At 35.2% G+C, this 144,179-nt stretch overlaps 1 protein-coding gene across 2 annotated transcripts; it reads right to left on the bottom strand.

Annotated features, from left to right (window-relative positions):
* Positions 1–46,151: 46,151 nt before the first annotated feature.
* LOC129739926 (homeobox protein abdominal-B-like) lies at positions 46,152–113,308 on the bottom strand. Of its 2 annotated transcripts, none has more exons than XM_055731479.1 (7): positions 113,252–113,308; positions 91,402–91,453; positions 70,512–70,853; positions 69,849–70,177; positions 62,794–62,950; positions 54,663–54,877; positions 46,152–47,473 (listed from the first exon to the last, which is right to left on the bottom strand). In XM_055731479.1, exons 1-7 carry the CDS (start codon positions 113,258–113,260, stop codon positions 47,285–47,287), a joined length of 1,293 nt encoding a protein of 430 aa, XP_055587454.1. In that variant the 5' UTR covers positions 113,261–113,308; the 3' UTR covers positions 46,152–47,284. The 2 variants fall into 2 exon arrangements, with proteins under 2 accessions (XP_055587454.1, XP_055587461.1); XM_055731486.1 differs by having other exon boundaries at positions 69,849–70,162.
* Between the last annotated feature and the right edge of the window lie 30,871 nt (positions 113,309–144,179).

Raw genomic sequence — 144,179 nt, 5'->3', positions numbered from 1 at the left:
TCTTTAGTTCTGTGGGAACTTCTCGAAAGAGGTGTGAAATGCGGCTTGTACGGGTTCATCGCTCAAGCTAGGCAGCTTGGAAGACAAATTCAAGTTCATGGTGGTTTTATGTTCCCGGTTCAACATAAACAGGTTTGAGATGGTTCAAGTGGTATTTTAAGGATTGAGGAGTGAAACTGGTTTTTGGCTTCGGTACCCTCTTTCAAATCTGATCTCAGGATGATCTCACCCGATGGACCCGTGCTTGTAGAACATGTGACCTCGGCGATTGTGAGGTCCCAGGGTCGCGTGATTATTAAATTTGAACGTTTAGAGAGATTGCTTCAGAGAAGAATCTTGATGACTTACCTTTCCGGTTTGGGATCATCGGGCTTACTCAGGCTGTCGGCCATGATCTTTTGGTGCAGGCTACCCGTGGCGATAGCTGCCATTGGCATATTTTCGCAAGGTACTTTTTGACATTTTGCTTTTCAAAGGCCTTCGCCGTTTGTCGACTGCATTCCTCACTCGAGAAACAAATTTCTTCAACATGGCAAATTTTCTGCAATCTATTTTTTGCTTCTCTTCTGTCTTGCTCGGCTTGCGTTTTTCACGCCTACTTCGGGTTTCGAGAAAAGTGTAAACAACAATCTTGGGGAGGAGCAGCAGCTGTTGGCCTACTTGGATCATTCAAAACACGCAACACCAAAAATGGCAAGCACACACATCATAAACTTGCAAATTGCATTCACAATGCATACAAGGGGAAAAGCGAAAAGAGAGACCCCCAATGCACTGCAGCAGTGCACTCTCGATGTACACATGCACTCTTACACATGGATCACTCGACTTGCTCACAAAGTGGTACAAATTCGTTTTCCCCGTTGGTGTTTCGCTGTTGACGCGCCGCGTCCTCACGCACTTCGGCGACCGCTCGCTGGGAGGTTTTGGACAGTTGCCGGAAATCACGGATCGAATTGCTACGAATTTGCACAACAATCGCGGCTCTCGAACCACTGCACGCGAAAAACGCGTTCCGCGACAAATCACCCGACAACCCGGCACTTTCACGTTTCACGCCGCGAATGTCAAGTACGCTGCTGGGTCTACATTGTAGCAGCAGGCTGCCGCGAACGGCCCCGAAACGACGAAAGCCGCCGAGGGGCAAGCAGGCGACGACGACGTCACACTCACTTGAACAAACACAGGCGCAGACGGCCAGCGCTCGTCAGGCCTACTACAGTGCAGCTCCGTTGTTGTTCTGTCGTTGTCGTTTTCCCACTTCTTCTTCCACTACACTACAGTTTTTAGTTTACACCCGACTGAACGAATTCTTGTTTTTTTTTTGTTTTTGTTTCCGTGTTGTTCCAGCTTTGTGGCACAGTTTGTGAGCCGGCCTCCTATGATCCCGAAAGGAGAAAAAGGTCGACCGAGACCGGAGCACAAAACGGATTCGAGGAAACCCCGAGGAACAGTAACACCACAACAGAACGCACCCGAGAAACGTTTCTCCACCAACACTCAGCTTCGTAAGATCTGGCAGGTCGCAGCTCAGTCGATCGTCAATCACCGGGCCCAAACGATCCTCATCCGACAATGCTTCTTCCGAACACGGACAACGTGCGTACTCCAGCGCCCATCAGCTCTGTGACAAGTGTGTGACAGCAGCTGTACCACGACGACGATGGCGACCTTTCCGGGACCACGAGACCGACACCAGCCAGCCAGGCAGTGAGCGCGATTCTCGGAAAACTTTTCCGTCACCGCAACCGACTTTCGAAAGTAGTAGATTGGAAAAAAGATGCTATCAGAATGAAAAGACTTCTGATAGAAAACTGCCCAAAATTTGTTACCACAAACCAGGCACACACACACATCCACACATAGACAGTCAAACCCAACAAACACACGGGGTTTCTCATTTCGACCCACAAATCGCCATATCGCCGTCTTCAGCGCACTCCGGCAAAGCTCGAAAAAAGCTATAAAAGTTTCCTCCGTGTTCCCAAGCAGCCGGGGTTGGTACATAACATAAAAATCCGTATGTATTTCTTCCATCATTCGTTCGCGCGCGTTCTCACTCTCTCTCTTCCTCCCGAGTTCGAATCTCTCGAAAAGTTACCCCAACTCCCATCCCAACCCAACACGGTTCGAGACCGATCCGGAAATTGAACAACGCAAAGTTCGCCACTCGCCTGTTTGCTTACTGTGGTGCCGGGGTTGTCGATGTATCCTGAATCAACGACGGCCATCATCAAATTTCCTACAACCCCGTCGTCGTCGTCATCGTTTTTCGTTGAGTTTGACGTTTTCTGCTAACGAAGCCAAGTTAGCCTCATCACAGTAGTCGAGGGTAAAAAATGAAGTTCCCAAAAAAGGGATTTTTCCCTACACGCTTACATTTTCAAACGTAGCAGCTGGAAAAGCCCTTGCTTACACTTTTTGCCAACATTGCATTGCAAACAACAGCGACAAAAAAAAATAGCGAACGAGGCGCCCCATTCCATCTTCATATGCTCAATTCCACGAGCTTGTACGGGTGATGATGTGATGTATGGGGAAGGAGTTTTGATGGTTTCCTCCCAACAGTGGGGGGATGATAGCAGCTGTAATGAACCCACAAGAAGGACCTGCTGCTCAGTTGCCTAAAAATGGTGGAGTGCGTCCAGTATTGGTATCACTGAAGAAAATGAAACTATCCATATAAAAACAAAATTTTTGAAGTTCGAATTTGATTTTGAGAAACTAAACTAACTGTTTTTTCGAACTTATTGATGAATAAATAACGATCATGATAGATTCTCCAACTTCCTATCAGTATTTAACCAACCATTTGACAGCATTAAGAAAATACATTGAAGGAGGCACCTAGTACCTGAGGAGTGTATCCGAAAAAATGCAACACTTTGTTTTGTAAACAACTTTTGAATGCATAAAGGAAAAATTATGAAATTATCAGTGAACTTCCCTGGCAATGCAATGTTTACATGTGAAAATTTTTGTGATTTTCTGTCAAGTGATTTTTGAGATAGCGTCCAATGAAGAAATTTTTCGACTGTAGTTTTTTGGCAACATATGCGCCATCTATAATGCATTCTTTGAACCACCTTTTTTTCAAATCAAAGCTATTTTTGATAACATTTTCTGTTCCCTGAATATTGGCCTCAAAAATAACTCCTAATTTTTAATTTGGTCGAAGTTGTAACAAATTTAGCCGATTGTCCTCCTTCGGCAAAAAACAACATATTCGACTTTTTTTCACTCCACCACCGTTTTTAGGTAATGGCACGATTTCAGATCCGACTTAAACAGAGGATAAACTTTGGGGTACCTATTGAAGTGCTTTTGAGAGAAAACATTCGCATTTGGAAGCAAACTTCTTTATATTTATAGCCATTCATGGTACCAATCGTTATGAAAGACTAAGTAATTTGCAGTTTCTATAGATCGTTAGCCTTCTTGTTAATCTCCGGAAAATACAGCCGAGACTTGTCATTGAAAAATTTATGGTGTGAATCATGCCAGATGACCGCTAAAGAGTTCGTTTTGCTGCCCATTACGAAATTTTTCAAAATATCTTCCCTCAAGCAGTCCGAATATTTTGCTTACGATTTGACCACCGTTTTTTATTTTTGTTTTACCAATAGCCAGTTTTTCTTCCTTGTAGAATTGAAATCAGGCATGTTGATAAATCAGCTAGACGAACCAATTAGAAAAATTTGACTTTTTTTTATCACTTCCTTTATTCAAATTATCGGATTGCGTTTGAAAAAACTTCTCACATTCCCCTCACTTCATAGAATCTGTCATCTTCACTTTTATTCAAATTTTAGCTCACTTTTGGATCCTCTTGGACTTCTTAAATGATTTACCATGTGAATTTTGTCCAAATAGTTGATTTCCAGCTATTTTTGGTTCTCCCGCTGGAACTTTTCTGGATTTTTTTTCGATTCAATAAACTTTAGTATTGGACGCTAACTCAAAAACCACTAGACAGATTTTCACCAAAAGAAATAGTATTATTTGATTTGTAAGATCTCGAGAGTTTATCAGTCTTAAGGCACCCTATTTTGTATGGAATTGTATGTTGATGAGAGAAATGCTTTTATGATTTTTTGAGACACTTCTCTCCTTCCAGTGGGGAGACAGGTAATGATGCAAAATTAAAGTTTTCAAGAGTTCATTGAGGGTCTTCGAAGAATTTTTTTTTGTTTGGATGCACCTCAATAAAGTGGACTCGAGTTGGTGTCTTCGGTAACATTGTTTAGTCTCGCAAGGAGTATATTTTGGTGTAAAATTTATTGCCAAGGGGTCAACCAATAGCGAGATAAAAATGATAGCATTTTCGTTATTCATCGAAGAAACTGGCGGCTTCGAAGCCTAGCCGTCGAAATCCAAACTGTCGACCAGAATCTTTACCCACGGCCCTATGTAAGTAAGTAAGTAAGTAAGTAAGTAAGTATGTAAGTAAGTAAGTAAGTAAGTAAGTAAGTAAGTAAGTAAGTAAGTAAGTAAGTAAGAAAGTAAGTAAGTAAGTAAGTAAGTAAGTAAGTAAGTAAGTAAGTAAGTAAGTAAGTAAGTAAGTAAGTAAGTAAGTAAGTAAGTAAGTAAGTAAGTAAGTAAGTAAGTAAGTAAGTAAGTAAGTAAGTAAGTAAGTAAGTAAGTAAGTAAGTAAGTAAGTAAGTAAGTAAGTAAGTAAGTAAGTAAGTAAGTAAGTAAGTAAGTAAGTAAGTAAGTAAGTAAGTAAGTAAGTAAGTAAGTAAGTAAGTATGTAAGTAAGTAAGTAAGTAAGTAAGTAAGTAAGTAAGTAAGTATGTAAGTAAGTAAGTAAGTAAGTAAGTAAGTAAGTAAGTAAGTAGGTAAGTAAGTAAGTAAGTAAGTAAGTAAGTAAGTAAGTAAGTATGTAAGTAAGTAAGTAAGTAAGTAAGTAAGTAAGTAAGTAAGTAAGTAAGTAAGTAAGTAAGTAAGTAAGTAAGTAAGTAAGTAAGTAAGTAAGTAAGTAAGTAAGTAAGTAAGTAAGTAAGTAAGTAAGTAAGTAAGTAAGTAAGTAAGTAAGTAAGTAAGTAAGTAAGTAAGTAAGTAAGTAAGTAAGTAAGTAAGTAAGTAAGTAAGTAAGTAAGTAAGTAAGTAAGTAAGTAAGTAAGTAAGTAAGTAAGTAAGTAAGTAAGTAAGTAAGTAAGTAAGTAAGTAAGTAAGTAAGTAAGTAAGTAAGTAAGTAAGTAAGTAAGTAAGTAAGTAAGTAAGTAAGTAAGTAAGTAAGTAAGTAAGTAAGTAAGTAAGTAAGTAAGTAAGTAAGTAAGTAAGTATGTAAGTAAGTAAGTAAGTAAGTAAGTAAGTAAGTAAGTAAGTAAGTATGTAAGTAAGTAAGTAAGTAAGTAAGTAAGTAAGTAAGTAAGTAAGTAGGTAAGTAAGTAAGTAAGTAAGTAAGTAAGTAAGTAAGTAAGTAAGTAAGTAAGTAAGTAAGTAAGTAAGTAAGTAAGTAAGTAAGTAAGTAAGTAAGTAAGTAAGTAAGTAAGTAAGTAAGTAAGTAAGTAAGTAAGTAAGTATGAATAAATAAATTCAGATTTTTAATTTCAGATGCAAAATAATGATTGGAAAATAAATTTTGAGAACAGGAAAGAAAATTGAAAAAAATATAATTCTCTCGTGTAATGATATTTGAAACTCAAGTTACAACTTTCATTTCAATGGGTTGATTTTCAACTATGTTAAAAGTTTAAAATAAAATAAGCAACTAACAAATCAAAATTCAAATCCCTACACTCATACTTCGATGTACGGCGTAGAAACAGTGACCGGCACAAATAACAATCCGCTTTTCTGTTGAATCTTAAAACGCCGATATATTCACTCATTTTAGAATTTCAATGAGTTCATTGTAAAGCTGGTATTTTCAAGATCATTTTGATATTAATTTTTTTTTTTCATTTTTTTTTCTTAGCTTAGAAGAAATAAGTTTACTTACTTGCATACTTTTGAGGTGTGACAGAAAAAAAAATCCACTACATCAGTGGTCGGCAACCTTTCAATCAAAAGAGAAAAAAACTTCAAGTTTTCAAAATTTTTGAGTTTGAAAGAGCCACATCAAAGATTCATTGCTTTTGTTTTCAATTAAAAAAAACAATTATCATTAGTATTACAAAAATAGCTAAAACCGTTAGAGTTTTTTCTAACTCTTGGATATTTCTTTTAAATCTGTTTCTGATTACCATTAAGTTAATGGATGCTCTTTCGAATTTTCATGGTTTGATTTTACATCAATTTTAATGCGCTTGCGAATATCGAGTTAGGAAAAAATAAAATCCATATCAAGCTGCAAGGAATACTTTGCATGATGTTATAGTGAAAGATTTTAACATATTAACATAATCAGAATATTTATAATTTCTTTGGCAAAGAAAAGTTCATGATATAAAATAGTTAAGGAAAATACGTTTTCTTAAAATTTTCAAGCTTTTTTATGACATTCCTCAGATTTCACCATATTCTTTCTCAAAATTCAGAAGTATGAGGTTAAATTGAACTGAAATTTATGATTTATTTGATATAGAATGAATAAAGTAATGAAGGAATGAAAATTCATTCAGGTTTCTTTTTCTTTTCGTTCTGTAATGTAATAAAGTCTAAGTTAAAAGCTAAAAAAAAAATCATAAAAACAAATGATCATTAAGTTAAAATAACCTTTAATGACCTTGATGATTTACTGACAACGATTTGCTTTCTTTTTTGTAAGGTTGTGTTGCTGTTCGCAGAGCATTTTGGTTGTTTTAGAATGTGTTTGTCCTCCTATATAAGTTATATCATGGATTCTTCCAGGTTCTCGTTCAATATGACCATTAAGCAAATCACATTAGCGTTGATCCGCACAAAATTTTTTTACTCCCACCAAACACCAGATTAAGAGGAACGGCAAGCTCCTCGGGATCCCGGGAGTCCCCCGAGGATAAAAGTTTTACTTATCTTTAATAATTCTGCTTCAATTTCTGAGAAAGGAAAATACCCTCATGGACTAATATCTCGAATAATTTTATTCTAACTTAAATTGAGGGGGCCCTCTAAACTAAGCTTTGCAGAATTGTTCGCAGTTATTAGCAAATCAGAGTAAATTTCATACAAATCTTCATAAAATCTGGGCATTTGATTTTGAATTTGTCAACACTTATTCTGGACAAATTTAAGCAGCAGTGTTGTTAGCTTACTTGGTTGAATTATTCTACTGAATCAAAGCAATCGAAAGATTCCCTCTTTCGAAGGATCTATAGATTGCTTTGATTAAGAATCTTACAATTTTTTTAACGAAACACTTCATCAGCGTTCAAATTGTTTTTCAAACTCTAAAACAATGGAATGTGGAAAACGAGTCGAGTTAAGTTTTTTTGTTTTTTTTTTTCAATAATATTTATAAATCTAGCAAAATAGAAGCTTATTATTTTGATATTCTGCTACCCGGCCCAGACCAGAGAATGCTCAGTGAGCACTGCTCCCACTACAATAAACAAAAAAACACATTTTCATATTGAATATTTAGAAGATATGATTTGGGTTTTTTCAGCTAGTAAACAAATTTGTTTTGGTTATAAAATATTTTCTTTACATTTGAAAGTATTTTACGGATTCAATGGTGGCTGAAATAACTTTGTCGGTATTTGAATTAATAACAGTAATCATCAGTTTTCAAAAGAAGATTTGCAGTAAAGAAAAGGTAGAGCATAAAAAAATATCTCCCATTTTTTTTAAGAACGATTTAAACTTACAAAGTATATTTCATATCTTTGCATTATTTGTGAGGAATTGTATGAATATTTAATTTAGGGATAGATTCATGACTACTTAAATTCATTAAAAACTTCCTGAATTTTATGCGAATAATATCCGGCAAAATACCGGAAAATTTTGATATTGAAAAGATTATTAAGTTCTCGAGTTTTGCTGAGAATAGAATTATTAAAACTGGAATGCTTGCATTAAAAACAAAAGTATTGATAATGTTTAGTTAATGTTAGCTTTATAATCATAACTGAAATTTGCGTTGGTTTACACATTCTGCTTCATTTTTCCGATAGTAAAATAAAGAAAAAATCAAAAAAAAAAATCTCAATTTTGAATTTCTGTTTTCAAACGTAAATTTTGTCACATATTGAAGAGCTATTTTATAAAAGTTTTTTTTTATATTTTTTTTTTATATTTGATTGCATTCATTACATTTTGAAATTTTTAACACAACACATAAACACAATTTTTGTGTTTTTTGAAGTTAGGGAATTGAAATTTACATTCGAATTATGAATTATAAAATTTTTGTTTTGGTTCCGACCTCAATTTTGTATTTGAATTTCATTCCTAATTTTTTTGTTAAATCTTGATTAGAAATTATGACATTGATTTGAGACACTGAATTGTGATTCTGAATATTATCTGAATTTTAGCTATGAATTTAGCTCTTAATCTTTTATATCTATATCTCTATGAAATTTGAATAAAATTCTCTTGCTTAAATTTTCAGTTCTAGTTTTTAACTAACATCTTCTCAATTGTCGTGAGGAAACTATTTTTTCTGCTTTCGATTAAGTTCAAACAATGCAATCAATGATGAAATGAGAAATATTTAAATATCTCTTCTAGAATTTTTCTATTTGAATAAGCAAATTTAAGTAACAGATAAATTGTGCATTTACACTATCTGTCACAGTGTTTCTTGTTAACGCTATTCTTTTGAAGGCTTTCACCTTTTCCGGACAAATTGTTTCAGCAGCTTTTATGACACACTCCTTGATAAAATCATTTCTGCCAAAAGTTTTGACGTGGCTTGCAATAAAGCTTTAATACAATATAGCAGCAATATAGCATGAGAGAAATTTTGAGATTACTTCAACAAAGATTTAAAATCAACTTTGTTTTTCACATTTTTCTTTAACATTAATATCAGTGGTGGATTCTTAATATGATTCATGAATTGGCCAAACGGGCCGGATGCCGTCCCGCGAGCTCCCATTTTGACATGCCTGGCATACATAGTGCTTCTTCTGGATCACCCTTCACACATAAGACCTATTATATTTTTTTCTCTAATAAATATAACATGTAAATTTTCAAAAACCGTGGAAAAGAACCGTGCTAGTAGCAGAATCAGTGTAATAAAAACCGTACCTACGAAACAAACTCGTGAAAAAAATAATTAGTGTAGATTTTAGTTTAAAATTCTGCGAAGAATCTTGCATAGGTTTTGAATCAAAACAAAGCTTTCGAGACCCAACGCCTTGAGAAATTCCAGAAATTAACCCGAATCGACTCAATCTACTCTTACACACCCATTTGTTTATTTTGATGCTGTCACATAAATAAGAAAACAGAGATGAATGAAATTTTAAGTTTTAAGTCTCTCTAATCAAACAATCAATCAATAAATAAGAAAAATGATTTTAGATTAAGTTTCGAACGACTTCAGTTCAACCGGACTTGATTTACAAAATTTCAATTCAATTGGACTTATTCAAGGGTGGTTCACAAATCTCAAAGTAACGTTTTCGAACCCTTAAAATCGCTATGTAAAAAAATTTAAAAAAACGAGAAAATCGAAATTTTATTCTTGAATCTGAAAGACTTATAAACGCAGAAAATATTGAGATCTGGTGTTATGTTAAGAAGAATGTGCTATATTTATTCCACTTTTTTTACCATTTGTTTAAGTTATTTTTCCCGAGTAGTAAAATTATTTAAGTAGTATTTTACACTTCACGTTAAGAAAGCTATTGAAACTCCATTGGAAGGATTGATATTAATCAACTTTTCAATATCGATCTCAAATTATTTGTCAAGAAGTTTTTTAACAAGCCGAGCGAAGCCTCATCGAGTAAGGAACAAATTCAACATATTTTACAAGTTCGTCCCTCCGATTTCACCAATAGGTATCAACAGCAATTCAATGATTTCATTACAGATTTTTTTATATAGATTATAACGCTTGAAAGAATATTTTTAAACAACTGATAAAACAATTTTAAACATATCTCTCACATCATCAAATAAAATATCTTCATGAAAATGTCGAGTTGAAAATGTGAGGAGACGATCGGATTTATCGAAAGACTAAAATAACAGAAGGAAACCCAGGAATCCGAGCAATGTGCCAGTTGGCGTAGGGAATCTAAATCTAGACCGGAATATGTAAGCCATGGCCAGCAGCCGGAGGAATGGAAAACGATGAAGGGAGACAGCGATAGCACTACCCCCTATTAAAATCGACTGCTGCTAGAGGGAGAGGGAAAAAAGTACCAAGACCTAAACGCGTCGTACACTAAACCGAGGCAGAAGCCGAGGCAAGCAAACTCCGATAACAACACCCTCCGATTGGGCATTCGAACGTAAATTATAACTTTTTATTAGATTTCTGAGGAAAACATAAACGTGCTTCGGTCTGCTTGGTCGGATCCGCTCGATTCGAGTCTATTCTGACGCGGAGAGTCTCACTTTAGCCTTTTCCCCTATACCACTGCACAGAAATCGGACTGAGTCGAGATCGATTTTCGTGCAAGGAATTCTGACGTTTGTGTCTTCGACCTTGTGTGACTTGTCGTTTGTCGGTGGTTGATTTTGTTACAAGATTGAGGTTTTTTTACATTCCCATTTTTTTTTGTTTATCTAAGTGTTTGTGTGTGCGTGTCTACGTAAGATAGTATGGGTGAAGGAAAATGTCAGCTCTCGATTTGATTCTCCCTCGATCCGAGCGACTAGAGTTAGTGTTGAATTTTTATTACAATTTTTATTTTATATACACCGTCGTCGTCGACAGAAGGCAGCTTAATGACGATGACAGTGACAGAAAACGATTGGTAGGAATTTCGGATGTTTCAGAAGTATCGACCGAGTTCAAATTTGCCAGTTACTACAGATTTCTGCTTATCTTGTACAAAACTTGACGAATAAAAACTTTTCATAGACAAGAAACAATCGAAAAATAGATTCATACCCCCAAAAAACATTTAAAAAATACAACGTTTTTCAATGCTCAATAAAGGGTGTATTACTAAAGAAAAAAAATCAAATTCAAAAGTTTAAAAATACTCCCGATGGAAAATTTTGGGTCTGATTTCAGATACCTGATTTTTGATGATTTTTCAATTTGCAAGCCCCAATTAAAATTTTATTTTGATTCAAAGATTCTGAGTTTCAATTCGAGATATACTCTAGATATATTTATTTAATGTTAAAACGACTTAACTCTAAAAGCGAAATTGAATCTTAAAATTGCGGATTGATAGTTTTTCATTTTGCAAAACGACAAATAACTTAAATGACAAAAATGACAAAAATGACAAAAATGACAAAAATGACAAAAATGACAAAAATGACAAAATGACAAAAATGACAAAAATGACAAAAATGACAAAAATGACAAAAATGACAAAAATGACAAAAATGACAAAAATGACAAAAATGACAAAAATGACAAAAATGACAAAAATGACAAAAATGACAAAAATGACAAAAATGACAAAAATGACAAAAATGACAAAAATGACAAAAATGACAAAAATGACAAAAATGACAAAAATGACAAAAATGACAAAAATGACAAAAATGACAAAAATGACAAAAATGACAAAAATGACAAAAATGACAAAAATGACAAAAATGACAAAAATGACAAAAATGACAAAAATGACAAAAATGACAAAAATGACAAAAATGACAAAAATGATAAAAATGACAAAAATGACAAAAATGACAAAAATGACAAAAATGACAAAAATGACAAAAATGACAAAAATGACAAAAATGACAAAAATGACAAAAATGACAAAAATGACAAAAATGACAAAAATGACAAAAATGACAAAAATGACAAAAATGACAAAAATGACAAAAATGACAAAAATGACAAAAATGACAAAAATGACAAAAATGACAAAAATGACAAAAATGACAAAAATGACAAAAATGACAAAAATGACAAAAATGACAAAAATGACAAAAATGACAAAAATGACAAAAATGACAAAAATGACAAAAATGACAAAAATGACAAAAATGACAAAAATGACAAAAATGACAAAAATGACAAAAATGACAAAAATGACAAAAATGACAAAAATGACAAAAATGACAAAAATGACAAAAATGACAAAAATGACAAAAATGACAAAAATGACAAAAATGACAAAAATGACAAAAATGACAAAAATGACAAAAATGACAAAAATGACAAAAATGACAAAAATGACAAAAATGACAAAAATGACAAAAATGACAAAAATGACAAAAATGACAAAAATGACAAAAATGACAAAAATGACAAAAATGACAAAAATGACAAAAATGACAAAAATGACAAAAATGACCAAAATGACAAAAATGACCAAAATGACCAAAATGACAAAAATGACAAAAATGACAAAAATGACAAAAATGACAAAAATGACAAAAATGACAAAAATGACAAAAATGACAAAAATGATAAAAATGACAAAAATGACAAAAATGACAAAAATGACAAAAATGACAAAAATGACAAAAATGACAAAAATGACAAAAATGACAAAAATGACAAAAATGACAAAAATGACAAAAATGACAAAAATGACAAAAATGACAAAAATGACAAAAATGACAAAAATGACAAAAATGACAAAAATGACAAAAATGACAAAAATGACAAAAATGACAAAAATGACAAAAATGACAAAAATGACAAAAATGACAAAAATGACAAAAATGACAAAAATGACAAAAATGACAAAAATGACAAAAATGACAAAAATGACAAAAATGATAAAAATGACAAAAATGACAAAAATGACAAAAATGACAAAAATGACAAAAATGACAAAAATGACAAAAATGACAAAAATGACAAAAATGACAAAAATGACAAAAATGACAAAAATGACAAAAATGACAAAAATGACAAAAATGACAAAAATGACAAAAATGACAAAAATGACAAAAATGACAAAAATGACAAAAATGACAAAAATGACAAAAATGACAAAAATGACAAAAATGACAAAAATGACAAAAATGACAAAAATGACAAAAATGACAAAAATGACAAAAATGACAAAAATGACAAAAATGACAAAAATGACAAAAATGACAAAAATGACAAAAATGACAAAAATGACAAAAATGACAAAAATGACAAAAATGACAAAAATGACAAAAATGACAAAAATGACAAAAATGACAAAAATGACAAAAATGACAAAAATGACAAAAATGACAAAAATGACAAAAATGACAAAAATGACAAAAATGACAAAAATGACAAAAATGACAAAAATGACAAAAATGACAAAAATGACAAAAATGACAAAAATGACAAAAATGACAAAAATGACAAAAATGACAAAAATGACAAAAATGACAAAAATGACAAAAATGACAAAAATGACAAAAATGACAAAAATGACAAAAATGACAAAAATGACAAAAATGACAAAAATGACCAAAATGACAAAAATGACCAAAATGACAAAAATGACCAAAATGACAAAAATGACAAAAATGACAAAAATGACAAAAATGACAAAAATGACAAAAATGACAAAAATGACAAAAATGACAAAAATGACAAAAATGACAAAAATGACAAAAATGACAAAAATGACAAAAATGACAAAAATGACAAAAATGACAAAAATGACAAAAATGACAAAAATGACAAAAATGACAAAAATGACAAAAATGACAAAAATGACAAAAATGACAAAAATGACAAAAATGACAAAAATGACAAAAATGACAAAAATGACAAAAATGACAAAAATGACAAAAATGACAAAAATGACAAAAATGACAAAAATGACAAAAATGACAAAAATGACAAAAATGACAAAAATGACAAAAATGACAAAAATGACAAAAATGACAAAAATGACAAAAATGACAAAAATGACAAAAATGACAAAAATGACAAAAATGACAAAAATGACAAAAATGACAAAAATGACAAAAATGACAAAAATGACAAAAATGACAAAAATGACAAAAATGACAAAAATGACAAAAATGACAAAAATGACAAAAATGACAAAAATGACAAAAATGACAAAAATGACAAAAATGACAAAAATGACAAAAATGACAAAAATGACAAAAATGACAAAAATGACAAAAATGACAAAAATGACAAAAATGACCAAAATGACAAAAATGACCAAAATGACCAAAATGACAAAAATGACAAAAATGACAAAAATGACAAAAATGACAAAAATGACAAAAATGACAAAAATGACAAAAATGACAAAAATGACAAAAATGACAAAAATGATAAAAATGACAAAAATGACAAAAATGACAAAAATGACAAAAATGACAAAAATGACAAAAATGACAAAAATGACAAAAATGACAAAAATGACAAAAATGACAAAAATGACAAAAATGACAAAAATGACAAAAATGACAAAAATGACAAAAATGACAAAAATGACAAAAATGACAAAAATGACAAAAATGACAAAAATGACAAAAATGACAAAAATGACAAAAATGATAAAAATGACAAAAATGACAAAAATGACAAAAATGACAAAAATGACAAAAATGACAAAAATGACAAAAATGACAAAAATGACAAAAATGACAAAAATGACAAAAATGACAAAAATGACAAAAATGACAAAAATGACAAAAATGACAAAAATGACAAAAATGACAAAAATGACAAAAATGACAAAAATGACAAAAATGACAAAAATGACAAAAATGACAAAAATGACAAAAATGACAAAAATGACAAAAATGACAAAAATGACAAAAATGACAAAAATGACAAAAATGACAAAAATGACAAAAATGACAAAAATGACAAAAATGACAAAAATGACAAAAATGACAAAAATGACAAAAATGACAAAAATGACAAAAATGACAAAAATGACAAAAATGACAAAAATGACAAAAATGACAAAAATGACAAAAATGACAAAAATGACAAAAATGACAAAAATGACAAAAATGACAAAAATGACAAAAATGACAAAAATGACAAAAATGACAAAAATGACAAAAATGACAAAAATGACAAAAATGACAAAAATGACAAAAATGACAAAAATGACAAAAATGACAAAAATGACAAAAATGACAAAAATGACAAAAATGACAAAAATGACAAAAATGACAAAAATGACAAAAATGACAAAAATGACAAAAATGACAAAAATGACAAAAATGACAAAAATGACGAAAATGACAAAAATGACAAAAATGACAAAAATGACAAAAATGACAAAAATGACAAAAATGACAAAAATGACAAAAATGACAAAAATGACAAAAATGACAAAAATGACAAAAATGACAAAAATGACAAAAATGACAAAAATGACAAAAATGACAAAAATGACAAAAATGACAAAAATGACAAAAATGACAAAAATGACAAAAATGACAAAAATGACAAAAATGACAAAAATGACAAAAATGACAAAAATGACAAAAATGACAAAAATGACAAAAATGACAAAAATGACAAAAATGACAAAAATGACAAAAATGACAAAAATGACAAAAATGACAAAAATGACAAAAATGACAAAAATGACAAAAATGACAAAAATGACAAAAATGACAAAAATGACAAAAATGACAAAAATGACAAAAATGACAAAAATGACAAAAATGACAAAAATGACAAAAATGACAAAAATGACAAAAATGACAAAAATGACAAAAATGACAAAAATGACAAAAATGACAAAAATGACAAAAATGACAAAAATGACAAAAATGACAAAAATGACAAAAATGACAAAAATGACAAAAATGACAAAAATGACAAAAATGACAAAAATGACGAAAATGACAAAAATGACAAAAATGACAAAAATGACAAAAATGACAAAAATGACAAAAATGACAAAAATGACAAAAATGACAAAAATGACAAAAATGACAAAAATGACAAAAATGACAAAAATGACAAAAATGACAAAATGACAAAAGTGACAAAAATGACAAAAATGACAAAAATGACAAAAATGACAAAAATGACAAAAATGACAAAAATGACAAAAATGACAAAAATGACAAAAATGACAAAAATGACAAAAATGACAAAAATGACAAAAATGACAAAAATGACAAAAATGACAAAAATGACAAAAATGACAAAAATGACAAAAATGACAAAAATGACAAAAATGACAAAAATGACAAAAATGACAAAAATGACAAAAATGACAAAAATGACAAAAATGACAAAAATGACAAAAATGACAAAAATGACAAAAATGGCAAAAATGACAAAAATGACAAAAATGACAAAAAATATCAAAAAATATCAAAAAAATACACAAATGTTACACAAAAATGATGCAAATATGACACAAAAATAAAAGAAGGCCAAAAAATAACAAAAAAAAAATGACAAAATAAAACACAAAAACCACTCTTAAATATCACGAAAATGTCTCTTAAAAGACACAAAAATTACACAGAAAAGACTCATAAAAACAAGAATGAAACAAATCGATACACGAATAACACGAAAATGACACAAAAGTTAAACAAAACTGGAACAAAAATGAAAAAAAAAATCAAACAATAACTACACATAACTGCATTATTAATGACACAAAATTGAATCAACAATGACACAAAAATAAACCAGAAATTACTGAAAATGACAGCAAAATTACACAAAATTATCAAAAAAATCGACACAAAAAGACTCAAAAAAGAATGAAATGTCACATAAAAGACACAAATAGAACACGACTCAAAAATGACCCTACAATGACACAAAATTGACACAAAAAATGACCCAAAAAAAAACATTTTAAATGAAAAAGAATGACACTAAAACAACTAAATTGACACAAATCGATATTAAAAATATACAAAAATTGAACAAAATGACACCAAAAAAAACAGACACAAAATCCCAAGTAACCAAAAGTCGCAAAGATACTTAATTTTGTGCATCAAAAGTTCACATTTGGCTGGATAAAAGGTACTCGAGAGAAATGAAAAAAAGAGCTTGATTTGGACTTCTGAACGAACATAAAAAGTCTAAACAAGTAGCATGGAACATTTTTGTGCGTTCCAAGTACCTTAAAAAATCCAGGATTCAATTTGGCGTATCGTGCTTCGTTACGAACTTTTAACGAATTTTTTGGTTCCATGCAGAACTTCTTACGAACTTTTTGGTTTCATGCAGAACTTGTTACGAACTTTTTGGTTCCATGAGGAACTTCTAAGGAACTTCAATGCAAACGTAAGCGTTAAGATTTTGCACAAGAAAGAATAACAGAAAATCAGAGCTACGAATATACGAACAACGGAATAAACCCACAAATAAATCAACTGTTTTGATCCAAATGGAAAGATGTCATAAATCTTAAAGATTGTCTTAAAAATTCATTTCACGTTTTAAATTTGAACAATATTTATATCTAATAAACCGAAACAAAAAAACACATCTCTTCGTTGACAATCCGATTTTTCGTTTAATGTTCCTTCGCTAAGTTATTATTACATCCTTATTACTACTCTGTCAAAGGAATTATTTATAGGTTTTAAATTATATAGGAATAAAACTTTAAACTCCAGATGAGTTTAGAAAGATGCTGAAAGCTTAAAATGATGAAAATGGTAAATTTTCAAAAATTAATGAAAACCCATAACATTTTATTGAGATAAACCGTTTTTATTAATGAATTCAATTTAATGTTTCAAACCTCAAATCAAACGTCGTTTTAGGATTTTAGTTATTTTTCTCCTCTAACTTGAGCATCGTGATAATCATTTCATTGATAGACTCATCTTGCAAATTACTTTAACAATAAGGTCGAATCAAGCAGGATAGTGACCAAGCACAGGGTTATCAGTTGATAGTATAGGTTTTCCGTCTAGGACAACGGACCGTTCCGATTAGTTGAACCGTTTTATAAATTCATTTTCAAAACTGTCCAAACCTTCGAAAGCATCCTGAAAATCATAAAACATAATAGACACTCAGAAGGAACAAAAATATTTACCAAAACTTACGATTTTCTGGTTGTTGCCTCCTTTTTCAGTTTGCTTTTAATCCTCACTAAATTTTCCATTTTCTTCTGATAAGTCCTTTTGTAACTCTTCTTGGTTTGATAGTTTAAGAAGTTTTCTTTCTAAACTTTCGAAACAAGTAGAAGAAAGAATGTAGTGCAAAAAAGATTTCACAAAAATATCATCAAACTTTATACTAACGTTAGCTCAATTCCAAATCTTGCTGAATCTAATTCCGTGATTGTTTGTTTATCTTTTGGTAAAAAGCCTACTTTGAGAAGGGATAGTCCTTAAATTGTTTAAATTGATGTTCTGAACATCGATACCATAAGAATCGCCCATGGTACAAAGGTAACATGCTCAGCTTTCACCAGGAGAGTTCAGGTTCAAATCCCCAAGAAAGAAGCAAGTTTTAGAGTAAGTATGATATTCATTTAGAGAAAAGGATTTAAAACAAACAGATTTCATTGGTAATTGTAAGATTAATAACAAAAAAAATGTGAACGCTTTATTTTGTCCTTTTTCTGTTTTTTTTTTCAAAGCTCATGTAAAGGCTGAATAGCCTTCTACTCAGCTTTGGATATGGAACTTGAAAGTGTGGATATGAACTTAAATTTCTAGCTGAATAGAATGCTATACAGCCCTTGAGCAGGGCTGAGTAAGCTTTTAAGAGAATGTTTTACGGAACTTTTAGTTACTTGGGAATGACTCACAAATAACACAAAAAAAGATACAAAAATGACACAAAAATTAGACAACAATGACACAAAACTTCAAAAAGAACAGGTTGACAAAAATGAAAAAAAAAACATAAAAATTGGCTCAAAAATGACACTACAATGACATAAAGCATAAATCAAATTTTACACAAAAATTTCACAAAAATGAGACAAAAATGACACTAAAATAGCAAAAAATTAAACAAAACTAACACCAAAATGACAGAATAATAACACAAAAATGTCTCAAAAATGACACAAAAATGAAACAAATATCTATGTCAATAAATGACACAAAATTGTCACAAAATTGAAGAAAAAATGGCACAAAATTACACAGAATAGAAACAAAAATGAATCCAAAATGGCATAAAAATTACAAAAATAACCAAAAAAAATTACACAAATTTATACAAAAATAATTAAAAATGACTCAAAAGTTACACACAAATAACACAAAATTGACAAAAAAAATTCACACAAGTTATATAAAAATAACACAAAATTGAAAAAATTGACAAAAATATAACACAGAAAAGAGAATAAATTTGTCACAAAATGGACACAAAAATGACACAGAAATGACACAAATAGAAAACAAAAAAGACACATGGAGATATCAAAATAACATTAAAATGACAAAAATGCAAAAAATATGACATAAATTAACAAAAATGTCAAAAATGAAATTTAGGAAAAAATGGACAAAAAAAAGTACAAAACTGGCAAAAGGATAACACAACGATGACACACAAGCACTGAAAATATGACACAAAAATAAACCAAAAATAACAAGAAAATGTCACAAATATGACTTAAAACTGGCACAAAATTGACACAAAGTTGAAGCTAATTTTACATAATAATAACACAAAATTGTCAGAAAGTTTACTTTAAACTGACACAAAAATAAAAAGCTATGACACAAAATGACGTAAAAGGCACTTAAAAATGACACTTAAATGACTCTGTACACAAAAATTAAACATATATGAAAAAAAATATCACAAAAAGTAAAAAAAATCGACACACAGTTATATAAAAATGACATAAAAATTACAAAAAATTGTAACAAAATGGGCACAAAAATGACACAAAAATTACACATAAATAACACAAAAATAAAATATAAATGACATGAAAATGAAATTTTTTTTAACAACATCGACACAAAAGAGTCACAAAATGACACTTAAATAACACATAAATGACAAAAAAATTGATAAAAATTACTAAAATATCAAAAATAAAAAATAAAATTAAATGTTAGTTTTTTCTTGTTGTTTTGTAGAATTAGAAGCTCTTTAATATTTTTTTTTATAAGATCGCTTGGTCTTTTTTTATCTAGTATGTTTTATTGAACCGATGTTACATTTACAAAACCGGATGTTATTCAATATATGTAATTTTTTAGGTTGTAAAAACTTTGTTATTCCAAATTGCAACAGCAAGGAAAACCTACCCGAAATCATTTTTTTTTTCAATCTTGAGCATAAAGGAGTTTTCTACTATTAATGATGAATCACTCGTAAGAAAATAAACTACATCATCCATTAGTTGAAAAAAATACATTTTTCGCAAACATTTTAGATCCGCGCCGAATTTCGAAGAAATATTTCTGCACCAAAAATAAAACGCAACAATAACAAGCCTTTGAATTAGAAGAGCAAAAAGAAGTTTGCGTGTGTGGACGAAAGGAGCAAATAGATTAGAGAGCATCGAAATTGGCGAAATTGAAGAAAGTCCGTTAAATTATCATCGATTAGGATAATGTATAAATAATGTAGAGATAATAATCCAAATTGTCCACACATTACTGAACAAATATATTAAAAAATATGAAATCGTTGCCGGTGAAATCGAATACAAAGTGACATAAAATATATGGCACCAAATCTAAAAAAAAAGAAATTGTTCCAAATCAGGTTTCCTAGAGAAGGAAACTACAATGATGTTTTTCGAGAAGAAGTTTCTAAATTCTGTTTTGTTTTAATTTTCATTGCAAACAAATTTTGAGATATAAATTTTTTAATCATATGATGATGTGATGATTCGTAAACGCAATATAGAGAAAATCGTTTTGAAAACAAGCATTTTACTGGAATATTCTTCTATTCATTAGAGATTGAGCTGAAACGTCCGAAAGGGACCAGTTCCAATTAAATGGTTTCAAAAACGGTAAAATTGAATATAGCTTGAACTCGAATTTATCACATTTTGTTCAGACAGAACCCTCAAAGTAGTGTTAAATATATACAAAAATCTATTCCTAACAGAACAGCTAAAGAGTTTGAACCTGAAATGAAAATAGAATTTGGTTGGGAAAACCGCGAAAAACTCTGGATACTTATGCAAGAAGTATTTCAATAAGTAAATTGATGATTTTCTTACCTAATTCAATCATTGTTACTGGTCGAAAATTTGCAGTTTCCAGAAAAAATTAAATTTTGAAAATAATTTGTATTTACCAACATGTAAAAATTCAGCTATCATCACCCTTTTGTAAGTTCCGCAACTGAAATCTAGTTAGCACTGCATGTCAAATAGTTTTGCTGCAAATCGCCAATTTTTCAGCCGATTTTTAAAAATAGACCAGATTTTTTTCTGGGCATTCTATGCCATTAAATCCAAATCAGCATTCAAACACAACGTCGATTAAATTACCACCCCCATTTGATAATTGGCGGAGTTATTCGACGTTCAAATCGGATACATCCAGATGGAGCACGCTATTCTTCTTTTAAAAATTCACTTATTGATTTTATGACATTATCTTAAAAAATAAAATAAGTTGATGATGAGCTTTCTTCTAATTTTTATCACTTTTTTTTATATGTTCAAACAATTAAACGTTTCAAAAAAAATTTAAAAAAGATTTCAAATTTTTCAAAACAAAATTCCGAAAATTAAATTTAACCCTGTGAGAACACCGAAAAACAGATAATGATAAAATTCGAGGTGAGTAAGAAAACATTGAAACTGAATCCCATAAAAAAATCATAGAACAATGCCCAATTTCCGTCACCAATTTCTTGTAAATTTAAAATTCAATTTCAACACTCAGAACAATAGCGGAAATGTTCTCTGTTCTCTCTCAATTGAGATCGAGTTCAATTGGAACGAATCTATTAGATCGTTTTTCAATGTTTATTTAAGGAAGGGCCAACCTCAGAATAAAATTTCCACAAAACTTACCGCTCGAAAAGAAAGCTTGGTGGGGCGTTAGAATTATGGTGCCAAAAAAGGGAAAGCACCATTGTAGCAGGGTGATTAATCGCTTAATTTCAAGAACCAAAGAAAGTTCCGACCAACGAACGCATTTCACTTTTCAGCCAATAACGTTAACAAGTCGAAATTCCCAATTGTCCATAGGAAAACGGAATGTATTTCAATAGTTTAGATTTTTTTTCATTCGAAAAGGGCTTTCTCCTCCCCCTCGATTCGAGATTTGAACACAAATGTTTCGCTTGATGAGTCAGCACGGCATGTGTCGAACCTATTACGATGGAGGGCCCCTCTTTCTTTCTCCCGTATCCCTTTTCGGGCTGTCAAAATCCCCGAGATTCAGACTTAATTGGAAACAGAGAAAACATTTTCATTCCCGAATGTTGAAGACTACAGCGACAGCCGGTTGTCTAAAAATCGATACTTGATACACGAACGAATGTATATAGAGTCCCTCGTCTTTTTCCTCTTGTACCTTCCTCTTTTTTCCCTTATGTAAAACCTTAGCTGGAATGGAACGAATCTGCGTGCAAGTCCCTCGTTGCGATTGTTACATAAGAATAACGGTCGGAGACGGTGAAAAGTTTTCCCGAGAATGACGCACCCTTCACCCTTTCCATAAAAAAGACACGATGTAACGAAGGGCTTTATGTAACTGAAGGGTGTTCAGGAAAAAAAAAACTCACCCTCTCTCTTCTGGCAACAAACGCTTCTCGCTGAGCCAAACAAAGTTGGCGTTGATAATTATTTCTGGAGCAAACCGAACGCAGAATCATAACAAGCTACCATACAGCGAAGCAACTGGGAAATGTGTTTCAGAGGAAAGTACATAGCAGCAGTTGGGAGAAAGATGGAAGGAAAGGACCGTAACATAGCAAACCATGCCACTTTCTCCGCAGGGATGCTACATTACTTTCACCCCATGCTTTTCCTTTAAATGTTCCTTTTTTTTTTGTTCATTTGATACAGTTGGTTAGGGACGCTCCGTTTAGGTTCTGGCAACATGGGCGAACAAAATAAATATGTACAAACACCGGCCTTCTGCGACACACCGCGTGTCACTATCGGTGCGCCGCCGTCGGTTTGTCAGATGAAGACGTCAACTTGGCTTGACATTTTATACGATGTTGCTTGACACTCGATTGGAATTGTTTTCACCCCCAAGGATGCACGGAATCACGAAGTATTTGCTTACCGCAGCATACTTATTTGAAGGTTCAAGGCATCAGTGAGCTTCGATAACTGTACTTAAGTAGAAAAGTAGTAGCATATTTTTTTGTACCATAAACTGGAGTTACTTTGATCACCGGGTAGCTTTGATCAATATGAGATTTTTTCACATAATCATCAATAACAAGCGAAAAAATTTTAAAATATCTTAAAACTATTTTCTACGTTTGAAAGATTCCCAAGCTATCTATGGCAAGATGGAATACCTAGGATGCAGTCTCAACCGAACCGTTTACCAGGAAAAGGGTTCCCGTCTGAAAAACATAAAACATAACTCGGTTCCTTAGGCTTCACACCAAATGAGCCTTCGAATAAAAAATAAATGTTTATATTAAAAAAAAAAAAGATTCCCCAGCAACCAAAAGTCCCATATAAAGCTGACTCATCTCCATCATTGATCTGAAGTATGTTCTATTCAGCTCAAAATTCAAGTTCTTTTTGATACCTTCAAGTTCCAAAATAAGCCTATAAGACCTTCTATTCAGCTTCCAGCTGCGTTTTAATTCAGGTTCCAAAAAATCGTAAAAAGAACTACAAAATTCTCTCTCTAAATTTCTTCATCTTCTCTTGATTATTTACTATGTTCATCAGCACATGGTGCCACCATGATGCCACGCGTTGGTTTCCAAACTCGAGTTGTCTCGACAAATGGCGGTTTTCCGGGATTTGTTCAATTTGCTGCTGCTTTCATTCATTGTCTACATACAGATGTATCTAATCAGAATGGTCACTCAAGTAATCAAATTACTTATTTTAGAAAAAAAAACTTGCCCGGCTTGAGGATCGAATCTCGACCTATGTGTTGACAATCTAACACGTTACCACTAGAAACTTCAAGAAGTCGCATACTTTCTTAAAAATGGAATTCTTAAGTTCAGATTTAGCTGAAAAACGGATCTGCGGGACTTCTACTTACTCATGTTACTTAAAAGTTACTCAGAAAATTCCAGCGCCTTTTGGAAGGAAAAAAATCGATAACAGATCTACGCACGTTTAATGCAACATTTCCCTGAAAGGAATCATGCGACTGCTAAGCTCTTTCTTATGAACCTTTCAGAGCACTTTCTGAATGATCAAGTGAATTTGAAGCGATTTATCAAATATTTTTGACAGCTTCTGTCAAAACAGTTCAGTCTATTTTAGATTGGAAGAAAATTCAATTGATACAAATTTTTTTCTTGAAACCCGTCAACCGCCAGGGATACCATCAAATTCGGGCCTGAAGAAGCACAGCCAGGACTAGGCCAAATTGCTGAGGCAAATCACCAACTATCTCTCTGATGAAATCGGAGATCTTCCGAAACTGCAAATCAAAGAAATACCTTGTAAATTTCGTTTCCATGTGTTGGAATATGAATGTTTTGAATCACGCGTTTGTAAACATTTAAGTTTCATTCATCCAAACATTTATTTTTATGATTTCAGTTTTTAGAATTTTTCGTAGTATTATTTAACCCCTAAATGTATGCAGCATCCTTAATTTCAGAAAAAATGTGAAAATTTGTTTTTACAGACCCAAAAACTACTGCAATTGGTGTTGTCATGCGTAATTTCCGTACGTGTTCATAAGATTTTTCATTAAAAACAAAGTTTGTTGCAAGTTACCCCATTTTCTAAGAAGGGTGAAAATCGCATGTTTTTTGAAAATTAAAAATAACTGAAGAAACCAATAATTTTTTTATCTACGCCAATTTGATGTCCCAGCATCCTTAAAACTTTTGATGCATAAAGGATACGATTAACTGTGAACATAAGTTTTTTAGAAGCTATTGAAGTTGAAAATTGTTGCATGTTGCCCCAGTTGACGGTATGAAATCTGTAAAAAAATAACATTTAAATCAATTACATAAACCTAGATAGACCGGCAACCTAGCAATCTATCATCTGGTTTTCAGAGAAATCTGACAAACGGATTTTTTTTTCGGTGCGTAGCAGGTTTTAGATGTTCTTTTAGAGGCTGAATAGCATTCTCTTCAGACTCTAAAATGAACTTCCAAGTAGCTTCAAGAAATTAAATTTCGGGCTGACGTTAAGAAAACTTTTGTGACTTAAGTCCTTCTCAACTAACAAATAAATCACTTCTGCAACTTTCAAGTTCATCAATGAGTACATAATATTCACTCAAAGCAATTGGGCAGATAATTCTCTTTGTCAGCCAATATGTAACTTTCAAAGCCTTCATTAGAGTAAATATGTGACTTTTGGTTGCATTTTCTATACATTAAGTTTAAAATGGGAATTGTTGGATTTTGATCAAAAATTTTTAATGTTAATCTATATATATAAAAATGAATTTCTGTCTGTCTGTCTGTCTGTCTGTCTGTCTGTCTGTCTGTCTGTCTGTTCCCTATAGACTCAGAAACTACTGAACCGATTTACGTGAAACTTGGCAGGTGGGGGTGTTGGAGGCCGGGGAAGGTTCCTATTATGGTTTGGGACCCCTCCCCCTAACATGAAGGGGGGGAGGGGCCTCCCAAATAAAAGACAATTTTTGCATAACTCGAGAACCAATCAAGCAAATGGTATAAAATTTGGCTTGGGGTGGTATTTGGGAACGAGGAATATTTTAATGAATATAAGATACCCCTCCCTCCACTCAGTGGGGTGGTAGGAAGGGGGGATGGGGGAACCAAATTTGGCATAGGAAGGTATTTTGATACGACAAATATTTCAATGATTATCTGAGACCTCTCCCTCTTTGCAGTTAAAAGAGGGAGGGGCTTCTTTCATATTTTTTTACATAACTATAAAACTAATAAAGCAAATGGAACATATTTTGGCATGGGAGGGTATTTGGATACGAAAAATATTTCTATGATTATTTGAGACCCCTCCCTCTTTCCAGTAGGGAGATATAAAGGGGGGAGGGGCCCTCTTTTTAATTTTTTTCATAACTCAAAAACTAATCAAGCAAATGGAATCAAATTTGGCATGAGTGGATATTTGGGAACGTGACATGTTCTAATGATTGTTTGAGACCCCTTCCTTCTTCCAGCGGGGAGAAAGGAAAGAGGGAGGGAAGTTTCATACAATTTTTATTGCATAACTCTAGAAGTACAACAGAAAATGGAACCAAATTTGGCATGGAACGATATTTGGGCACGAGAAATGCTTCTATCAATATTTGGTATCCCTCAATCCTTCAAAAAGGTGGATGAAAAGGGAGAGAAGAGGTCTCCCTTACAATTTTCAGTATAACTAGAGAGCTGATCGAGCAAATTTAACCATATTTTGCATGTGAGGGTATTTGAGTACGAGAAATGTTTCTATTATATATTGAAGCCCATCCTTTTTTCAGTGGTAACATATAAAGGGGGAACGGGGGTTTCCATACAGTTTTTTTGCATAACTCGAGAATTAATAGAGCAAATAATTAATAGAGCAAATAAAATTTGGTAAGTATTTGAGTACAAAAAATGCTTTTATGAATATTAAGTTTTCACCGCTCCATTTAATGGGGAGAACGGAAGGGGGATGGTACTTCATTTCAAGTTTATGCATAACTCAAGAATTTACAACGCAAATAAAACCAAATTTGGCATAAGATGGTTGTTTCATTACGAGATTTTTTTTATGTCAAACAATTCCTTTCTTGCAGTGGGATGATAGAATTGGGAATAAAGGAAGTTTTTTTTTTTGTTTCGATTATAGTCGTTTTACCATCTTTATGGCATTCGCGACTTTATCAACATTACAGTTGGCGGATCGTTATTGAAAAACTTATCCGGTACAACTGTGTTCGATATTTACTCTTGGGCTCGAACTCGCGGACATCGGCTCAGGAGACAACAGACTTGCCAACTGAGCTATATCACAAGCCCGGGAATAAAGGAAGGAAAATCCGAGAAATGGACAAAACTTAACATGGAAAATCATTTTGGTATGATTCTTTGATTATCTAACACACCATCCTCCTTTCAGTGAGTAGGTACATAGGAGGAGGGAGGTTAGCCCAATACAATTTTGTTAGCATAAGTTCTCAATTTTTGCTGACGAAGCCAAAAAATGGAAACAAATATGGCATGGAAAGGTACTTGGTTACGAAATATGTTTCTACGATTGTTATAGACCCTTACGCTTTACAGTGTAGAGAGGGGAGGAAAGGAGGGTTAAAAGCTTAAAAACTTATCAACCAATGGAATTATATTTGATATAAGAGGATTTTTGGGAACGAAAAAAATGGGTATGATTATTAAAGAACACGACCTCCATTCAACAGAGGGTGAAGGGAAGGACAGGGGAGGGGGCTCTCTTATTAGTTATTTAGCATAAATCCAGAACATATCAAACAAAAACAACCATATTTTATAAGTAAGATTGTTTGCGTACGATTAATTTGAGACACTCCCGACAGATTAAAATAATCAGATCTTTAACACAAATTTATAAAGCAAGAATATTAGTTAAAGTTAACTTTGTGTTGCAATTAGAAACTCCAGCTGCAGCTCTCATTTTATAGCGGTTGCTTATGAATTATGTTATAACTTTATTTAAAATAATGCCAACAAAACAATAATTTAAATAATTTCTAAAAATATCATTTGTTTTTGAAAGGTGTAGCGAAGCACACCGGGTCAGCTAGTAAAAATAATAAAATTCATAATTTTTCAAAGTCTCGCAACCTCTCTTGTTGTCTTTTAATATCTCAGATGTGTGTTGAGATAAAAATTTCAAACTAACCGGCATCCTCGTCGCTTTGCGTGAGCATATATTCCTATTTGTTGTTGACAGAAATACGCATAATATGCTTCTTTTAATTATCAAGCTAAAAAATGTAAGAAAAATTTACTTACATAATTCAAAAAACATCCGCGAATTTCAGCGATGAGGAACCTAAAGTGCATAACAAAAATATGCTCATACGCTTATGATCTTAGTTTTGTCATGATCTTTCACGTGGAAAAGGAATTTTTGATGAAACATCAAAAAGTCACACAAACGCAACTAATTTGCAAATCATAGCTTGTGGGGAATCGTGGGCCACACATCTTGAATCGCCTATATTTTTATGTTTTTATACACGTTCAGAACTTAAAATACGTTTTACCTATCTGTAAAGTTTTCTTATACCAAATGAAGAGTTATGAAAAATATTTTGAAAAAAAAAAAGAAATTTTGTCAGAACGTTCGCGAGCCAGGTTTTGGAATCTATGCGATCATACGGATTTGGTGGCCTTCGATTCCCCACCATTTTTCAAAATCCAAAAAAATATTGCTTTTTTTCAAACAGTCAGAATTTGGAGAAAATCACTTATTAAAAATTAAAAAAAACTTTATGATACCTTGAAAATGTAGAAAATTATACAATTTTTTTTCATTTTATCTTTTACAATAAAGGAGTTATGGAACCATGGAAAAAAGTGGCCCATGATTCCCCACTCTCCCATACTAATAACCAATAATAGAAAGTTTGTGTGTACATCAACCTTCGGGTGGCACCCAAATGGATCACGTCGAATTTCGTGAAACGTCCGTATGTATGCATTTTGTAGATTAACCCACGAATCTTACATGTAGAAAATTTAAGCTCAATCCAGGGTTGCCACATGGATATAAAAAAAATCTTATCAGCTTACTGAAAAATCTGTATTGTTCTGTATTGAAAATTTAACTTATATTTGTGTGTGTGTGTGTGTGTGTGTGTGTGTGTGTGTGTGTGTGTGTGTGTGTGTGTGTGTGTGTGTGTGTGTGTGTGTGTGTGTGTGTGTGTGTGTGTGTGTGTGTGTGTGTGTGTGTGTGTGTGTGTGTGTGTGTGTGTGTGTGTGTGTGTGTGTGTGTGTGTGTGTGTGTGTGTGTGTGTGTGTGTGTGTGTGTGTGTGTGTGTGTGTGTGTGTGTGTGTATTTGTGTGTGTTTGTGTGTGTGTATGTGTCTGTGTTTTAGGAGAAAAAAGTAAAGCACGTCATGCATCTTGTACATTAAAAAAAAATTAATCGGAAAGTGACTCAAGTTTAAAAAAAAATAATGGTCTGTAAAGCATGCCATTTGCAATCCCATTTAGAAAAAAGTTATTTTATTCTTTGAAAATTTTACATTTTGAAGGTTTTTTCTTAGTTTGCGAAACATTCATGAAAATTGATTATCGACAATTCGATGATCCAACTGTTTCTTCAATTTCTTCAATACCAACCATGACATATGAATAAATCAAAAATAATATTTTAAAAATTTGGTTCAAGGATTGCAAGATAGAACATGTCTAATAACAAGTTATACCGATGAAGTTTCCTCAATAATCTTATTTAAAATCAGAACCTGAACCACCCTAAACTCTGAAGGAAAAACTTTTTTTTTATCTAAATGAGATAAAGATTACATATTTCATGCATTTTTACATGTATTGAACCTGTTTCATGAACTTTATGAACTTGTGGAACTCACTTAAAATTTCTGACGCTTTCATCTTTGAATCATCTTAGTAAGACAAACTGAAATCTAATTTTATTTATAATCTTGTATGATAAATGAAAATCTAATGTTCAGATTTGATAAATTGACGACGGAAATTTTATTTATTTTGAAAAATATGTTCCAGATTTAAAATTGAGTTTTTGATCTTATTCTCAAGCTGTTTCCATCTTAAAAAATTCCTATCAATGACAAACTTAGAGAACATTCTGCCCTAGATGAAACGAAAAGAGAGTTCATATGAATTGGCTTATCGAAATTCATGCGGAGTTTTGCTAATTTTTAAAAGGGTGGTTATCATTTCTTGATAAGAATTATTGTATTTTGTGACGTATTATAATGTGGCCACTTTTTAATTTTAGTCCCAACCCATTTTCAAATTATTTAAATAGTTGGGTGGCGTTTTTTAACGATTTTAATTAATTGGCCTGTAAGCAATGCATAAGCAGGTGATTTTTTTATTTACAATCAAACCTGGTTAAGCGAGAGTCCAAGGGGCTGAACTTTTTTTTTCTAGCTTAAAGAGATTTCTCACTTATCCAGGTTCTCTTAGAGAGATGGTCAGGAAGATATATGTAAATGCATTAATTTGATGCAGAAAAGCGTGTGCATTTGATCAAAATCCACTGATTTTTTTAGAAATATGCAACAATTCGAAGTTTTCTCTAGTTAGTTTCATTATGGATCAATGGATATTTCTCGAAACTTACTCTAAACTATTTCTTTATCTCTTTTTGGTAACACAATGTCATCTTGGTTCTAAAACTTCAGCACAAAAATTCTTTAATTTGCTTAGTATAGTCAGGAAAGGGATCCTCGCTTATAGAAGTTTTACATTCTCACTTGATGAGGTTTTTTGCTGTAAATAGCTTGGGACTTGTAAATTCCTCTCTTTTTTAACCAGTTCATGCTTATCCAGATTCAACTATGTATATTTTTGATTTTTTTTTTATAAATCTGTGTAAAATCAAGAAAGTCGATACATCAGATCTCGACGTTTTACGCATTTCTTAGAAACACCATCACACTATTGATCATAGTGTCATAACTTTGAGTGCGCATTAAGATTTACTTAACTGAGATCTTTAAAATGTGTAATTTTTACTCACTTGCCAGTTTATTTATACAAAAAAGATTCAATTGAATATTTGTATATGAATTAATTTACACACAGTATTGTGATTATCTCGAATATTTTATGAGGAGACCATTCATGACTTAGTTTTCCTTGAAGACTTCCTCGTGGTAAATCTGTATCTGTACCTCTCGTTTGACTTAGAAAAAAATATTTCAAAACCAACTTTCGCGATTAAATACTTTAAGTGTTATCTTGAAATTTCGCTCGAAGCAAAAGTGAAGCTCTATGATTTTTTTAAATTATTTAGTTTGTTTGTTTTTGTTAATGACATGATTGCTGTGATAAGTTGGTTCACGTATTCAAGAGGAACTTGAACTTTGAGAATAACTTGGTCATGTTGTATGAAACGATCGCCTGCAGATGATGATGCGTATAAAACGATCGCCTGAAAAAAAAATCACCAAGGCATGAAAACACCGTCGGTAACCGCGAAAAGTCTGATCGAATGGGTGCTTTCATTTTGAATCTGAAATCTACGCGTTAAGGATTACTGAGCACCCTATAATATTTGTATTCAAAAAGCTTGATATTTCCTTAATATTCAGTAACTAACAGCAAACTCTCAACTGAAAATAACAACATCTCACAATTTTCGGAACGCTCAAAACTGATGAATATTCAACGACGAGTTTTCCCTTACTCGAAGCACAGCAATCCGTTTTTTTCTTTCGCCAAAATGTTTCCCGGAGCCATGTTTTCGTGGGGATTAATTTTGAGAAAAGTAGACCGGCAGCGTGGAGGGAGAAATTTTCCGTAATAATAATAGAACACAGCCGCCGCCTGCTGCTGCCGATGCCTTTGCTGCCATTTTCGTTCGGTTGCCATGTTTTCCTGCATCTGTCCCTACGTTATGGGAGGAAAATGCGAACCCTGTTCTCTTTCAGAACAGGCCAACTTGGATTCCGATCACCCGAGGGATTTGAACTTTTTTTCCATCCAACCCAACCGAGAGGGGGAAAATAAAACGAGATTTTCGCCTTCCCGACGGCACTCGACGGGCGGGAAATTCTATTTATATTCAAATGTAGTTTTTCTGGATTATTTCGTAAGGCTGCTGATGCCGGTTGGGTGAAAATGGAAATCTCCAGCCGAGCCCAAACTCCGAAGGGGGATTTTTCAAAAAAGCCATACGATGTAATCTTTTACGTCTTACGGATTTAGCCCCGGCTTCAGGGGTCCCTCGACACCCCATTCGAGAGTGAGTTGGAATCTGAACGTACTCATGCATATTTATAAGCACCATTAAAGCGATAACTTGTTACAATCTCGGATGCGCAGGAACAATCGATGCTGTTAAGATAAAACTTCTAGCATAAATTAAGGGAGAGTATTTCTTCGTTATGCCTCACGCCACGTAGAACGAACTTTTCGAACTTCACCACCAGATGTCGGACGCTGTGAGAAGAAGAAATCAATCGGCACAGAGTCATCTACCGTTCGGAACCGGAACCGAGCGAAACAATCGTAAAACGACCGGGCGAAATCCAGAGCTAAGGTAGGTACACCCGGACCCGGACTCGAAAAAGACGGATATTTCGGGGGTTTCTGTTTGAGGATCAATAAAAATTTTTACGACCCTTACGCCCGTAGCCATCGTCATCGTCATCGTGCGGCGAGCAATGTTCCCGGTTATGGCTTTGAGAGCTGCTGGTTAGGTTAGGTTTTCCTACGACGAACCTCCAATCAGTCAGTCAGTCAGTCAACAGCAGAACAGAACGGGAACCGCCGCCGGAATCATTTACCCTGGGTTCAGATTTTTAACGAGTCACCAACAAACAAGTCGAAGAACGGGTATCATCATTGCGCTGTCTGACCTTGATAAGGTATAGCTACTTACGGGTAAAAATTCCTGCACCTGAGCATAATTCCGATTGATTGTTTGAAGACATGTCAATCATGGAATCGAATCCTATTGCGTGCTTCACAAATTGAGTTGGTAATTGGATGAAATTGAGCTTCACTCAGGATTGCTTCGGGGGGATGGGAGTGAAAAGATGTCTCTATTTTAGTTTTAAAAAAACACCATACTTAGTTGGACGACTGCATATAATTTGGATTTCTAGATGCATATAAGACTGCCCCAAATTGGTATGAGAAATTTCAAGCTTGTGAAATGTTATACTCTACAGTACTAAAATGATCCTTGCTCTAGTACAAGATCTCATGCCAAATTTTGACCACATTGGATCACGAGAAAGGGTCGCTCAACGAGCTTAAAGTTTGTATGGGATTTTGAGACATTTTTTTCGGAAGGAACATGAAAATCCATCCGAAGACCACATTTCGTTTCGACTTATGATAAAAAGTTATTAAACTTAAAAAAATTTGGTAACTTTTTTCAGGGTGATATTCTCATTAATAGTGATGAATATCACCCTTAAAAAAGAAAACTATTTTTTGAAGCATAATGACTTTTGTTTCTTAACTTGAATCGAAATGCAGTCTTGGGATGAAATATTTGTCATAATTAAGGCTTTAAGAAAAACCGTTTTCAAAGAAATCGGCTAAAGGGACCAAAGTTATTCATGATAAACTGGATTTTCGTGTTCCTTCCGAACAAAATGTCTCAAAATCCCATACAAATTTTAGGCTCGTTGAGCGACCCCTTCCCGTGATCCGAACTGGCCCAAATTTGGCATGAGACCTTGTAATAGGCCAAGGATCAATTTAAGCCTGCAGCGCATAACTTTTTCAAATATCGAGTGATTTGGGGCACTCTAATGCATATTGCTGCATTTTCAGAACGACACAACACCAAATCTAGTCCACTTTCAGTGTATGAGTCTTCTCCAGTTCAATTTACAGAACATCAAAATTTAATACTTTCTAATAATATTTTTAGAGCATGAATGACTAAACCAACATCCGCGAGTCACATGAAACCTATGACTGAGAAAATCTGGTTTCCAATTAACTAATTTGAACATCATTTGACTCATTATCTGTACTTCAGAATCATCTATAGGTATTTCGAATTTTTTTGTCATTTGATAACTTTTACTAATTTTTTTAATACCGAAACACTGGTTTTTAAATGGAAGAAAACAAGCATCTATTACTTCCAAAACATCATAGATATGATAAAAAACAAGCATCTTTTTCGTATAAAATCATATACAGCGTTCTTTCAAGTCACTAATATATGATTTGAACGTAAATTTGATTCAATTGGATTGGTATCCATAGTCAAGGTAGCCAACATTTTTTTTTCAAATGTCAGGGACACGAGAAATGAAAATCAGGATACATGGTTTATCCGAAATTTCGGTCGAAGTGAGGACCTTTTTTAGTCATCAATCCACATTTTGATCTCTACCAATAGACTCGATTTGGGTTCATTTTTGAATTTCTCAAACCCTGGGATCTGAAAAGCTTTGTCTTGGTCCAAAACTCATCCATGATTTTTAGCAAAATTTGTAAGTAACGTTTACATGAGTAAATTTGGACTTTTACGTTTGTATGGGAAAATTGAAAAATTGTACTGAAAAATTAACATCATTTTTGTATCTTTAGTGGAACCGAGAAAGCTGTTGTGTCAAATTCTAAATTTCGTAGGGTAAATTTTCCGATGAACAACTTTGTCGAAGGTCATAACTTCGTATCTTATTAGGCAAAAAAGTTAGTAGCTGTTTAACAGGGGTATGTCTTTTGGCATCGATAAACAATCAATTCGATTGACATCACTGCTGGAGCCTCGCGAAGTATTGCATGAAAAGCTGTCATGCAATACCTCGCTAGGCACAAAAACCATAGGCAGGCTCGATTCCATAGAAGAAACAAAAATTATGTATATTTTCATTCAAATATTTTGTAAATGTAAAAAATATTTAATTTTTCCATACAAACATAGAAGTTACTCAAAAATGCTGCAAAAAATCATGGATGAGTTTTGAACCAACATAAAGCATTTTAGACCCCAGGGTTTGAGAAATTCAGAAATGACCCCAAATCGACTCAGTTTACTCTACCACTGTCTTTAATGCAGTTCCGTACTACCGATTTTCCATCATTTTCACAATTATCAGGGAAAATCAAGCTTACTCCAAAAATCAGGGAAACTCCCTGACATTGCATTGATACTGACATGTTTCATTGACCAAAGCAAAGTGGATTTGCCAAAATTCATAAAGGTAGATTTGGAGTCCCGAGTCTAGCTAGACTCTATTTAGGTTCAAATCCAGACTGGCGCACAACTGATTTGATTGCTGGCTAGATTCTGCAAAAATCAGTTGTGCTAGTTTGTCCGTTGGTTGAGTTTCTCTCTCATATATTGTCTGTATGGTTGAAGCGCAAAGATAACTTATATCAAGATGCCACTGTATTTCTCATACATGAAATTTTACCTTTTTAGGCTTAAACTACTTCAACGAGGGAAATAAGAAGAAAGTAGCCACTTCCAATTTTTTACATAACTCAAAAACTAATCAAGCAAATGGAACCATATGATATGGGATAGTATTGAGGTAGGAGAAATGGTTAAATGAATATAAGGCACCCATCCCCCTTTCCAAGGGGATGATTTTATCAGGCAAGGGAGCTCGCTTACAATTTTTTACTTAATTGAAGAACGATGAATGATATTATGATTATTTGAAACCCCTCCCTTCTTCTAAATAGGAGAGGAGCAGGAGGCTTCCATGCAACTTTTTGTATAACTGACGAACAAATCGAGCAAATGAGACCAAATTGTGTATGGGATGGTATTAAGGTATGATAAATGTTTCCCTGAATCATTGGTTTCCCTTTACCCTTTCAGTGGGGTGATACCGTTTTACTGCATCTATTCAACCAAATTATTTCAACATCAAATTTCCCGCTGCTCGCATTGCATTGAATTAACTAATCTCCGCCCCATTAGCTTGTAGTGTGCACTTGAGTGCCCCAAATGACCCGACATTTGAAAAAGTTATGCGCTGCAGGCTTAAATTGATCCTAGGCCAAGTACAAGGCCTCATACAAAGTTTGGGCCAGATCGGATCAAGAGAAAGAGTCGCTCAACGAGCTTAAATTAAGTTTGAGATTTTGGGACATTTTGTTCGAGAGGACCATGAAAATCCAGTTTTTCGTGAATAACTTTGGTCCCCTTTGGCCGATTTTTTTTTAAAAACGGGTTTTCTTTATGTCTAAGCTATGAAAAATAGTTTATCTGAATACTGCATTACTTTAAGAAAAACCGTTTTCAAAAGAAATCGGCCGAGAAAGACCAAAGTTATTCCTAAAAAACTGGATTTTCATGGTCCTCCCGAACAAAATGTCTCAAAATCCCATACACACTTTAGGCTCGTTGAGCGACTCTTTCTCGTGATCCGATCTGGTCCAAAGTTGGCATGAGACCTTGTACTATGCCTAGGATCAATTAAAGCTTGCAGCACATAACATTTCACAAGCTTGAAATTTTTCATACAAATTTGGGGCAGTCTAGTGTGCACTTTAAAAAGTTATTGAAAAGTTATTAAAACAACAGATATCTGGTTTTGTCAAGAACTATAGTATTATACACATTTATTTATCTTATTTTTATTTGAGTGCATCCGCAGTTAACCTGGTAAAGTCCTAACTCAATGGAAGACAGCAAACTGTTTTTTATGCGAACATGCCTTCAAGTTTTACAAAAAAAATATTCCGTTGTCCCTCAGGGATCTATTTTAGGTCCTCTGTTGTTCTCACTCTTTTTTGATGATCTCCCATCAGTTCTCGTAAATTGTCAAAATCATCTGTTTGTCAATGATGTTCAAGCAGTTGTTCAAGTGTATCCATTCAAAGAAATTCGATATAATCGTTTACAAGTACACAGCAAAAAAAAATGTAAGGCTGGCCGATGTAATTTAGGCGACGGACGTGTTATTAATGATTTTGGTTGTGATAGTACATCCAAACGACGTACACAGAGCGAACATGTCGTTCAGTGTAATTTCACTATCTGTTATGTATTATTCCAGCAAAGTAGTCGCTGTTGATTTTTTTTTTACATTCAAAATATTTCTCGTATTGAAAAACTGTAAAAGGAATGCGAAGTTAAAAAGGATTTGTTTTATCGGTAAGTACTATTAAAATTGATATTTTAGCTAAGCAAAATCTTTGTTATATTTATATCCATTTCTTCTCATTTTTAGGGAATTTTAATCGAAGACATGACTGGAGTGAAAAAGGTTCGATGTTTTGAAAACAACCGGATGTAAAGGTCAGTTTTATTGTAATCAATTCTTTATCCGATCAACGATGTCGATTTGTCTAAATAACCATTATAGGAATAAACAGTGGAAAGTACGACATCAGTGATGCAGCTACTGCCCGCGGGTGATGATAAAATCTGGAGGCAGATCCGGAAAGGAAGCGTTTTGTTCTAATTGTGGAATATTGAGCGCAGCTTCGTGTTTCTTTTTACCAGGGCATCTGAAGAAAATGAGTCCAATAAAAAAGCTTCCTCGCCTTGCGATGAAATTGTTATGCAAAATAGTGACATAGTTGTACGGCAGGAAGTTGAAATTGCAAAAAAGAAAACCGTGTTTTCAAATTCGATGATTAAAAAGTCCCCTAGATATCAGAAATAAAACCAACGACTTGTTTCAAAGTTTTGTAGGAAAAAATGTATCTAATATATAATTTTAAAATATTTGAACAAATCAGACAGTTGAAGGTTACAATAAAAATATGAAAATGAATCCGAAATTATCATTTGAGTCCATTTTTTATTATGATAACAAAAAAAATCGCAAGGCATCCCTTGAATTTTGTAATGAATTGATTATCTTATCGAGCTTTTTCTAATCTATATTCAAATTTGAAATTTAATGAAAGCATAACAAATGATTCTTTGCAATTAATCGAGTTAAAACAACGAATATTTTTGAGAAATTAGAAAGTTCTTGAGCAAAGATTGATAATATTAACGCTTTTCAAATTATTTCCTTTTTGTTTTCGTTTGTCTACTGCGATTTATGCGATACATACGTTTAGTGTAATGTTTTACATAACAAAACTCCACATCAAAACAATGTAATATTAGATAGCATTGGCGACTCAGGTTATGTGCACGTTTTTTGATGTAATATCGCAACACTTTTTTTGCTGTGTAGCTAACAAAATGAACTCAGATTCTTCCAAACTTTTTGAATGGTCTGTCAATAACCTTTTAGGTACAGTTGCGTTCAAAAAAGAATGAAATCGCGTGAAGCCGCGCACCCACTTCCAACTTTGACAAGCTGCCATTTCTCTCTCGGTTGATATTTTTGTATGAAAATTTCACATAATCTAGTACAACTATCCAACTAACGCTCTACAAAATTTGAAGTCTTTACAATGACAGAAAACGAAGTTACAGCTATTCCCGTAAAAAGGGGAAATTTGGAGTTCCGTCACTAAATTTCCTGTAACTTTGATGATTTTCATTGAAAAATCTTGAAATTTGGTACAAAGATGCAAAAATGTTTGATCTAATACCAGGCCAAGTTTCGTCAAAATCGATGAACGTGATCAAAAATGGGGTCGGGTACAAAATGAGGTTCATTATCGCCAAGCAGACGATTTCATTCTTTTTTGGACGGATGTTTGTATAGAAAACATCGTAATCCATTTGTTCTTGGTTTTTTCTTTCTCAAAAGCAAAATTTATCACAAATAATGTTGTAAATTGATAAAAACTTCATTCGTGCTTTAATTCGGAAGAGAAAATGATCCAACAGAGTGCAAAATAAGAAGAACAGAGTTTTAGAAATGACCTGCTAATTATACCGAAAAACAAATTTGATACACAATTAAAACAAGTATTCTATTCGCTCTTTTGTTTAAATACCAGGTCTGTTGGAAAAATATCTATTTCTAAACAAAGCAGGAATGAAGTTCCTATCATTTTACAACATTCTTTGTGAAAAATTTTGCTTTTGAGAAAGAAAAACCAAGAACAAATGGATTACGATGTTTTCCATACAAACATCCGTCCAAAAAAGAATGAAATCGTCTGCTTGGCGATAATGAACCTCATTTTGTACCCGACACCATTTTTGATCACGTTCATCGATTTTGACGAAACTTGGCATGGTATTAGATCAAACATTTTTGCATCTTTGTACCAAATTTCAAGATTTTTCAATGAAAATCATCAAAGATACAGGAAATTTAGTGACGGAACTCCAAATTTCCCTTTTTTACGGGAATAGCTGTAACTTCGTTTTCTGTCATTGTAAAGACTTCAAATTTTGTGGAGAGTTAGTTGGATAGTTGAACTAGATTGTGTGAAATTTTCATACAAAAATATCAACCGTGAGAGAAATGGCAGCTTGTCAAAGTTGGAAGTGGGTGCGCGGCTTCACGCGATTTCATTCTTAGTTGAACGCAACTGTACCTATCAATGCATACTATTTTCTTTCCACGAAACATAAATGAACATGAGCCGCCTTCTGTGTAACTAAATAGTGATGAAATTCAATTTTCTAATAAGGTAAACAATCATGGTGTAATTTTTGACAGAAATCTTAGTTGGAATCAAACAGCTGTGATCGAAAATTTATTTTAAACTTAAGAGGCTGAACATAAGTAGGGGAACTTGCTCTATCATGCCCCATCAAAGCGAATCGTCAATTTGCCATGTATTCCATGAACACTTCGAGTAAAAAACGAATGAACTCGTTGAAGAAAATTGTTTTCTACAAAGGCCAATATTTTTTCCATTATCTACTTAAATTCACTTAACTGCTTCAAAAGCTTAATTTTTTAAAACCTTATCAAAAGCCACCAAGCTAAACTATGTTGCGAATTCGCGCCGGTGTGTTTTCAATACGCGCCATAGAGCCGAACACACCCGAAAACAGCCGCTGACCGAAAACACACTAATACTAACTGACTTTTTGACTGGAAAGAAATATCAAAATGGACTAAATGAATTTAAAAAAAAATTAAAATTTTTGGGCTGAATTTATCCTAAGAAGCGGTTTCTACACTTTTTAGCCATTTCCAATGAAAATTTGCCGTTTTGAAAAATTATGCTATTTTATGGAAAAGTATATTTTAGCAAGTTTAGTATAATTTTATAACACCAAATCGTAGTTTAGATTCTCCTCTATCGTTGTATCATAAAATATTGTCTTATTCATTTTTTTTTTCGCTAGATGACACTGACTGGCAAACGCGAACTACTATCAATAGAAAATTTCCAACCAAGAAACGCATGACAAGCATCATTATTTCGGCTCTCGGCTTCGCTCTCTGCCCAAATCATCACCCACCGTACCTTCACGGAGAGCAAACAAACACGTTTTGCTGGCAGGCGGCGGCAACGCTATTCAAACCGTATGGAGCACATCTCTCAGATTTCCCTTGTTTTTCCCCTCGTTTTGACAGATTTAAGCTTTTTTCCTCAGATTTAAGCTTTTGTCTCCTATGCTCTCAAGGCAAAAAAAAGCTTAAACCTGAGGAAAAAAAGCTTAAAAACGAGATTCACGACCACTTATTCAAAAGATGTTGGTCACACGATACATAGACAAAACGTGTAATCGTGTTAAAAATCGGTGTAATCGTTGAAGAAATGTGTTTTCTACAAATTCCCATGATTTTTTATTACTCAATTTTCTATAGTTACTTCAAAAACTTGATTTTTTAAAACCATATTCAAAGCCACAGAACAAAACTGCGTTGCAAATACGCGCCGCTGTGTATTCAATACGCGCCTACCAGCCGAACACACCCGAAAGCAGCCGAAGACCAAAAACATACCAATACTTACAGACACTTTGTCTGAAAAGAAAATCAAAATGGACTAATCAAAATTTAAAAAAAAATAAAAGTAGATTTTTTGGGCTGAATTAACGCTCAAAATATGGTTTTACACTTTTTGTTCATTTTCGATGAAAATAGGCCTTTTTGAAAAATTAATGCTATTTTCAGCCTACTACGATTGGCGCGTTATAACGAGCGTATGGGCCGTGATAGAACATACCCATAAAAAGCATACCTTAGCGAGTTCAGTATGATTTTTTAGCATAAAATCATAGTTTAGATTCTCCTCTATCGATGTGTCAGAAAATATTGTCTTATTCGTTTTTCTCTGCTTGGTGACACCTTATTGAAAGTGTTTTAAAATTTAGATCGAAATGAAGAAAAACCTAAATTATGAAATTATCACGACACAGGGGCATTTTAAGGAAAAATTCATACTTGCCATGGCGTATCACAACATTTAAAACAAATTGGTAATATTTTTCAGGCTTCAAATGTTTCAGATTCTTCAAAACAAGGATGGCGCGTATTAGCCACATGGGGCGTTATATGAACTTTTCCCCTATTTACTAGCAATCGAATGAAAAGTACGTTTTTCAGACCACTTTTTTGAACTTTTTGTGACCCTTTCATTAAAAAAATTTAAAAAAATATTTCTTGGCTTCATGAAGTAGACATTAACTTCAGCTTTCGCATGCATAAAGCAAATATTTTTTGTGGACGTGTAATGTATAAATTACACCAGTTTTCCTGAGGCATGTTTTTTCGGATTTTTTTTCTTTCATGCTGAATAACAAGAAAACTAGTAGATTTAGCAATATATAATGTTCTAAACATATTTTACTGACATTACAAGGTTTCAATTGATATATGTTTTGTTAAGATAGGTTGAACACGCCAAAAGTTATAACGATTTGAGCTTAGAGTGTCAAATTGACACTCCTAGTGCTGATAAGGGTAACGAAATCTAATGCGGATGAGGGTTAAATAAAAGTATATCTTGAACGAATCCTACTGATTTGAAAATACCTAATCACTAATCATTTATCACTAATCGTACTTGCACAGGCAGAACTTATGTCTGATCCTGGAGAATAATGAAAGATAGTTCATGTCTTTGCTCATGTTTTCCATTACGTTAACATTAAAAATATTAAAATAATAGAAAACATAAACCGGCCGGGCCCACCGTGGAGCAGAGAACACAGAGACGCCAGGAACAAAGAGAGAGTTGAAGCGTTGACCACCAGTACCATACGCTCCCAGGGGAATTTTCGTTGGAAACATGAGCTAAGATATTTGCTTCATGATACACTTTTGAATTGCCATCCTTGAACGGTATAGAATGAATCATATCAATGAAAGCTTAAATGTTTTCAAGATCTTTGAGCGTTGTATTTTTTTCACAGCACTGTTTCTAGAAATATTGCTATTTTTGCATCACAACATGCGAAAATATAACACGTGTTGTAAAAATACTTGAAAGCCGCAGATCTTGAAAATGTGGTTGCATGGTAAAGTTTTCGAAATGTGTTAAAAGTGTCGAAATTTCTACCACTTTTTTCCTACACGAGTGAAATTTCTATGATGGAAAAAAAATGTTGGAGGATTCTTAACGAAAATCCTTTTATCCACTATCTACTCATGATTTCACTAAACGGTAATTTACTATCATACTATCTCTTTTCGGTGATGGGATAAACACGACCGCAATCGTGAGTAGACATTATAAAAAACGATGAACGACAAACAGAAACCACGACTAGGATTCTTTTTATTTTCTACGTTTTAAATTGCACATTTTCAAATAATAAGATATTTCGAAAAAAAGTATGGCGAAATTCACAATATTTTTCGCGGACGGAGAAAAATAACACGTGCGGTGCGTAGAAGGCATCGCCTTCTTCCGGATCTCATGTAGAGAATATTTTTGAAGAAAAAGTTGAATGATTGGATTTTCTCGAAGGAAAAGTCCAATTTTTAGGCAATAAGGGTTCCTCAACAGTATCCTCAATAATCCGAATACTAAGCGTATCCGACTTGAAAGCGTCCGATTAACAAGCGAGGGCTGTATTTAAATTAAGTCGATTCACCTGGAATCCTTATTTGTTGAGCAACCTAGGACAATATTGACAGAAAAAGATGCGTTAGGAATTTCGAAGTTTATTCAACCTTTTTTTTTAATAAAAGGGTGTTTGCTAAAATGAATCAAAATACTATTATAATATTCGATCTTTCAAAACAATTTGTTCACCTTTGCAAAGCTTAAGCGTTCAAAATTCAGTGATACCAACTGTAATTTTTTCTTAGTATTATTTTTTTCGTTTAACACATACAAATTTCAACGGTCGCCATATAAGGTCACCTTTCTCAGAGTACAAGCACTCTTGGGGCTATTAACAGTTTTTTTTCTAAAACAAAACCATATTACAGCGCATGGTTTTGAATGTTTTACCGTTGTGATTGCAATAGTCTCATTGCATGGTTTGCTAAATAAAAAAAATAGATAAAATGGACGGAAACTGTAACTTTCAATTTTTTTCACATAACTCGTTGGTGTTTGAATGAAAGAGTGACTCACAAGATAAGCATCGGAATAAAATCAAAACAAATGTTCAAGTTATATTATTTTTTCCACAGTTTCAAAAATTTTTAATTTCCAAAGATTTTTAGCCATCTACCGTCGGCATTGCGAACCTGCAAAATTTGACAAAAAAAACACTGTAGGAAAAATTCACCTGTTTAGCCCGATTGTATCGTCAAAATTGCCTAATTGCCCTTGACAGTCGGGTGGCACTTTCCAACTGCGTACTGCAGGAAAAATTATCCAACCAACGAAATCGAATGGCCAGTCAGCCTATAGTAAGTGGTTAAATCTTCTGTGACATGTTTGCCTAATTTACACTTGATGGCGTATGGCCTTGTTTGAATAAATTTTCGACGGTCGCCATAGAGCCTCAAATTTGAAGAAAGGAAGAACTAAAACCAAACCAAGCAGAATAGGAGGTATTAATGTTTAATCTCATACCAAAAGGAGTACATTGACAGACAGAAATCAATTGTTTTGACTATCATTCTGTTTCCTGAAGAAAATTTTTAGACAAAAAGTTCATTCAACTCAGTTTGGTTTGGTAACACTTCAACAATTTCACTTAACAAGTGTAGCATCTCATGCGGAAAGATTTCTTTAAACATTTTTTTTTATTCCGGAACATACGAATAAACATCAACCAAAAAGAGAATACAAGAGAGCAACGTAATGCGAGATCAACGACTTTAGCGAAACAGATTGAGTGAGTACATGAATTATGCAAATGTGATTGCACCGCAACAATCACGCAAGCAAAACGTTGTGAATATGTAAAAAGTTAACTTTAGGGGATTGTAACCGATTGAATAAAATACACGTGCCACGTGACAGTTCTGATAATGTATTAATACGTTTATTTAAAGTCATTATTTTAAAACTAATTAATTTTAAATTACAATAGTTAAAATGTGTATCTTTTTGTTGACCTCCATTTCACATGTAGGTTTTTTTTTCTTCTGTGGATGTCGTTTATATTTCATTTCTTTCCCATCCGCGCTTCTCATCACCTTTGTTTAATTTTACTTGTTTTTGTTGTTGTTGTAGTTTTTACTTTTACTGTCCTGTCTAAATTACATCGGTTATTTTATTTATAGTTTGTTTTTCTCCTCCTACAGATTTCTTTCAACTCCCTGGCGATTAGGAGGTGTACGAAAGAGAAAATCAGATTGATCTATTTTTTTTTTTTTGAGAAGGATATTTTGTTTGTTTTTTCCTTTTATTATTTTTATTGATGCTCTGGGCAAGTTTACTATTTACAATTTGTTTTGTTGTTTGCTTTTTATTATTTTCTCTGTTTGTCTTGTCTTATCAATGATACCAACCATTTTTTTTAGTTATGTATGGAAAAATATTTTCATTTGTTTCGATTTTTTTAATTACAGATGGTTGAAATTCGCTGCGAGAGGTTTTTTTTACTAAGAATTTTTACCTTTCTTTTGTTTTAAGAGAAATATATTGTTCTCCTCCCCGGTTTGCGGGGTTAAGTTTTAGTACGGGTTTTTTTTCTATGGTTTTTTCTCAGATTTTTTTCAATGTCAGTATTTTTGAAGAAGTGTAAACAGGATTGATTGACTATCGTTTGGAGGGTTTCAACATCTACCTTGGAAATCATTACTAAATTACCGAGGGGTTGCTGGATGATGATTCTATGTAGTTGTTAAAGGGATATTGAGCATGATTTTAAAATTTACAGAAAATAGTTTCACTTTCTGTTCACAGAAAATTTGCGTTTTTATATCTAAGAAGTAGTGATGTACTGGTTAAGATTTATTCTTCTTTTACTTCCGCTCTTAGGATTTGGATTTTTCACATTTAGCAGAAAGTTTACGATTTTAGTTTTCTTTCATTTGGATTACTCTACTTTAGCACTAAATTTTGTCTTAAGAGCTACTTTTTTTGTTTTCTTCCAATTTCATCGCTCCCAATCTAAGCTAAGAATCGAAAAGAAAACCGATTTTTCTCTTTTACGATTGTTTTCCTCTTCATCTAGCTTTCTATTGCAGTATTTACACAATTAAAATACACATAAATAATGGTTTTCTTTATCTTGCGCCTTTCATTTCCTCTAAGAAGAAGAGCAAAAAGTTGACAATTTTTGTTCTTTTTTTTTTTTAATTTTGCTGTTGCAATCGTCCCGGTTGTGGTTTTATTATTATAATTTCTAAACGAAACAAAACGATACTTTCTAGCCATAGTTTAATGGTTTATTAGGAGCTCAAAAACGAAACGAAACGAAACGTTCTACTAGAATAATAACTGCTGGTTGCAACTAGAACGAGCTAAAAGGCAGTTCCTTGTATCTGCAATTGGTATTTTTCTTCTTTTTTGTTTTGATTTTTTGATTCGATTTGGTTGGTTTTCATCAGTGAGCAAACGAACTAAATTGGAACACATTTTTCCTACTAAACTCAACGTAACAGGGTGTTTTCACTTCAGCGTGAGTAATTAATTTTCTCGCTTGTTTATGTTTTGCACCTAGTAAAACTGTCAATTGAAACAACAATAAAATAAATATTTTTGAGACAAAAAAATCACTGGTTTTTTATAACTTCAAATTTGATTCTTTCTTTTGCTTCTTCATCGCTCTCCTGGCTCCTGCGCTAGTCCTCGAAAACTCATATTATAAAACTAATACAAGAGTCTTCATTTTGTTTTCAGCTTCCTACAATCCGGTTATTTTTTTGCCTTCGATCACCCCCCGTTAGCCTTACTTCCAAATCTCCCTTCAACAAAAGTTTCATTTACCTTCGAATAAGAAAAAAAAAATGCCGAACCGGATGATGTTTCAGGGTATTTTTTTTTGTTTTTGTTACTTTGCTTTTTGAACGACGACGCCTTCTCTAGTTATTTCCAACCCAGAAAACCCCAGCAAGCCATGAAGCGAACACAACATTGGCTTCGTGATTTGCCCCCCGTCAGCCGACCGACGTCTTTGCTCTGGTGTTGATGTTGTTGTTGTTGTTTTTGCTTTTGTTGATAAATATTGAAACAGAAACTTTTCGCTTGGCACCCCTCGAGGGAACGAAACGAAAAGCGTGGCATGCCATGGGGTAAAATTCCGACTTTCGAGCCACACACACACAAACACAAACACAAACAATTGATACCCACAATCAGAAAAACACGAACACACACCCACTGGAAAAGTTTTTTGTTGAGGAAAAAATCTTGCAAGCCAGTTTTCAACAAACAAAAGTAAACTAAAGTCGAATATTCACGAAAAGTTTTATCTGGGAGCTCAAACTTCAATCCTATTTTCCAGAAGTTGTTCACTAATTTTCAAAGTTGATGGTTTTGTTTTTTCCTTTTTTTTATATCGAAAATCTTGTATTCTGTTGGTCAAAAACCGAACAGCGAATGCAAATTTGAAAACTGAACATTAACAGCTTTAAAATAAAAAATTGAAATTCATTTTCACCATTGGAAAATGTTCATAGAAAGTCTTGGAAGTGTCTTCAATTTCCATTTTTTTTTTACAATTTTAACAAATTAAAAAAAAAATTTAAATTTTGAAAATGTGACGATTTTGACAAATTGAAAAGATTCAGGATGCTGAAGTCCAAAATCAAGGGTCCCATACTTTATGCAACCAGTTTGCGCAAAATAGAGACGAGAGTGCTCGGAATCACAAACTTGTAAAGACTTAACAAACAGAGATTTATAATTATTCATCCCCAAGTCGGCTCACATTTAAAGAGATCCACAAAACATCCAACATCAAAGCAATCGGGGTACCCATCTGCAACCCATCCATACAAATCGCACTCACAATCTGGCAGACAGTCATTCGTACGATCAGATCGGAGAAGCCAATCAAAGCAAACTTTTTTCGCCAAACAGGGTTTTGTTGATTTTGTTTGTTGAGAATTTTTTTTACAATTTTTTTTTTGTGTTTCTTATTCGCGTCTTTTCGATTTGATTACGTATTGTTCTCCAGTTGCCGTTGCTGGTTGCCGAGGACATCCTCCCACGAATTCCTCGCGTCCCTTTTCAATGGTGATAATTGATCAGATGCGGGTGAGGAATGTGGTTGCACATGGGAGCCGTCGGGACGTCGCACATTTCCATCTTGAGCGACTGCTGTTGCTGCTGTTGATGTCCGTGCTGCTGCTGTTGTTGTTGTTGGTGCTGACCGGCAGCCCCTACTACTACTGTTCCATCATCCGGGTGCGATTGCGAGAGGTGCTGTTGTTGTTGCTGCTGCTGCTGCGAGTGGTGATGATGCTGTTGTTGCTGGGACAACACTGGAACCGGAACCGGAACCGGCACCGGTACAGCCTGCTGCTCCATGGGTCACTGATGCATCTTGGACCCGTGCAGTGGCATTCCGAGACCCAGATTCAGGTGGTGCGGGTTGTGATGGGACTGCTGGCCGCCGCCATGGTTGTGACTGTTGCTGGAGCTGCTGTTGCTGGATTGCGCCGCCTGTCGCTGCGAGTTCTTCTTATTCTTCATCCGCCGGTTCTGGAACCATATTTTGACCTTGATTGGGGGAGAGGAAGAGATAAGAGAGAGAAACTTTTGTCAGAAAACTCATTTTCGGTAGAAAAAGTAAGTAGTTTGAATATGTTAGTATGTGTAAGATAACTTTTTTGTTAGACGAATCTTGTAATCTCCGAATTTTGCCGGTATTTTTAACGTTGTAGTGAAAACTGCTGTATTTAGTTATCGATGAAATCAGTTGTGTGGCAGTTTAGAGATGATGAGCTACTGAGAGTAAGTCTCCCAATCGTAGTGAAAAATGTAATGAAAGGTTAACCACAGTTTATCAGTGGATACCGGACCGAGGCTGGAGAGGCTTCGATGGCCAACAGCTGAGCTGAAATTAAGGTGAACCCATCGCCTGATTCCGATTGACGGTAATTGGAAAGAAAGGAAACATGGCGCAGTTGACTTCTACATGACGCATTTCCTAACTGATCCTGATGAAGTATCATCATCGCGATGCATCGGTCAGAAAGAAATCTGTGGTGACACGGAAGAGACATCAGAAAACGTGGTATTCCACTGTTCGAGGTTCTAGAGGGCCAGTGCCAACATACCCGAGGAATCGAAGGCTGCAGCAGACCTCAATTGGTATAGGTTGACTCCAGCGTTGGAGAATATCTGAGCACTGAGTGCTTGATACATTTGTTGCCGTTTGTGGTTCAGTCTCAATAAAACCACTTTGTGTGAATCTTTTTTTACGGATTGCATTCCAAGGCACGGCGAGCTACTGCGACCCCTAGTGTGCTACTCTGAATCCATGGTTGCAATAGGTCGACTCTAGATACTGTGTATCCCTGGGGCCTCTGATGGGAGGCCATACTTGCGCAAAGCGCCTGTTATTACGATAAAAGACTAAGGACTTCTCCTCTAAAGATTTGAGGCCCGGCTTTCACTCGTAACTCGAGGCTCGCTTGTTTACCACACCTATCGTTTGCTCCGCCTCTACTTGAGTCTTCTATTAGAGACCAGATACCTTTCTTCTAATAACTTGAGGTCATCTCTCATCTGCCTGTCCATGTGCCGAATCGAGAGCAGCCTATTCCAGACACGCACCCTTCATGGCACACGTCCGGGACTTTACGGATGGTTCCCGGCGAAAACGTCATCGTACACCGACTCGAGTGACTCACCCGCAGACAACTACACGAAGTTGCTCTACCCGAGGATATTCCGCGGCGTGAATATTCTTCCTCCTACGAGTTCGACTGCAGCTTCCGTCGAAAGTGGTACGTTCTACTCGGATATTCCTCGGCGGTGAAGGTACGCTACGTACCTACCAGTTCGGCATACCCAGAAGGTAAAGTCTTATCTTTGTACGCTTTACCGCTAGGTTCGGACGCACTCTAGTCAGATGCTCCACGACGAAGGAGTCACCCTACATCCTCCACACGATGTTGTCGACTGTCGTGGCGGGTTCACAGGCGACAAGCCTGTTCATGCGCACCCCTTCGAACCTTGGATAGTTGAACACTACGTGCTCTGGTGTCTCAACTATGATATCAGGTTTGGCAGAGTGGCGAAGCCACATGTCCAAACTGATGGTGGTAATGCATGGAGCATCCGTGTTATGCAGAAATACACTTCTCCATGTTTACGATCTATCCAAAATCCGACGATAGGGATAAAGCTATAGGTCCACTGCTGCTGGCAGTCGGACATCGAGGCCTCTTTGGCATGTTTCCGCACGTAGGGCATGTGTCTTTGCTCGTAGCAGAAGATATCTTCCTCTAGCAAATCCAAAATGGACATGACACCCGCCACAACATCTGCTGCTACCGAGGACACGGTTCGGTATCCGCTGATCACCCTCAGGTTCACCTGCCGCTGTGCTCTGTAGAGTTTCTGCAGATTACACAGCCTGCTCAAGGCTGCTATTCCATATACTTTCCTACTGTTTTGTTTTAACAGTTTTAATCAGAGAATTCGACAGTTTAGAATACGATTCATAGGCATCAATTAAGAGAGGCATTAATTTTGGGTTACAAAATGCGATTTTCAATAAGTACCCAGGATCCACGTGGAACATTGCTATTGTTCTTTTTATTTATTATAAACTAGCTGACCCGGTAAACTTCATTTTACCTTTTACATAATAAATTGTAAGAAAATATTTAACTTCATCTACACATCTTGAATGCCGTCGTGCTCGTGAATCAGTTTGCATGAAAATCGTCTTAAAGTTGTTCAAGTTGTGTCCCATTTCAAGATAATTCTGTATGGAAGCCGACGTTTCATAAAAAGTGAGATTAACGAAACTATTATACAAACCATCTCTGGCCCGAAAAACCGTCGGATACCAAATTTCACTTCATTCCGACCGTTAGTTTATACGTGATGGTGTTACAAAGAAAACGCCTCCATTTTTATATATAAGAGATCAACGGATCAAATATTGATCCAAATGAAACATTAAAATTCAAGACAATGTACTTACAAGCGATTATCTACGTAAAACTTAAAACTCTAAGAATTTTTCTTCGAACTACATCACGCGAAACGTCAAAGTCGAAGTACTCTGAGAACCGGTTAAATGTTTTTATAACACCCATTAGAGCTGTGTGGCCCCATAATTGTTCAGCTGGAGAGGGACAAATATCTGAAGATCACGATTCCTCAAAAAAGGAAAAGAAGACCCAGACATCTTGGCTTTGTCGACAATGTAGTTAGTGTGAATCATGAAATTCAATTCCAAGATGATAAATGGCTGATAACGGGAGCCGCTTGCGGGAAAACGAAATTATTGCGCTTTTACTACGATTCAAGGGAAGGCGATTGACATCACACCGAGAGGCGAAGAGATTGAACTGGCTCTGTAGGAAGTTTACATCCTCGGAACTGTTGATGTGGCGATACAGTTTCAGGTCGTCCGCATACGCTAGTTTTTGACCATCGAGAAACAACAGCACGTCGTTGAAGTATATCAGGAATATTATTGGTCCTAGATGACTTCCTTGAGGCACTCCAGATTTGGCAGAGAATTGACTGGAAAATAATTCACCTATTCGGAAAATGAGTTTTCGTTCAACAAGGTAGCTGCGAAACCATTCCAGTAAAGACCTGCAGATGCCAATACGATCGAGCTTGGCGATGGCTTTGTCATGGTTCACCTTATCGAAAGCAGCTGACATCGATTTGAGATCCCATGGCAAAACTGTCTTGCACAGTAGACGTAGAGCGCTTTGGCATAAATACACGTTGTTCATTTGAAAAATCAGGCTTGCAATACGAAAAAATGGGTTCCGATACAACCAGCTCGAACAATTTGGCAATCGCACATAAGACAGACATACCACGATAGTGGTTCACATTTCATCTGTCCCCTTTTTTTGTGCACCGGAAACATGTAGGCCACTTTCTATATGGATTGAAACGTAGACTCATCGAGTGAAACTTGGAAGATTATTTGTAGAGCTATCAGCATATGTGATATGTATCGCTTAAAGAAGGTAGCTGGTATGCCATCTGGTCCTGCGGGAAGGCTGCGTTTCAGCTTAGCGGTCGCTTTCAAAATAATATCATCGTCTACAACAATTTGATTAAGCCCTGTATTCAAATGAGGGACGTTACAAGCCGCACTGGTAACTTGGTCCGAGGATATTGAGTTTGAGTCCAAAATACTACGGAATTTGTCAGCGAAGAGATAACAAATTTCAGTTTCCGAGGTTGCTAAATTATCATCCAGAAACATGGAGGGCGGTTGGCCGGATTCTTTCTGCTGGTCCTTGATATACTACCAAAATGATTTGGGTTTTGTTTGATAGGTTGAAGGTATTCATTGGTTTAAACTCAAGCGTTTTTAGAACAACCAGTAAGGCATGTAAAGGTTACCGTTTTTCGACATAGAAATCATTCTCTGTTTGCTGTTGATCTGAACAGACATTGCAGCACTTTGATCTGAGTTTGAACCCCACCAGTGGTAATCCAAACTTGATATCGATTTGCAGTAGTTTAGTGGCAACCGTGGAGCAGCATAGAACAGTTGCAGAAGCAGCCATGACTGCCAGGAGTGGCAGACGTTACCAATGGTGGAAGGTCTCTTAGTCGATAAATCATATTTTACATATCATCGCATGTGACATGGTCGGATTATATTGCATGGTCAGATTATGTTGTATGGTTGGATTATGTTCCATGGTCGGATTATTTCACAGAATTGTATTATTTTGCATGGTCCGATTATGTCACATAAATGGAATATGTTAGTCAGATGCCAGATGGTCCGATCATGTTACATAGTCGGATTATCTTGCATGGTCAGATATGTTGCATGGTCAGATATGTTGCATGTCACATGATTGGATTATGTTGCATGGTCTGATTCTGTTATGTTTGAATTATGTTGCATGATCCGATTATGTCACATAGTCGGAATATGGAAAAGGTCCAATTAAGTCACATGGTTCGATTATGTTGCATGGTCCGATTATGTCACATGGTTGAATTATGTCAGATGGTTGAATTATGTCGCTTGGTTCAATTCTGTCACATGGTCCTATTAAGATCCATGGTCGGATAATGTTGCATGGCCGATTATGTTGCATGGTTAGATTATGTAACATAGGATTATCTGGCAAGTTGCCTGGTCCAATTATGTCACATGGTTGGATTATGTTACATGATCCGATTATGTCACATAGTCGGATTATGTTACATAGTCGAATGAAGTTGCATGGTCATATTATGTCACATTGTCAGATCATGTTACTTGGTCGTATTATGTTGCATAGTTAAATAATGTAGTATGGTCCGATTATGTCACACGGTCGGATTATATTGCATGCTCAGATTCTATTGCATGGTCCGGTTATGTCACTTGGTAAGATTATGTTGCATGGTGAGATTATTTCTCACAATGTCGGATTATGTTTCATAATCAGATTTTACATATTCAGATTATGTTGCATGGTCGGATTGTGTTTTATGTTCAGATTATGTTTCAAAGTCGGATTTTGTCTCATGATCGAATTATGTCACTTAATTGAATTATGTCAAGTGGTTGGAGAGACTCGAAGAATTATGTTACATGGTTGGAGAGATGTATAACCAGAAAATCATCAAACAGTGCCATATGCTGAAACTGACTCAATAGATTTCTAATTCTATCCAAGCATTGCATTGACAAGAGAAAATTGTAATTCTACGATTACTTTGCAGTCGTTAAACTAGATGCAAACATCATTTTTTGTTAAGAGAAAAGTCAATAAAAAAAAACCAAAGACGGAAAATGGCAATCAGGAGATTCAATGATAACTCAGAGATACGCGTGTAGGTCGCGTGTAGGTGAAAATATCAAATTTCAAGTGGAAAACGCCCCGGTTCACATAAATGCATTTGGGTATTGACCATTGGACCATACTTAGACCTTATTAAGGTGTATCTTCAATAGTCGAACTACTAAGCCCGTGACCTGCCAAAAGCTTCACAACCCGAAGGTCATAGCTAAAAGCGCAACGAATCACACTGCACCTCAAAAGTACCCGATTTAAGGCAACAACTACAACTTTTCGTTAAACAAATGCATCATCAGCTCCGTAGTCGTGTCTCCAGTTGGGATCTAGAGCAGATCGGAAGGCTATTGGGTGTTGGTCGACGCCCGTCAATGAAGGAACTGGTGAAACTTGTGAAGTGTAAGTCCACCATCTTCAAGGAGTGTCCTAAACCTCCTATCGAAAGTTATGACACTCTTTACCACGGTTAGCAAGTCCATAGTTAGCCTTCTTTCCTCAGTGTACGGTCTACAAAGAGATTAGGGCATAGCTGAGGTCCCTCCTTAGACGGAAGCCATTTGTCCGCAGAGAATCTAAGGCAACGTACATAAGGTGAAGAGCGAATTTGTACATTTCTAGAGCTCCACGGGCTCCAAGACCGAAAAAGCGCCTATAGTACAGAGGATGCGGACGACTCAATGCAGAATCCGGACGAAGAAGTGCGCTCTAAAGAGGAAGCACCCTGATGTTAGTCGGCGAGATAAAAATGTGTCCAACTGGGTGCCTCCATGTGCCTCGACAACTTAGCAATCATCCGGATCAAAAATCAGAATGGGTTAACGATGGAGGACAGGGGTGGTCTATCTTTCGGGTAACAAACTCCCAGCAACCGGGGATGTACCTCCATTGGCGCATATATCGGTAGTATATTGGTGGTATATTGGTAGTTGATACAAATTTCGATTTAGTCGAAGTGCTCACAGAGAAAAGTTCCCCGATCATCGTCAGGGACATTAACGCAATAGTTAAATAATGGGTAACAAGATAACGAGCTACAGACGAAAATTACCTGATAATAGGTACATGGTAATTTTCACGGCGGAATAGTGCGTCTACAATAGGCTTGTTCAATACCAGATAGAAATTGGTTCCGTTTACTCCAATTCTGCAATGTTTAAGTAGAAGCTGATCGGTGTTGAATGAAGTGAATCGAAATCGATAGAAACCAGTCAAAATCAAGTGTATCATGTAACAAATAGAGAGTTGTGACTTGCTGTGACGACCAGCAAAAAATATCATCACCCCACCAGATTTTATGGTAACGTGATTTATCCTGATTAATATTTTATAAGCTGTCAGAACTAAACATAAGGGTCACGACTCTTCTTACAACTTTACAGGCATCAGGGATTAGAAGTACGCCGAAAAAAGTGCTACTATGTTCTGGACTCGAAAAAGATATCGGGACTAAGCAACGTGATTCTCCTTTTTGTAGTTCTGCTTCCATTGAAATCACTCTATGAGTAAAAATTTTGAACCATCCTGAGTCAGTACTATGAGATTTGCGCTTTTCACTTTTTATGGGATAGCGAAGCTGATTGCACTATGAAAGGTATGGTCATGTGAACAAGCCAAAGCTGCATAATTTTTTCATACTGGAGTAGCGCGTTTACAATGTGTGTCATACTATACTAAGTTGTATATTTGGATAAATAAGTCTAGTTGAGAATATGTCAGTAAATATTTGCAGCGTTGTCATGTCTGTTTACAAGCATACTTAGCTTTACAAATAAGAAACTATTATTAGTTAAATTTGGATTGTATCCTTATCGTTGACTTAAATAATAAATTTTGAGTTTTACAAGCGGCCTCTACTGTCAACAGGTAACAGTTCGCAGCACGACAACCCCTTAAAGATTCAGGTTCATTAAAATAAAATTAGGAAAATAAAAAAAAAAAATATCACTATCGCTTACCTGTCGCTCGGTGAGGTTGAGATTCCGCGCCAGCTCCCACCGCTTCTGCTTGGACACGTACGCATTGAATAGGAACTCCTTCTCCAACTCCAGGGTCTGGAACTTCGAGTACGGTTTCCGCTTTTTCCGCACCGTCACGTTGCCGGTCCACTCGAGCGGATTCGACGGGGTACAGGAACCGACACCGCTGACTCCCACCGAGAGGCTGGAACCAACTGTTGAAGGGAAAGAAACAAGAAGGGTACTCATTACTACCGGTGATAAAGTTCAAAACAAATCAATCTACGGTTACTGCTAACGGCTCTCTAACCCATTAGGTAGGTTACATTGTCGGGGCTTAATTATCGACCGGGCTGGCTGCAAATCGGTTCCGGTTCATTTGTTCGGGCGGAACGGAACGAACCGAGCGAGCAAAACAAAACCAACCGAAAATGTAAACAAATGCCGCGCGAAATGATGGGCCTTTGGCGTCAAAACATAACCGATATCCTCCACCCCCGCGCACCACCTATTGGGTTTTACAGGAGGTTTCGGAGATGAGTGAGTGTAAAAAAAACCAATAAACCTTCACCTAACAGAGTCCTAATAAAGCGCGCGACAAAATCGCTGCCTGGAGGCCCCACCGCAAGTCATCATCATCATCTTTGGTGGAATCATCCGACGATGATGACGGTCGTTTTTCGGTTCGAAAAAAGCCATTTCCGTGTTTAATGGGCGCCATTTTACGATTCGGTTGGACTGACTTAGGAAGACAGAGAGCGAGAAAAAAAGGAAAAAACATCATCCAACAAGTGCGGTTTTGTGCGCCCTTTTTGTTCAAGTGTTCTATGTCGCCATCTGTGGATGAGCACCTTAAGCTTGCTATCTTTAGAGTTGTCTTTTTTTTATTTCTCCATTTCAATATGTCCGCGTAAAGTGGTGATGATGAGTGCAGGGGAACAGATTTTTGTGGCTTTATCTTCGAGATGGAAGCTCCGATGACGTCAGGAATTTTCCCAAGGGCGACAGTAAATTAAATTGATGTTCCAACCGTTTGATCTATGGGCTGCAGTCACTGTCTAAGTAGGTATGAGTTCAAGGTCGACGACTGGTTGCAATAAGTTATCAATATAAACTGCAGTTTTAAGGAAACGATCCATTCGAATGATACAAAATTTAGAAAAACATCAAAATGTACAAATTTAAAAATTGAAACGATTTAAAAATAATTAAACATTGTCAAATTTGTCAAAATTTTCAGAATTGTAAAACTGGCCAAATTGTCTAAATTAAACAAATTATCAAATTTGCTGAGATTTTGAAAACTGGTAAAATTTATCATTTTTCTTCCAAATAGTTGCATAATTTTAAAAGATGTTTTGTTATAATCTCAAAGTAATTCTCATCCATTAAAATGGTGGAACCATCAACAGTGATGAGTCAATTTAACAAACAATTTGTATATGTTTTGAAACCGATATTAGTGAATCGTTAATTGATACAAGGTTTTTATTGAGGCCAATTTACGGTAGCAAACCGGCTTTGGCTTCCCTCAAAACAAGATCCATAAATCGCTTATTCTCATAAGGTTGGCAGTAACGTTGATTAAGCTGTTAAGAATTTCGCCAATCCTCCAACAAAGACCAACTAACACCCTGAAAGCCGACTCTTAAACGGAATTACACCTGTTGCGAGACCCCCCGATACATTTGAAGGTGGTGATGATGTATAAATTGATGGTTTTTGCTACTATTTAAATGGCCTATTATCATCATCATCATCATCATCATTATCGTTGTAGTAGTTATTGTTATTAGTAAAATTGCCCGTCAGCTAGGCCGGAGCAAATAAAAATAAAAACGAAAACAATCATAAAAATGATAGCCCCCCATCAATTTACCGACATCAACAATGTATGTAAATATCACAGCCAATTTGCTGTTACCATCCTTCTTCGTCTTCCTCCTTCGTGGAAAGAAATACGTGAACTCCACATCCCCCCCCCTCTTTGGAAGCAAACATTTTTTTTTCCTAACCCGAGTCTTACTTAAGCGTGTTGCAAAACGTTTGGTGTGGCAGTAAAGCTTAACTTTAATTATCCCTCGGCCATAAATGAACGAAATTGTAGTGGAATGAGTGAGAGTAAAAGACGAATAAAAACACCACACCAATATTAGTGAATGGGTAACATCATCTAAAACAATCACCAAACAGCAGCACTTCGATTGTTTGTATTGAAATTAACGCAATTTATTTCGTTTTCATGTTTGGGTGTTAATTCAAAGGAAAGAGTTATCGATTCTTGTAGTAATTGCTGGTGAATTCAACGATTGGGAAGTTTGGCAACACTGCAGAGCCCTCATTTCTCTGTATGTGAGAAAATGATTACGATCACGTGCTTCCTTCATTTACAAGTTCTCTTTTCTCTTCACTGTCACTTAATGGGAGTGTTATAAAACAAAACAAAAACGAATAAAACTCTTCCAAACCCCGTCAAAGTTTTTATAAAGGTTATGTTAGGAAAAAATAACAAAAACCAAATACTTCAACAGACTCTACCAAACAAAAAAAAATCGTGATGTCTTTATTCAAATTTCAATTTTGGAAAAATATTTTCAACATTTTATTATCATTTTATCAAAAATGACAATTTTGACAATTTGACAATTTTGACAATTTTGACAATTTGACAACTTCGACAATTTTGACAATTTTGACAATTTTGACAATTTTGACAATTTTGACAATTTTGACAATTTTGACAATTTTGACAATTTTGACAATTTTGACAATTTTGACAATTGGACAATTTTGACAATTTTGTCGATTTTGACAATTTTGACAATTTTGACAATTTTGACAATTTTGACAATTTTGACAATTTTGACCATTTTGACAATTTTGACAATTTTGACAATTTTGACAATTTTGACAATTTTGACAATTTTGACAATTTTGACAATTTTGACAATTTTGACAATTTTGACAATTTTGACAATTTTGACAATTTTGACAATTTTGACAATTTTGACAATTTTGACAATTTTGACAATTTTGACAATTTTGACAATTTTGACAATTTTGACAATTTTGACAATTTTGACAATTTTGACAATTTTGACAATTTTGACAATTTTGACAATTTTGACAATTTTGACAATTTTGACAATTTTGACAATTTTGACAATTTTGACAATTTTGACAATTTTGACAATTTTGACAATTTTGACAATTTTGACAATTTTGATAATTTTGACAATATTGACAATTTGGACAATTTTGACAATTTTGACAATTTTGACAATTTTGACAATTTTGACAATTTTGACAATTTTGGCAATTTTGACAATTTTGACAATTTTGACAATTTTGACAATTTTGACAATTTTGACAATTTTGACAATTTTGACAATTTTGACAATTTTGACAATTTTGACAATTTTGACAATTTTGACAATTTTCACAATTTTGACAATTTTGACAATTTTGACAACGTTGACAATTTTGACAATTTTGACAATTTTGATAATTTTGACAATTTTGACAATTTTGACAATTTTGACAATTTTGACAATTTTGACAATTTTGACAATTTTGACAATTTTGACAATTTTGACAATTTTGACAATTTTGACAATTTTGACAATTTTGACAATTTTGACAATTTTGACAATTTTGACAATTTTGACAATTTTGACAATTTTGACAATTTTGACAATTTTGACAATTTTGACAATTTTGACAATTTTGACAATTTTGACAATTTTGACAATTTTGACAATTTTGACAATTTTGACAATTTTGACAATTTTGACAATTTTGACAATTTTGACAATTTTGATAATTTTGACAATTTTGACAATTTTGACAATTTTGACAATTTTGACAATTTTGACAATATTGACAATTTTGACAATTTTGACAATTTTGACAATTTTGACAATTTTGACAATTTTGACAATTTTGACAATTTTGACAATTTTGACAATTTTGACAATTTTGACAATTTTGACAATTTTGACAATTTTGACAATTTTGACAATTTTGACAATTTTGACAATTTTGACAATTTTGACAATTTTGACAATTTTGACAATTTTGACAATTTTGACAATTTTGACAATTTTGACAATTTTGACAATTTTGACAATTTTGACAATTTTGACAATTTTGACAATTTTGACAATTTTGACAATTTTGACCATTTTGACAATTTTGACAATTTTGACAATTTTGGCAATTTTGACAATTTTGCAATTTGACAATTTTGACAATTTTGGCAATTTTAACAATGAATTTTCAAGGTTTCGTTCAAGAGAAAAAAATCTTGTTAAAACTTAAATTAGCAAATAATAAGCTAATTTTTTTCAACCTCAAATTATTTGGAAATGAAAGTTAGAGATTAAGTTTGCAGTTTATCTCAGATTTATTTGCATTGCTTGTAATCTCGATTGAAATTTATGATTTTAGTGTGGAACTTCGTTTCTGAATTATTTGCAATATTTATAATTTTAAACAACAAACCAATAAAATGAATTTACAGCTTTATTTTTGCTGTACGTTGTACAAATTCATCAGTCATATTTTATTGCATAATTAGAATTTTTTGAATATTTTAAAATAAATAAAATAAGAATTTAAAAGAACAAAATCTTCAAAATGAATCAAAATTCAATCTTTACTTGTGGTTTTCTCTGATTTGTTTTTCCAAACTGACTTAGATTGAATATAAAAATTAAATTTTGAATCTAGATTTCAAACTATGTAACTGCGATATCCTGCAATTTCAACCCATTAGAAAATAATCGCATTGATATTTTTATCTAGGTTCTTAAACTAAACTTCAAGCTGAACTTGAATTTTCAATTTCAATTCCGAAACTGAATCCTGCCTTGGTCTTGGCCTCTGTTCAAAATCTGAATTCTGAATCTGAAAACGATTGATTAATTTATGAACTAAAAAGCGAAATTGGAATCAGAACCCTCAACGAGATTTCTTTTATTTGACTTATAAATTTTCGGCTTCTAATATTCTTCTTTCTTTCTTTCTTCCGTTATTTATTTGAAATTCTATTTGTAAATCTAAATGAGTCAATCGCTAAGGTGAAATTGTTTCAGATTTTTCCATTCTGGCTCACCACTATGAAACTTTCTTAAATTCCTATTCTGCAAAAGAATTAAAAGTTGTAATATTGTAATAGTTGTAACTTTCTTTTTTTTTTCTTTTCACATTCGTTAATGATAAGTTTTGAATATGGAAAATCTAGTTGAAGTTTGAAAAGCAAAACCAAGATTTGAATCAGGGTTTCTTATTATGATGATTTAAACCGGATTTCAATAACAAAATACTAAATTAAGAATGCGAATCTGATCACAGACATCGATTTTTCAGCTCTTTAAGCAAGTTTGAAACCAAAAAATCCGGAATAATTCTAACCTTAGCTTCCAGACATTTTTTCGACAATATCGGGGTCGAACACTTTCGAGTTATTTTCCCCAATATCCGCCAATATCCAAATTATTCCAATTAATCACGAAGGAAAGAACTCGTTAAACTTTGTTTTTTTAAGCACGTTAAGTAATTTGAAATCAAATTTCATTTTCCAAAAAATCATTGATGTTAATTTTGATGAATTTTGCCCAAAAACTTTTGAGGCAAAAAAATTATTCTAATGATTAAAATCAAATTTTCGTTTAACTTTGCAAACAGAGTGAAGGAAATCGGGCAGCATCTGGGAAATCTGGCAAGCATAGACTCATCTTATTGAAATTCGATATTCGAGACTCAATTTCAGTAAACAAGAGAGAAACGATTTGAAAAACGGTACTAAAAGTTTGGATCTGGAAAAAGATTTCGAGGTTTTGGCTTTAGTCGTTCATTGAAATTTGATTGAGAATTTGAAATTCTGAGTTAAGAGAAGAAAATTTCTCTAGACATTTTTTGACCCTCATTGGAGGGGGGGGTCAAAACGTCCTCCCCCCACCCCGTTCCTACGCCATTATTTCAGTTTTGTTTAATTTTTTCATTATTTTTTCCATATTTTGTTGGAACCCAATTTCTTTATACTACTAAGGTTTTTTTTACGCGGTATGAATTCAGTCGTTAACGTGAAGGAATTGAAATATTTTCGCTCAAAAAACGTGTTGATTCGCGAAAGCCGTGTAGAAGAATCATATCCATGGCAAAAAACCGCGTAAAAAGAAGCCATATTAGTAAATTAGCCAAATTAGCAAAATCAAACTGCGTAAAAAAAGACCTTAGTGTTATTTTAATTTGTTAATATTAATTTTCTGACTCTGTCATTTTTTTCTTACTTTCGTCTCAAGTTTTTCTCTAATTTGAAGGCGTTTAATTTTTTAATTTTTTTCTTCCAATTTGTTTTAATTTTATGTTATTTTTTTAAATAGCTTCGATTTATTCTTTTCATTTTTATTTCTCTTATAAAGATTCTTAAATGCCTCATTGTTAATAAACTATTGTCGTATTACGATTTTATCTAAATTTCTTCATAATCGTCCCATTTTTGTCCTATTTTTGATACAATGTTTTTTGTTTTTTTCCAAAATTTCTTAATTTGGTAGTGTTGCCAGTTTCTTTTAATATTGTTCCGAATTTGTCGTATTTTTTATTCGATGTTGTTCAATTTTTTCATTGTTTTTATCAGTTTTCTTAAGTATTCATGAATTTTGACTCAATTTTTTAATGCATTTTAGTTCATATAATTTGAAAGTAGTTTAAAAATTTTAAAATTAAATTATAATCTTTTCAATTTATTCACTTCGACAAAAGGGAAAACGTTAAAGTAGACAGAAGACATGACTTGGAGTTTCAAATGAAACTGAGAACGGTTTGAGAGTAGCATGGCGACCGTTAGAAAAGTTCTTCAAACCGTCTTGAATTTCGGGGGACATTTCAAATCATTGTTGTATTGAGAGTTGTTGATGAGTTGAACAAATGAGTATTTCAAAATTATGGGAGTAAATACGTGAAACTAATTATCACATTTGAAACCGATTTTGCAGAATGTAACAAACATGAGCTCAATACCATTCTGATTAGGAAGTTTAGTTTTGATTTTCTAATGATTTCAATTTAAACAAAAATTCCAATCGAAAACTATGTATTTAGACTACCCTTTCGTTCAGAAACCAAGAGAAAAAATGTTCTTTATTCTGCCACCGAAGATGATGATGATGTTCAATCATTATTTATTGACTCGAACATGGGTTGTTGGCGGGATTCCATCTTTCTCTCATGTAACCCATGTTTACTCGTTGTAAGTTTACACATAGATTCCAAGCTGCAGCAGAACATCCCCGCTTTGATTCAACTCTATTTGGATGTTTACATCAACGCAACGGTCGTGTAAACTTTGCGTCTCAACTCCGATGGAATTTTCTCTGGATTGGCTTTTCCGCTGGTAGGTTTTGAGGGCGTCATATTTTGTGTTCGATCATCTGGACACACAGCATTTTTTTGTATCTGTCTTTTTCCCAGAGATTTCCTGTTTATTCGTTCTACATTTTCTGAGATCTGTTACCGGGGATCGGTTCATCCCTTTTTGATTAAAAAAAATTGAGATAAATCTAACCTAAAATTGAATTTCAATGTACCAAAGGTAAACTTTTCAGAAATCAACATTTTTGGGAACTGACGAGATGTCTCTAAAACACGAAAAATCAGTTCTCGAAAAAAAAAAAGAAAATAACCGAGCAAACGTCACAAAGGCACCCAAACAACCCGGACCAGCTGATGATGTTGATGGTGGTCGATTTTTCCCATTAAGTCATAAAAGTGAGTAGAATAGTAGCAGCAAACGCGACGTAACGTACAAGACGGGCGGCCATCCCGCCGTTTTTTGTGTGGCTTATAAACACAGAACCCAGACCATACAAACGGGGTCGGTGTATTTTATTTTTATTGGTGCTCATTTTGTTTCCACCAAAAAGAAAAAGAAAGGAGGAAAAAATCGCGCCTCAACTTCCGCTTTTTCACTGGAAATTTCAACACCCACCAGTCTGCCTGACTGGGTGGTTTTCTCACCCATATGTTGTTTTCCGATTTTCGGAAGCCGGAAAAGGTCAGTGACTCTTATCATCAGTGCAGAATGTTATCAGAAGAAATTGAAAATTTAGAACGGAAAATTACTCACCAGGATTAGGATATGTTTCACTCGAGTACGGTCGCAGCCCGCTGGAATTGTAGCTGTCGTAGCTGGACTGAAGCGAGGGGGCATCTGTACCGGAAACGGCTCGGCTCCGTTCGCTGCTGATGTACGCATCCGGTTCATACTTTGGGTAGTAGTGGTGCTGGTTTTGTTTTAAGGGAAGAAAAAACATATTTGATTGAAAGATATTGAAAATTCTAAGGATCTAAGATAAAAAAAAAGGAGAGAACTTTTGAATTTGGATTGAGGAGACTGCTTTTATTGTGTTTTTATTCAATGCTAGGAAATAAATTCCTTGGGTGGCCCTTAGGTGTATATAAGTTTATGAAAGCCAACATTTCAAAGCTTCCACCTCGTAATAATGATATTTTTATAAAGATAACAAATTGTGAAAAATTTCACTTTGATTGGACAACTCTAAGGCGACCCTAAAACGCCTTAAAGTTTAAAAATTTATCAAAAAAGGTCAAAAGTTTCCATTGCAAAAATCATAATTATTTCTGGCAACACTGTAAAAATCTTGAAACTTGATTCAAGCTAAGATTTTAAGTCAAAAAACAAATTTTCTTTAGACAACAAGTAGTTTGGGACAGAACGAAAAAAGTAGTAGACCTTATTTGAATTTTTTTTTCCATACATTTGGTATAGGGATGTATCTAAAATAAAAAAAAAATAAAAAAATGCGTCTGCAACTTTTTTTGCTTGGTTTTAATTTTTTTTTTTTTTTTGAAAAACTTTTCTCTGAACTCAAAATCTTGAACATGGAATGTTCAAAAATGTTTAAAAATGTGTTCAAGAATGTTAAAGTGATTTTAGTAGAAAGTAATCTCAATGTTCATGAAAATTTTGGAAAAATGGTATGGTCTATATAAATTGACTAAGGCTTTATCAAACTTCACCAAGAGCTGCGAATTGTTTTCCTTGTGTATCTTTTGTAAGAACTCTATCTATTTTTTCTGAACTACCATCTTCTCAAATAATATTTTTTCAATCATAATTAGGCCTTTTATATTTTATATACCTATTTATTTATTTCATTTTGTTTTATTTTATTTTGAAATTTTTCCAAAGCAGCTTTATTGGGTTTTTGGCTGTACCATGATAAGGTTCTGATATCGAAAGCCAAGTCTTGCCAAGCTTGCCAGATTTCAATTGATTTAAATTGGTTGGAGCTACCACCTTATTATGGGTACAAATTAAATTTATGTTTACTCTGGAATGTTGGAAAAAATATATGTTTAATAAAGGTAAATCTTGATTTTTATTATGTAACTTATACAGTAATATTTAAGTTTCTGGAAGCACTGTTGAACTGTAGATTTTTTTTTTTAATTTTAGAAGCTTTATCGATATTATGAAATGAGAAAAATGGAAGATGCCAAACAATTGGAAAAGTGATTGACTAGTTCCCGAGACTCTGATTTTACTGCTACCGTTCTATTGATTCCAGGCTATTTTGTTTAAAAACCTGGCAAAATCCGGACAGTTGATTTCAAATTCGTCGACAAAAAATCAGAACAATATTTTGCTACAAAGGTTTAACGCATAGAAGTTTAGCATGTTTTACAGTGTTGCCAAAATTAAAAACGGTTTTTTTTTTTTGAAAATTTTCACTTTTTCTATAGAAAATTCCATACAAATTGGAAGTTCTTTGTGGGTCGCCTTGGAGTTAACCTGAGGTTGCCAGATTGACCGGATTTTCTTTGGGGTTTGCCCGGATATTTTGATACCAAATTTGGGAAATGTCCGGTCCTTCCCGGTTGCCAGGAATTTAATTAAAAAAAAAACTGGATTTAGCCCGGTTTTATAGCATAGCATAGCATAGGGTGACAACCCACATCTTACATTGGCAGATACACGATCTACAACTAATAATCAAGCCCAACACAAGATTCAATACTCATTTCAAGTGTTGTTATTAAGAATCAGTGTGGTACTCACAATGCACACCGTGGCTAGTCAATGTAATCATAAAGGGATAGTCTGAACCAGCCGTATGAAATGATCATTCGTAACGTGAAAAAAACACACTGAATTGTGCGCTGAAATTCACCAGATGTGCAGAAAAATTCATCAGATGTGCAGAAAAATTCATCAGATGTGCGACAAAATTCATCAAGTGTGCACAAAACTCACCAAGTGTGCGGTAAAATTCATCAAGTGTGCAGAAAATTCACCAAGTGTGCGGTAAAATTCATCAAATGTGCAGAAAATTCACCAGATGTGCGATTCCATCTTTTTGACATGGGATTCGATGATGATTTCATACGGCTGGTCTGAACAGCTAAATGAACTTTTCAGGAGCAGAGAACTCATACGACCCTACATGTAAAGATGCTGTTTCAGACAGGAAAGGGAAGGATTAATCGTTTTGATGGGAAATCCTACTTGACAGGTAGGATTGATGAATAATGTTCACAAATAAACAAATAAAAAAGAAAGAGCTCACCAATAATGTTTTGTGATAATGCTGACAACCATGGGGGATAAAGGAACCTATTGCCACTTCAGATTTTGAAACAACGAGGCAAAACTCCTTTGAAATTCCTGGACAGCGGTCCAAGTCGCTTTCAGGATTCTCCGGGAAGTAGATAGGGGTTTTTCTTGATGTTAATTCTTGTGTTATTCGGGTCCGGCCTTTAAGCAATTTCTTAATTTCATCTGGTACTCTCCCTGCATGACGAACTTTGTCCCGGGTAGATCCGGAAGGCGTTAGCAGACCACTATTAGCTCTTCCGCAACTTTCACTATAAAGGCTACATATTGTATACTTTTTTGGGTTAACTCCACTTTGTTGGGATAGAAAACTTAGAAATACTTCACCGTAATCATAAATTAACAATTTAAAATTTATTTTTCGGATCAATTTTACTTCAAAGCAATGAAAATTGAAACGAACGAAAAAAAAACACGACCGCACTCCACCAAGGCTTGCTTTGATCCGCCTGGATTTAGACCGGTTTTATTCACTATTTTTGCCAAACTGGGAAATAAAGACAATTGTGTATATTTATTTTCATATTTTTAAATATTTTTTTTTTTCAAACAAGTAGAAAAAATTATATTCCACCTACTGGAAAGTGAAAAATATAAAAAAAGTTTTCCACAAATTTTTAAAAACAATAATTCATTAAAAACTTGAAGTTTTTCTTAGAAATCTACAGGTTCTTCAAATAAGAACATTTTTTTAAATTTCATTAGAAGTTAATGTTGTTGAAAAATTATTAAATAAATAATTTTTCACTTAAAAGTAAACTTTTGGTCTTATAAAAAATGGCTCATATGGTAAAAATGATTGCCCTCTATGCATTTGCTTGAATGCTATTAGGATTTCGATAATCTCTCTCGCTGAAAATTAAGAATAATTGGGCCACTTCTTTATAATTTTAGGTTTAAGGTGGGGTTTAGGTTTAAGGTGATTTAGAATTCTTAAAATGTGGAAACTCAAAATAAAAAAAAAACCTTTCCTGGGACTCGAAAGTCTAACTAGTATATTTTTTTTTATATTTTTGGTATCCATGAACTTCAAACATTATTATCACTTCAGTTTAGATTTCAAAATGTTGAGATTTGCAGCTTTCTTGACAAGATCATAGATTTGGATTTCTAGAGATTTTCCACGAAATTTATAGAACGTTTCTCAAACCAACAATGTATTAAAAATTTTTATTGGTTTTCTACCTAAACGTCAATCGAGTTTTACAAGTCTATACCTTTATTCTTCATATGAATTTTAATTCCCTAAGTTTTTTTTTTATTTCAACAAGTGTATCTTCAAAATTTTGACTGATCTTGGTTCTCTCCCAAAATAAAACTTACATAAAATTTGAACATCTCTCAACAAATTCTGGAAAAAAATTCAGATAAAACAGGATGATTAATTTCAAAAATTATAAAAATCTTAAATTTGAATAATCGAAAACTTCAAACGGAAATCATTCGACTTTTTTCCAAACTAGGTAGCTATTTTATGAATTGAAATCGTGTTCCTGCTCACATGAATTCAACTCAAGTGTCAGAAATCACACCTTCTAGAATGAAGTGAAAAACTTGTATTCAAATTTAGCTCAAGATGAGCATCGATTCAAATTTTTAGTCGGTGATGATTTTGAAGAGAATTGAATCCATAAATTAAATATGAATTTACTATTGCGAGGATCAATCAGTCGAAGATTGATGTAGCAAAATATTTTTTTTTTAATCGTAAGTTAAATTTAAAAAAAATCAAGATTTATAATTTAAGATTATGACAATCAAGAATACAAAAGTTATATGAAATCGTCCGCTCAAAAACAAAAATTTGAAAAAAAACATACTTTTCATAAAAATTGATAGTACTAAAAAAATATGTGTGTTTGGTTCGAGCTAGTTCAAATTTTTTTGGTTTTTATTGGTAAAAAATGTTAACCTAAACTTTTAAGAACACCTTAAAAATGACCTGTTTGTCCAGATTCAAAGTAATTCCAAAAAAATTGTATCATTAAATGCTTGAATAAAATATTGACTCAAGAAATGAAGTACAAAAATTTTTATAATTCAAATTTAAATAACACTAACACTCTGAATAACACTCTTATTTCAGTCTAGATAATATATAAAGCCTGAGTTTATCCGTCACACTTGACAGTTCATTTGAATTTTTTCAAACTTGGTAGAGAGATGAAAAAGTATTGAAAAAAACATTTTGATTTTATTCTTACAATAAAAATTAAAAACTTTTGAAAATTACAAATATTAATAAAGCCTCGAATTAAAAAAAATTGCTTAAAAAAATCATTTTTTTTTTAAAGTTTATTGTTAGGATAGCTTGAGACTGTTAATAATAAACCAAAGCTTAAATTAAGGATATAAAAATAATAAATTTTCCCAGAGTAAAAAAATACAAATTCAAAAATGAATTTATCAGAAAAGGTGGAAATCATTTTATTTTTAAAGATCTTACTACGACAGTAATTTTCGGTTTTAAATGCCAATTAACTATTCATATTAGGAGTCTATATTACATAAGGCAACAATTTTTACATTTTTCCGAGGTGCAAAAAATATAAGAGCTTATATTAAGGTTGCCAGATTGCCCGTTTTTATCCGGGATTGCCTCAATATTTAATACAAAATTTGGAAACAGTCCAGCCTGGCCCGTGTGTATGGATTTCATTGAAAAAATCCCGGGGTTTTCCCGGATTAATTCTTTTATTAGGCAAATCAAACAAAAAAAAAATTGTGTTGAAAAAAAATTTTTTTTTGAGAAAGTTTTACAAAAACAATTATTAAATGTTTTTGGAAGCCATAAATACGATTAAAAGTCAATCGATTAATTTTGATGAAAAAAGTTATTTTTCAATTTTTTCTGGATTTTTGTAGAGTAATTTTTGGATTCTGACTGAATTTGCCCGGATTTTTGGTCGTCAATTTGAAAACAAAAGCCCCGATTTTGCGTGTTTTTTTTTTTAAATTGCCGCGGTTTACCCGGCTCGGCTACGTGCCAAAAAAAAAACTGGCGACCTTGACTTATATGGCCTAATTTTGGGGCGCTTATTCTAAATACTTATCGAGTTTTTTTTATATCAGCTCTTGTTTTCAAGACAACTTTAGAAATAGATGAAAATTTATTGAACGAATTTGTGCACTTTTCTGGAAAAGCTATTATACATTATCAATATTTTGAAAATAAATTTCATTCAATGATCAACTTTACCAAGATTTTTTAAAGCATTGGATCTCTGAACCAAGAATATCTTGGCAAGATTCGAATCCTTGCTGTTCTTCAGTGTTATACTCGGTGAGTTTGAAGCAGATAGTCAATCTTACTCTGTTTTAGAGAATTCCAAGCAACATTGTGCTTTTCTACTCCTAATGTGTATGAATAATACTCATACACGTACTTTTATATTTTTTTTCAGCACTATTCGAAGCATAAATTCGAATTTTTGAAATTTCTGGGATCTCTTAGCACATTGAGGACCGTGCAAAAATCAAAACCGAGAAACACCGAAATTCGACTTCACTGGACCAAATTTTTTACAAAAAATTAGTATCTTTGTGTTACCGAAAGTGTAGAGTTCAATTTTACAGAATGTAGTTCCATTATCAAAATTATAATTTGAATTTGAGTTATACTTCTAAGGGTAGCACATTTGCGGCAAGCGAAAATAAAACACGAATCCTCATTTTGGTGTTTTAAGATCTGACTTTTCCTGTTAGAATGATGTTAGAATGTTAGAATGAAATGATATATCGACTATGCCATTTGAAAAAACGTTCAGCGGATTTTGTTTCTCAATTTTTAAAACAGTCTTCGAGGTGTGGTGACGTTTGGCGGAACCCGGAAGCCGCACGATGCAATTGTTCCGTCATCAAATCAAAACCCATAAAAGCAATCATCAGTCAGTCAGCTCATCCAAGTAGGCCCATTCGGAGTTTTCCCGTGGAAAAACGGCAGTGAGCGAGGAAGAAAAAGAACATTGCACAAGAACAGCTCCCAGTGCACAGCGATCGAGCGAGCTTGTGGGTGGGTGGGAGTTCTTTGGTCTTTGGTCATAAAAAATGGGAAGAAGAAGAGTGCCCTAAAACCGACCCTGCTCCTTCTCTTTGAAGATTCGTTAGTGGGGTCCTGTTTGGCTGACTGTCCTATATAAAGGTTGCCAGATCTGGGTTTGCCTGGATATTTAAAACAAAAGTTGGGAACTGTTTAATTGAATGCCTCGAAAACAAAATTTTATGGCAAGTTTTATAAAACATAATCATGAGTGGTTTTTTGGAACTTTCGATTGAAATTCTTAATAAATTTTTGTTAAGAAAAATTGATTTCAATTTTGGTTGAATAATTTTTGGGTTTTCTGGGATTTTTGTTCGTCAATTTTGAAATCAAATGCCTGGATTTTGTCAGGTTTCCATATAAAATTGCCCGAATGTGTCCGGCCCGGATACGAACTAAAAAAAATTCTGGCAACCTTATCCTATATTCACTAAGCTACCTTAGACGGAAGATGGGTGATGGGAAGTTGAGGGGAAGAAGAGTTCAAAAAACATGCAACACTCACTGGCTGGAAGTTGGCCTCCGTGGGGTAGCCCGGGTAATACATCGGTTTGATGTCTGCGGTGCCGAGGCCGTACGGGTACTGCGGGTGGTAGCCTGCGGCGGCTGCGGCTGCGGCGGCCGAATCTGCCGCACCGGCCGCTGCAGCCGCCGAATCGTACGCGGACCAGGGGTAGGAGTGGCGCAATCGGGACGCATCGGCAGCCGCGGCTGCTGCTGCCGCCGCCGTGCTCGCCGCTGCCGCCGATGCTGCTGCTGACGCTGCGACGGCCGCTGACTCGAAGGAGGATGACGATGGGTTGTTGTTGTTGTTGTTAGCTGTTGGACGTTTGGCTGGTATATGAATAGGTCCTGTGGTTATAGTGTTTGTTTGTAGGGCGCGGGGCAAAGGAAGGTACGCGTGGGATTGGGGGTGAGGGGTTGAAAGTTTGAATTAAAAAAAGGTTTACTTGGTTTTTTTTTCACTACTGTGTTAATCAAAACGAAAACAACGAAACACAAACACAGGAGGCTGGGGCAATGAGTTAGAACACAAAACAATTAGGATTGACAGAAGGCAGGAGATTAGTGGGTGGTGAAAAATTGCACTTCGAAAGGATGTAGGGTTAGTGGATGGGGACGGTGGAGAAGGACACAACATTCGGAAGTGATTGTCTGGAGGACTCACCTGAGGGTTGTGAGCTTACGCTGCCGGGAGACTCACTGGCCGCCGAGGGTGGAACGAGCTGAGTCTGTGAGACCGAACTGTTCTGGGCGGAGGAATTCTGCTGGGACGAGCTCTGCGAAGGTACCTGCGATTGCTGCTGGGCCGCGGCCTGCTGCGACTGCTGCTGCTGCTGGTGATGGTGGTGGATATGGTTGCTGGTGTGGGAATTGTGCAGGGACGGAGGACTTCGTCCGCCGATTCCGGTTTGGCCGCCACCTCCGGTGTGGTCCTCGTACATGGCCGCCCCGGAATGCACTGAGTGGGAGTGTTGCCCCCACCAGGCCCCGGCAGCAGCGTGCGACCCTGCCGTGACATCGTGGGGATCGTGATATATTGCGCACGCCAGGTCCGAGGTGTGATGGTGAGGATGGTTCAACAGAGTGATCGTAATTTTTGCGGATTTTCAGGAACGGTTACACAGGAAAAAGGATCCCGGATTCACGGGATTTTTCGTTTTTGTTTCGGGTTTTTTTTTTCGTATTCACCCGATGAATACAGCACACCAGTTTTTACGATTTTTTTTTTTTTTTTCAGATCGATCGTGTTCAAGTTCCGACAAGATCACAGCGTTTTGACGATGAAATATGTCACAAAAGGTGCATCAATCAGCAGTTGATCGACAGCGCCGTCATTAGATTCGTTTGGGTAGGCCCGCACACATCAAAACATTCACCGGCACAACATCATTTCATAGATTTTTATGATTTTATTTTATTTTATTACATTATCATTTTATGGGCCGCCAAGGATGATGATTCACACACAATCGGGCGCCGCGACGACACACCAAAGACCCAATAAAAAAAATCCGTTGATGATGATGGGTTGTTAATGACGGCGACAGGTTCGGATCACAACAGTAATGATGGTCGTCGTCGGTATTTTTTTTTTCGCAATGTAATAAAACAGAATGAAAACAAACACACAATTTTTAGATTCTCTGTTCGAAAACTCGACGATTTTGTTCTGAGCCAAACTGGAAAGTATTTCAGTTTTGTTACTTCCCCCTCCCGTTAATTTTTCTTTTGTGAATGTTGCACAATTTATTTTTTGAGTATTTTTCACCTGCCCGTTTAACACCTTTGTTTTCAAATTGGCATTTGTTTTTTTTTTTAAATCACACTCCGTGGGACAAAACACTTGGAAAAATCCAACTGCGGAATCAACCGCGTAATTCCGTTTCCGTGGGATTTTGGGACACCAACCACGGCCAAAGGGACCAAACCCCGAACGTTCTATTTCCTCACGCTCTTCTGATAAAACTAACCGAGTCCCGAACACAGCGACAGGTCGCGGGCGCGCGCGGAAATCGAAAAACCTGGGCCAGTGTAACACAAATCTCCCTGGAGCGAGCGAGGGGTTGATACTATGCAGCAGCAGCACCACGCGACTCACTCTTGGTTCTTCCAATCAAGCAACACCGGAGCACACTATCTTTCAGCGCTCCACTTGGCAGCGGATTCGAGCGATCCGACAAGACCGAATCGAAACACAACAGCACCACCAGACACAAAAAAAGCAGAACCGGGAGCAACGACTACGAACGACCAGGCGTTTTACAATCGAACGAACGAGCGAACAAACGGAGAAGACTCAAGCTGTGTGAGGCGTGTGCGTTCGAGATGTCTCTGACGATGATGACGACGACGACGACAACGACGACGACAACTCCCGTGGCGTGTCTTTACTTGGAGAGGTTCGGTCTGGCACTGAAAAAACAACAGATCTTAGAACTAGCGCTGAACCGGACTCGAGAGGCTCTTGAAGTTCCCTCCGCTACCAGGCCGAATCGAGACACGGCGGATGGAAAAAACGGAGCGAGCGGGCGCGCAACAACCCGAGGGGACACATATCATCCGTGTCTGTATACGGCGAATAAGACGACGGACGGACACACGGCAGCAGGGCAGCAGCAGATCCGCGCGCCGTGAGAGAGAAAATTGTTTTTCCTCTTCATTGTGTGGTGTCTTGCTGTAGCCACAAACCAAGTAGTGGAGCGAGCGAGTTTTCCCTTCCATACTCGCTCACCTCGCGCTCTCCTTGGTCGGTTTTTAGCCGTAGCTTTTCCTTTGCGTGCGCGCCGTGTCGATCGACAACACTACGCGTGAGAGAAACAGATAATGAGAGCCAGTGCTTTCGGTGGTACGCCTGCGCCTGGATTCCCCGCGTTCGTACACGTCGCGTATCCATACACGCCGTGTCCGTATACGGACAGGGCCATTCAAATCGATTCCTTCATTTCATTCTGTTCACACAGCGTCAGAAGGGGTTTCGCGAGATTCGAACGCGGTTATCGCGGCGCCGCCAAACGACCGGAGCATGAACCACGCCAAAGTCGCGGCTCACGCCAGCGAAATGAATTCCACATCGACGGTCGTCATACAACAAACGAAGAAAAAAAGACCGAGAAATCATATCGACTCTCGGTCAGCCGCTTTTCCGTGCGTGTCCCGGAAAAGCGGGCGAAAACCGTCCCGGCATGTTTTATTGCATTCAAAGCCTACTATCGTCATCGGTCACATTCACCCCCGTAAGGGAAAACATCATTGGAATGCCTCACCCGATTTCCTACATTTGTCCTTCTCAGCGCTAGTTTTCGAAAGGTTAACATTTCACCAATCGATTTTCAGCTCCATTATTGGCTCTTAATCCCAGTTTTTGAGAACAAAAACAACAGGCAAGCAAACGCCTTCTCCAAGTTGGCCACGCTTTTTTCTCTCTAGCTTATTTTCACCCTGCCATGGCTTGCCTTTTATTTGCTGACGGTTTTTTTTCTCAAAAACACCGCCGGGGTCAGAAAAAGGAGGCGAAAAAAAACTGAAATAATGGGCATGTCAGTTTGAGTTCGAGTTCGAACCCTGGAGATGGGTCCAGCACGCATTGTTCCTGGACGTAGCCAGCCCCGTTATTGACTTCTTCTAAGTGTCTTCTCCCGGACGAACGACGAGATATTCGAAAACCTTTTTCCCACCTTCAACTAGTCTTCATAGGTCCGATCGGCTCGGAGCTGGAGTCTGGTATTGATTTTCTGTTCGTTCCCCCTTCTTTGCACATTGGTGAACCCAAAGGAGGGAACGAAGCGGAGAGATGGAATAGCGGGTGGTGGGTGTTGTTTTTTAGATTATTCGGTTCTGCTGGAGCAATCAAGCAAACTAGAACATATTTTCCTTTCTAGTTGAAATTTTCCTCAAAATTTTTCCCGACTTTTGAAATTATACATTCTTGGGCACCAGAAAAAAAACTCCACTTCTTCTGTTATTTCAATTGTAAGCAAAAAATAAAGCTACTCTGCGAGTGGAAGTTACGACATTTATTTTAAATAAAGGTTCATATAGAAGTTTTGAAGCATCAAAACATCTCAAAACTATACATCATTGATTTATATTTGGAGGTGATCAATATTCACGCTACCTCAAATCAATTGGAAAAATTCCCACTCCACGAACTGAAGTTTCTGAAGTAACAAAAAAATCTTAATCGCTAAATAATAGAAAGCAAACAAGCATAACGACTTTACTCGAAACAAAAATTTCATTGGGAGAGTGTTGAATGGAACGTTTGAATGGAATTTTGTGATACTTCCAGTGAAACAACCTTGGGATGTTATCTTTATATGTGCGAAATTTTGTGTCGACCTGTCAAGTGGTTTTGAGGATACCGTCTAATGAAAAAATGTACTAACTTTCACTTGTGGGCGTCAAGTGCAATCCCTCTATTTCACACTCAAGGGTCTCCACGATAAAATGGCCACAATATGAAATTGCTCTTACTTTTTACCCGTTGAATAGAATTTAATGAAAATTTGGATCGATTTAGTTCATAGTGCATTGTTTACATCCTGCAAGTTTTAAAGTCCTGTGATCAAAACTCGTGGAAATGGAGTCAAATGATCAGCTCGTGCTTGATAACATTTATCACGAGAACAAGGATCTCTCGCATCGTTCCATCGCTAAAACGTTGGGAATTTCACGGTGTCGCGAGTGGTTATGCGGTTTGAGGAACGATTGACCACCGATCGGAAGCCCAGAAGTGAAGGGAAAAGTATTCCGTACAACACTAAAAATCAAAACCGCGTAGTTGGGGTCTTCAACCGAAACTAGAACGCCTCCGTTCGGGATGTGGCTAAGAAGCTGCACCTAAGCCGAAGTTTTGTCTAGAAGGCCAAAACTAAGGATGAGCTTCGAACGTTCGAAGTACAAAAGACCTCTAATCACGACGAGAAGCACAACAACTCCGCCAAAACCTGTGCCAGGAAGTTGTACCTCAACATGCTGACGAAATCTGAATGCTGCATAATGGACGACGAAACATATGTGAAGGCTTTCAGTTTTTCAGGGCCAAGGATAAATTCAGCGTTCCGGAGCATCTCCGCACTCAGAAGAAGTCCAAATTTGCGAATTAATTCCTGGTTTGGAAAGCATCTGCACGTGCGGGAAGCGGAGTGCACCTTTCGTGACCCAGGAAACGATGAAGGAAGGTCCGCCCCATCGAGAATTACTGTGCGATTATCAAGCAGCACCTTCTTAATCGACCTAAGTGAAGATAGTCGAGGAACTGAAGAAAGTATGGGTTTACACATGCAGAAAACGGTTGATTCACAGGTTGTGCAGAATTTTATGGCCGGGGTTAATGCCAAGGTGAGGGCATTTGGGTATGGACTGTAAATAAAATACGAGTAAAATGGTAAAATGAAGTTTAACAGTTATTTTTCAATCCCTGAAAATTTAATGGCAATCGGATGAAATATCGAATTTTGCGAATCAACTGTATGGGTGGCAATTTCATCGTTGACTTTGCCAAAAAAAGGTGTGTAAAATGACGTTCTATAGTTTCTGGAGCGTGTCCTTTAAAATAACTCAAAATTCAATATTTGATCAGAATTTTAACAAGTTCGAAGAATTGTCCTCCTTCTCTTATTCACTTTCCGCCACATTTTTCACGTCGATCCTAAACTATTCGATCAACTCGCATCTAATTTTGATCAATTAACTTGAACTGTATGGTTCATTCTTATAACAAGCTAAAAAGTTTCAAACTGTCCTCTCGACACACTTTTTCTCAATTTCAAGCTGTTCTTTCGACTAGCTCCATAGTTGAATCCCATCTCAAGCTATTCTTTCAACCTACTTGATTTTCAATTAGATAAGATGTTAAAGCTGACGTCTCGATTTTTTCCCCAATTTCAAGCTTTCCTCTCGACTCGCTCCATACCTGAATCTTATCTCAAGCTGTCCTCTCAACTTGCTTGTTATTCAATTTGATGAGATATTCAAGCTTGTCCCATTGTTTTATTTCAAGCTCTCTTCTCGACTCATTTCAAATTTCTATCTTATCTTAAGCTGCTTTCCCAAGCAATTTCAAGCTGTCTTCTCAACTCGCTTGAAATTTCTATCGATACAATCAGGCTGTCCTCTCAACGCGTTTGAAATGTATATCGATATGATCCGGTATTCCTTTCAACTTCAAGCTGTCATCACAACTAGCTTGAAATTTCTATCGATATGACCAGGCTCTGTTTTCTCAGCTCACCTATCAATTTCAAGATGTCCTCACAACCTGCTTGAAATTGTAAACATGATCAAGCTGTTTTTGCGACTTGCTTAATATTTCAGATTATTTTATTTTACTCATTTTATCAATTTTTTAGTACTGGGTAGTAAATAAACTGCTTGATTTTCAAGCGAGTTTGATGAAATTTTTTTTTGAACGTGAATCAGAGCTCGCCTTTACTGACCTTTTCTTTTTGGATCATTTTTTTTTATAATTTCTCGTTTTTCAAGGTTAACGAGAAATTACCTGTCAAGATCGCCAAATATGCAGACCTGTCCGGAGCTCCAAAGCTCGGAAGCTCCCCCGAATCACGAACTACCGGGGGAACGACACACACTACTTCACTCGCTTGTTCGACAACCGACTGACTGCGTGTTTTCTAACCACGTGGAAACTGCAATGAGCTTTTTGCCGTCATTTTCGATCTGCTCACGGTTACGCTGTTTTACCCAGAGGGGCTTATTTTTAAACCATAACGTAGTAAGTTTTTATGAATGGGTTAATATTATGTACACGATCATCCCATGTTACCCTTGTGGTGTCAGTGATAGTCTTGTTATTTCTGTTTTAGTAACGGGATGGGATTCGTAGCTGGGCAGGTGAAACGGGTCTTGCCAATTCAGATGTCGGAGGGGGCGCTGGATAACCTCGATGCGTTCGGAGCCATTTCGGTAACAGGGACACCAAAACTGCTTAGGCGCGCTCGTGGAGCGACCAAACCATGCTGCAGCTCTTCAAGCTCTCCAGACTTCGCTGTACTCCTTGTACGTGTGCCGTACAAACGAGCGAACGTCTCTGAACGTGTGCCGATTTCGTGAAAACAAAATCACTGCGCATTTTTTGCGGTTTAGCTGGCGAAGATGTTAAACTGTCTTTGTAGAAAATCGGCACCACCGGGGTCGTTGATGGGATAGTACAGTCTCTAGTCATCTGCCTGCATATGCTAGTTTGGATCCGCCGAGTAGCAACAGCACATCGTGAAAATATAGAAGAAAGATGTTATTTTATTGAAATAGCATTTTGTCTCACAACATGACTTGATGAGCATTACTCCTAAAATTCACTCGGTCCATGGCAATCGTTCTCCAATTTCTCGAATATTCCACATTCGCCAGATCACGCTCTACTCGGCCTAACCACTTCGCTCGTTGCGCCCCTGCTCGTTTTGTTCCCAGCGGATTCGTAGCGAACACTCTGCCTGCATTCTCGCAACATGTCCTGCCCAGCGTATCCGGTCAGCCTTCACCAGTAGAAAGATGTTTGGACCTAAATGGTTTCCTTGGAGTACTCCGGATGAAGCGGAAAATTGATCGGATCGGACTGTGGAACCAATTTATTTAAGAGCTGACTCTAATGCGTACGGTACGAGTTTTATAAACGAACACAAACACATACAGGATCTCTTGATGGATTGGGATATCTCCCAGTCTCTTTGTTTTACGAAGTTCCAGGTTGTATCAAGCTTCAGAACTCAAAAGGCTGCATTGCAGGTTACAAAGCCAATGGAAATACATAATAAATTGCTATGTATTTCAACCGTTTACTAAAAATTTTCTTATCATTAGCCCCTCATACTTTCCACAGAGTAGACGGAAAGATGCGAGGTCAAAATAGGTGATCTACAGCAACCTTATTGTAATATTCTATATTCTACTTATTTTTGCTGTGAGTATAATGTTGGTGAGTATCATAATTTTCTAATTCCTTAACAGCATTTAATGTATCAATGTTACATATATACTTTCCCAAATGACATAAATTCATATTTAGGTATTTCCATATTCAAAATATCATATGAAGCGTTTGGTAGGGATCTCCACGCTTCATTCCTCCCCTGTATCCGGTATCTTTCGCGGTTTTCATCACATGGTTGGCCTGGCCGTAGTAATATCTGCAATGCAAAGGAATATGTAACAGATAATACGCTGAAAAGAAAAATGAAAGACCCAAGTCTTCCATTTTCCAGGATGCCTACATGTTTTGGCCATGTTGATGTAAGAAGAAGAAGAAGAAGAAGAACACAAACACATACAGGATCTCAATGAAACTTGATGTTTCCTCGAAGAGATTCCTTTTTCTTAAATCTAAGTGTACAACTTTCGAGGATATGATGGCTAGCATATTACAAATGTTAAAACCTTCAACCCACAGAAAAAGTACTATGTATGCCGTGACAGGGTTTCGATCTCATACCTGCTGGCTTAGAAGACTTTAAGGCTATCCTCTATGCCACGGGCTGCGGCGAGTTTAGCGATAGCTATACCGAGGTTCACCTTGTCGAGTGCAGCTGATAGGTCAGTGTTGATGACATCGGTTTGAAATCCTTCCTGACGAAGTTTTGGAGGACTGGGAACATGTAGATTTGTAAGTAGAATCATTAAGCGATGCTTGAAAGATTCGTTTGACGGAAGTCAGCTAATGTAGCTGGTAACGCTAAACGAAAGTGGCGGAACTGGTCCTACGGATGGACTGTGTTTTAATCTAGCAGTCACCTTTAAGATAATGTCACCATCCACTAAGATTTGACTAAGTGAAATGTTCAGGGGAGAAATGTTACAAGGGGCTCTACTCAATTGCTCAGAAGAAATTGAATCAGTATGGCTCTGAACTCGGTTTCAGTAGCTTCGGTACCAGTGCGTACTTGCTTTCTTGTAGGCAAAGTTAATTTTATGAAACTCGGTACTAGCGAGCACAGATTTGTGCCTCAGATTATACATGTACATTTCCTTTTAGCAGCAAAGGGTTTTGTGACCCAGAGAGTTCGAGGGTTCAAAGCATATAAGTTATGTACCACGTAGAGATTTGCAGCTTCCACAAATTCTCAGTCACATTAGAAAAATGCACAACTTTTCTTCCTCGTTTTAATCCGGAACATCCAGGCGTAACTTTCAACGAAATATTTAGCCCAACTATTAAGCGCAAGATTTGACCACCGCATTTTGTTTAATACACCGGTTGACACCTTCACAAGCTTGTAGACATAAAGGGCGGCCTGTCTCTTATTTTTCTCTGTAGGACGAATGACATGACAGAAAAATTAACATCCTTTATTCATTCTCCAAAGAAAAGGTTCGGGTTTCACTTGGTTAAAGCTCTCCCATTCCTAACCTTCATTAAATTAATCATATTCGCTTTTATTCAAATTTTAACTCTCTGTTGTATCTCCTGAATCTCCTCGAACGATTTTACCTTATGAATATAGGGTGTCCCATTATGTCTAAACACGATTTCGATACAACCCTGCTCATTCCGGATGACGTTTAAAAAACTGATTTCTGCTTGGTATTGTTGTTTACAGTTCAAATTAAACATCTGTGTATCGTGAGTACCAGTTTTCATACCATTCGTTTGAATGAGAAGCATTTTTTCCGGACAACCGCAAAAATATCATGAACAGCTGGTGTACCAAGTATGCCTAACATTTCGCTGAGTAAGTTGGCAAAAATGGAAGAATAAAGCATGAAGAGGAAAGCAGCTTCGTGGACAAAACAAAAATATTGGAAGGACCGGGTCCAGTGGACAAAACTTTGGACCGGAAAGTCATGCGTGCTTACGCCAGTTAGAAAACATCCTCAGTTTAGTATGTAGCCAAAAACATGGATCCCCTCTCAGCACTGTACATCGTACCAAGGGAAGATTAAGACTAGAGACCTAGTTCTCAAGAACACTGCGGAATAGATATATTTAAAAAATGAAATGGTGTAGTTTTCCCCTAGTTCAGTGTTCAGTGAATCTAAGGATTCGAAATTCAAACAACAGTGTGGTTGGATAACCAAATAAGCCTCATTTTCACATAATTTACACTTTTAATTGCCACGAAATCGGATACATTTCACAAACGATGGCAAACGAGATTTCGGTTCCAAGGGCCCCTTCTCTAAGGAATCGAAATCGATCCCAAGATTTTTCATTTCTTTTGAGCATCCAGGAAGGGTCAAATTTTCTTTTCCTTTTTACAAAAAATCTGAAGGAGAAGAAGAATATGTCGAACGACACAAAACATGCCAACAAGAAACAAATACACAACATTTACACGGCAATAAATCGCTAAACTGAGTATGATCGTTCGTTTGTTTGGCTGGATCGGTTTGCTTTGCGTTTTATTTTTCATTTTCTCTTGATATGTTCACAGGGGTGTTTTATACCTTTATGAGTGACTGTATTTTTTTTATTATCATTATTGTTATTATAACGAAAAATTGGGGTTTTCATGACCCTTTTGGTTGCTGATAAATACGGAACCGATCTGTGATTCTTCAACTTGAAACAATCTGTTGTTTTTACTATCCAGATTTTTCTTCTATATTTGTTGCTGTTCGAAAAAGCAAAAGTGTCACACGGGGCGACCTTGACTTTATCGCATAATATTTAAAAAAAATCCACACACCGAGAGAAGAAAAACCGATAAAAATTCTCAAACGACCTGCCAAGAAAAGCAAGCTAGTCTCCGTCGTCGTCGTCCTTCCCTTTCCACTTTTGTTTTCTCACCGCAGCCATCTTTGGTGATGACGTGCCAGCTGAGCAGTAAAGGTGTTTAAAGGCCCATTTTGGATCCGCTGTAGGAAAAAAATCAACAACAACCAAACACCCAACAAACGGTGGCAGTTTGGTCGAGGGAAAAGATACGTCAAAACCATCAATCGGTGACTCTTTACAACCAGCCACGGCTTTATAGTGCTCTGAAAAATATAAACACATAAAAAAAGAAGTTAAGATTGAAGGTGGTGGCGCGAGGATTCAACAGTCTCTCTCGACTGGCGCTTGTAATAAAGTGATAATTAAATTATCTGTCCTTAATTGCTCCAATAATCCACCCCGAACGAGACACCCGTTAAGCCTGCCGCGCGCCGACCACAAGACGTTTTAGTCAATGTTGTAAAAAAACACTGAAAAATCAACAAAACAAAAACAAACCGTGAGCCGCAATTTGTTCCCACAACCACACAGCGCCATTGACGAGACATTGGACACAAATTGCCACGAAAGCCTTTTATGACAGCAATTCGGTTCCTTACGAGGTTTTCTGCTGGGGTAGAGCCAGGTGTAGGGTTTGCTCTAATATGCCGTCGTAGTAAGTTTTGCGATGGATATTAACAACCGACCATCATCGGAAGGAGAGTTGTAAACTTACTAAGGGTGTTGGATCTTGCATCTTTTGTTTGTACGCGTCCGGGTACATGGTTTGTTGTTTGTTTTTTTTTTCAGTGTTTGGGTGTGTAATTATGATAGAAACCCATGTTTCCATCTGACGGGGTGTTCACATTGCAATATCCGATTGTATTTTGTCAAAACAAACTAGTCTGAAAGAGAAATTTAACTTATTTGCTACAGTTGGTGCTCTAAAATGAAGTGGAACAAAGTTGCTACCCTATGGAACTTCAGATTTGAACAGCTTGATTGAGTGCAAAGCAAGGAAAATCTGGAATTAAAATTTGAACTTCTTAAATTCTGAACTATGAATTCTTAACCATGAATCAGAACAAGTAGTTTCCTGAGAGGCTAGTTCATTCGGCAACAAGTCGTTGAGCAGAAGGTCATTTGGCCGATGGATGATAGGTGGAACAGGTTACCAGGCCGAATAGGCCAAATAGGCCAAATAACCTGCAGGTTATCAGCGGATACCGAACCATGTCGTCCGAGGCCGCCTGTGTAGTAGCGGGTGTCATGCCCATCTCGGTTTTGCATGAGGAGGATGTCTATTGCTACGACAACAAAGACACGTCCAATGTACGAGATCTCGCCAATGAGAACTCGTTGTCCAACTGGCAGCAGCTGTGGGACAGCTCAACGAGAGGAAGGGTGGATCCATCGTCGGATCCCGCACATCGGGAGCTGGATCGGAGAAAGGCACGGTGAAGTGGACTTCTATATGACGCAATTCCTGACTGGTCATGGATGCTTCATGAAGTACCACTACCGGTTTGGACATGTGGCTTCGCCATATTGCCCAGATTGTGGGGACGAAGAGGAAACACCCGAGCATGTGGTGTTTGTCTGTCAGAGGTTTGCGGCGGTACGTACTTCCATATTTACCGCCTGTGGGCCCGACACGACAGCAGATAACGTTGTACAGAGGATGTGTGCGGGTTCCAACACTTGGCATGCGATCAGCGATGGGTTCACCCGGATCATGACTGCCCTGCAGAAGAGCTGGAACCAACGGCAGTCCGCGAACGGTGTAGGATGACTCCATCGACGGGGAGCATCTGAGTAGTGTGCGTCCGATCTCTTGATCGAAGCTACAAAGATAAGGCAACATCTTCTGAGTAGCGGAGGTCAGGGGTGCGCGGCGAACGTCAGGGGGTATCCGAGTAGTGCCGCTTCCTAAGGGGGAATCTGCGGGGATAGGACTTTACCTTCTTCGTAGCGGACCTCGAGAGAAGAGGGTTAACCACTGTCGTGGGATACCCACGGGTAGAGCGGCTCTCGTTGCCGGGCGAGCCTCTCGAGTCGGAGTAGGATGTCGTCACCGTCGGTAAACATCCGAGTCGTAGCATTCATAGTCCCCAACGTGTACCGTGACAGGCGCGAGTCCAGGACAAGCTGCTCTCGATCTGGCACACAATGGGCAGGAAAAAATCCGTTTGCCAAAAATCCTAGGGTTGCCAACCAAGGGGGATAAAGAAGACCGGACAACGGTCGGAGTAGACTGACCCCATCGACAGGGGGGCTGTTGAGTAGAGTGCGTCAGACCCCACGGTTTGAAGCTACAAAGATAAAGCAACAACTTCTGCGTAGTGGATGCCGTGGGTGCGCCGCGTTCGTGCGTAGGATGGTCCACCTTCGGAGAGTGTTCGAGTTGGGCGGTTTCCAACGACAAAAGCTGCGGGGATAAGACTATACCTTCTTCGCAGTGGAAATCGTTGGGAAAGGGTTATTCCACGATTGGGGAATACCCACGGGTAGAGTGGCTCTCGACGCCGGGCGAGCCATTCGAGTATGAGTAGGATGACGTCTTCGTCGGGAATTATCCGAGTCGTTGCGTTAAGCCCCGCGCGTGTGCCGTGACAGGCGCGAGTCTAGAATGAGCTGCTCTCAATCTGGCACACGACAGGCAAGGTGGCGAACCTCGATGGGGATTAGAGGTCGGGCTTCGAGTCGTTAGAGGAGAGGTCAGGCCTCGAACCTCCAGGCGGAGAGGTTTGTGTGGTCAACCCCGAGTCTTTACGATAAGGGATCGGGTCTCGAGTCGTAAGAGGAGGGACCAAGCTCTGTAACAACAAGAGGAGGGGTATAAGTGGTCACCTCGAGTCGTTACGAGGATAGGTCAGATCTCAATTCGTTAGAGGAGAGATCAGGCCTCAAGTCGCGAAGAGGAGATGTCGGTTCTCAAGTCATTAGAGAGTTCAGGCGTCGAGTCGTAAGGATGAGAGGTTTTACTGAAAGTGGTCTCGTTAATGAGTATTGCCTTGGAGCGCACTAGCGCGAATAGACCTACCACCTGTGGTTATCAACTAAAAAAAAATAGGCCACAAAGCCGAATGGAGCATACGGCCGAAGGCTCTTCAGTCGAAAACTGTTTTTTTTTTCGATAAGATGTGATGGAGTGGTCGTTCAGTCAAATGGTCGATAGGCCGAAAGGTCATTAGGCTAAGTGTATGATAGGTCGAATGGTCATTAGTATGTCCATTCAAGGCCGAAAGGATAATAGTTGGAAAGGTTACTATGCCGAATGGACAGTAAGCAGAATGATGATAGGCCGAAGGAATTTAAGACGGAATAACGCAATAGTGCGTTAAGTTATCTGAACAAATGATGTTAGGCTAGATAGATACAAGATCTAACAACCATTCGGTCTAACAGCAGTTCAATTTACCGTCTTTTTGGGCTAATATCAAAGACTTCGCATCCATTCGGCCTTTCGTCCAGTCTCTCGAACAACCTTCGAATAAATAATTGCACCATTGCGCTATCCCATCCAAAATTCATTCGGCCTAACATCTTTTCAGCCCATCGTCAACCATTCAGCCTATCATCCATTCGGTCTTGCTAAAATTTAACGACCATTTGGGCTAACATCCATTAACACAATGCAACATTCATAATAGATCAACTAAGTTCGTCTGCACTTGAAATCTTGGTACTTGTTCTAGGTCCGTATCTGAATGTGGAAGAAAGGGTGTCAACGATGAAACTGCCACACACAAAATTGATTTGCGAAACTCGAGTTTTCGTCCGATTGCCATCAAATTTTCAAAGAGTGAAAAACAACCATTAAACTTCATTTTACCATTATACTCGTATTTTATTCACAGTCCATACGCAAATGCCTGGACCTTGGCCTTAAGCCCGGCCATAAGATTCTGCACAACCTGTGAGTCAACCGTTTTTTGCATGTAAACCCATACTTTCTTCAGTTCCTCGACTGTCTTGACTACCGTAGGTCGTTTAAGAAGGTGGTGCTTCATAATCACCCAGTACATCTCGATGGGCAGAGCTCCGGAGTGTTGGGAGAGTTGAACATTCTCGGCACGAAATTGACCTTATTATCCGCAAACCACTTCAGCACATTCTTGAAGTAGTGGCATGAGGCCAAATCCGTCCAGAAGATTGTTGGGACGTTGTGGGCCTTCAGGAGAGGAAGCAGCCTCTTTTGGAGGCACTCTTCCATGAACCTTGTGCGTAGATGGCTTGCCAAACCAGGAATTTATTCGCAAATTTGGACATTTTCTGAGTGAGGAAATGCTCCGGAACGCTGAGCTCATCCTTGGCCGTGAAAAACAGGTTGCCGGGGATCTGTTTGAATTCGGTCTTTACATATGTTTCGTCGTCCATGATGCAGCATTCAACTTTCGTCTGCATGTTAAGGTACAACTTCCTGGCCCGGATTTTGGCGGAATTGTTCTGCTTCTCGTCTCGATTAGGGGCCTTTTAATCTTGAACGTTCGAAGCCCAACCTTTGCTTTGGCCTTCTGGACAAAACTTCGGCTAAGGTGCAGCTTCTTAGCCACATCCCGAACGGAGGCGTTCGGTTTTCGGTTAGAGGCCCCAACTACGCGGTTGTGATTTTTGTTGTTGAACGGAATACTTTTTACTTCACTTCTGGGCTTCCGATCGGTGGTCAATCGTTCCTCGAACCACTCAATCACTCGCGACACCGTGGAGTTCTTGATTCCCAACGTTTTAGCGATGGAACGATGCGAGAGATCCTTGGTCTCGTGATGAATGCGCAAGGTTTTATCACGCACGAGCTGTTCTTTCGACTCCATTTCCGCGAGTTTTGATCACAGGACTTTAAAATTTGCAGGATGAATGCACTATAAACGAAATCCATCATCCATCATTAAATTCTACCCAATGGTTAAAAAGTTAGAGCAATTTCATAGTGTGGCAATTTCATCGTGGACACCCTTTAGAAGTCAATGTTTACAAAACCTTAAAAACTGCATTCCCAGCCAAAATCATGTTTAGCTATTTATAGGGTCAATGTTTTTCGGAAATCACCCGAAAACGGTTGCCAAAAATAAGCGGTTTCATTGTTCAACGATTTCCGCAACACCAAACTGATCACGTTCCCGCAACCTAGATCCATCGCACGCTCTTGTGCAGCACTACTTCGCCGATAATTTGGCCCAAAAAAACAAAACAAACTAGCGACGGGCGTTTGTTTCTCCATTCCAATTGCGATAGTTAGGTGGGCCTTCGGGACACTTAACAACAAATCGTAAATTAGCTTTTCAACACTTTTACGATACAATTTTCGAACCAACAACCGCGACCACGACCCAGTCAACAGTTAGTTACCTAAGTCCCCCAACTAGTGGGTACCTATATTTAGAGAAGGCGCGTCTCGATACATTCTCCGTTGGCATCGATTGGAAACGAGTGAGTGAGTGAGTGCGAGATATTGTTGTAGGAAGTGAGGTGCACTTTTTTATGATCGGTTCACCAAAATCCAGGCCTACTGTGTTCAAGCTGTTCAAGTGAGAGAACGAGGTGTCGCGTCGGTCGGCTGTAAATAGTCACTGGTTGTATGGAGCAAATAGGGAGCATCGGATATTTTTCCGGTTTAGCATCCCCATTGTCATCCATTATTATGATGATGGGTGATCGATTTTTATGGCACGTTGCATAAAGTGATGCCCCGAATGCGAGTTAGACCTACCTAGTGGGTAGGTTTTCATAGGAATACTCCTATCTCGTCTTGGCTGACCTTTGAGCGTTGTTGCAGCCAAGGAGTTCTTTTTTGCTTCTTTAGTTTCGAGGAGTGTTTCGAGAACATTCCTGGGGAATGACGTAAAGTTCAGCGTAAAATGGCTCGTCGATTGGCATAATTGAACGCCGGGAATCGCCGTTGCCGTCGACTGCCGAGTTGTGCCTATTATCGTACTCGGTGGTTTTCTTTTTTGAACTTGTTCCACAAATAAGTTCGACTCGAGTTCGAGTTGGCCTCTCCTGTCTGTGTGAAGACAACCGAGGTTTTGAGTGAACGCTCTCGGCACTTATCGTGCTATGAACCCCGGCGGAAATCATTATTATGGCAAACGTAAGGAAAATATGTGATATCCACATGACGACGATGCTGCTAGAATGGTTCAAAATAAGCTAACATATTCCCTGTGTCTTGCATCTTTTTTGAAGGAATATCATGAAAAACACCCACTATATCGAAATAAAAAAAATGACCAAAATGTAAAAAATGCCAAAAATGTTAAAAATTTAAGAATGGTCTAAAATGTCAGAGAAATGAACATTTTCAAAAATTTCAAATCTATGACAAAAGTTTAAACAGTGTCAAAAATGTCACAAATGTCACAAATGTCAAAAATGACAGAAATGTCAAAAATGTCAAAAATGTGAAAATGATCAAAAATGTCCAAAATGTCAAAAATGACAATAATGTCAAAGATGACAAAAATGTCAAAAATGTCAACTTTACTTACTAAATGATCCCGCGCCGATCCACCGGTGCATAGGGCCGTGGAAAAAAACCGCCACTGTTGACGATCCGGAGCCAGCGTCTTCACCTGGTCCCAGTCAAGATTCTCGTCGACAGTTCGTGCGTGCAAAAATGTCAAAAATGACAATAATGTCAAAAATGACAATAATGTCAAACTTGACAATAATGTCAAAAATGACAATAATGTCAAAAATGACAATAATGTCAAAAATGTCAAAAATGTCAAAAATGTCAAAAATGTCAAAAATGTCAAAAATGTCAAAAATGTCAAAAATGTCAAAAATGTCAAAAATGTCAAAAATGTCAAAAATGTCAAAAATGTCAAAAATGTCAAAAATGTCAAAAATGTCAAAAATGTCAAAAATGTCAAAAATGTCAAAAATGTCAAAAATGTCAAAAATGTCAAAAATGTCAAAAATGTCAAAAATGTCAAAAATGTCAAAAATGTCAAAAATGTCAAAAATGTCAAAAATGTCAAAAATGTCAAAAATGACAAAAAAGCCAAAAATGTCAAAAATGTCAAAAATGTCAAAAATGTCAAAAACGTCAAAAATGTCAAAAATGTCAAAAATGTCAAAAATGTGAAAAATGTCAAAAATGTCAAAAATATCAAAAAAGGTTAAAAATGTCAAAAATGTCAAAAATGTCAAAAATGTCAAAAATGTCAAAAATGTCAAAAATGTCAAAAATGTCAAAAATGTCAAAAATGTCAAAAATGTCTAAATGACAAAAATGTCAAAAATATCAAAAATAGTTAAAAATTTCAAAAATGTCCAAACTGTAAATATTGCGAAAATGTCAAAAATGTTAAAAATGTTAAAATGTCAAAAATGTCAAAGTGTTAAAAATATCTAAAAAGGTTAAAAATGTCAAAAATGGCAAAAATTTCTAAAAGTAAAAAATGTTAGAAATGACAAAAAAGACAAATATGTCAAAAATGACAAAATTGACAGAAATGTCAAAAATGTAAAAAATATCAAAAATGTCAAAAATTTAAAAATGTCAAAAATGTCAAAAATGTCAAAATGTCAAAAATGTCAAAAATGTCAAAAAGTCAAAAATGTCAAAATTGTCAAAAATGTCAAAAATGTCAAAATGTCAAAATAACAAAAATTTCAAAAATGCCGAAAATGACAAAAATGTCAAAATTGTCAAACTTGTCAAAATTGTCAGAAAGGTCAAAATTTTCAAAAATGTCAAAAATGTTATATTGTCAAAAATGTTTATAATGTAAAAATATGTCAAAAATGTCAAATATTTCAAAAATGCCAAAATTGTCAAAAATGTCCAAAATGTCAAAATATTCAAGAAAGACAAAAATGTTAGAAATGTCGAAAACGTCAAAAAATCAAAAATGTTAAAAATGACAAAAATGTCAAAATTGTCCAAATTGTCAAAAAAAAAATCAAAAATGTCAAAACTGTCAATAATGTCAAAAATGTCAAAAATGTCAAAAATGTCAAAACTGTCAAAAATGTCAAAAATGTCAAAAATGTCAAAAATGTCAAAAATGTCAAAAATATTAAAAATGTCAAAAATGTCAAAAATTTCAAGAATGTCGAAAACGTCAAAAATGTCAAAAATGACAAAAATGTCAAAATGCCAAAAATGTCAAAAATGTCAAAAATGTCAAAAATGTCAAAAATGTTAAAAACGACAAAAATGTCAAAATTGTAACAAATATTAAAAATGTCAAAAATTTTACAAAAAAAAACCCGTAAATTTATAAAATTTCAAAATTTTTAAAAATGTTACAAATGCCAAAAAAGGCACAACTGACGAAAATGTCCAAAAATTTCAAAATTGTCAATAATGTCAAAAATGTTAAAAATGTTAAAAAAGCCAAAAATGTTAAAAATGTCAAAAATGTCAAAAATGTCAAAAATGTCAAAAATGTCAAAAATGTCAAAAATGTCAAAAATGTCAAAAATGCCAAAAATGTCAAAAATGTCAAAAATGTCAAAAATGTCAAAAATGTCAAAAATGTCAAAAATGTCAAAAATGTCAAAAATGTCAAAAATGTCAAAAATATCAAAAATGTCAAAAATGTCAAAAATGTCAAAAATCTCAAAAATGTCAAAAATGTCAAAAATGCTAATTGTTTAGTTCAGAAAGTACAATTTAGAAATGCTTTTTTTGAAAATTGCTTACAAGTTAAAAAAATAAATTGAACGCTTCCATCAAGCTTCTCATCAGTCGATCGGGCCCAGCGAATACGTTTGATATTTTGGTTTGTTTTTATTTTTCCATTTATCAACAGGACCGGAATCCATCGCTGCCGCTTGTTAATTCCACGAATTGGCTCCGACTGTGCGACCTCACGACCGACAATTTTTGTTTCTTTTAGTTTCACTGGAACTCTCCAACTTGTACCTAACAACAATCAAGTATAAGGTAGGAAAAGACAACCTATGGAAGAAACAGAAATTAAAAAAAAAACTCAAAGACTACTGCGCTCGTCAAGATCCTCCTGCCAGTCAGGGCCTTCCAGATTGGAGTGAAATCTTGCTCAGCGCTCAAGAAACAGGCAGCATGGCGTAAGCGCGAAGCCTCTTTCGATCATGACGATGAACGGTTGAGGTCGCACAGGGCTAGTTCAAGTGACCAGCGAGCGACTCTTTGATTTCGAGCGCCGAGTCGTTGCACTTCTATTTTTTAACCCCCCTGAACCAAGATGGCGGGAAAACTAAATTGTCTATTTGTAGCTACACAAAAACTCCGCCAAAACAACGCGACATAGTTGACAGGTGAGGTTGTCAAGTGCAGCGCAGTGACACCGCAAAGCAGTAACCTTCAAGGTGCCGCGGTTTTTTTTGTTGTTGTTGTGTCTTGTTGATTTTGCTAAGCTTGACTCAACAACCGCTTTCAGCTCACATCAGCTTCAGCAATCGAGGAGGGGAGAGTCGTGCGAAATTTAAAATGCGGAAACGGCCTCCTGAGAGATTGGCCTTTTTCGACTTCTCATCCTATCGCGGGCAGGGCTGGCAGCACTAGCAACAGTAACAAAAACAACAACAACAGCAAAAAGACTGGTTTGATGAAATCGAAAACGCGCTCGCGGCGCGGCACAAAATGGCGTTTCTGTAGTCTGTTTTTTGTTGTTTCTTTTATTTCGACCCGAAGGTATCTCAACACTCTTCGCTACGCGATTGCGATCTTGCAAGTTTTTGTGTCTGTCGGGAATTCGTGACGAGGAAATTGAAGAGGTGCTGCCGAGCAACGCAAAAAAAACAGAGCCCGAATCAAGAACCTGTCTTGAGTGTTCGGCCATATTTGTTGTTGTCATTTGGAGAAGACTGAAAGGGCACATTGAGCAGTGACTTGAGTACAAGTTTAACTATTTTGACAATTTAGACAATTTCGACATTTTTGACAATTTTGACAATTTTGACTGTTTTGACAATTTTGACAGTTTTGACAATTTTGACAATTTTGACAATTTTGACATATTAACAATTGAACAAGTTGAAAACAAAATTTGGTAAATCATCCAAGCTACCGACTTAAAGTGTGTGAGAGAATTTCCAGCCCCAAAAGTGAGTACTTAAGCTACCGAAGAGAAGTAGGGGGGGGGTTCTCTACATTCCAAATCCACACTCAGCCAGCAAACGTACTTAAATCCCTTTCCCTCAACTACCATTCTCCCCAAAAATCCAACTTCATTCTTCTAGGTCCAAAAACCCAAACGCGACAAGTAGAAACCGAAGAAAATAAACAACCAACAAGAAAGCAAAGCCCCCCAAAAACATGGAAAATCTTGTACCCACGAACGGTGTGGAATACAAATTACTTGCGACTTGAGATGGCTTCTTCCAGAAGCAGCATTATTTTCAAAACTTTACCCCGTATTGAAGGGTGGGTAGGAAGATCGAAGGCTAAGGCAAGGGGGAGACAGAAAAAAACGACTTGTCCAAAACGCATGGAAGAATGCTAATCCCCGAGCAGCCATGGTTGGAGAGCGAGATTCAAAGATGTCTGGAAAGACGAGGAACTTGGAAACCGAAGAAGGGAAAATAAAAATTTAATACAAAAGTCATAAATTATAGCGATTAGCATCAATTGCGCGAGTTGAAGTTTCTTTCTGCTGGAGCTGACCGACCCCCAGACGTCCATAAGTAAGTATGTACGCGATTGGATGGGGGTTTTGATTCTGGAGAATGGAGATGTGAATTTTTGACGAAGAAATTTCGGAGAAGGAGGTGACGGGGAACGGGTTGTCCCCTATTTGGTCACCGCATAGGGGAGCTGAAAAAATTTCTAAATTAATTTAATATATGCCAATCAGTTTCTCGTTAGAAGGGGACTTAGGAACAAACCTTTCAAAATTAAAACTTGACTTTCGTTTGGCTCAAGAACAAGTTTTGAGAAAATGGTGTTATTTAAAAGAATTTCAATATTTACCGTAAGCCGCACTGGCCAGTATGCTGCTCCGACCTAGTATGTTTGGTATATTCTGAAACGAAAAGAAAAATTTCGTCAAAAATTTGAAAAACAAATAAAGAATCAGAAATTGGAAATTGAAAATAGTCTCTCGAGGGTTCAATATCTATCCACAGCTGATGTTTCCGAAATACATATTGATGAAATTTAAAGCCCAACCTTACTTATGTAAACGAAACTTGAAAATTCTGCAAAACCATGAAAAAGTTTTGAAACACAACGAAGCATTTTAGATCCCAGGGTTTTGAGAATTTAAAAATGATCCTAAATCGACTCAGTCTACCTTCCATGCCAAATTTGGATCAATTTTGTCGATAGCTTCTGGAGTTATCGAAAACTTATTAGGGCTCACAAAAAACCAAACAAAAATGTCTAGTGTAGTACTTTCCCACGATAAGTTCTGTTCCACTTGCTCGAGCTATTAAAAAAAAAGTATGGGAGCCCTCCTCCTCATTTCTTAATTTCCCATGCCTAGTTTGGATCGCTTTGGTCGATCAGTTCTTGAGTTTGCAAACTTTTTTTTTTTTTTTTAAACTCCCCTGCTAGTAAGGAGGGGGGTTTTAAATAGTTATGAGAACCTTCCTGGTCTCAGCAGCAAGTTATTTTCGATGCAATCTATTATCGGTGCACAAAACTCAAGCGTTACTGAAAGATATTGTAGAGGTTAGTTGAAGAATATACAAAATAAAAAATAAAAGTTATAGAAATAAATGAAACAAATATGTGGAAACAGTGGAAGAGAAGCTACGAAGTGTAAAGTGTAAACAAAAACACAAGTCAGTCATTGATATATTCTTGTGAGCGACAGACTTGTCTGAGTGAATCTTTGAATTGAGATTCCCAAGAATCGTAAAATCACGACAATGGCGTCGCTGGTAGGATGAGTGCAAATTTGCAAAGCTGATGCTCAGATTGTTTAAAAATGGTTCCGGCTCCGTTAAATAAGACGGAGCGACTGAAAAAGCGCAGAATGTTACGGCTGCTGTTTGATTGTTTGTTCTTCCGGTAAACAAGACGGAGAGACAGGATTGCGCAGATTGTTAAAGCTGCTGCATTGATTTTTTGTTCCTCCGGTAAATAAGACGGAGCGACTGAAAACGTGCAGAATGTTAAAGCTGCTGCTGATTGTTTGTTTTTTAATCGGCCTATCGGTGGAAACCGCTGGGAAAAGACGGATTGGCTTAGGAAGCCCGGATTTTTAAAGCTGCTGCTGCTGATTGTTTTTTTTTTGGACTTGGCCTTCTGGTGGAAATAGACGGATAGACTTGGGCCACACAGATTTTAAGGCTGCTGCTGCTGTTTGATTGTTTGTTTTTTTTGGCCTTTCGCTGGGAAGAAGACTGAATGGCTTAGGAAGCATAGATTTGCAAGGCTGATTGCTCGTTTAGATTTGGTCTTCGGGTGAAAAAAAAATAAATTAGCTTAGGATGCGCAGGTTTTAAAGGCTGCTACTGCTATTTGGTTTATTCAATTTGGCCTTCCACTCAAAGAGACGGATTGGCTTAGAACGCACATATTTATTTTTAGGCCTTCCGCTGGAAAGAAGACAGATTGGCTTAGGAAGCATAGATTTGCAAGTCTATTGCCGCTGATTGTTTGTTCTGATTTAGTCTTCGCATAAAAAAAACAAATTGGCTTAGGAAGCGCAGGTTTTAAAGGCTGTTGCTGATATTTGGTTCATTCGATTTGGCCTTCCGCTAAAAAAGACGGATTGGCTTAGAACGCGCATATTTATAAGGCTTCTGCTACTGATTGTTTGTTCCTCCGAGTAATAAGACGGAGAGACTGGAAAAGCGTAGTTTGTTAAGGTGGCTGCGATTGTTTTTCAATCATTTCGATTCTAGCAGTAAGATGGATGGCTGAAAAATCGCAGATTCTAAGTTTGCTGCAATTATTTATTTTTTATTTTTTGACTCCGGTAAAAATCAAATCAAATTCGTTGTTTTAATAGTATTATTGAGAATAGAGCTGAGAAGGAATGATGTGATGTTCTAAGGTTTGAGTGGAATAAAGAAAAAAATTTCAAATGTATGAAAAAAACTTTTTTTCAAAATATATTTTTTCAAATTTGTGAATGTTCAGAAAGTATGATACATTTTTATTTATCATATTTGTGTAAAGTATTGCAGCACTAATGTAATTAGATCACTAGAATCGGTATGAAATTGGATTTTTGATAGATATAAATTTATCACGGTAATTTTGAGATAATATTCTCAAAACCCAGTGCAAAGTTGTATTTTAATGCAAGAAAATCTGAAAAAATACAAATTGACAAAAGTTCGAAAAACAGTATTTTTAAATTGGTCAAAACTCTGTGTCTCGTATTTTAAAAAACTAAAAATTCAAAAATGTGCCAAATTACGTCAATTTTTCAATCCCCTCATCAAAATTTAGCTGGCGTGTCCTAAACAATTTTGACGATTCATTAATTGAAAAGAAGGTTTTTGACACCTCTTTTAAACATTTTTTTGTAGTCATGATCTTATTTTTTTTAAATATATCCTTATGTGCAACGTATAGCTTCTAATTTCAGCTTACTAAGACACTAAGAAAAATTTTAAAGCATTCCCTAGATGGTCTACAGCCTTTTTTCAAAACTCGTGTAATGGATTTTTTTTAGACGTTAAATTATGCAGAACTAAAGTGTTGTAGATGAATATTGTCTAAGAAACATATTTGAGTTACATTAATTTTAAACATTACGTACCTCATAAATGTTGTAAAAATCGATTGAGAAACAAGATAGATTTAGCGGTTTTAAGCGAGGAGTATCAAATTGACACTCAAGGTCTGAAAAGGGTGTTTTTATCCTTGGCATAAGGGGGCGTCCGTAAAAAAAGTAATGATGCAAAATTAAAGAAAAAAAATTAAAAAGACAATCAAACAAAAAGAAAAAGGTCAGAAAACAAAAAGTCAGAAACTCAGAGAGTCGGAAAGTCAAAAAGTCAGAAATCCAAAAATTCAAAAAGACAAACAGACCGAAAGTCAAGCAATAAGAATGTAAGAAAGACAGAATGTCTGAAAGTCGGAAAGTCAGAAAGTCAGAAAGTCAGAAAGTCTGAAAGTCAGAAAGTCAGAAAGTCAGAAAGTCAGAAAGTCAGAAAGTCAGAAAGTCAGAAAGTCAGAAAGTCAGAAAGTCAGAAGGTCAGAAAGCTAGAAAGTCAGAAAGTCAGAAAGATAGAAAGTCCAAAAGTCAGAATGTCAGAAACTCAAAAAGTTAAAAAGTCAGAAAGTCTGAAAGTCAGAAAGTCAGAAAATCAGAAAATCAGAAAGTCGGAAAGTCAAAATGTTAAAAAGTCAAAAACGCAGAAAGTCAGAAAGTAAGAAAGTTGAAAAGTCAGAATGTCAGAAAGTTAGAGAATCAGAAAGCCAGAAAATCAGAAAGTCAGAAAGGCAGAAAATAAGAAAGTCAGAAAGTCAGAAAATCAGAAAGTCAGAAAGTCAAAAAGTCAAAAAGTCAGAAAGTCAGAAAGTGAGAAAGTCAGAAAGTCAGAAAGTCAAAAAGTCATAAAGTCAGAAAGTCAGAAAGTCAGAGAGTCAGAAAGACAGAAAGTCAGAAAGCCAGAAAATAAGAAATTCAGAAAGTCAGAAAGTGAAAAAGTCAGAAAGTCAGAAAGTCAGAAAATCAGAAAGTCAAAAAGTCAGAAAGACAGAGAGTCAGAAAGTCAAAAAGTCAGGAAGTCAGAAGGTCTAAAAGTCAGGGAGTCAGAAAGTCAGGAAGACCGAAAGTCAGAAAGTCTGAAAGTCAGAAAATCTGAAAGTCGGAAAGCCAGAAAGTCAGAAATTCAGAAAGTCAGAAAGTCAGAAATTCAGAAAGTCAGAAAGTCAGAAAGTCAGAAAGTCAGAAAGTCAGAAAGTCAGAAAGTCAGAAAGTCAGAAAGTCAGAAAGTCAGAAAGTCAGAAAGTCAGAAAGTCAGAAATTCAGAAAGTCAGAAAGTCAGAAAGTCAGAAAGTCAGAAAGTCAGAAAGTCAGAAAGTGAGAGAGTCAGAAAGTCAGAAAGGCAGAAAATAAGAAATTCAAAAAGTCAGAAAGTCAGAAAGTCAGAAAGTCAGAAAGTCAGAAAGTCAGAAAGTCAGAAAGTCAGAAAGTCAGAAAGTCAGAAAGTCAGAAAGTCAGAAAGTCAGAAAGTCAGAAAGTCAGAAAGTCAGAAAGTCAGAAAGTCAGAAAGTCAGAAAGTCAGAAAGCCAGAAAATCAGAAAGTCAGAAAGTCAGGAAGTCAGAAAGTCAGAAAGTCAGAAAGTCCGAAAGTCAGAAAGTCAGAAAGTCAGAAAGTAGGAAAGTCAGAAAGTCAGAAATTCAGAAAATCAGAAAGTCGGAAAGTCAGAAAGTCAGAAAGTCAGAAAGTCAGAAAGTCAGAAAGTCAGAAAGTCAGAAAGTCAGAAAGTCTGAAAGTCAGAAAGTCTGAAAGTCAGAAAGTCAGAAAGTCAGAAAATCAGAAAGTCAGAAATTCAGAAACTCAGAAAGTCAAAAAGTCAGAAAGTCAGAGAGTCAGAAAGTCAAAAAGTCAGAAGGTCAGAAAGTCATAAAGTTAGAAACTCCGAAATTCAGAAAGTCAAAAAGTCAGAAAATCAGAAACTCAGAAACTCAGCGAGTCAGTCGGAAAGACGAAAAGTCAGAAAGTCAGAAATTCAGAAATTCAGATAGTTAGAAAGTTAGAAACTCATAAAATCAGAAATTCAGAAAGTCAGAAAGACAGAATTGATAAAATCGAAAAATATTGACAAAATTGATAAAAATAACAAAATTGACAAAATAACAAAATTGACAAAATTGACAAAATTGACAAAGTTGACAAAATTGACCAAATTGACAAAATTGACAAAATTGACAGAATTGACAAAATTACAAAATTGACAAAATTGACAAAATTGACAAAATTGACAAAATAGACAAAATTGACAAAATTGACAAAATTGACAAAATTGACAAAATTGACAAAATTGACAAAATTGACAAAATTGACAAAATTGACCTAATTGACAAAATTGACAAAATTGACAAAATTGACAAAATTGACAAAATTGACAAAATTGACAAAATTGACAAAATTGACAAAATTGACAAAATTGACAAAATTGACAAACTTGACAAAATTGACAAAATTGACAAAATTGACAAAATTGACAAAATTGACAAAATTGACAAAATTGACAAAATTGACAAAATTGACAAAATTGACAAAATTGACAAAATTGACAAAATTGACAAAATTGACAAAATTGACAAAATTGACAAAATTGACAAAATTGACAAAATTGACAAAATTGACAAAATTGACAAAATTGACAAAATTGACAAAATTGACAAAATTGACAAAATTGACAAAATTGACAAAATTGACAAAATTGACAAAATTGACAAAATTGACAAAATTGACAAAATTGACAAAATTGACAAAATTGACAAAATTGACAAAATTGACAAAATTGACAAAATTGACAAAATTGACAAAATTGACAAAATTGACAAAATTGACAAAATTGACAAAATTGACAAAATTGACAAAATTGACAAAATTGACAAATTGACAAAATTGACAAAATTGACAAAATTGACAAAATTGACAAAATTGACAAAATTGACAAAATTGACAAAATTGACAAAATTGACAAAATTGACAAAATTGACAAAATTGACAAAATTGACAAAATTGACAAAATTGACAAAATTGACAAAATTGACAAAATTGACAAAATTGACAAAATTGACAAAATTGACAAAATTGACAAAATTGACAAAATTGACAAAATTGACAAAATTGACAAAATTGACAAAATTGACAAAATTGACAAAATTGACAAAATTGACAAAATTGACAAAATTGACAAAATTGACAAAATTGACAAAATTGACAAAATTGACAAAATTGACAAAATTGACAAAATTGACAAAATTGACAAAATTGACAAAATTGACAAAATTGACAAAATTGACAAAATTGACAAAATTGACAAAATTGACAAAATTGACAAAATTGACAAAATTGACAAAATTGACAAAATTGACAAAATTGACAAAATTGACAAAATTGACAAAATTGACAAAATTGACAAAATTGACAAAATTGACAAAATTGACAAAATTGACAAAATTGACAAAATTGACAAAATTGACAAAATTGACAAAATTGACAAAATTGACAAAATTGACAAAATTGACAAAATTGACAAAATTGACAAAATTGACAAAATTGACAAAATTGACAAAATTGACAAAATTGACAAAATTGACAAAATTGACAAAATTGACAAAATTGACAAAATTGACAAAATTGACAAAATTGACAAAATTGACAAAATTGACAAAATTGACAAAATTGACAAAATTGACAAAATTGACAAAATTGACAAAATTGACAAAATTGACAAAATTGACAAAATTGACAAAATTGACAAAATTGACAAAATTGACAAAATTGACAAAATTGACAAAATTGACAAAATTGACAAAATTGACAAAATTGACAAAATTGACAAAATTGACAAAATTGACAAAATTGACAAAATTGACAAAATTGACAAAATTGACAAAATTGACAAAATTGACAAAATTGACAAAATTGACAAAATTGACAAAATTGACAAAATTGACAAAATTGACAAAATTGACAAAATTGACAAAATTGACAAAATTGACAAAATTGACAAAATTGACAAAATTGACAAAATTGACAAAATTGACAAAATTGACAAAATTGACAAAATTGACAAAATTGACAAAATTGACAAAATTGACAAAATTGACAAAATTGACAAAATTGACAAAATTGACAAAATTGACAAAATTGACAAAATTGACAAAATTGACAAAATTGACAAAATTGACAAAATTGACAAAATTGACAAAATTGACAAAATTGACAAAATTGACAAAATTGACAAAATTGACAAAATTGACAAAATTGACAAAATTGACAAAATTGGCAAAATTGACAAAATTGACAAAATTGACAAAATAGACAAAATTGACAAAATTGACAAAATTGACAAAATTGACAAAATTGACAAAATTGACAAAATTGACCAAATTGACAAAATTGACAAAATTGACAAAATTGACAAAATTGACAAAATTGACAAAATTGACAAAATTGACAAAATTGACAAAATTGACAAAATTGACAAAATTGACAAAATTGACAAAATTGACAAAATTGACAAAATTGACAAAATTGACAAAATTGACAAAATTGACAAAATTGACAAAATTGACAAAATTGACAAAATTGACAAAATTGACAAAATTGACAAAATTGACAAAATTGACAAAATTGACAAAATTGACAAAATTGACAAAATTGACAAAATTGACAAAATTGACAAAATTGACAAAATTGACAAAATTGACAAAATTGACAAAATTGACAAAATTGACAAAATTGACAAAATTGACAAAATTGACAAAATTGACAAAATTGACAAAATTGACAAAATTGACAAAATTGACAAAATTGACAAAATTGACAAAATTGACAAAATTGACAAAATTGACAAAATTGACAAAATTGACAAAATTGCCAAAATTGACAAAATTGACAAAGTTGACAAAATTGACAAAATTGTCAAAATTGACAAAATTGACAAAATTGACAAAATTGACAAAATTGACAAAATTGACAAAATTGACAAAATTGACAAAATTGACTAAATTGACAAAATTGACAAAATTGACAAAATTGACAAAATTGACAAAACTGACAAAATTGACAAAATTGACAAAATTGACAAAATTGACAAAATTGACAAAATTGACAAAATTGACAAAATTGACAAAATTGACAAAATTGACAAAATTGACAAAATTGACAAAATTGACTAAATTGACAAAATTGACAAAATTGACAAAATTGACAACATTGACAAAATTGTCAGAATTGAAAAAATTTAAAAAATGACAAAATTGACAAAATTGACCAAATTGACAAAATTGACAAAATTGACAAAATTGACAAAATTGACAAAATTCACAAAATTGACAAAATTCACAAAATTCACAAAATTCACAAAATTCACAAAATTCACAAAATTCACAAAATTCACAAAATTGACAAAATTGACAAAATTGACAAAATTGACAAAATTGACAAAATTGACAAAATTGACAAAATTGACAAAATTGACAAAATTGACAAAATTGACAAAATTGACAAAATTGACAAAATTGTCAAAATTTATAAAATTTACGAAATTGTCAAATTTGATAAAATTGAATCTGTTGATGTTGCACCCGGTTGGTTTAAATTTACGACGCCAACGACGACGACGATGATGATGCGACGAAAAGATGCTGTCTTGTGATTTCATCGGAAAACACTGCTAGCCAATTCATAATTTTGTGAGGAGAGGGTTGGATGAGACGTCGTCGGATGGTAGAACTTTGAGGCGAACCCTCCGAAACAAGTCATGTCGTACAAACCCTGATCTGGCTGCTGGCAGAACAAAAAGAAACAAGGCAAATCAAAGAAGAGAATGCTAGATTTTCGTTCGTCGTAGGATTGTTTTGTGTCGTTTTTCGAGAACCACACCGTCGCCAGTTGTCCCGGGGTTTCGAAAAACATGTCAAGAATTTTAAAATATTTAATAAAGTACTGCCGCCCGGCAGCAGAATGTCGAAATCTCTCTTCTGGTTCGTGTCGGTGGAACCATTTTGAGGTGAAGCCCTCCCGGGGCCATTTCTAGCGATGATGATGGCTTGAAATCGAACCAAACACAAATAACAGCACAAATGGCGACGAACGAAAATAAACATGATCCACTTAGTTGGGTCGGTTGGCGGCTAAGCAGCCACGTCCTAGTTAGTATTTGTTTTCTCGTGTATCCGACGTCAATCTCATCCGAGATGAGCTAATCCTAGCAGCGACAGACCAACTCGCTCTTGAGATTGTATTTTTTTTTCTTCAACATGCAGCTTAGATCAGTTTCAAGTGGCTTTCTGGCAACCTTTTGACAAGTGTCTTTGAGCTGTTTATTTTACAGAAACTGTCTTGTTTAAATTTAAATAAATAATTTGAAATTCGTCTACCGGATTTTGTAGGTTCCTAAACCTGAATGTGACAGTTCTGCCACCCAAATTTCTAAGCTTTAAATTTCAATTATGAATTTTTAATCTGAAATCCTCAATCAAGCCTTTCTCGGTTCTTTAATTGGTTTGAAGTTCGAGACTGGAAAAAAAACGGTTACGGTTTTTGATCCACTCTCCTCCATCTCTGGGGCCTGGCCCTAGGTCATCCAGTCACACATAACCGATTATCGCTAACCCAGACTTGGCCAACGGCAGCAGCAACCGGAAAAACAGATGCTAATGAATCAATTAAGTGGAGCTTTTTACGATCTCGTTCGAAACGAAATCTTTCCGAGACACGTACCCACACAAGAGCACACACACACTCTCTCAAACTATCGCCAATGATGGAGGCTACAGTTTCTCAACTTCCAGACGCTTCTCATAATTCGATCACTTGATTGTCGTCGGTCTGGGGTCGGTCGATAATGGAAAATCTGTAGTATGGAGTGGATGAACTTCCTCAGCGCTCCACTTCTCGCACCATCATCCAATCAAAGATGGCGGTGCATTGATTTGCTCCAACGACGAAGTTCTTCTCGTCGCCGTCTTAGTAGCCATCTCGTTTTACCGTTATTGAAAAAGGTTTCAACAGGACGCAATCTCACCCCGCTGTCGGTCAACTTGGATATCGCTTCTTGTTTTCGGTTTTCGTTTTTTAAGATGTGGAACGAACAGTGGCAGACAATCCGAAACCGATACGACAAGTGCAACTCTTTGTTGCGAAATGTGTAACAAGCTGCTGCTGCTACTGCTGTTCCTCGCGACGGCGCCCACGAACGGAAAGAAAAGTAAGGGAGCCCCCCCTCCTCCTTCTTTTTTCTCTACTTGTAGTAGTTACGGACGATTTCACAGCTGCCCTGTGAGAGGTGCACCATTAAAATGTTGGACTCAACTCGGCGTGACAGTTTTCAACTTTAGGCCAACTTTTCCTCCTCACAAGCTGACTGTGAAGAGGAAAACAACATGGAAGAAAGATGGAAGAGGGACGGGGGGTCTGCATTTTGTATTTCTCGCTTCGGCTGCATAAGTGTGCTGCATCGCATGCGTTGAACCGTGTCCGCTTTTCGCATACAATGTAGACAGACGTTTCAATCTCTTCTTCCATTTTTTTTTTGTTCGTCTGTCGCATTTGCACTTCGAGTCGGGTGAAGTGGATCGTTTATGTAAATTCCTGCGGACTGCATTCGCGCATACATGCGATTGCACTAACAATTTAAAATGGAGATTAACTTGATGATGCTCGTCGCCATCATTTTGCATGGCCGTGTGTTGTTGCAGAGCACGAACCGAGCGGAATACCTAATGCAGCAAGTTTGAAGCAGGAACTTGTTTTCCGAGTACAAATCACTATACTTAAGCCGGGCCACGATTCTTTAGGTTTCAAGAGACAACCCAAGCAACCAAAAGTTCGGATAACATGCCTCTGACAGATACGACTTCTTTTCAGTTCAATTTTTACGTAGCGAAAAGAACTAGGAAGTTAACTAAAAGTTTACATAAAATGCTAAACAACTTCAAACCAGCTTCAAAATGAATTTTTATGAGCAGTGCAAAAATTTCGAAAGAAATACTTTTTTCAACTTCTAATACATACTTTTTGATTTTATCAAGCACGTTTGTTGTCACTAACTCACATTTCAATTAAAATTTTCTTACCAAGTCCTGAAACCGAGTTCTCGACAATCAAACTACATACTAGATCAAAGGTGGCCAAGATTTTCAACATGCGGGCTAAATTTTAGTACTGAGACATGTTTGACAAACATCTTTTAAAAACATATTGTGTATGTACAGCAGAAAGATTTCCGAGATTCAGTACAGATTTAAAAAAAAAAATTTCTTTATATGATCAGGCTCATCAGGCTTTCATTTCAATTCAGGCTCAATACATATGTCATGAATTAAATTCAGTTTCCTCAACAATACTTCGCGTTTTTCTTAGAGATTTCTTTCTGGGCTTATTCATCCCATAAGTTTCAAAAAGTTTGGTTACAACAGTGAAAATAAGGTAAATTTCATGGTTTTCACATATTAAAGAATCAAATAATGGTTAAAATTTGTATATTTCACAAAAAAAAAACCCTCTACAGAACGGGATTGTTAAAAACAAAATACCCTTCATAAGCTTATCGCATTTCAGATGAAATTTTCTTACGGTCTTCAATCTGTTTAGACTGGCCCATAACAAAAAAAAATCCTTATTTTCCACGCAGCACCCCCTAGGTTGGTGCCTTTAGGTGATAAAATGACTTTCTGAAAGTTTCAGGTCATTTGGCAGAAGCACGAGCTGGCGCAAAGGACTTGAAATTTGTATGGAGATTTTCGGCAAAATACATATATGAAAAATCGACATACTTTCACCCTATGAGTTCTAAAATATTTTTCCAGTATGCTAGAAACCTCAGAATTTCAATTGAAGTTTAAACAATTACAAACAAGTTTGTAGAAGACTGTGACGCGATACGAGTTGACTGTGATGAGTTATTTGCAATTGAATGTGTGATTTTTTCCGCATTTCTTTGATATATCGTGAACGGTGTATGGGCTAATAATCGCACGAATTTTATCGCATTGTCACACAATGAGAATAACAAATAAATTTAGAAAGTTTGTGTCCTCAGCAAAGTTGCGAAAACAGTTGTGAAAAATAATATTGTGGGGCATTTAGACCTTCGAAGAGAAACGTATGATGGTTAAAGCATTGTCAAAAAAGCCAACTCAAGAACTAAAAAAAACTTGTGGTAAAAGGTTAATGAGTCGAGGCGGTCAAACATATTGACGCCTCATTAGCAGTGCTGAACAGTGCTACAAATTTTCTGAAAGCACGAATGATATTGACTGTGATTTTCTATCAGTGTAAAAAGCTTGAACTGAAAAGAACGGAATAGAAAAGTCAACGAATATAAAAGCTTCTGATCGGCTCGGTCATCTTCGTACCTACGGCAAGCTTTGCGAGTATGTCTATCAGTCAGTAGAAAGCTTACTCGTAAACCCGAACTAACTTGTTTCACTCGACTGCTACGAAAGCGTCTTTCGCTTAGGCGTTTCTGTCACTCACTGCATACGATCAGTGAATGTAGCTTTAGCATTCAATCAGTGTCAACGAAAGTTGCTGATAATTTCAGTAGGCATTTGTTTTTGTCATTTTCAAAAAATGTAAAATTGGATTCGAAAAGAAAACACGATTGGAAATTCGCTAAGACTATACGATTATTCAGAGGGGACGGGAAGAGAGATGAATATAAATTGCTTGATGACGACATGGCGAATATCTGACAAATATGACAAAAATTTGACAATTGTGGTCAAAAAATGACAAAATTTTGACAAAATGTAATAAATATGGTGAAAAATTACAAAATTATGACAATATTTAGTATGACCAAAATCTGACAAATATGACAAAAGTATGGCCTAAATATGACAAAAAATTAACTATAAAATGACAAAAAATAACAAAAACATGACAAAAATCTGACAGATGAGATAAAAATTTGGCAAATGTGATAAAAATAGGACAAAAAAAAATAAAAATATTACAAAAATAAAGCGAAATTTAAACAATACAATAATAAAACATGACAAAAAGATTGCAAAATTATGACTAAAATCTGACAATGTCAAATGTCAAAATTAAGACAGAAATATGACTTCGATTTAACAATGAAATGACAAAAACTCGACAAACCTTAGCCAAAAATATAACAAATATGGTAAAAATAAGACAAAAGATGACATAAATCTGATAAATATGACAAAATCATTACAAAAAATTAACAATAAAATGAAAAAAAAACTTGGCAAACTTATGACAAATTTGGTAAAAAATGACAACAATTTGAAAGATTTGACATTTGTCATATTTTTATCACTTTATCATAACTTTATATAGTTTGACGACATTTTTGTCCCTTCAATTTAATTTTTTTTTGTTATTTTAATTATAAACTAGCTGACCCGGTAAACTTCGTTTTACCCGTAACTTAATAAATCGTTGGAAAATGTTTACAGTTCTTTTACTTCTTTGTGCTCGTGAATCAGTTTTCATGAAAATCGCATTTAAATTGTTCAAGTTATGTCCCGTTTCAGATTTTGTATGGGAGCCCCCCTTCTATAAATAGTGAGATTCTTGAAACTATTATACAAACCATCTCTGGCCCCAAAAACCCTCGGATACAAGGTTTCACTTCATTCCGACCGCCCGTTCATACGTGATGTTATCACAAAGATAGCGCCTCCATTTTTATATATAAGATGTGAAGAGATAATTTTGTATGGGGACCCCCCTTCCATAAAAAGTGAGATTCTTGAAACTATTATACAAACCATCTCTGACCCAAAAGACCCTTAGATACCAAATTTCACTTCATTTCGACCGACCATTCATACATGATGTTGTTACAAAGAAATCGCCTCCATTTTTATATATAAGATGTGAAGAGATAATTTTGTATGGGGACCCCCCTTCCATAAAAAGTGAGATTCTTGAAACTATTATACAAACCATCTCTGACCCAAAAAACCCTTAGATACCAAATTTCACTTCATTTCGACCGACCATTCATACGTGATGTTGTTACAAAGAAAACGCCTCCATTTTTATATATAAGATGTGAAGAGATAATTTTGTATGGGGACCCCCCTTCCATAAAAAGTGAGATTCTTGAAACTATTATACAAACCATCTCTGACCCAAAAAACCCTTAGATACCAAATTTCACTTCATTTCGACCGACCATTCATACGTGATGTTGTTACAAAGAAAACGCCTCCATTTTTATATATAAGATGCGAAGAGATAATTTTGTATGGGGACCCCCCTTCCATAAAAAGTGAGATTCTTGAAACTATTATACAAACCATCTCTGACCCAAAAAATCCTCGGATACCAAATTTCACTTCATTTCGACCGACCATTCATACGTGATGTTGTTACAAAGAAAACGCCTCCATTTTTATATATAAGATGCGAAGAGATAATTTTGTATGGGGACCCCCCTTCCATAAAAAGTGAGATTCTTGAAACTATTATACAAACCATCTCTGACCCAAAAAACCCTTAGATACCAAATTTCACTTCATTTCGACCGACCATTCATACGTGATGTTGTTACAAAGAAAACGCCTCCATTTTTATATATAAGATGTGAAGAGATAATTTTGTATGGGGACCCCCCTTCCATAAAAAGTGAGATTCTTGAAACTATTATACAAACCATCTCTGACCCAAAAAATCCTCGGATACCAAATTTCACTTCATTTCGACCGACCATTCATACGTGATGTTGTTACAAAGAAAACGCCTCCATTTTTATATATAAGATGTGAAGAGATAATTTTGTATGGGGACTCCCCTTCCATAAAAAGTGAGATTCTTGAAACTATTATACAAACCATCTCTGACCCAAAAAACCCTCGGATACCAAATTTCACTTCATTTCGACCGACCATTCATACGTGATGTTGTTACAAAGAAAACGCCTCCATTTTTATATATAAGAAGAAGATGTGAAGAGATAATTTTGTATGGGGACCCCCCTTCCATAAAAAGTGAGATTCTTGAAACTATTATACAAACCATCTCTGACCCAAAAAACCCTTAGATACCAAATTTCACTTCATTTCGACCGACCATTCATACGTGATGTTGTTACAAAGAAATCGCCTCCATTTTTATATATAACTAGCTGACCCGGTAAACTTCGTTTTACCTTCTAAAGTATAAATCGTAATAAATGTTTAATTTCATCTACACGTCCTTAACTGCATTGTGCTCGCCAAAATATTCTTATGGAAATCGTAACAAATAAAGTTTAATTTGTATTGGGGCCCCCTATCATCAAAAGTGAGATCCTTGAAACTATTATACAAACCATCTCTGACCCAAAAAACCCTCGGATACCAAATTTCACTTCATTCCGACCGATCATTCATACGTGATGTTATTACAAAGAAAACGCCTCCATTTTTATATATAGGAAGATGTGAAGAAGAGATAACTTTGTATGGGGACCCCCCTTTCATAAAAAGTGAGATTCTTGAAACTATTATACAAACCATCTCTGACCCAAAAAACCCTCGGATACCAAATTTCGACCGACCATTCATACGTGATGTTATTACAAAGAAAACGCCTCCATTTTTATATATTAGAAGATGTGAAGAGATAATTTTGTATGGGGACCCCCCTTTCATAAAAAGTGAGATTCTTGAAACTATTATACAAACCATCTCTGACCCAAAAAACCCTCGGATACCAAATTTCACTTCATTCCGACCGACCATTCATACGTGATGTTATCACAAAGAAAACGCCTCCATTTTTATATATAAGATTTATTGTTATATATTCGTCATATTTTTACCACGCTTGTCTTATTTTTGAGTTTTTTTTGCCAATATTTCGTCATATTTTTGTTATATTTGTCACTCTTTTGTCAGTTGTTATATTTTTCCAAAATTTTGTCATTTTTGTTAAAAAAAATTGTCATATTTTTATTACATTTGTCATATTTTTATCACATTTGTCATATTTTCGACAGAGTTGCGTTGGTTTTTTCTATTATATTGTAAAATTTAAGTCATATTTGTCAGATTTTTGTACTTTTTTTTTTGTCATAATTTTGTCATACTTTACCACATTTGTCATGTTTTGTGATTTTATTGCCAAATTTTTGTCATATTTGTGTCTTAATTTTGTTACATGTTATCGTAATTTTGTCCCCCACATTCGTCCCACACGCTCTCTCGCCAGCGTTCTTCTCGCCAATCCGAACACTTATTTCTCAACCTTCCCACCTCTACACACTATCACGTTTTTTCCTTATCAAAATCCTTAAAAAATAGGAATCTCAGCAGTAATAATTCAATTTCCGCAAGTCTAGTGCATCGAACAAGCTTTGTCACCATTCAACTAAACTTAATGATAATCGAATCGAGCTTTTTTCACTTTCAGCAATGTTTGCTTGATACTGAAAATGAAGATTGGATAATCTCATGAACCTGCAAAGAGCCTGAATGTATACTGAGCACCGATGTTGCCGATTCGTGAATGAGTATGCAGAGTGCTTTCGGGATTGAGCTTTCTGTTCATTATCTGATGAATGCGGATGGAAATGAACTGAGCGTACACTGCAGTAAATTCAATTGAAAATTGAAAGCTGAAACTGATTATTTGCAGCACTGGTGCTGAATACCACCGTTAAAAAAGTTAGCTGATTTTTGAAGCCTAATAACTTTTTAATCTTAACTCTTATCGATATGAAGTCTTCGAATGAAATATTTTTAAAATCCGTTTTTGAAAGAAATCGGCAGACGGAAACCAAAATCATTGATGAAAAATTGGTTTTTCATGTTTCTCCCGAACAAAATGTCTCAAAATCCTATACAAACTTCAGGCTCGTTGAGCGACCCCTTCCCGTGATCCGATCTCGCCCAAATTTGGCATGACATCTTGTACTAGGCCAAAGATCAATTTTAGCCTGCGGCGCATAACTTTTTCAAAAGTCGGGTCATTTGGGGCACTCTAGTATACATGTGATATGAGAAATGGTTATATGATTGTTTGAAACCCCTCCATTCTTCAATTGGAGATATTGGAAGGGAGGGTGGAGGCTCCCATACAAATTTTTGCAAAACTCAAGAACTTATCAAAAAAATGGACAAAAAATCACTTGGAAAAATAATTACATTAGTTTTTCATACATCACTCTTTTTTCAGTGAGTAAATAGGAAGGGCAAGGGGCCCTAATACAATATAGTTAGTATAACTTGGGAATTAATCAAGCAAATGGAACTAAATTTGGCATGGGAAGGTATTTGGAAACAACATATGTTTCTATGATCGTTACAAACCCTTCCAGCTTGCAGAGAGGATAAACGAGAAAAGGAGGTGTTTCATATCATTTGGTCGTATCGCTTAAGAGTTTATCATCCAATGAAACCAGATTTGATTTGAAGGGATTTTGAGTACGAAAAAATGGGTATGATTATAGGAAACGCATACCTCCTTCAAATAGTGGTGAATAGGAAGGGAATCAGAGAGGTTGTTTGCGTACGAAGTATTTGAAACCCTTCCTTTATTCAGGGCGAAGTTGAAAAGGAAACATTTTTGTTTCATTTTTCATTTGGCATATCTTGTAAACGTATCAACATATGGAGTCAAATGTGGAATGTGATGTTATAAGAATGTTTTTATGGTAGTTCATAAGCCATAAAAACATTCCTATAATAATTTTTAATATTCAATAATTCATAAATTGTTAGAAGGTGTAGCAAAGCACACCGGGTCAGCTAGTTTTTTTTTCGATTAAAGTCATTTTACCATCTTAATGGCATTCGCGACTTTATCAACGTTGCAGTTGGCGGATCGTTATTGAAAAACTTATCCGGTACAACTGTGTTCGATATTTACTCTTGTGCTCGAACTCACGGACATCGGCTCAGGAGACAACAGACTTGCCGAATGTGTTACGTGTTACGTGTTACGTGTTACGTTCTTGTGTTTTTCTTTGAAAAAATCTAAAAATATGCTCCTACCAGAGGTAAAAGTTTGAAATTATAATGATCGTTCCTTTAAAATATCCCATATTATCAATTTTAATAATTGAGAAAGCCGTCCAAAAAAAGGATAAACATTCCAGCTAACATTTAAGAAGGTATATCACAGGAACAACAGAATTATTCAAACAAATAAACCCGATGAAAAGATTGTATAAAACTTACCATAATAGCAAATAGCCGCAAAACTGGAGGGGATATATATCTACAATAGACTTAGTCGATTTGGGGTCATTTTTGAATTTCTCAAACCCTGGGGTCTAAAAAGCTTCATCTTAGTCCAAAACTCATCCATGATTTTTTGCAGAATTTTTAAGTAACGTTTACATGAGTAAATTTGACCTTTTAGGTTTGTATGGGAAAATTGAATATTTTGTACTGAAAAATCAACTACATTTTGGTTTCTTCTGTGGAACCGGACCAGCTGACAGTTTTAATGCCAATTAATGAAATTCCTAAAGTAAATTTTCCGATGAACAACTTTGTTAAAGACCGTAACTTCGTATCTTATTAGGCAAAAAAGTTATTAGCTGTTTAACAGAGGTATGTCTTTTCGCATTGATGAACAATAAATTCAATTGACAGCCCTGCTGGAAAGTCGCAAAGAATTGCATGAAAAGTAGCCATGCAATACCTCGCTAGGCACCCTGCAGGGATGTCAATTGAATTTATTGTTTATCAATGCGAAAATACATACCTCTGTTTAACAGCTAATAACTTTTTTGCCTAATAAGATACGAAGTTACGGTCTTCGACGAAGTTGTTCAGCAGAAAATTTCCTCTAGGAGTTTTATAAATTGACTGTCAGCTGGCCTGTTTCCACAGAAGAAACCAAAATGAAGTCGATTTTTCAGTACAAAATATTCAATTTTCCCATACAAACCTAAAAGTTCAAATATACTCATGTAAACGTTACTTAAAAATTCTGCAAAAAATCATGGATGAGTTTTGGACTAAGATGAAGCTTTTTAGACCCCATGGTTTGAGAAATTCAAAAATGACCCCAAATCGACTCAGTCTAACCTACAATGAAAAGATTCCAACCGTTTAATTTTCCCACAAAAAGTAAAATAAACGATTTTAAGTAATTTGAGTAAAACGAAAAAAACATGTCTTCGACTGAAATTTGAACTCCAGACCTTTGAGTTACGTTACGAGTTACGATTTCCTGTAAGCTAGGATAATTTGTTTTTTTTTTTTTTTCAAATAATCATAGCAATTGTATCCTTTTTCAAATAAAGAAAAACAAAAAATATAAAATTTCTATGAAAAAAGGCCTCAGAAAGTCTTTCGGCCAAGTTTCGTGAATTTTCGATAAGATTTTTCTTTTCGCTGTGCACACTTGACATGGAATGACCCATAGATATACGTCCCCCTTCTTCGTTAAAAGAAAGTACCTACCAAATAAGTTCAAATTGAAATTTAGATAAATGTTAGCTAGCTGAGTATTTAAATTGCAACGTCTGGTTTTAAAAATATAATCACTTGTTAGGCCGCTTATTTTAAGTTTTCTAAATTATTATCTCTCTTATTTTTTGATGAACTTACAGAATAAAAAAAACTCCACCATCTGAGGAAAGCTTTATATCAGCCATCTTGCTTGTCAAATTGTCTGTAGTGGAGCATGCATAAATAGCCGATAGTTCACCACAAATTTGGAGAGAAAATCTATTTTCTAATTATCAAAAAAAGCACCTTAATAAGCGATCAGCGTTCTAATGCCGTACACTGTCTATTAGTTTGTATACCATTGCACGTAAATTAAAAACACGTTACCAATACTTTAATATATTATTTCGATTTAATTTTTAAAATGTTTCCATTTTCCGTTGAAGTTTAGTTCCAACAAAAAAATGCATAAATATTAAATTTTTAAAATCAAATTTAACAAGCTGAATAATTTTTATTGGCAAAAAAGTTTCGAAAATAGGATTCGAATTACGAATAGCAGAATTTTTTTTAATACACCCCTTCCCATGGAGATTTTTTTCGAGAAAATTTCCAGTTCAAGAAATGAATTTGCCGTTGTAATGGGAAATATCTAGATTCCCTGAAAGGTGTTTAACAATAAAAGTTAATAAACATGTCAGAAAACTAGCCCCCCTCCAATGAGATTCAGTACTAAATAACTCAAGGCTTAAGACATTTTATATCATGACATTATGTGACGTTTCCAAATTGATACCAATTTTAAACGTAAATTTAGATTAACATGTCTATAAACATTTGTATTGGAACTCAAATCTTGACACAAGAACACCCTACCTCGTCTTTAGAATGGGGTTTTATTAAAAAAATGTAACCAAACAAGTTCAGAATTTGAAGACAACCGTTATTACAAATTTTAATTTTTCATTACAAACTTTCTGCTAAATTTTATTTTGTTTCTTGTTCTCCTCAATAAGATGGACTGAAGAAGCGCAGATTCGGAAGGCGCACTGTTTGTTTTAAAATGATGTCAGTTCCGGTAAATAAGACGGACTGAAGAAGCGCAAATTAGAAAGACTGCTGCTTCGTTTGTTTTAAAATGATGCCAGTTTCGACAGGAGGATGGCAACCTGTTTCTTTCTGCGAGCAAGAATATTTTTCTTCTTTTCCGTAAGGAGATACGTTTATGGTGTTTGCCTCTCAAAGAAGTTCAGTGTTGAAAAAGTCAAAATTTCAACCAATGATAAACTAGAATGATTGTTGTGTTAGTGTGCAAACAGCCATACTTCTCTAGGATTTGACATTCAGTCGGGTCCTTGGCAGTCAAATGTCAGGTTTGTTTTGCTCCAATTGATGGTTGATGGTGGTATTGATGGTTGTAAAATTCAATGACAAGGTATAGGGATGCCATTCCCCTGAGTTTCGATAATCGAGAGGGACTGTAGAAGCGCAGATTTGAAAGGCTGCTGCTCTGATTGTTCGAAAATGATTCCAGTTCCGGTAAATAAGACGGGCTGGAAAAGCGCAAATTGGAAAGGCTTCTGCTTTGTTTGGTTGGAAAGGATTTCCGAAAAAGGAATTCAGCTCATTGGATAACTTCAATTCAAACGAAGCTTGATTTTTTATTGAATGAACAAATGAAATAGAAAAAATATAAAGAAAATCATATTGAAAACGAACCGCTGTTGAAAATTTCTTATCATTCATCAAATTAGAGTTGAAAAGAAATGTGGAGATGAGCTGAAGAATGGACAGAACAAAAATAAAAGTTAAAAACAAAATTTTTTTGTGGCAGCACTGAAATAGATAAAGCGAATAAGAGAAAAATATAGAATAGAATAGAATAGAATAGATAAAGCGAGATTCTGAATTTTGAATCAGTTTAATCGTCAGTTCACGACAAGTATGAGTATTCTGAATCTGGAATTCCGAAAAAAAAATAAATAAATAAGTTTAGATACAGTATGGTTTCCAGAATTTTTCAGCATGTACCCAGGCTGGATAAATTCGGGCTATTTTATCTAAAAACCTGGCAAAATCCGGGCATTCTATTCCAACACTATCCTACCAAGATCCGGACAAATTAGGTCAAAACCCAAGAATTATTCAACACAAATTAAGAAAAAAGAACATGAAAAAATCATTTGTTTCATCATAGCTCATCAGCAGTTTGTAAATCGTTTTTAAGGCTTTCAAAAAACCTTTCATTAAAGTTTTATAAAACGTGCTTCGTTTTGGACTCAAAATCAAATTTTTTAAAACACACTTTTTTTTGTCAAATAAAGTAAAACAAAACAGGCAAAATCCTGGATTTATTTATTAATGAAATCCGGGTAACCAGGCTGGATCGGACTTTTTGTCAAATTTCTTTAAAATACTCGAGCAAACCCGGATAAATCCAGGCAATCTGGCAACCTTAAGATAGAGGCTTATTTTAGATTAAAAATTATAAACTCAAAATTTTATCGCTGGAGACAACAAATGTTACGCTTTTCAAACTGGCAACGTCTGATTCGGTGTTGTCTGTTCCAATGTAATACGACTACTCAACAGACGAAAATAAACAAGAACGAGTTCTTCCCTCAAGCCAAAATATCGTTAGCGACTGGTCCGGTGGCCATTGCGCAGGACACAAGAAAACCCTCTGTCCTTTTATTGATAAATAAGTTTTTCCCGCTTCTCCGAGATAATATTCACCCCAAAAAGGAAATCTGTGGAAAGAACGAACAGCAGAAGCAAAAAAAAGGGTTCACTCACCTTCCGCATCAGCAGCTCACTCACCCTCAGCGATGAGTAGTGGTTGTCATTACTTTCTGCAAAATAGAGGAGAGACAAGAGAACGGAATCGTACCGGAATACGAAATTAGTTTGGGCGCCGAGATATTTTGTATTTTATTTTCTTATGATTAGTTCGCTTATAAACGTGTCAATTTAAGGGGTGTTTTTTTTTTTTGGTTTGCTCATGGCTGTCTATGATTTCTTGATATGTTAATTTTCGGACTGCTTGGATATGATTTTCGGCTTGGTAAGACAAATCTTGAACTTTGTAGGAATATTAATCATTTTTCTGTGGCGTGGTATTGGAAGTTAAAAAACAGAATCATCTATATGGAAAAGAGAGAGAGAAAAGACAAGTTGAAAAAAACCCAAAATGGAAGATAGTCACGCTTCGATAAGCTTAGAAGAAGTTAATATATACGTCGGAGAAAAAGAAATAAATAACAGCAACCGAATTTAAAAAAAACACCGGTCACAGATAAGAAATGAAGATTGAAGGCAAAACGCGCTGCGCCTCGAAATGCAACAGAAATAAAAATTGAGTAGTTTTTCTCCTCCTAAACTCGAAGAGCAGGAGGCGATGACTTAATTTTCGGTATCGGTTTCTCAGGCGGATGATGGTTTAGAGAGGTTTTTTTTTGTTTTTATTTTTTGTCATCTCTGGGTTTCAGAAACTACTTAGAACGATGAAGCTGGGACGTGAAGTTGTATGGATCGCTTAAATTTCGAGACAACTCGTGGATTCCTTTGATCGTTTGATCTCATCGGTGACACGAAAAAAAATAATCCAGCGGACTCAAAATCAATTAAGCTTTTTCTTGGTTCAGGACTGTTATCAAGAACTCTAATCTTGAGGCTACAAGAAAATTCAACTCACCGGAATCATTTTGTATGAGTAATTATAAATCATAAATTATTATTTTTATTGTGAGAGAACTATTTTTTTTTTATTAATATTTAACTTAACTAAAAATTTAACTATAATTCTTATAACAACAGGTGGTTTAAAACCGGTTGTTTTGAGAAAGTTTAAAAAAAATTAAGTTTTTCAAACGTTAAAGTAGTGAAGAACTTCAAAAACCTTCTCATTCACTGTCGGAGTGTGTTGAGCTTTTTGGAAAATGGCAGAATTTGAAATCGGTTATGTTACGCCATTCGATTAATATTCTTCAGCCGAAAAAGTGGCTGATCGCGAAGCAAAACTCCAAGAAAGCCAAACGACGAATTGTTATTCTTGGAATGTTTCCCCGGTTGGATCGAAAACGCCCCCGAAAAAATCGAACGTAGAAATGCGGCATGTTTTCGGAATTACGATGTTGTCGAATGGTGTGTTTGTTGTTGATTTTTTGTTTTCTGGTATTCAAATTCGAGGGTGTCTCAATCGTTTTCTGTTGATCACTGACACGGACCGCAGAAACAAAAATCGAAAAAAAAATCTGTCTTCCAAAGTCATTTCTCGTTCGATCGGTACTCGATAAGTCGCTGACTGGAATTTTTAAAAGCTTGCCGGGAGCGATCCTCCTACCCTTCTCTTGGGAACCAATCAACCTCCCCTTGAAGCCAAATCCACAGTATTTTGCACGATTAGATAACAGAAACTGCGTTCCGTTACAAGCTGCAAGTTTCGAACTCGAGGATAATTTACGAACTCAACGCCATAGCCTGCGGACCCAAAAGGTGCCTGAGCTTTTACTTGGTTCCTGTAGGCTAAAAATACGTCTGCATCCTCATCATCTGCCTAATTACACGGTGAATGCATTCTTTCGACATCCCTAATCGGTCCCATGACAAGCAGAAAATACGCGTCATCCCCGGTCCGGGGCAGCTGCGAGCTACGTCAATTATCGTGAGCAGCGCTCATTTATTAATGCCCCTTTGCAGATGACATAAGTAGGCCTGCTGCATGTTAATCGCTATGGCGACCGTCGTTTTTTCCCTTCTTCCATTCCTCACATGGGATGGGAATTGTTGCAATTGGTGCACTCCCGATGCAGGTAAAAGGTTTCACATCCATATTGGCGGCAGATGAAAACTTTCACCAAGGCAGCCACTTGAACGAAAAAAAATAAAAGCATGTAACTTCGACCGCCGGCCATTTTTGATCTCGTTTTCATGAAGTTTGTTTTCCTTTTTGTTTGGGTTTGAAACTAGGATTCCCAGCTCTCGAAGAAAAGGACTGATCGTCATAAATTATGTCGGAAAATGGCTTGATTATTGGCGCTGAATTATCAGTCAAAGCTTCAAGGTTCGAAAAATGTTAAAACGGGAAATGTCGGAAGAAGAAAACTTTCCCGTTTAGTATTCAAGTCTGAATACAACTTAAAATTTTACTTTTCAATTTTCAATAGTCGGTTCGTCTTATAAAGGAGAGCCGGGACAATTTCAAAACATATCTAAGTAGTAATATTCTCAACAGTCTGCGGAGTAAGGACAATTTCAAAATAGTCTAAACAATAGTCCTAAAAATCTGTTTGTTTTCAGTTATTTACTGCGTCCAGTATAAAGGGTGATACGGTCAAAATTTGGTCAAGGGATACACGCGTTTTTCCGGTGAAATCGTTTATTTAAAAAATTAAATTAAATTTCTTTTTCAAGTTCAATAAGTATAAAATTCAGGAAAATTATTCAGTTGGGCTTCCGCTTTTCCAAATCCGAATTGCCGGGCCTTACGCTTAACCCCTGCTATAAGATTTTGTACAGCCACCTTGTCCACCTTCTTCGCCGCAGAAAGCCAGTTTGCCTTGAACTGCCGCTCGTCCTTAGCAGTTTTTTTGGTCTTCTTTAGGTTCCGCTTGACAATAGCCCAGTATTTCTCAATTGGGCGGAGCTCTGGCGTGTTGGGAGGGTTCTTGTCCTTGGGATTCACCTGCACGTTGTTGGCGGCGTACCACTCCATGGCCTTTTTACCGTAATGGCTAGTTGCCAAATCCGGCCAAAACAGTACGGAACAACCGTGTTTCTTCAGGAAAGGCAGCAGACGTTTATTCAAACACTCTTTCACGTAAATTTCTTGGTTGACAGTCCCGGAAGCTATGAAAATGCTGCTTTTCAAGCCACAGGTACAGATGGCTTGCCAAACCAGATATTTCTTCGCGAACTTTGACAGTTTCATGTGCTTGAAAATATCTGCTACCTTTCTCCTTCCTTTTGCCGTATAAAACTGCTGTCCCGGAAGCTGCTTGTATGTAGGTTGCTTTGATGTAGGTTTCGTCGTCCATTACCACGCAGCCAAACTTCGTCAGCATCGTCGTGTACAGCCTCACGCTTTGACCGTCGTATTTTGTTTATCATCGCGATTTGGAGTCACTACCTTCTTGTAAGTCGATAGTCCGGCTCGTTTTTTGGCTCGATGCACGATTGTAGACGATACACCCAGCTTATTTGCGGCAACTCGGTGAGAGAGGTTAGGTTTCGCTTGAAACTACCGGCAACTCTCTTTGTCGTCTCAGCGGCTTCCGGTTTTCGATTTCCCCCCGATCCAGACTTCCTGGCTGTCGACAAACGTTCCCCAAACACTTTAATTACATTTGTAACGGTTGATTCGGCAACTTTTAGCGATTTTGCCAGCTTTGGTGCGAGTAGCACGCAATTTTGGCGATACGCGAGCAAAATTTTGATACGCTGCTCTTCTTCCTTGGACGGCATTTTGACAACTGAAGATTGAATTCCAAAATCAAAATAGGAGCATTATTCTACACAAACACATCTTCAAAATGAAGGGTGTTCAGGTTTTTTAAGTGCAAAATTGAAAGTAATACGACAAGCTGATATTGACCAAATTTAGACCGTATCTCTCTTTAGGTGTTTTGAAAATATGCGCTTTTTAGCCACTCCTTCTTGTTCACCGCGCCGGAACAATTTCAAAACATTGTTGAAACAGCTTTAAGAATATTCGCTTTCCAGCCGTTCCGCCTTATTTACCGGAGCTGGAACAATTCCCATACAATCTGAGCAACAGCTTTGAAAGATTGCGCGTTACTACGTCTTGTTTACTGGATCCGAGAGAGTTTAGAAGACATTCATAGCAGCATCTGTTTAAACATGCTTTCTCTAGCCACTCCGTCTTGTTTACTGTTGCCGAAATAATTTTCAAAAAATTGGAGAAAAAGTCTCAAGAGTATATTTTTTATTAGCTTCTCCGCCTTCTGGGGAAGAGCTAGGACATTTTCAAAATGTTTATAGCAGCAACCGTAAGAATCTTTGAAAAGCCACTTTGTCTTGTTGAAGAGCTGGAACAATTAAGAAACAATTTAACGACAGCCACACTGTGTTGTTTCCAATTTTCGCTGTTTAATCATTCCGTCTTGTTTACCGGAGCCGGAAAAGTTTCGAAGAAAGTGTAGTTTTGCAACAGCTTTAGAATATTGCGCTTTTTTAGTTACTCCGTCTTGTTAACCGGATCCGAGCGAGTTTTGAAGATATTCATAGCAGCATCTGTCAAAACACACTTTTTTAACCACACCGTCTTGTTAACTGCTGCCGAAAAGTCTCATGAACATATTCATTATCAGTCCCTTAGCCTTGAGAAGATAAGTTAGGACATTTTCAAAACCTTTATAGCAGCCGCCTTAAGAATCTTCGCTTTGGAAGTCTTGTTTACCAGATCCGGAACAATTTCGAAATAATTTGAGCGATATTTAGGCCTTACAACCTGCGTTTCTTTGGATAAATCTATCTAAACAAAAGTCTCAAACATCAGCTCTTTTCCAGCAACTTCGTCTGGTTTAGCAGCCTCAAGAGAATTCTGAGCAACTGCCTTATGAATCTGCGCTGTTTACCGCAGTTGAAAGTGTATCAATAAATTCATTGCAGCTTCTCCACCTCAAAATCTCCACTTGTTAAGCCACTCTGTCTTGTCTCCTGAAGACGGAACTATCTAAGAACAATCTGAGATACAATCTTAAAAATATGTGTCTTTTCAGTTACTCCACCCTGTTAATCGGAAACTGAAGAGTTTAGAGTAAAAAAAAGTGAGACGTTTTAAAGTAGCAGCTTTGAAAACCTGCTTCGGCAATCTGCGGCTTTTAGCCACTCCGCCTTGTTTTCTGGAGCCAAGAGAATTTGGACTTCTTGGGCCACTCCGTCTTGTTTACTGAATTTGCAAAAACAGTCTAAAAGCTTTTGTTTTTTTCATACACACCGTCTTGCTTTTCGGAGAAAAAACATTAATAACAAACGCTTTAACAATTTTCGCTTTTTAATCGCTCCGTCTTGTTTACCAGAGCCGGAAAAGTTTCGGAAAAAAGTGCATTTGCACAACAGCTTTGAAGGATTGCGTTTTTCCAGTTACTCCGTCTTGTTTACCGGATCCGAGAGAGTTTCAAAGACATTCATAGCAACATCTTTTGAAATACGCTGTTTTTAGCCACCCCGATTTGTTCACTGCAGCCGAAATAATTTCCAAAAAAAAATAGAGAATTTCTCAAAACATATTCGTTACTAGCCACTCCACCTTGAGAAGAAGAGCTAAGACATTTTCAAAACGTTTATAGCAGCAACCTTAAAAGTCTTCGCTTTGGAACCCTGTCTTGTTTACCGGACCCGGAAAAATTTCGAAACAATTTGAGCGATAGACTTAACAATTTGCGTTTCTTTGGTCACTAAATCGTTCTTCTTTACCGGATCCGAGCAATTAGAAATAATTTGAATAAAAGTATCAAACAACAGCTCTTTTCCAGCAAGTTTGTCTGGTTTATCGGACTCAGGAGAATTCTGAGCAATTGCCTTATGAATCTGCGCTATTGTTTGCTGGAGCTAAGAGTGTTTCGAAAACATTCAAAGCAGCATCTCCACTTCAAAATCTTCACTTGTTAAGCTACTTTGTCTTGTTTCCTGGCACCGAACTACATATCTAAGAACAAACTGAGATAAAATCATAAAAATATGTGTCTTATTAGTTACTCCGTCCTGTTAATCGGAGCCTGGAGAGTTTCGAAAAGTACAGATTTTAAAGCAGCAGCCATGAAAACCTGCTCTGTAGTGTTGTGAGCCTTCTTGGTTGAATGAATCAACTGAATCAAAGCAATCGAAAGATTCCTTTTAACTCAACCACGGTACCTGCTTCAGCAATCTGAGGCTATTAGCCACTTCGCCTTGTTTTCTGGAGCTAGGAGAGTTTCAAAAGCGTTCATAGTTAAAGCCAGCTTAAGATATTTGCACTATCAAGGCCACTTCGCCTTATAATTAAAAAAAAACAGTCTGGAAGCCTGACTTTATTTTTTCATTCACACATTGATAGCTTCAACAATATTCGCTTTTTAAGCACTCCGTCTTTTTTACCGGACGGAAAATTTTTGAAAAAAAGTATAGTTTTAATAAATAAATAACAACACTTTTAGCCACATAGTCTTATTTGCCTGAGCTGGAACTTTTCCCAAACAGTAAGAGCATCGGTCTCAGCAGTCTGCGCTTTTTGAGCCTCTGCGTCTTGTTTACCGGAGCCGAGAGAATTTCAAAAGCCTTCATGGTTGGCAGCAGCTTTAAAATTTCAAACTGAGAAACAGTCTCAAAAATCTACCCTTTTTTAGTTACTCCATCTGATTACCAAAGACAGAACAGTTCTCAAACAATCTGAACAAAAGCCTGAAGAATCTGTGCCATGTTTTTCATGTCAACAGTAAGAAAAAATAAAACAAATGGTATGCGAACAAATCTTCGAGAATCGTGAGTTTCATGTTCGAATCACAAACTGCAATGGCTGATTATCGCTTTGCGGATAACTCGGCAGCAGCGGCGCAATCGTTTGATCTGCGAAATAAAGCAATCGAACCCGGCAAATCTGCCGGTGGGCAAAATTGTTCGCCTTTTTTTTTCTTTTTTTCGGTTTTTGCTTTTTGTTGGTTTCGATCCAAACGTCGGACAGATCGAATTCGTCAACCTATCAAAGTCCAATCAAAAAACGTGCCCGCCCGATCGCCCGATTAGACATTGTTTGCAAAAATACATTGCTCAAAAACAGAACCTCAAAGCGAAATTTGCCGCCATTATTACTTTGGATTGGTGGTCGTCGGAAAGGTTTTTATTTTTGTTTGTTGTTGTTTTTTTTTATGCGCTCTCCCGAACGATGAACCAGAACCAGAGTCTTCCTCGTCGTCGTCTGATGAATACGTTAAATTTATTGATTTTCATCACATTGTTGACGGCCGGCATCCACCACTTTAATCAATTCAGATCATTGAACGAGACGAGCGAGGGTGAGTTTTCAATTACCTACGCGCCGCCGAGATCGAATCGGGCAAACAAGATTTAAGTGTGCTCGTCCCTCCCCTGCTGGCCCTCCTCTAGAAAATTCTTGGAAATAAAATCGGTCTCGCTTCGCTTTGATTGAAATGGAGTGATGATTTCAATTTGCCGGAGCTCTTTTTCTTAAAATTCTTCAGTTTGAATAACATGTGATTGTAACTTTCTAGAAAACTTTAAATTTAAGTAGGCTGTGTAAATTAATTGAAACTGGGTAGTAAGCCTTGACAAAAATTGCTCGAACGCATCTAAAGTTTGACTTGAGCACTCCATTTAATCAATGACTTGAATAAAACCTCAGTCAATTTTCTCGTGAATAAATGTTTAATTTCTTGAACCGGAAAAGGTTCAGGATTAAACAAGTGTCTTTGGGTAGATTTCCCCCTGCGTCGTAACTCAAGGTTTGATTAATCGAATTTGGCTCAGTCTGAAGGAATGAATTGGAGGCAATTTAACTCCTGCAGTGTTTCTCCGAAAAGGAAGGGTAGGAAGGAAGTGGAATAACATGCGGCCCAAGTACAATTTTCCATTATTTTTACGACTTTTATTGCCGCCGCGCTGCTGCCTGGCCTGGAATTGGCATCGTCATCGCCGTCGTTCTCAAACTTTTTTTTTCCCTCGAGCAAGATGGTAGGAAGCACACTTAAGTCGCCGTTCTTTATCGGCCAGACGTTCATATATACGTACCCTAACCTAACTTAGCTCTTCGTTCTCCGTTGATTGGCAACAAGAGGCAGTTTTTGTAAGCTCCGGAAGGGGCAAAACGGACGAATAGTAGAAACGCAAAAAAACCAACTACACGAACCACTTTACCATGCTATCTTAATTAATCAACAATTTACATAAGCAACTGCTCAGAAATTGAACGCAACCCAGGAGATAAAGAGCGGATAATTGTATTGGATCTGCAGCAAAAAAATGTTTGCTAACTAGCTTCGCAGGAAATTTTCAGGTTCACGCGGAGTTTTTAATTTGGAATTTTGACACAAAGTCAACACATTTTCAAGGCTAAGATCTTAAACACAACAAAAATTGTAGGGATAACACAATCGATTGAGATTCCGTCGCACGTTCAAAAATTTCTGATGTTTTTCTGAGTTATTCTAAGAAAACTGTTGAGTGCTAATGAAATCTTTTGAAGGAACTCAAAAAAAATCATGATTTTTTTTTTTGAGAAACTGCTAAGAACTCATAAGTTCTCCTAAGAAATTTTTGAGAACTCATGAGCTGTTTAAGAAACTCATGAAAACTCATGAGTTGCTTCAAGAAAATAAAGATTTCTTATAATTTTTTATAGAAACTCAAAGAAACTGTAAACAAAATTATGAATTTTCGGGAATCTCATTAGAATTCGATATATTTTTTGATAAGGAACTATTGAGTTTGGATGAGTTCTTTCCTTTTGACTCTTGATTATTCATGTGTTCTTTTGAGAAACTTAAGAAAACTTATGAGTTGTTTTGAGTAAATCGTGAGAACTCGTGTGTTCTTTTAAGAAACTCATGAGTTCTATTAAGAAAAAAATCACGAATTTCTGGCCTTTTTCCCAAATTTGAAAATTCTTAGTAATTTAAGCTGAGATCCTTTAGATTTTGCCCGGTGAGGTTTTTCGGACCGCATACATCCGAGTTCGGACTCATTTGGTATGGGACGACGAGTTGAAATTCTTCAGAAGTTTGAGTAACCTGAACCGGGGGACACCGTGGATCCAGAAAAAAAACCCGATGATAAGAACCATTCACTACAGCCACATTCTCCAGTAGTTTGTCCCGCAGTGGACACAAATATGGACCTCTCAGAATACCGGTTCTCAGCCACCGACCCGATATGCCTTTGGAAGACCATAAGCAGGGCAAAGATATTCAAATTAAATCCATTTGGCATTGGGGACGAGGTGGCACAACAAGACGCAGCCGAAGCCTGACGTCCCCGATTCGTTTCGGGTTCTACGGGTTTTTGTTTTTTTTTTTCACTCGTTTCAGTGTTTCTTCTCGCTGGAATCACATTTCCATATCTCCGGGCACCGATCGCAGCACAGCTCACTTTTCAAGGAGTGAGTTTGAGGAATTCTCGTTTTTCTTCCCCCAGGCTCTTTTGCCCGGCTGCCGATGCCGATGGCGTGTTTGATGGAGGACATTTTGAACTTCTTTCTGGTGAGGTTTTTTTTTTTCTACTTTTGTTTTTCTCCCTTTTTAAACCCGGTAATGGGCCATGAAGAAACTTGTTTCCCGGGAGCGACGTGTACTCGGAGAATGCACAGCTTCTGTGTCGGAATCGGGTTTTACGAAAGGGCTTTGAACCGCTATGATGAAAAATTTAATCAATTTTGAAACCAGTTACCTTCAACTAAGTGAAGATTAATCTACAATTTAATTCAGTCTACCCAGATTTGATTTTCAAAATCGAGATTCGGAATGAAGGCAAGATTAACCTCAATCAGGACGAGTTTGTTTGAATACGCTCGCTCAAAATATATTCGGCATGGCAGCGTCCATTCATTGCGAGGACTAACTTATTAGTTTGGATCGGTCTTCTTAAAATTAAAAAAAAAAAAATATCATACACATTCAAAGCTCTTTCAGAGCCTCGAAAATTCTAATGAGAAAATCATTCACTCGTGAATGCTACCAAAAATTCATTCAGTGTGTCAAAAGTTCCCAGCAAGAAAAAAAATCATTATCGTTCATTTTCCGCTTCGCTGCGAAATAAATCCGAAGCGGCCCGTCTCGGATTTATTTCGCTGCGAAGCGGAAAAAGAACTTAAAAATCACTGGGAGTTTTCGTTAATTTACAAACAATCTTTCGGAATCTAAATGAACAAAATTGCGTTTCAAAAGATTGAATCTTGTAGAAATTTTTGAGTTTAAATCCAGCGAAAAAGTTTCATTCAAAGCTTATTAATTTTAATATTCTTAAAAGATGAAAACAAACCGAAAGGAATGAGGAGTGAGAAGTGAGGAGTAAGGAGTGAGGAGTGAGGAGTGAGGAATGAGGAGTGAAAAGTGAGGAGTGAGGAGTGAGGAGTGAGGAGTGAGTAGTGAGGAGTGAGTAGTGAGGAATGAGTAGTGTGAAATGTAGAGTGAGGAGTGAGTAGTGAGTAGTGAGTAGTGAGGAGTTAGGAGTAAGGAGTGAGGAGTGAGGAGTGAGGAGTGATGAGTGAGGAGTGAGGAGTGAGGAGTGAGGAGTGAGAAGTGAGGAGTGAGGAGTGAGGAATGAGGAGTGAGGAGTGAGGAGTGAGGAGTGAGGAGTGAGGAGTGATGAGTGATGAGTGAGGAGTGAGGAGTGAGAAGTGAGGAGTGAGGAGTGAGGAGTGAGGAGTGAGGAGTGAGGAGTGAGGAGTGAGGAGTGAGGAGTGAGGAGTGAGGAGTGAGGAGTGAGGAGTGAGGAGTGAGGAGTGAGGAGTGAGGAGTGAGGAGTGAGGAGTGAGGAGTGAGGAGTGAGGAGTGAGGAGTGAGGAGTGAGGAGTGAGGAGTGAGGAGTGAGGAGTGAGGAGTGAGGAGTGATGAGTGATGAGTGAGGAGTGAGGAGTGAGGAGTGATGAGTGAAGAATGAGGAGTGAGGAGTTAGGAGTGAGGAGTGAGGAGTGAGGAGTGAGGAGTGAGGAATGAGGAATGAGGAGTGAGGAGTGAGGAGGGAGGAGTGAGGAGTGGGGAGTGGGGAGTGAGGAGTGAGGAGTGATGTGTGAGGAGTAAGGAGCAAGGAGTGAAGAGTGAGGAGTGAGGAGTAAGGAGTGAGGATTGAAGAGTGAGGAGTGAGGAGTGAGGACTGAAGAATGTGTAATGAGGAGTGAGGAGTGTGGAGTGAGGAGTGAGGAGTAAGGATTGAGCTAGGAATGAAAAGTTTGAAATGTTGTTCTGGGAAACTTCTTTTGTAATTTCGATTTGTTTCCAGTTTATTTTTTTACCGTGTTCATCATTTCCTAAACAATTGGTTTTCATCACTCGGAAACTTTCTGAATCTGTTCATCCGGAAACAGGAAAATCTCTCCTGTTTCTTAAAAACAACACGCTTCGCTTAAATTCCTCCTCGAAGGATAAGAAGCCAAACCCTCACGCATCTGCAGTTTCTTCCCAAAAAAACCCTCGAGGCCGTCGAGTTTGAAAAAACGCACAATCTACAACTTTTGCCCCTTCCCTGGGAGGGGATACAACGGCAACTTTTCCTTCCGGTGCTGTAATACTTACGCGTCACGCGTTCGACCGGGCGGAAGAAATTTAAATCCTCCGGAACGGAACCGAAAGCCAAGCAGCCAACCAAATCTCCCGGGGATTATTCTGACGGGGAGGAAAGTTTCTCCTGGCGGCGTCGAAAGCCGAAGTACATCCCGGGGTCGGGAAATGAAAGATGGCTGATAGCGGGATGAAGTTTTCTCGGTGGGTTTCGTTAGAGAAGAAAATTGAAGAACAGGAAAAAGAACGCCAAACGTTCAAGATCTAAATTAAAAATTTCCACTCGTTCCCAACTTTCTTCAGAGGTTTCAAACTGCTTAAGACCGAAAAAAAAATCGAAAAAGGACAACAGCCGTCGTATGCAAGGAAAAGTCTAAATTAAGACAGCAACGAAGATAGTAGGTCTTAGGTTTTATTTTTTTTTTCGTTTCGTCGGCGGGCTGGAGGAAAACAAATCAGAAGCAGGCGCTGGGAAACATTGATTTGTGACGGCGGCGTCGTAGTCTACTTGGATGTAGAAAAAAGCGTAGTTGATACCCAAAAGTAGGCTGGGAGATCGTTCAAATTTCTTTTTTTTGTCTTTTCTCCTCGGTCGAATTCTAGGATACCACTCTGGGAAAAGTTTAATAATTTATGGGAAACCTATGGCGTTTGGATTTCTTGGATTTTTTTTTTTCGTGGATGAGTGCTCTGTTTTCGGCGACCCAAAATGGGATCAAGGTTGAAACAAAGACATAAATTATATCGTTTCCTTCTGTCTACCGGTGTTGAGTTGTAATTTCAGTGTTTTTTTTACATTTCAATTTAAGGATGGCAGCCATTTTTGTGTCCCTCTAAATAGATAGATTGAGATATCAAACGTTGACTGTATCAAACAACCGAAATGTTGGTTGAACATTTTAATAAAATAAACCAAATTTGTAATAGTATGATGCCATTTCTGTGTATTTTTAATCAAAGGAGCCGTGTTGGCAAATATTGATTCGTGACAGCGGGCGGCTTAGGTCTTGTTCAATTATCGTGAAAACCACATCCCGACCCTCGTCGGTTCAAGTCAAGTTGCTACGAAGACGCTTCACAGAAAAAGGGGTCCACCTTGCTCTTCTTACTCCTCCAATCAAAATATAAATACAACTCGGTGCCTGTTTCGTCGTCATCGTCATTCGAAACGGAAGAGCTAATAGCACTAATCGGATTAGGTAGGGTGTTCTTCTGCTCGCCATATCGGATTTTGGATTGCAACAACATCAGTTGCTGTTGTTGTTTGCCCGGGAATGGCAACCCCTACGCAATGACGTTTATTTAGGGGAGCACAAGGTAGGTAGACGTGGGAAGGTACCGTTTGCTTCGGATTTGCCTCAGTATGGTGTATAATTTCAAGATGGCCGTCTTCGTTGGTCGGTCGTCTCGCAGCAAGCCGTGGGTTGAACGAACGGCTAATCTTAATTTATTGAACAAATCTAAATGGATCCCCCGGTTAGGTTTTTGTTCCACTTGGTCTCTTTCGAATTTAGGAATCAGATCTGGCAGCTTTCGGTCCGGAAAGTTAATCCCGTCAGATTCGGAGCAATCCAGAGCCAGTGTGGCGAATGCAATTCTCAGGTTTCGGTAAGACAACTTGACGTCCGGATGGTAGAAAATTGCGTCGGATGATGACGATGTATGGCGGATGATCCGATGGGGAGTCTCCATCAGCGAGGAAAGGTCATAATATTCAAATCATTGTCACGTTTTCCACCATGCCGGGAATGTTTTTTTTTCATCTTTCTCCTCCTTTTTCCAGAGCCAGTCGTCGTCATCGTCAATCTGGATCTTCGCTGAATCTTCCCAACGCCAATGTTTTGATGCCATTTTATTGACTTTTCAAGTGACGCGTTCAGTCTCTGGGACCGAAAGTGAGTGCCCTGGAAAGATGTAACAACAATCTTTCTTTGACTCCAGCCCAAACGAGGAAGCTTCTGGCGGGCTCAGAAGTTGGCGGACACGGGGGAAAGGGAGTGTTATTTATGGCGCACATGGAAAAATAAACACAGAGTGTTCAAGCGTTCGGTTTCGAAGGGTTCCTCCCCGATTCCTATCCTCAACAAGACCCATCCCTAGGGGGAGGACAAGGAATGTGATGTGCTGTGCTCGGAATCACGCGCTTCAAGTTCAACTTTGGCCAACAATCTCGTTCATCCTAAAACAGTCTCTGAAAGACGCAAACGAAATGGGCGAAGGAGATTTGAAACAACTGAGGCGAGGGGCGAGCCAACGATAGGGATAGAGTTACTCTCGTAGCGGAGTTTGGCTTCTTTGTCCGCAGCACACCGAAAATGACATCCCACGAAGGGAACAAAAATCTTACAAACAGATCAAATCTGATAAGTTTGGTAAACTTAAACGGAAAAACTTGATCTCGACAGAAGTTTTAAGTCATCTTTGCCAACGATCAAAAGTAAAAGATCGAACCCCGATCACGGCATTATTCAAATATTTACTAAAAACCGAACATTTTCGATTCATGTGGAAAGAACTATCAAAAATCGGTCTGGAATATCTCAAAATTCTAAATTTTAACAAAGCTAACATAACCTAGAATGTGAAATTTTTGCCCATTTTAAGTTAAAAATAAAATTCATTATTGATATACAAATGAAAAAAAAAAACTGAAGACACACATTGAAACACTTTTTCAATTTCACGTTGATCATGATGTAGAATTGAACTAATGTGCAATACAATAATGGATGGGAAATCGAAGCGATGATTCAAATATTTGCCACAAAAACGATACAAATTCACATGAGAGTTTTCGGCTCTGCATATTTCTAAAACTTAATTTGAAAATAATCGGATAGTATCAGGTAGGGTAAGGTTGCCATATTTTTTCAGCCCATACCCGGTCCGGACAAATCTAGGTTTTTTTAATCTAAAATCCCGGCAAAATCCGGGCATTCGATTGAAAAATGTCGACCAAAAATCCGGGCACTATCTGGCCAAATTTGGTCAAAATCCAGGAACTACGAAAAATAAATTAAATAACAAAACTTGATTTTTTGTTTTCATCAGCTGTTTTATAATTGTATTTTAAACTTCCAAAAACCTTCTCGTGATTATTTTGATTAAACTAGTTAAAAAATATCTTTTTGGACGAATTAATAAACAAAAATTACAACCCAATTTGTTTTCTTTTTGTTTTTATTGGCAAAGAAAGTGAATAAATCCGTGCAAAATCAGGGCTTTTTTCCATGAAATTCACGCAACCGGGCCGGGCCGGAATTTTGTAAAATTTAGTATTAAATATACGGGCAAACACGGATTAAACCGGGCAATCTGGTAACCTTAGGATAGAGGTTAAATGAGCTGTCACATTAACTTAAATGTTATTTGATTTATTTCTGTAGTTTTTGTATTGACATTGTACGAATGATGTCTATTTCAGCAATTCTGGTAAACTTTTATGTTGGTTTAGAATTTTTTCTACCGAATGAATTTTGGATTTATGTAATTTTAAAACATTCCTATGATGTTTGAAGAATTGTTGTCATTTTTGTGTATTTTGTTTTGCCTTTTCTTGCAAAGTTGGGGTGTGTAACCTTGTAAAGCTTTTGATTATAGTTTTTTTTGTGATTTTTCAATGTAACTTATCAATTTTAATATATTTTGAGCCTGTTTCGAATGTATTAACAGTAATAATTTTGGTATTTTTCAATATTTTTTAAACATAGAAATAAATTAACAAAAAAGAAGAGTTTTCATGTGGTTTTCTTTAATATTACTGATTTTTTTTTTCTTTTGCCATTTTCGACATTTAAATTGCTTTGATTGCCATTTCTTGTCATATTTGGCCAATTTGTCCGTTAAATTTTTTTGTTATTCATGCTATTTTATGACATTTAAAATTTTTCTGAAATTCAGACATTTTTGTCATTGTTGATATTTTTTGAAATTATTTTTTTTTTCCGTTTTTGTACTATTTTGTGCCATTATTACGTTATTTTTGTGTAATCTTTCTACCATTTTTGTGTCATTTTCGTGACTTTTTGAGTCATTTCTGTGCATTTTTTTGTCATTTTTGTGCCATTTTCATTTTATTTTAGTGTCATATTTTATATTTTTTATATTGTCATTTTTGTGAAATTCTTGTATATTTTTTGTGTCATTTTTTGTTTCTTTTTTGTGTCTTTTTTGTGTCAATTTTGACTATTTTTTTCAATTTTTGTTTATTTTTTGTCATTTTGTGTTGTTTTCGTGTCATTTTCTTGTCGTTTTTGCGTAATTTATTTGTGTCATTTTTGTGTTAATTTGTATCATTTTCGTGCTATTTTATTGTCGCTTTCCCGCAATTTTTTGTGCATTTTGTGTCGTGTTCTTGTCATTTTTGCGTTATTATTTGTTTCATTTTATGTCATTTTTATGTCATTTTGTTTCATTTTCGTTTCACTTTCTTGTCATTTTTGCGTTATTTTTTGTGTAATTTTTGTGTAATTTTTGTTTCATTTTTGCGTTATTTTTGTGTGATTTTGTGTCATATTTGTGTAATTTTGTATTATTTTCGTTTCATTTTCTTGTCGTTTTTTTGTAATTTTTTGAGTCATTTTTGTGCCATATTTTTGTCATTTTTCTTTCATTTGTTTGTCATATTTGTTTAATTTTTATGTCATTTTTGTGTTATTCCGTGTTATTTTTGTCATTCTTGAGTCGAGTCAGAGACATATTGGTGTCATTTTTTACCCATTTTCACGTCACTTTTGCATCAATTTTGCGTCATTTTTAAGTTATTTTTGTGTTATTTTGTTGCTATTTTTGTGCTACTTTCTAATTATTCCTGCCATTTTTGTGCCATTCTCAAATCATTCTTGTGCCAGTTTTGAGTCATTTTTGTGTCATTTATTTGTCATTTTGTGTCATTTTCATGCCATTTTCTTATCGTTTTTGCGAAATTTTTTGTGTCATTTTTGTGGCATTTTTGTGTCATTTTTTATTCATTTTTGTGTCGTTTTTGTGTCATTTTTATGCCATTTTTGTCATTTTTGTCATTTTTATCATGTTTGTATTTTTTTTTTTCATTTTTGTCTTTTTTGTCATTTTTGTGCCATTTTTTATAGCATTTTTGTGTCATTTTTGTCTCATTTTGAGTTTGTGGTCATTGTTGTGTCAATTTTTCTGCCATTTTCGAGTAATATTTGTAATTTTTGTCATATTTGTGACATATTTTGCCATTTTCAAGTCACTTTTATATCAATTTTGCGACATTTTCAATTTATTCTTGTGCCGTTTTCGAGTCATTTTTGTGCCAGTTTTCGGTCATTTTTGTGTCATTTTTTTGTCATTTTTGTGTCACTTTCGTTTCATTTTCTTACCGTTTTTGCGAAATTTTTTGTGTCATTTTTGTGTCATTTTTGAGTCATTTTTGTCTCGTTTTTGTGATGTTTTTGTGTCATTTTTCTGTCGTTTGATGGGTTATTTTAATGAAAATTTTATGTCATATAATTATCTTTCTTTGGTTGTTTTTGTTTCATTTTTGACATGTTATTTTCGAAATTTTTCATTTTTTGTTATTTTTTTGTTGTCATTTTTGTGTCACTTTTCTGTCATATTTATGTCGTTTTTTCATCAATTTTGTGTCATATTAAATTTGATTTTAATTGTCATTTAATTGTCATTTCTGACATTTTCGAGTCTTTTTCGAATAGTTTTTCACATTTTTTGTCATTTCTGTCTTTTTTTACATTTTTGTGTTATTTTATGTCACTTTTGATTTTTTTTTGTCATTTTTGTGTTATTTTGTTTCATTTTTGTACCATTTTAAGTTCAATTTTGTGCTATTTTTGAGTCAATATTTTGTGTCATTTTTACGTCAATTTTAAAACATTTCCAAATCATTCTTGTCATTCTTGCCATTTTTGTCATTTTTGTCATTTTTGTCATTTTTGTCATTTTTGTCATTTTTGTCATTTTTGTCATTTTTGTCATTTTTGTCATTTTTGTCATTTTTGTCATTTTTGTCATTTTTGTCATTTTTGTCATTTTTGTCATTTTTGTCATTTTTGTCATTTTTGTCATTTTTGTCATTTTTGTCATTTTTGTCATTTTTGTCATTTTTGTCATTTTTGTCATTTTTGTCATTTTTGTCATTTTTGTCATTTTTGTCATTTTTGTCATTTTTGTCATTTTTGTCATTTTTGTCATTTTTGTCATTTTTGTCATTTTTGTCATTTTTGTCATTTTTGTCATTTTTGTCATTTTTGTCATTTTTGTCATTTTTGTCATTTTTGTCATTTTTGTCATTTTTGTCATTTTTGTCATTTTTGTCATTTTTGTCATTTTTGTCATTTTTGTCATTTTTGTCATTTTTGTCATTTTTGTCATTTTTGTCATTTTTGTCATTTTTGTCATTTTTGTCATTTTTGTCATTTTTGTCATTTTTGTCATTTTTGTCATTTTTGTCATTTTTGTCATTTTTGTCATTTTTGTCATTTTTGTCATTTTTGTCATTTTTTTCATTTTTGTCATTTTTGTCATTTTTGTCATTTTTGTCATTTTTGTCATTTTTGTCATTTTTGTCATTTTTGTCATTTTTGTCATTTTTGTCATTTTTGTCATTTTTGTCATTTTTGTCATTTTTGTCATTTTTGTCATTTTTGTCATTTTTGTCATTTTTGTCAATTTTGTCATTTTTGTCATTTTTGTCATTTTTGTCATTTTTGTCATTTTTGTCATTTTTGTCATTTTTGTCATTTTTGTCATTTTTGTCATTTTTGTCATTTTTGTCATTTTTGTCATTTTTGTCATTTTTGTCATTTTTGTCATTTTTGTCATTTTTGTCATTTTTGTCATTTTTGTCATTTTTGTCATTTTTGTCATTTTTGTCATTTTTGTCATTTTTGTCATTTTTGTCATTTTTGTCATTTTTGTCATTTTTGTCATTTTTGTCATTTTTGTCATTTTTGTCATTTTTGTCATTTTTGTCATTTTTGTCATTTTTGTCATTTTTGTCATTTTTGTCATTTTTGTCATTTTTGTCATTTTTGTCATTTTTGTCATTTTTGTCATTTTTGTCATTTTTGTCATTTTTGTCATTTTTGTCATTTTTGTCATTTTTGTCATTTTTGTCATTTTTGTCATTTTTGTCATTTTTGTCATTTTTGTCATTTTTGTCATTTTTGTCATTTTTGTCATTTTTGTCATTTTTGTCATTTTTGTCATTTTTGTCATTTTTGTCATTTTTGTCATTTTTGTCATTTTTGTCATTTTTGTCATTTTTGTCATTTTTGTCATTTTTGTCATTTTTGTCATTTTTGTCATTTTTGTCATTTTTGTCATTTTTGTCATTTTTGTCATTTTTGTCATTTTTGTCATTTTTGTCATTTTTGTCATTTTTGTCATTTTTGTCATTTTTGTCATTTTTGTCATTTTTGTCATTTTTGTCATTTTTGTCATTTTTGTCATTTTTGTCATTTTTGTCATTTTTGTCATTTTTGTCATTTTTGTCATTTTTGTCATTTTTGTCATTTTTGTCATTTTTGTCATTTTTGTCATTTTTGTCATTTTTGTCATTATTGTCATTTTTGTCATTTTTGTCATTTTTGTCATTTTTGTCATTTTTGTCATTTTTGTCATTTTTGTCATTTTTGTCATTTTTGTCATTTTTGTCATTTTTGTCATTTTTGTCATTTTTGTCATTTTTGTCATTTTTGTCATTTTTGTCATTTTTGTCATTTTTGTCATTTTTGTCATTTTTGTCATTTTTGTCATTTTTGTCATTTTTGTCATTTTTGTCATTTTTGTCATTTTTGTCATTTTTGTCATTTTTGTCATTTTTGTCATTTTTGTCATTTTTGTCATTTTTGTCATTTTTGTCATTTTTGTCATTTTTGTCATTTTTGTCATTTTTGTCATTTTTGTCATTTTTTTTTCATTTTTGTCTTTTTTGTCAGTTTTTGTCATTTTTGTCATATTTGGCATTTTTGTCATTTTTGGCATTTCAATATCGAATCATTTTTGTCATTTTTAGCAGCCTTTGTGTCTTTTTTTTTGTCATTTTTTTACCATTTTGGTGCCATTTTTGTACCATTTTTGTGTCTTTTTTGTGTCTTTTTTGTGTCTTTTTTGTGTCTTTTTTGTGTCATTTTTGTACCATTTTGGTGCCATTTTTGTACCATTTTTGTGTTATTTTAGTGTCATTTTTGTGCCATTTTTGTGCCATTTTTTCTTCCATTTTGTGCCATTTTTAGCCAATTTGTGCCATTTTTGTTTCAGTTTATGCCATTTTCGAGTCATTTTTGGCATTTGAATATCGAACGTCCCAAAATAGTTGAACCTCAAAAGTCAGCCATCTGAGCCGGTTTCTGTTTTTTTTTTCACGATAATTTAAACTGTCTGGCACCAATTTATAGATTCATTCAATTGGAAGACAATCCAAAAATACATATCTTTCGAGGTGATTATATTTTCCACTTGAAGCGGAGGATTTCAACTTTCAGAACTGGCCTTAATGAATCGTGTTTTTCGAATAGAAGGCTTGAGCCACTTGAAACTTTTCCACGTTGCAGTTTCGAACTTTGAAAAGTTTTTTCCGTCTCACTTATCTATCGAAAGTTTCAGACAAATGCGAAACGGTGAAAATTCCACATGTGGATTTTTTTTTTGTGTTTCCTTAAAATTTTCTTTCCCTTCATATCGTTGTGTTATCTCCGTTCGATTCCATTTAGTTATACCCTCCCATTTTTTTCGTCTGCACTCATCCCCTTGGCTTGCATCTCAACAAAAAATGTGTGCGCAGTTTTTTCTTCATTTTCAAGATTGCAGCCGCTTGCTTTCGACTGTTTTTTGTTGGTTGAATGTTTCATTTTCTTTTGAGGATGAACATTTTTTGTCGACATTTTTTTTTCTGCGCTTTGTTTTATTCAAAAGTATCACGTTTCTCATCGAAATTTGAACAAGCAACAACGCAGCAAGCGGGGAGTCCGAAAGGAAAGAAAGACACACCGAGAGAAAAAAAATGCCAAACGTCAAGTGAATTTACCGACGGGTTTTTTTTTTCGTCTTCATTTTTTGTTGGAATTTTTTTCGGGTTTTTTTTTTGGGATCGTTTCTTCAACCTTAAGATTGGGGGGCTGCAGCTCTGTTCCTTTTTTTAATTTTTCGGTGCTTTGCTGCATCGTTCGAATTCAACTTTTTCGTTCGGTTTTCTCTTCGATCTTTGTAGTCTTCTTTTGCCCGTTTTTTATGACAATTTATGTGGCAGTTTTGAATAAAATGTTTAATTTAGATCTCTCGGGGTTTTTTTCTTTTAAAATAATATGCTTCTTCGATGTTTCGTGTTTTGAATTTCTTGGAAACTTTTTCCTGTTAAGGAAGGCAGGCAGCAGTTGGCGGGTCGATTGACTTGTCCGATTTTATCAACCATGAAACTATCAAGTCACCCTTGGAATCAAATGAAGCTCAATAACACACTGACCAAAAATTGAACTAAGTTTTTGGCATTCGAGGCCAAACGAAAAACTGATCGATTTTGAATTAATAATGCCAAACGGTTTTTCACATTTTTCTGTATGTTTGGTGATTTTTTCATATTTCAAGAAAATAAATTTCAACATACTTCGATTTACGTTCGAAAAATCAATGAAAAATGGACAATCGCAAAAACTTAAAAGCCTGATTTTTTTTTTGAATGCACTTATACTGCATGGCCTCAAATTTGTTCTAACATTTTTATATGCTTTTGATCAAGTATTTCATTCCGTGTACTTCTTTTAAACGTTGCTTTTTGAATTATAGATTCTTAATTAGATTCTGCTTTCTTCACTCTGAGCTCTGATATCACGTACTCCCACTCTTGTTAAAAACTCTGGAAACTTTCTCCAATTGTTTAACGGGTGTTCAATCGTTCGAGAGCATGTAACGAATATTGTTTTGTCAACAATCGCGGGTCAATGAGGAAACCGTTTGTAAACAAACAAATCGGTAGCCGGTTAATGTCAGCTTTCCGTTCCTTCGAACGGGGAAAATCACTCTCAATCGACACCCAAATGTTAAACAATGAGAAGATGAGAAAAGCCAAACATCCAAGCCCGGCAGCCAAACAAATCATAAACCTTTTTATTAGGTTTGTATTTCTGTTGCTGCTTTTTTTTTTGGAAAAAAAGGCAAAACCTTCGCTGTCATAAAATCAAAGACCGAAAGCTCCGTGGCGTTTACGACATTTTTTTGGCCGATGCCAACCGACGACGGCGTTTCGAATAAGTGTGTGTGTGTGCATCAACTGTGACCAAGGGTATGTGTGTGATTATCAATTTTTGTTTGATTCAATTTTATGGTAGCTTGAATGGTTGTAAAAATTGTGGGAAATTATCATAAAGTACCCGGGCCCCCGGAATCCGTCGTCCTCAACCGTTTATGGTTCCGTGAGTGAGTGAGAAAAAGGCCGGAGGCAATTGATGATTACCACCGGCAGAATGCTTCTTTTTCTTTTTTTTACCGGGGGAAAAGGATAATTAAACGCTAATTAGCGAGGGGAAAATTGCCCGTTTTATAATCGGTTTCTTGGGTTTAGCGCGGAGTGTCGTTTAAAGAGGCACATAAAGTCGGTTGGATAATGGCGTGTAGGTCAGCCGCTTGAGATTGGAAAATGATTAACACAAGCATGCTATAATCGAACAGTGATTAACTTTAATAGAGATGTTACAATGTTTGATGGCTAATAATCATCGATTATAAGCAGGAAGTTACCACTTCTATTCTTACAAATATTACGTAATGTTGACATGCAAATACACTTTGACGGCTACGAACAAATAAGATATTTTAAAGTGTTAAAATGTCCAAACATTCGGAATCCGGTTTTCTAAACGTTTTTTGTGATTAAAACAATTGTGGAAAACAATTGACAATTTTGACAATTTTGACAATTTTGACAATTTTGACAATTTTGACAATTTTGACAATTTTGACAATTTTGACAATTTTGACAATTTTGACAATTTTGACAATTTTGACAATTTTGACAATTTTGACAATTTTGACAATTTTGACAATTTTGACAATTTTGACAATTTTGACAATTTTGACAATTTTGACAATTTTGACAATTTTGACAATTTTGACAATTTTGACAATTTTGAAAATTTTGACAATTTTGACAATTTTGACAATTTTGACAATTTTGACAATTTTGACAATTTTGACAATTTTGACAATTTTGACAATTTTGACAATTTTGACAATTTTGACAATTTTGACAATTTTGACAATTTTGACAATTTTGACAATTTTGACAATTTTGACAATTTTGAAAATTTTGACAATTTTGACAATTTTGACAATTTTGACAATTTTGACAATTTTGACAATTTTGACAATTTTGACAATTTTGACAATTTTGACAATTTTGACAATTTTGACAATTTTGACAATTTTGACAGTTTTGACAATTTTGACAATTTTGACAATTTTGAAAATTTTGAAAATTTTGACAATTTTGACAATTTTGACAATTTTGACAATTTTGACAATTTTGACAATTTTGACAATTTTGACAATTTTGACAATTTTGACAATTTTGACAATTTTGACAATTTTGACAATTTTGACAATTTTGACAATTTTGACAATTTTGACAATTTTGACAATTTTGACAATTTTGACAATTTTGACAATTTTGACAATTTTGACAATTTTGACAATTTTGACAATTTTGACAATTTTGACAATTTTGACAATTTTGACAATTTTGACAATTTTGACAATTTTGACACGTTTGACAATTTTAACAATTTTTACAATTGTGACAATTTTGACAATTTTGACAGTTTGACAATTTTGACAATTTTGACAATTTTGACGATATTGACAATTTTGACAATTTTGACAAATTTGACAATATTGACAATTTTGACAATTTTGACAATTTCGAAAATTTTGACAATTTTGACAATTTTGACAATTTTGACAATTTTGACAATTTTGACAATTTTGACAATTTTGACAATTTTGACAATTTTGACAATTTTGACAATTTTGACAATTTTGACAATTTTGACAATTTTGACAATTTTGACAATTTTGACAATTTTGACAATTTTGACAATTTTGACAATTTTGACAATTTTGACAATTTTGACAATTTTGACAATTTTGACAATTTTGACAATTTTGACAATTTTGACAATTTTGACAATTTTGACAATTTTGACAATTTTGACAATTTTGACAATTTTGACAATTTTGACAATTTTGACAATTTTGACAATTTTGACAATTTTGACAATTTTGACAATTTTGACAATTTTGACAATTTTGACAATTTTGACAATTTTGACAATTTTGACAATTTTGACAATTTTGACAATTTTGACAATTTTGACAATTTTGACAATTTTGACAATTTTGACAATTTTGACAATTTTGACAATTTTGACAATTTTGACAATTTTGACAATTTTGACAATTTTGACAATTTTGACAATTTTGACAATTTTGACAATTTTGACAATTTTGACAATTTTGACAATTTTGACAATTTTGACAATTTTGTCAATTTTGTCAATTTTGTCAATTTTGACAATTTTGACAATTTTGACAATTGGGGATTTTTTTTTATTATCTGACAATTTGCGCCGGGGGTCTTCAGATTTTCCCCAAAATTGAAAATTTGGTTCATTTTTGCGACTTAAAAACAGATGTATTTTTTCAGATTTCTAACATTTTTATTTTTTGAGTTAGCTTCGGTTAGATTTTTTTGTCAATAAAAAATAGCCATTTTTCAAAGCTACATAACTCTGTTATTTTTCAACGGAAATTATAAAATAGCACATCAAAATGCATTAAAATTTTATCAGCTTTCCAAATAAAATAGTTGAAAATAAATAAATAAAGACCTTCAACATGAAAAGTTGTAAATAAACTTTAAATGGCGTCTAAAACTACCGTCTGCACCACCGAATATTTTGCAAAAAATACCATTGAATAGATCAATTTATGATGCAACTTTCATCTGAAGACACCAAAGTGGGCCATCAACTCCTTGAAGAGTTATGAAAGAAATAATGACGATAAATCTATTTTTTTGCGACGAAAACAAACAATGGTCGAACAACTGCACTCACATATGGAGGTAGCTCGCACTTCTTACAACATGGAAACAAAAGAACTTACCAAAGCAGGTAAAAAACACTACTTTTTCGTGCTTTGTAGAGTGTTTGCAGCATAACTGACTTTAAATTTTAACTAAAATTCTTAGTATCGTATTGTTAATGTGATATATCAAATAATGGGAATGTTGCTTTTACAATCTGGTCATATGCTATATAACTTATTAACTTTTCGATCAAAGATCATTGTGAAGCATAATCAATGCCAATAGTAGAAGGTTCAGTCCCTGTGTTTGGGATCACAAAAATGTGATTAAAAAATGAAATATAGACGTGCTTTACATAGTTTTTATATCGGGAGCTAAGCACTGAACACCAAAATCCTTTCCCATTGATCAAAAACCAAGAGTGTGGCACAAATGTAGAAATAATCGAAGAGCTCAGTATGGCCAGCCCAGGCTGTAGAAAGCATCATTCCCATTGTAGCTAATATGACATTGAAAATATGATACTTTTACCGTATTTGTTTTCTCCATTCGCCCAGTTTTGAGGTTTACCATACTAGAACGAACATAATTCGTCGTCAGTGTTTTACTACCTCGATCGCTCACAAACGGATGCAAAACTGAGCGCATAAACTTCTAAAAATGACAGCAAAATTTGCAAACTTGGTATAAACGAATACGTTATTAGATTTTTGGATATAATATGAAGTCAGTTTAGTTGCAACACTCTACCGCCCCTACTTTCATAAGAGCAAGTTCACTGGTGTTGGGAAAGAGTGGTTGAAATTTTGAAGTTTTGAAAATTTTACCATGCAAAAATGTTTTCAAGATCTCTGGGCGTTGTATTTTTTTACAGCCATGTTTCTATTTCAGCCGTATGTGATAGAAATATTGCTATCACAGCATGCGAAAATACAACACGTGTTGTAGAAAAACTTGAAGGCCACAGATCTTGAAAATGTTTTTGTATGGCAAAATTTTCAAAATGTGTAAAAAGTCACAACATTTCTACCACTTTTTCCCTAAACCAGTGAACTTGCTCTAACAGTCCCATTTGCAGAAACAAGCAAGCGAGAAAATCAGCTTTTCCTGTTTTGGAATACATTCTTAAATTGTGATCACCACTTTCAGCATAAACGAAAATCGTTTCTAGGTTGTCATAATAAATCGTAAGACCTGAAATTTTCGAAATTGGGTTATTGGTAAGGTCGAGAGCACTATTTTTATTCATTATGGGACTGTTAATCGACCATATTTGAAACCTTTTTCAAATCTACTCGCATAACAGTCCCATACAGAATATTTTTTTCTCACCAAGCTACTTTCTAAGACTAAAATTTGATCATTTTTTAACTTCTAAATGCAATTTTCAGAAAAAGAAACATACTTTTGGAAAAATATCGTAAATTCCACATTGTAAGTTGAATCTTTTTACGATCTTTGATTGCATCCGATAGTTTTTCGCTCAGGAAATCATTCCTAAGGAAGTCAGACCTGCCTTCGAAAACTCGTGTGCATCATTCGACATCAAGTGAGTTAAATTTTTTTAAATGATTCAAAGCAATAAATCAAAGACTATTTCGCCGAAAGAAGCATTGAAAAGTAACCAAATCCGTGGTATTTCGCATATAGAACTGTTATTCGGGTATATTTCATATAGGACAGCCACAAATTGATATTTTTTTCGAAATTTGTAGAACAAAACCTCTTTTTTAGTGTTTTATTTTGAATCCCTATGTTGACTTAAAATGACGAAAATTCATATGGGGCTGTTATGCGAATAGGGACAGTCTACAAAGCACAAAAAATAGTGTTTTTTACCTGGTTTGATAAGTTCTTTTGTTTCCATGTTGTTAGAAGTGCGAGCTACCTCCATATGTGAGTGCAGTTGTTCGAACCATTGTTTGTTTTCGATGCAAAAAAAGAGATTTGTTGTCATTATTTCTTTCATAACTCTTCAAGGAGTTGATGGCCCACTTTGGTGTCTTCAGATGAAAGTTGCATCATAAATTGATCTATTCAATGGTATTTTTTGCAAAATATTCGGTGGTGCAGACGGTAGTTTTAGACGCCATTTAAAGTTTATTTACAACTTTTCATGTTGAAGGTCTTTATTTATTTATTTTCAACTATTTTATTTGGAAAGCTGATAAAATTTTAATGCATTTTGATGTGCTATTTTATAATTTCCGTTGAAAAATAACAGAGTTATGTAGCTTTGAAAAATGGCTATTTTTTATTGACAAAAAAATCTAACCGAAGCTAACTCAAAAAATAAAAATGTTAGAAATCTGAAAAAATACATCTGTTTTTAAGTCGCAAAAATGAACCAAATTTTCAATTTTGGGGAAAATCTGAAGACCCCCGGCGCAAACCCGTCAGATAATAAAAAAAATCCCCAATTTTGACAATTTTGACAATTTTGACAATTTTGACAATTTTGACAATTTTGACAATTTTGACAATTTTGACAATTTTGACAATTTTGACAATTTTGACAATTTTGACAATTTTGACAATTTTGACAATTTTGACAATTTTGACAATTTTGACAATTTTGACAATTTTGACAATTTTGACAATTTTGACAATTTTGACAATTTTGACAATTTTGACAATTTTGACAATTTTGACAATTTTGACAATTTTGACAATTTTGACAATTTTGACAATTTTGACAATTTTGACAATTTTGACAATTTTGACAATTTTGACAATTTTGACAATTTTGACAATTTTGACAATTTTGACAATTTTGACAATTTTGACAACTTTGACGGATTTAGTGTTAGAATCCACAGATTCTTCTCTAACCTTCTGAATTCAAGTCGAAACGTTTAAACTTTAGAAATTGCAGCAACGATAAATCCAAGCACAATTGTATGTTCTATTGTTGGATAAAGTACCAGAAAGAGATCTAGAAATTTAAATGCAAATAAAGCTTAGTTCTTTTAGAAATGGGACAGTTACGAATGCCTGTATCTAAAAAACCATTCGTTTGAACGAAATACTTTCTATTAAGAAAAAGAAGGCAATGTTATTATCTTTCATGAAAAAATTTGAAAAAAAATATTTACCGTTTTTTGTTAAAGAAATTTCTACTTTATTCTTGGTATATCCCATTGGCCGGCGCACACTTTTTCAGTCATGGTATTGATCAGTTTCTCTAACTTATACTTCGTAAAATCTATATTTTAGGTAGCTTCACCGTCCTTCTTCAATTTCTGATACTTTTTGGTCCAATACTTCTCTGGAAACTGGAAACTGGAAGCATTTTAGTGGATACAGTGGTTTCGAAATGATCAAATTTTATTATTTTTGACTACATTTTTGAACGTTTTTTCTTCGGTACCTGTTTTTCAGCTTAAGAGTTTTGGAACTATCAAAAAATGGTTGTTTGAGGTTGGATTTCAATGAGTCATCACTAGGCAACACTTTCAGCTTATCGGAGAAAATTGTTTTGGACATTTCAGCGATCTACCCTTAGTTTTTCGTTTATTGAAAATTAAAAATGCTGATACGAGACTTGACTTCCTTGATGATCCTTAACCGTTGTTGCCGATCATGTGCTTCTCTCCAATGCTTGATTTTAACTTTGTGGACATTATTGATAGTGTTTGCATACTTATCCACCACAAAAACTCAGTAATTCTTTGAATAATCAACGGTGTTGTCAGCTATCAATTTGATAATGACGTATTTTCAAGGAAACTGTGCAAAATTATTTTTTTCTTTTTCTCTTGCATCGTACATATCTCAAAAACGCGTAAATTTTAAATTTTGAAAAAAATAGGATGAATAGTACTTTTTACAGGCAACAAAATGCTGTCAAAATTTTCAATATCCAATAACTAGTTAACGAGTTATTAGCAAATGAAAGTGTCCCATTTCTAAAAGAACTAAGCTTTAAATACAAACGAACATCCAAAAGCATCATTGAATGAATATATGATCGATTTTGAGTTAATAATGCTGAAGAATTCTTGCAATTTGGTGATTTTTTTTATTTTTATAATTTTTTTTATCGTACATTTTGGTCAAAATTGAAATTTTCATGAGCGTACACACACATTTTTGATGTTTTTCTCACCTAGCATTAAATATGATAAACAACTAAACCATTTGATAGATCTTACAAAATTATACCGGGTCCAGCAAGCTACATTAGAATTAACAAATAATTTGATAAAAGAAAAACTTTTTCTTTCAAATTTAGTAGGATCTACTTCGAAAAAAATATTTTCAAAATCTATTGGTTGGTACACTCGATTTTTTTTGTCCTTGAGCTGAACCACTCGCTGTAAAAGCTCAAAGTGCCTCTTCTATAAAGCCCGCAGGTGGTTTTTGTGATATGTTATCCCAGGATTCAGCTGAATAGATGGCGCTTCCAAACCGTCATGTTTTGTAGAGCAGACTTCGGGCTTCAATATAACCAAGATAGTTAAGACCATAGGGTTCAGGTCAGGCGAACCAATTGGAAGGTTTTGAAACCTTAGGATATTGTAAGTCTTGGTCTAAAGATCATCTTTAAAGATCCGACGGCGATTTCTATCCGGTATCCAGTAATTTGGTTCGTTATGGTTCGAGGCCTATTTTTACAAAATAGTAACACTTGATTACAAAATTAACAGAAATATCCACTGACAGCTTCGATACAATGTTAACCAAGTGACTAGATTTCATCTAGTTCGGTTTTGTATACTTACTCTTAAAGTTATGACTTGCTCCAATAATAAAAGATTTGAAGTTATTTTTAGTATTTAGCTGAGTAAAATCGAAAAGACACATAATCCGGTGGAAATTTTAAAAAGCGCACTTCATGTTTTGCTATGGAAACAACGAAATTTGTGACTAAAAACAAAAAAGCTGTTACTTTAAAATTATGTGTAGCTTTATCAGTGATCAGAAAAGCTTGGAATATTTGGTTGGGCTTGGAGTATCCACGTTTTTTTGAAGCACCAATTGTTTAGCCAGCCGACTCAACTCAAATAAATAATGCAAATTGATGCTCCAAATTAAAACTTTTCATGTCATGTGTGCACGGCGAAATAATAAATCTGATCCGGAATTCTTCATTTTTCAAATCTTCAAATTTTGAGAATGACCCACCCATTCCTCGTCGCTGGATTCAAAAAGTCATCAAAGTCTTCGGACTGTTAATTCTCTGTGCTGTTAACTCATAGAAATATGAGAAAATATTCGTTGTAGAGACGTTGTTGATGTTTAAAAAAAAATACGTTTCAAGCATCAAGTCATAAATCTAAATGTGTAATGTTAGTTACTCGAGGAAAGTATAATATGAACATTTCGAAACGAATAGAAAACGAAAGATCTTACTAGAAGAAGAGAGAATGTAAAACTTTTACTTTTTCTTACGATGGAGGGGAGAGGGGAGTCTGAAAATTCAGATAAGTGAATGGCCAATGGCTTCATTTTATTTTATTTTCTATATTGATAAAATATGAGTATTTTAACAGAATAATAAAACGAAAAGTTTATGAAAAAGTTGGTCGAAAAAAAGTGCCGTGTTCTGAAATGAGAAATTAAAGTGAAAAAATGGTTCTTTAAGGGGGGGGTAGGGTCTAACGGGTATAAAAAAACACCATTTTCACGATTTTTTTTAGAGCTATCGTTCAAACAAATGTATTCAAATTTTTTGCATTATACAAAGCATTGTTAAAAGAACATTTCGTAATTTTTTCGTAGAAAAATATTGAAAAATGAGCCGGTGACGGAACACTTTCGAGGATGCCTTTTTGAAAACAGGATTTGCGGTGGACACTGTATCTCAGCACAGAATCATCTGAAGTCAAAAAATCAGAGCAAAATATTTTAAATAGATATTTTTCTGGACCCCAACGTTTTTATTTAACTTAAAATTTTTTTTATGAAATTTTTGCGGCTGTTTGAAGTAAAAACTACGATTTTTCACAAAAAAATCCGCCATTTTTCACCTGTAAAATCTCCCCAAAGTAAAAAAATCAAAAAAGAAAAACGTTGGGGTCTGGTATTTTATATGTAGAAAATATGTTCCAAATTTGAAAAGAATCGGATAAGACGTTTTCAAATGACGATGTCCACGGACTTTAAAAATGTGCTTTCGAGAAAAACGCGTTTGAAGTTTCTGCTCTTGCTTTCTTGCAGTATTAGATAGGAGGAGATAAAGGCCTATAACTTCTACAGTTTTGCTTCAATTGACTTGAAAATTTGACACAACATTCTTGAAATGTTTTACAATAAGAAAATAAAAAAATAAAAAAATCGATTTTTTGAAAGTGTTAGACCCTACCCCCCCCTTAAATTAATTATCTTATTAAAGTAAGATAAGAAGCTGAGTTACAAAAGAGAATGAGGAGTTTCCTGGTAAGTTGAGACTTTTTTCAAAGATTTCCCTTCTATTTTAAATCCTGGAAAACAA

Source organism: Uranotaenia lowii, chromosome 1, assembly GCF_029784155.1.
Source record: "Uranotaenia lowii strain MFRU-FL chromosome 1, ASM2978415v1, whole genome shotgun sequence".
In the NCBI taxonomy this organism is placed as follows: Eukaryota; Metazoa; Arthropoda; class Insecta; order Diptera; family Culicidae; genus Uranotaenia; species Uranotaenia lowii.
This window is presented reverse-complemented; position numbering and strand designations above follow the sequence as displayed.

Bases quoted from the DNA above. Each gene is read 5' to 3' on its own strand.
- LOC129739926 (XM_055731479.1), bottom strand. The intron at 70,178-70,511 runs GTGAGTCCTCCA...TTCATATACCAG, and splicing joins CGTAAGCTCACAACCCTCAG to CCAAACGTCCAACAGCTAAC. The intron at 54,878-62,793 runs GTGAGTAATTTT...TCCCTTCAACAG, and splicing joins TGAAACATATCCTAATCCTG to TTGGTTCCAGCCTCTCGGTG.